Source organism: Salvia splendens, chromosome 1 (assembly GCF_004379255.2).
Source record: "Salvia splendens isolate huo1 chromosome 1, SspV2, whole genome shotgun sequence".
In the NCBI taxonomy this organism is placed as follows: domain Eukaryota; kingdom Viridiplantae; phylum Streptophyta; class Magnoliopsida; order Lamiales; family Lamiaceae; genus Salvia; species Salvia splendens.
This window is the reverse complement of record NC_056032.1, coordinates 4,701,464-4,812,149: the sequence shown is the minus strand read 5'-3', so window position 1 is coordinate 4,812,149 and position 110,686 is coordinate 4,701,464. Positions and strand designations below refer to the sequence as shown.

Below are 110,686 nucleotides of genomic sequence, written 5' to 3'. Positions count from 1 at the left end.
ATTATGTAATTTTTATTTTTTAGGATTTTAATTATGTAATTTTTATTTTTTAGGATTTTAATTATGTAATTTTTAATTTTTTGTAATTTGTAATAGTATTTCGGGTATTTTTAATACATTTTAATATTGTGAAAATGTTTTTATTTAAATCGAATAATAGTATGGTGGGACCCTTGAGCATGCTCTTGCGGAAGAGCGTGGATGTGAGTGTTGTGCTCTTGCCAAAGAGTAGAGAGTAAAAAATGAATAAAAGTGGGTCCAGGCCCACTTCTATGTGGATTCTCAAAGACCACGTTTATCGGTTAGTTTGGTCGACCTCCATGTCACATTTACAATTTTTTTTAAAAAAAAAATTAAAATAATGGTGTGTCTCTCTCCTCAACCATGGTCGGCTGGTTGGCAACCAGCGACCAAATGGTCTCCCAAATGAATTCATGAATCAACCAATGATATTGTGCCACATGGCACAATTTCATTGGATTATATATTTTTTAAATTGATATATCTTTTATATATTATATTAAAAAATTAAAAAAATTATACCAAAATTTATAATTTTTCATCCTCTATAAATAGAGACCACATTTGCTATAGTTTTGAACACAAAAAAATTTTATCTTTTCTCCTCCTATAATCCTTTCTTTGGTATAATTTCTTATTTTTTAGTCCTCTTTGTTGTTCATCATGGATGATGATGAGAATAACATATTCTCTGATTCTCAAAATTTCTATTCAACACAAAATTTCAATCCCTCCCAAACTTTCAATCCTTCCCAAGATTATTTCCCTACCTTTGATGAATTTCCAAATTCTAGCCAATTTGAAACTAACATGAATGTTTCAAACGCTCCATATGGTTGGAGTGAGCAAGAAGACATCGCACTAATGTCTGCTTGGTGTTTCATCAGCACAAATGCAGTTGTTGTCACCAACCGAACTAGTGTGAATCTATGGGAAAATATTCTTGATCAATATGAAAAAACAAGAAAAGAAAATCCAACAATGGGCGAACAAAGGAGTTTGGAGTCATTGAGACAGCGCTACAGACGACTCAACACAAATGTCTCCAAGTGGATTGGTGCATACAAGCATGCGCACGATCGAGCTACGAGCGGTCAATCTAATGAGGACATTGAGAAAGTCGCTCAACAAATCTATTGTAAGAGTAAGTTTACTCACCATAAGGTGTTTGAGAGCGTGATGAGACACAATCCCAAGTGGGAATTGAAGTTGAATAGCACTGGTTCATTGCGATTCCAACCAGATGGCGACAACCTTGAAGAAAGTCATGGAAGCTCTAAAAGGTCAAGGGCTAGTGAGGAGGGAGGACCTCAAATCAACTCCACACCTGTGAGTGTTTCTTCAACATTACGACGTCCTATTGGAAGAGATAAAGCTAAGGCTAAGGCTAAAAGAAAAGGCAAAGAAGTTGCAACACCATCATATACAGTTCCTAATGATTTCACTGCAGCACTACGTGAAGGGAATGTGATATTCAGGAACGGAAGATCAAGGCAACTAGTGATATTCAGGAACGAAACATCAAGGCAGTTATCATTACTCCACTGATGGCTAGGAGGGACTTAACTCCAGAAGAAGAAGATCTGAAACGCGATCTAATAGCAGAACTGTTTGGGAAGTGATCGTAGTTTATCTGTTTTCATTGTATGTTTCTTAGTATGTAACTTTCAACTTCTGTTGCTTAGTATGCAATCTTCAATTTTCGTTGCTTAGTATGTAACCTTTAATTTTTGTTGCTTATGTAACTTCCAGTTTATGTGACAAGCCCTTCAATCAAAGCATGAATAGATGAAATGTGCTCACAAGTCATGGAGGAATCCAATGACATCCCATGTGATCACGAAAATCAAAGTTTGACTAGATGACAACTCACACTCTATCACAAGTGGTGGTGGAATCCAATGACATTCCATGTGATCACGAAAATCAAAGTTTGACTAGATGACAAATCACCCTCTATCACTAGTGGTGGTTGAATCCAATGACATCCCATGTGATCACGAAAATCAAAGTTTGACTAGATGACAACTCACACTTTATCACAAGTGGTGGTGGAATCCAATGACATCCCATGTGATCACGAAAATCAAAGTTTGACTAGATGACAACTCACACTCTATCACAAGTGGTGGTGGAATCCAATGACATCTCATGTGATCACGAAAATCAAAGTTTGACTAGATGACAACTCACTCTCTATCACAAGTGGTGGTGGAATCCAATGACATTCCATGTGATCACAAAAATCAAAGTTTGACTAGATGACAACTCACACTCTATCACAAGTGGTGGTGGAATCCAATGACATCTCATCTGATCACGAAAATCAAAGTTTGACTAGATGACAACTCACTCTCTATCACAAGTGGTGGTAGAATCAAATGACATCCCATGTGATAGTGGTGGAATCTTATGCTCAACAAATAACTTTTATATATTTACCTATATGCTTCACGAAAATTACACACAAATCCTCTCACAATTATTGAGCCAACTCTCCCTATAAAATGTCATCAAGTTCTAATTTTGAAGCTTCCAATCTTCTTGAAGACAATGAATGGGAAGAAAAAATTATTGAACAAAATCAGCAACTCGATCAACTAATCGAGGATATAGCTATTTGGCCAACAACCTTGTCTTCACAACCTACAACCCAGGCGGTTAGAGCTAGAAGGAGATACATTGAAAGGAAACGCGAGGAGGGTCATGATACTATTTTCGAGCAGTACTTTGCTGAAGATCCAATCTATCCTCCACATTTTTTTCCGAACAAGGTATCGCATGCGAAAACCTTTGTTCGAAAAAATAATGAACAAGCTCATCGAGACCGACAATTTTTTTGTGCAAAAGCGTGATGCTACTGGTCGGCTTGGTATGTCTGCAATTCAGAAATGTACAACAGCGATGAGGATGTTGGCCTACGGGACGGCGGCCGACTTGCACGACGAATATTTGAGAATGAGCGCACAACTCATTCGCAAATCTCTCATCAAGTTCGTTGAAGGTGTAATTTCTAACTTCGGCGATGAGTACTTGCGAAATCCCACCGAAGAAGACTTGGCAAGACTTCTGCATATTGGATAACAACGTGGGTTTCCAGGCATGTTGGGTAGTATTGACTGCATGCATTGGGAATGGAAAAATTGTCCCACTTCATGGGCTGGACAATATGCCGAAAGAAGCGGGAGTCCGACAATCATCTTGGAAGCAGTAGCATCTCAAGAACTGTGGATCTGGCATGCTTTTTTTGGAACTCCAGATTCGAGAAATGATATTAATGAGCTTGATCAATCTCCTGTTTTTGATGATATTTTGGAAGGTCGGGCACCGAAGGTCAATTACATAGTAAATGACCACGAAAAAAATATGGGGTATTATCTTACTGATGGCATATATCCTTAATGGGCGGCATTTGTCAAATCTATTCCAGGTCCACAAACGATGAAGCACAAGTTTTTTGCTCAATATCAAGAGTCCGCGCGAAAAGATGTTGAGCGAGCTTTCGGTGTTTTGCAAGCTTGTTTTGCTTTTATCAAATGTCCATGTCTTATTTGGGATCGTGATATTATGGGGAAAATAATGATTGCTTGCATAATCTTGCACAATATGATAGTAGAAGACGAAAGAAGCACGTATTCGAACTATTGTGATCTAGCAGAATTTATTCAAGATCGACTTGGACAAAGTAGTTGTGAGAATGAAGATGGAGATGATAATAATGATTTCATATATTCTACGAATAAGATTGCGAGTCTAGCTTCTTACATGAAAAATAAAGCCCAACTTCTAAACAAAGAAGCTCACAAAGCTCTGCTAAACTATTTGATTGAGCATATTGGGCAAAACTCGGCAATTGCAATTGAATGTCTAGTTTTCATCTTATGTATGAGCACCAATTATGTATTTTCAATTTCGTATTTCAATTATTGTAATTTATGTTTTTTAAGTTTGTTTTTATAATTTTTAGTTTGTCATTTATTGTGATTTTTTTATAAATTTTATTATGCAATAATAAATAATACTATTTATTTAATAATATTATTATTAAAAATATAATAGAAAACAAAATATATAATAGTGTGGTTGAGTGGTCATTGATAAACCATGAAAATGGGTGTGGTTGGGTGGTCATTGATAAACCATGAAAATGAGTGTGATTGAGTTGGATGAATATTAATTATGTGGAAGATGACGTGGAGGAGATAGAAATGAATTAAATATTAAAAAAGTGAATGGTTGAGTTGGGTTAGATAAGCATGGCCAAGAATGATTTCTTCATATTTTTTGTACAACCACAATTTGTACTTTAACATATCCTACAATGTTAATGTTCATTTGTTGGTTCGTGCATTATTGTAATCATAAATATGAAGATTCTACTACTAGTATTTATGATATGAATTGAGAAAATTGGGAACAAAAAATTGGAAGCAAATTCTGGAAAAAATTTATACTGTACTTATTATCTTACAGCAGTCAGATTTTGTGTATATGATTATTCCATGAAAAAAAATCTAAGATTTGATCACCAATGCTAAAAATATATTAGCTTTTTAATAAGACCAACTTAACTGAAGAAATTCCCAAGCCGTGTACAGGCGGTACTCTAACTATTACAATCAAAAGGAAACTTGCAACAAAAAGAGGAATGAAAATTACAACGGAAATAAAGCAAGCCAAATTTATAAGTCGAGTCGAGGAAAGCCCTCTTTCGCAAGACAAATTAGTGTACTCTTCTAAGACAGGGTTATATCAATCGAAGTTGGAGAAAACATGAGCTTCAAAGCTGGAATGAAGAAACGAACAGTACCAATGTTCATGGGCTACGAAATGGTTAATTCCTTGAGATCTACTCTCTTGAGAATTGTGTTTATCGTTTATCATTTGACAAGCAAGACCAATTTAGACTTGGTAGTAGTAATTGAGATACATGGGTTGTTAAATATACCAATGCACATGGTTTAATATAATTGTGTACTTATTGGTGGAGACAATATTGTGCAAATTATTTGAACGTGTTGTTATAAACTGCAATGATCACGAGGTGGTCGCAATGGTCTCCGATGTGAACCATGGTAACAATCCAAATGAATGGTTTGTTGATACAGGTGCCACATGTCATGTGTGCTTTGAAAGAAGCGTTTTTTCTACCTACAAATCTGTTGGAGGTAGAAAAGTACGTATGGGAAACCAAGCCTCTTCTAAGGTTGTTGGTGTGGGTAATGTGTTCCTAAAATTAGGATCTGGAAAAGTTCTTACCCTTAGGGATGTACTGCATGTCCCAGACATCCGAAATAATTTGGTGTCAGGCTCACTTATAATAAATCATGGATTTTCACTAGAATTTGAGTGTGAAAAGGTTATATTGTCCAAGTATGAAAAGTTCATAGGTGAAGGTCACCTAGTGAATGGGCTTTTTGAGCTGAATGTTACGGTCATTCACCGTGGAAAACGAATAAGCAATAAGGAAGATGACACATCCTCTTATTTGCTTGAAAGCTTTGATTTATGGCATAATAGATTGGGACATGTAAATCTAAATGCTATAAAAAGATTAGTAAATCTTAATTTACTAAAAGTAGATAAGTTTAACTCACAAGAAAGATGTGAAGTGTGTGTTGAAGCCAAAATGGCTAAACTGCCGTTCCATTCGGTAAAGCGAAGCACAAAACCTCTTGAATTGATCCATACAGACGTATGTGATTTGAAATTTGTGCAAACAAGAGGTGGCAAAAAGTATTCCATCACGTTTATAGATGATTGCACAAGGTATTGTTACCTTTACTTATTAAGAAGTAAAGATGAGGCAATTGAAGCGTTCAAAGACTTCAAAAATGAAGCTGAAAATCAACTTACTTGTCGAATTAAGTGTGTTCGAAGTGATAGAGGAGGTGAGTATGTAGCGCCGTTTGCAGAATTATGCCATGCAAGTGGAATAATTCACCAAACCACATCTCCATATTCTCCTCAATCAAATAGTGTTGCTGAACGCAAAAATCGAACACTAAAAGAGATGATGAATGCTTTGTTGATTAATTCAGGATTACCCCAGAACATGTAGGGGGAGGCTGTGTTAACAGCGAATCATATCCTGAACAAAATTCCTCTAAAAAATAGGGATGTGACTCCTTATGAGTTGTGGAAAGGCAAGAAACCTTCGTATTCATACCTCAAAGTGTGGGGGTGCTTAGCGAAGGTAGAAGTGCCTCCTCCGAAACAAGTTGCAATAGGCGCTAAAACAATCGATTGCATCTTTATTGGCCATGCACTTAATAGTAGTGCATATCGTTTCCTATATTCTTTGAGAATGTGTACCCTTGCAAGAAGCATGAGGATCGTTCTTGTCACGACCGCCCTTTAGGGTTAATAAATACGGGCGATCGTGATTAAAAGAACTTAGTAAACAGACGAAGGAAACTAGGGTTTCAATAAAGAGTTTGACCAATAATTAATATTTAATAAAAATGGGCCAAGAGGTTGACATTATCCAAATAATTAGGTTCAAAGCTAAAAGATTGATAAGTAAAAACAATGTCTCAGCGGAAGCGTTCAAGAGTGACGTCATGTGTGGAGACACAACGACACTCGTAGTTCACAACTAACCAAACCATGCTTCAATTTTAAATTGCTCAACACCACCAATTGCTCGTCGCCGCTCAACCTGCACATAGGGAAAACACATGCAGAGCTGAGTACTATAAAATATACTCAGTGGGCTCTTGCCGAAAACATTTTCAATAAAAAAAATATTATTTATCATGCCATACATAAGTAACCATCGGGGTTTAGCTTTAGAAAGGCCCGAGGCACTCAAAATCATTTCCCATTGTAAAAGTCGACTGATCAGTCATTTTCCCATAGACGTTTACCATATCTGCCAATACATGACTTGGAATGTGGCCACAAACCAAGTCACTAGACCGGCCAGCCTGTACGCTAGCACACGATCTACTGTAGGTGTACACTAATCCAAGTAGGGTTTGCGGCCCTACGAGGACCCGAATTCGATTTATATAATAATGGCATAAAGCCACATCAGATAGGCACGTTAAAAATCACATCACGGCATGATAAATAAAGTTTCATTTCCATCGATAAAATATTTAGGACGTTGTCCTTATTTAAAAGAAAGCCCACCTCGATTGCTTAATCCGAAACTATTTTCTTTCCTTTGCGTTCACGATTCCCTTGCGAGATATCACCTTTAGAATTAAAATAACACATAAATCAACATACTTTCAAATTAAATAAGTAAAAAGCATGCATCCTAAGCGAATTTATTTATCTCATTTTTTTCGATTATTCGGCGGTCGCTTACGCCCCTAATTTCCTCCGTTGGCTCCTCGTATTTTCTTAATGATATCGAATTAGATCCCAAGATTTTATTAAGCACATGAATTAATCTTCGAAAATATCTTCCCTCGCAATATATTTATTTCGAAACTTAGGGAAAATTATTTGTGCATCGAATTATTCCGAGAATCAACAAAATAATTCCCTACAAGTAATTTAATTTTTACTCAAGCATTTAATTGGTTATTGGCCCAAAGATTTAATTAAAAGCCCTTGACTTAATTATTTTCTCCACCTTATATTTTCAATTAAAATTGTAAAGCCCAAACATCCAATTTATTTTGTTGAGGCCCAATCCCAAATAAAAACAAAAGCCCAAAATCAAGCATACTCCATCCCCCATCTTCCTCGTCTCACACTCTCTCTCTCCCTCTTCTTCCTTCTCTTCTCTCTCGCCGACTGAAATCTTCCCACTCTCCCGTCGGCTTCTTCCGTTAGCCTCACGACGCCAGCCACTGCTCGCCGGGAAGAAGACGTGTTGCCATCTCAGTGCTGTCGGAGCAGTCGCCGGGTCAGGCTTCGACAGCCTCCGTCGCACGTCGCCGCTATACCCGACGCCGCTACAGCCGTCGCCAGCCACTGCTCGTCGCTGCTGCTGTGCAGTCTTCTCGCCGAAGGTCGCCGTCGCAGGGTCAGGCCGCAACAGGGGATGCAGCGCAGTCCGCCGCGCTGCACACCACCGTCGCCGTCATCCGCCGTCGCCGCTTGACTGCTGTACTACCCCGAACGTGTTCGGGCAGCCATCGTTCATCACCGAACCCACCCCGAAACGTCCCGAAACCAACCCGAACAGCCCCGCACAACCCACCCCGAAACGTCCCGAAACCAACCCGAACAGCCTCGCAGATAAGCTCTTGATTTGAATTCATGAATTAAAGCTCGAACATTTGATTTAGACTGTTCAAATTATCGATTTGTTTCGTTTATTGTTTTTCATGAGCTGCACAAATATGGAATTTGAGAGGAATTGGGTGGAAGAAGGGTATACCTTCAATTTGCATATTTGCAACTGAACGGAACACGGACCCCCCTCGCTTTAGTTCTCGGTTTTCTTGAATGTGTTTCGATTGAGATATGAAGAATGACATCCTTTGTTCTTGCAAGAAACTTCATGATCTGTAGGATTCCAGATTGCATAGCAACAGAGTTGGATAAGTTTAGCAAGATCGTGTAGTTCCAAAACAAGGGTAAATCGAGAGGGATGGTGAAGCATAGGAAAAAGATTACCTTGCACTCAATTGAGTGAGAGTTGAGAAAAATTGGCCTTTGTTCTTGAAACTTCTTGGTGATTTTGGGGGAGAAACTTGTGGGGTGGGACTTGATTGTGAATGAAATTTTATGGAGGAGTGGCGGTAGGAAAGGAGGAGATTAGGGAAAGAGGCGTGTGATTTGGGAGAGTTTACGGATGAGGGAGGAAACGGTTTTTCATCGTGGATTGAGGGAAGATTTCGAATTTTTCTTTTTTTTTGAATTAAATTGAATGTGTTTAATATTTTATTTGCTGATCACGAAGGAGGAATGTCTTTTCACGGAGGAGGAAAATCTGCGCAGAATCTTTAATTAAAATTGGAATCAAAGATGTTTTATTTTAATTAGTTTAGTTTAATTCATAGCCCATTGTATTTTATTTTAAATTGTGCAGTACACAACTTATTTATCACGGACTGGACTTTCATATTATTTATTTAATTTATCGGATCCAACATGGAATTGAGTCCAATAAATATTCCTCACGGAAAGGAAATTATTTAAATTCGCGATGTAATTTATTTCATAATTTCTAGCTCTCATAACAATTAATCGATTATCCAAAAACCTTTAATTTATCCCCGTATTCAATTATTCGAGCAGCCACGTCACATATTCAACACTGTTGACCCAGTCAAAATTCCAACTCAAAATTAGGTCACGAAAGGTATCCCACAATTTTACTCGATAATTAATTCGCGGACCTCGCAATATCAAAAGCATTAAATACATGTACTTTAGGGTTCGAAAATTAGGGTTCAAAAAGTGGGGCGTTACAGTTCTAGTGAAAGAATGATGGATGAATCCGCTAGTTCTAATCCTCCAAAAAGGACGAGTTCAAGTCCTGAGGATATAGAACCAAGACGTGGTAAAAGAGTTAAAATTGCTAAGACTTTTGGTCCAGAGTTCATAACTTTCATGTTGGATGGTGAACCAAAGTAAGTGGCGGAAGCTTTGTCTGGCCCAGATGAATCGTGGTGGCAAGAAGCTATCAACAGTGAAATTGAATCCATCATGAGAAATAACACTTGGGTGTTAGTAGACTTGCCTGAAGGCTGTAAGGCTTTAGGGTGCAAGTGGATTCTGAAAAGGAAATATAAGCCCGATGGTACTATAGATAAGTACAAAGCTCACCTAGTTGTCCAAGGCTTTAAGCAGAAAGAAGGGCATGACTTTTTTGATACCTATTCACCTGTTACGAGAATCACTTCCATTCGGGTGCTTCTTGCGATTGCTGCTTTGCACAATCTTGAGATTCACCAAATGGATGTGAAAACTGCGTTTCTGAATGGTGATCTGGAAGAAGAAATATATATGGAACAACCCGAAGGGTTTGTTTTGCCTGGGCAAGAGTGTAAAGTATGCAAACTGGTAAAGTCATTATATGGGTTGAAGCAAGCACCATTACAATGACATTTAAAATTTGACAACGTGATGTTGGCAAATGGATTCACTATCAATAAGTGCGATAAGTGTGTTTACATTAAGAACACAGATAACGGTTTTGTTATTGTGTGTCTTTATGCAGATGATATGTTGATTATGGGCAGCAATAGTACCATTATCAACGAAACCAAAAATATGTTGAAGAGAAATTTCGACATGAAAGATATGAGTTTAGCTGATGTGATTCTCGGAATCAAAATTAAAAGGAATCATGAGGGAATTGCTCTGACACAATCTCATTATATTGAGAAAGTGCTAAAGAAATTTCACTCGTTCGATTGTGAGCCAGCTAAGACTCCATTGGAACCCAACGTGCATTTGAGTAAGCACACGGGTGAGCCTGTAGCTCAAGAAGAATATGCAATGATCATAGGTAGTTTGATGTTTATCACAAACTGCACCCGACCAGATCTTGCGTGTACAGTGAATAAGCTGAGCCGATTTACGAGCAACCCAAGCAAGGAACATTGGAAAGCTCTGCGTAGGGTTTTGAGATACTTGAAGTATACTCTTAACTTTGAGCTGCAGTACACAAGATATCCCCAAGTACTTGAAGGGTACTGTAATGCAAATTGGATCTCTGATTCAAAAGACTCGTTCTCGACGAGTGGTTATGTGTTCACTGTGGGGGGTGGTGATGTCTCGTGGAAATCAATGAAACAGACGTGTATTGCTCGTTCCACCATGGAATCTGAGTTTATCGCATTGGATAAAGCAGGGGAAGAAGCCGAGTGGCTCAGAAATTTCCTAGAATGTATTCCATGTTGGAAGAAGTCAGTGCCCGACAGTAGTGATATACTGTGATAGCCAAGCAGCTATAGGGAGAGCACATAGTGACTTATACAACGGTAAGTCTAGACATATTCGTCGGCGACATAATACCGTCAGACAATTGATCACAAGTGGTGTTATCACAGTTGACTATGTAAGGTCAGTTGATAACTTAGCGGATCCGTTAAAAAAAAGGTTTAAACCGTGATCAAATGCATAAATTGCTAAAAGGAATGGGAATAAAAACCACATCTTAAAAGATGAGTATAGTGGTAACCCAACCATACGATTGGAGATCCCATGGGATTGGTTCAATGGGAAAACGAAGCTATACAAATCTAGCTGTAACACTCAGAAGATTTTAATCTTCGCACATTCTTTAGAAAGCATTGAGTGTTGTAACCTGCATGTGGTAAGAGGCTAAGTTTTGACTTTTAATGATTCTTAGAAACCTCGAGGAGGTGGGTATTGCAGGATACCTGGAAAAGAATCGCCTATGTAAGTGAAGAAGTGTGGGCCGCTTCAACATGTGAATCACTTATGAATCCAAAGTGGTGTTCCATGGCCAGTAATGGACACAAACGTGAGAACTGATGAGTTTGTAAATAATATTGTGTCAATATTATTGTCTCGGTATACACCAAGGAGGAATGGTTCAAGGCATCACGTCCACCAGGCCGCCGGTATGCCCGATAGTGTTGACTATGGAAAGTTCAAAGCCCCAAGCTACTATTCCAAATGCAATATTGTTTCTCGAGAATTGAGCAAAAGAGTCTGCATACATGCATTTGTGTCTGGTGTTGGTTTGAGCTTGCAGCGCTCTAACCAATGTGGGGGATTGTAGGAAAAACATGTGGGAAATTAGAAGGATCTCAAAACATTTCCTTTTCCTAAGTCTTTTGGCTTTTCAACCTCCAAGCGTTTATGAGGTGCCTTAATGTCGAGACCTCTCATGTGGCCACTCCTATCCTATAAATAGGTGTGGATTTGAGAGATAGATAGAAAAAAACACCAACAATCATTCTCCCTTTCTCTAGTCTCAAGCATTCTAGTGTGCATCTTAGGAGCATTGTCTAGCTCGATTCTCAGAACTCCATCAAGTTCGCCAGTGCCTAGCGGGTTTGAGGTGCTTCTACACGCTAGGAGGAAGTCGTTTTATCTTTGGGGGCAATACGTCATTCCGTGAGCACTAGCCAGGGCGTAATTTGTCTTGCGGAAAGAGGGCTTTCCTCGACTCGACTTATAAATTTGGTTTGCTTTATTTCCGTTGTAATTTTCATTCCTCTTTTTGTTGCAAGTTTCCTTTTGATTGTAATAGTTAGAGTACCGCCTGTACACGGCTTGGGAATTTCTTCCCACTATTTCTAACAACAAAAACTATTTAACTTAACAAAAGTTGGAGCACATTTTGATATCATTGAAAGTTTTTTTTTTACAACATTCAAAGTTTGTGTATTCATAAATCGGTTGCTAGATGATATGAACATCCAAATGCGCGACATAATGTTAAAACCGAGTGAAATTGAATTTTATGGCAAATTTACTATAAATTCAAAAGTTCATGAAGTACTACTCCATTTTATCACCTTTTTCAAAGTTGTTGGAAAAAACTTGAATAAACTAATATAAATATATTTTTGGCTAAATGAAGCAATTCTTCACTGCAGTGGCGTATCCAAGGGGTAATTTAAAGCATCCACAGTGGTTATAGCCTAGCCACAAACTCCTCCTGCCACATTATCAATACTAAAAATCCTCCTGCCACATCAGAAATAGCCCAGCCATAGCCTAGCCATATCATAAATAGCCCAGCCACATCAATAGCCACATCACTAATAACACAATATACGGAATTTAATTTACGAGACATATACGGGAAACATTAATAATACTATTTTAATTTTTAAAAAAAATACAATAAATTAAAAAAGTACAAAAATTTTTAAAAAGTACATTAATAAAAAAAATTACATTCAAAATCGCAAAAAGTACATTACTTAAAAAAAATCACTCGTCGGCTCCCTTGCCTCCGTCGTCGCCGTCGCCACCGCCACCGACTCCCTCCGGTCGGCATCCCGGGTAGCATCTGCTGCCATGGGTACATGTTGTAGTACCCGGGCATCTGATTCCATCCGCCTCCAACGGGGATTGGGGGAGTTTGAGAACCGCTCGTCCCTGAACTAGGCTCGTTGTTCAGATCCATTTCTCGGTGGTGATCTTGTACAGAAATTAAGATAGAGAGAGTACTCGTTAATACAAGTGGTGCGAATGAAAATGAAGTGCAAATCGCGTATATATAGTGTTTCGAAAATTAAAAATAAAAAATCCGATGGGCTATGCGCTGGGCGATCCGGGCGCTGCAATGGAGCCGAGCGGATCGCCCAGCGGATTTTGACTGCCTAGCGCTAGGCGAAATTGATTTCCGGAAAACCTCTCGGCGGTTTTCGGCTCCTCCAATGGTTCGCCTAGCGACCGCCTAGCGCCGGCGCACGGCTAGGCGGTGCGTTAGGCGCCATTGTGGATGCTCTTAGAGGTACTTAAGAATAATATTGAGGGATAATTCAATAAAATTGCAAGAGATTAGGTGGTAGAGCAACAGGCAGACATCACCAAACCGAACCGGCCCGGCTGAACCGGCCCGGAACCGTCACCGGCGGTTCCGAATCGGAACCGGAACCGTCGGCGGCGGTTCCGAACCGTGACCGGAACCGGCGGTTCCGACGGGCCGGTTCAGGTTCATGAAATTTGCGAACCGTAACCGGCGGTTCCGAACCGCCGGTTTTCACCGGAACCGGCGGTTCCGAACCGGCGGTTCGCCGGTTCCGACACCTTTTCAGGCTACCACCGGCCTAGACGTAGCCTTTTCAGAAACCGGGTCAGAAACCGCCGGTTTTTGTCAGAAAACCGTTGACGAAACCGGCGGTTTCTGACCAAAAACCGGCGGTTCAACGAGTAAACCGGCGGTTCCGCCGGATTTCAAAAATTTGAAATTTTTTCTTTTTTTTTTTCTTTTTTTAATCACATTTTTCCCCTATAAATACCCCCTCATCTTCATTTTCTACTTACCCCATTCTTGTGTTGATAAGAATTTCTCTCTCAATCTCAATTTCTCTATTCTCCATCCTCTTTCTCTCAAGTTGTTTACGTTATTTGCGCTCATAATTTACTCACGTTGTTCTTGTTTACGTTAATATCACATAAACACTACTCTCTATTCTCTACTTCCAATTTCCATAATATCATGTCTTCATCTCGTCGTGGTGGTGATCGGGGCAAGGGAATTGCCCAAGATCAAAGTGACTCTCGTCGTCGTCGTGCCCCTTCTAGAGCACAAGTTGCGGAGGAGGTGGGAAGGCGAGCCGCTCTTCGATTACAAGTAAGTTCTAAACTTCTAAATTAAATGTTTTACTATGTTAATATGTTATAATAAGTTTTAATATGTTAGTAGTTTTTTAATATGTTTTATTATGTTATATGATATAAGTTTTAATATGTTAGTAAGTTTTAATATGTTTTAATATGTTATATGATAAGTCTTTAATTTGAGAGCACCATTTGGTATACTTGCTCGGAAAAAGATTATGTGCGGACTACCGCCTTTTCTTATATCCTTGTGCAAGATGGCCTATTGTGGAATGCCTCAGCGTCGTCCTTCCTTTGATTTATATGTTATAAGTTTTAATATGTTTTAGTAAGTTTTAATATGTTAATATGTTTTAATATGTTTTAATATGTTTTAGTAAGTTTTATATGTTTTAATATGTTTTAGTAAGTTTTAATATGTTTTAATATGTTATATGATAAGTCTTTAATTTGAGAGCACCATTTGGTATACTTGCTCGGAAAAAGATTATGTGCGGACTACCGCCTTTTCTTATATCCTTGTGCAAGATGGCCTATTGTGGAATGCCTCAGCGTGGTCCTTCCTTTGATTTATATGTTATAAGTTTTAATATGTTTTAGTAAGTTTTAATATGTTAATATGTTTTAATATGTTTTAGTAAGTTTTAATATGTTTTAGTAAGTTTTATATGTTTTAATATGTTTTAGTAAGTTTTAATATGTTTTAATATGTTATATGATATGTTTTAATGTGTATAATTCTCGTAGGAGGAAGAAGATCGAAATGCGGCCTTGTTACTTGCCACCCTCGGCGACGAAGAGCCACATTCGGATTCGCGTTTCGAATACGATGTGAATCTATCATCGGACGAAGGCGACGATGGATCGCATCAATTCCCACCTTCTAGCGCCGGCCAAGTTGGCGAAAATGACGAGGAGGCCGAAGCTCCTCCTCCTTCCGGGAGACAAAAGAAGAAGATGCCTCCAAAGTTGAAATCCGACATCTTCACCAAACATTACAAGAAGGTCCCGGTGGTAATTTCTAATCCTGATGATTCGACCACTACCGTGGAGACAGGCGAGTTCAAAGCTTATTGCAACTATTGCGATAAAGTCTATCCATTTGTAATCGGTGGGGGATATGGTACTCTCACACGCCATTTGAAGGCAAAACACCCCGTGGAATTTGGGCATTCTAGATCCCAAACCCAAATCAACTTCCCCGCCGGCTCATCGTCTCAAACAGGTACGCCACTATTTAAATACGATCCCAAAAATACTACCGATACCATGGTAAGATGGGCGGCAATGAAACATTTGCCGTTCAATTTTTTTAATGACAGAAAATATGAAATGACTATGCAACAAGCTTTTAATGTTGCTGCAAAAAGAATTCCCCCCTCTACTGCTCAAAGATCTAACAACCGGCAGTATTTTGAAAAAAAAATGGAAATTGCAAAGAGTCTATCCACCTTGGGGCACAAAGTTAATATTTGCTCCGATGTGTGGACGGATTCTTTCCAACGAAATTCTTACATGGGTATTTCTTGTCATTTTATAGACAATAGTTGGTCTTTAAATAAACGTTTGATTGGTTTTAGACAATTTCCTTCCCCACACACCGCACAAGCAATTGCTTCTTTAATTATTCAAGTTTTGAATGAGTATGAGTTATGCAACAAGATATTTTCGGTTGGTTTTGATAACGCAACCGCCAACACCGCAATTATATCCGATTTAATTGCGGCTTGCTCCCCGGTGATAAGTGGTAAGTATTTTCATCAACGATGTATTTGTCATATTTTAAACTTATGTGTACAAGATGCTTTGTCTTTATGGCAAAGACATATTCAACCTATTACTACAGTTGTATCCTTGATCCACTGGAAGCCTCAAATTGGCAAGGTGTGGAAGAAGTATTGCCACTCGAAGAAAATAAGGTACACAAAGTTTACTTTAGACGTTTCTACTAGATGGAACTCTACATATGACATGTTGCAATCTACAATGGAGCATATAGACTATTTAGTTGATTTTTATAGAACTTACCCTGTTGATGATTTATATCTAACATCTTCTTGTTGGGAACAAAGCCTGAGTTTATTTAAATTATTCAAAAATTTTCGAAGTGCTACTATGGAGTTATCGGGTGTGTATTATTGCACATCCGTTCGTGTTTTAGAACATTGCATGATCATATCACTTGGTTTTAAAACTGCAATGAAAAATTCCGCAAACAATCTTGAGCTTATGTGTGTTTTATATTACATGGTTGAAAAATGGCTCAAGTATTTCAATGAGATCCCAACAGTGTTTTTGCTTGCCAAAGTTTTGGATCCAAAGTGGAAACTAGTTGGTACTTTCAAAATTTTAGAATTTTATTACAACAGTTTAGCTTCTATTGATCTTGAACCACTCCGAGCTTTGCAAACTGACGACGACGACGACAACTACATAAACCTTGCCCAAACATTCCAAATAAACCTCCCCCACCTCCCAAGCCTCCAAAGAAATTTTGAGTTCGACTTGCGGTCTCTCTTTCACGATTACGAAGTCAAGTACAACACTACCCACCAAGTTCGACCTAGACCCCCCCGTCAAACACAGAACTTTGGCTTCTTCCAAGTTGATGACCCCGACACCCAATCCCAATTGGCGGACCTATACGCCTTCAGCAGCGGAGGAAGGACGGCACATTCGGTAAGTGAGTTAGATTTATATTTAGACTCACACTTTTCATTCAATGAGGAAGAAGGAGGTCCCGTTCCCCAACAAATCGACGTCCTAGATTGGTGGTCTTCACACGAGAAAGATTTTCCCATCCTTGCATCAATGGCCAAGGAGATCTTTTCGGTTCCGGCTTCCACTGTCGCCGTCGAGTCCGCCTTTAGTGTTGGAGGCAACGTCTTGGACGACCGAAGAAGTAGGCTCACCGGACAAAACATGGAAGCCACCATGTTACTTGATGATTGGTGCTCCGCCGAAATTAGAGACCAAGAACCGGATTGGGACAAACTAGTAGTACAACCCGACCAAGACTACTTCCCCGACGAAGAAGAGTAGGCGCCAATACTTCCGATCAAGCCAAATAGGTAAGCAAGGTAAGAGAACTACGTGGACTTTGATTCCAAAATGCAATTGAGCATTGAGGATACGTAGGCATCTCAACTTATATTTCAACTTAAATTTTAAATTTAAGTTTAAATTTAAGTTGAGCTCAAGTCCTTTTCCTTTATTTCTTTTTTCTCCCCTTTATTTCGAATATGTAATTTTGTAAATTGTAATGAAGACTTTAAGTCTTTTGTAATTTATAATTTTGAAGTTGTAATTTCTAATTTTTATGTTGTAATTTGTAAATTTTAACTTGTAATTTGTAATTTTAAAGTTGTAATTTGTAATTTTGAAGTTGTAATTTGTATCAATAAAATTACATTTGTACAATCGCTTCATTCTAATGTTATTTACGCAAGTTTTTTTACATTTTAAACTTGAATTACAATTTACAAAATGCAAAAAAAAAAAAAAAAAAATCAAAACGAACCGCCGAACCGGCCGAACCGGCCCGGAACCGGCCAATCACCGGCGGTTCCACGGTTCACGAACCGGAACCGCCACACCTTGGCCGGGCCGGTTCAGGTTCATCAATTTATTGAACCGGAACCGGCGGTTCCGAACCGTGAACCGCCGGTTCCGGAACCGTGGTGACGTCTAGCAACAGCACTTTCACTTGGTAGGCCTGTGATCAAGTCCTACTACTCTCTAGATTTATTCATCTATTTTTTATGTTCCATTTCTCTTTATTTATCTTAATTTTAATTTTTTTTATTCTCAACTTGAGACATGAGATCGAGTTGCTTTACTCTATTTGTGGTTTATGTCTATTTTTCTTTCTTTATCTCAATTTATACACTTATTTCTTTATCACAATTTTAATTTATATTAATGAATAGTTTGTATTTTTTAATCTAAATTTGTACTCTTATATTAATGTTTTGGCTAAATAATTTATAAGACTGAATAATTTGTCAATTCTTTCCTCTTTCTATCCTATTACTTTTGATATAAATATAGTATTCTTTTGATAATTTAGTTTTTATTTAGATAAACAATATAGGATTATATCACATCGAACGATTATTGTAACATAAATTGCTAAATAAATGGTATTACACGTGTTATTTATTATAGAGTTTTATTTTAAAGATTATTTAAGGAGTACTTTGTTTAGGTAAACAACATATAACTATCTCAATTTATATATTCACGTCGAATGAATTTGTCGTAAATTTGTTAGTTTAATTGTATTATAAAATAAGTGTTATTTGTATTTTAAAACATGCAATTTTAAAATTGAATAGTATTTTAAGATGTACTATTATTTAATGAGTTATATAATTATTTTTCATACAGTTTCGCACCCCGAATCAAATATCCTGGATACGCCAGTATTACACTTTTATCAATTACTCATGGATCACATTTATCAAAGTTTTGTTGCACTCATGACTTTTAAGCGATGGACATAGATCATAGATGAGTTTAATTAAAATGCCAATAAGGCTATGCATATGCATATTACTAAAAAGTAAAAACTATTCCACCCAAATAAATTACTCCACATACATGCCCATTAAGGTTAGTTATTAATTTAATGTAAAATTCAGAAAATTTACAGTAATTTGAAACTTTTAATATTATATGTTTGCAATAATATTTGTACATGTATTGAGAAAAAAATTCCGTTGACACATCAGTATGTAAATCGGAAAATAATTAGCAATAAGATTTATTTTTAATTCTTGAAAGATATAACAAGCGTTGAACGGAATTTCTGAGCGTCTCAAAGAGGGAAGTTATTTAATAGCCATGGCTAGCGACGCCGCCGCCGTTGATAAGGCGGCGAAACCACTTCCGCGGAAGCACAACAAGCCGGACCAGACGAGGCGACACCGTTCGATATTTGAAGCCCCGCCGAACTTCTTCGATTCCTGCCGCCTCTTCAACTCCACCTCCTCGGATTTTGAAACTTCGCCCGACGATGGCGTTGAAGAATCGAAATCGGAAAAAGAAGCTTCCGAAAACACCAATCATGACGGAAATGTTAATAGCAGTGGTAAAATTATGCAGAGATGGTCTTGCAATACGTGTAAGGGGGAGTTTGAGTCTCTCCAAGACCAGCGCTACCACTTCAAATCCGACCTGCACCGTTTCAATGTATGTTATCCTGTTTTCCTATGAGGTTTCTTTTAATTCTCGATTGCAGATACTGAGCATGTGTGATTTAATGGAGTTGGAATTAGTTTTCAGTTTATACATTTTTAGGTCATTAAGCATTTTGATTTCGATTTGATGATTTGGAGCGTATGCGGTCTGTGATTCGGCTTGTTTGTCGATAGGGTAGTTGGGATGCTTGCGGAAAATTTGAGTTTGGAAACTTGCAAATTGCCTTCAATTTTCAGGGCAGGGGTTCTTAACTACGCTAGATTGCCTTCAATTAGTTGATGCCTAAGCTTTAGTCAGTTATATGGTTCTGTTTGGTAATCCAATTGGCTCATAGGGTAATATAATCTGCAGCCAATTTTAATCATAAATTCTTGTGAATTTTATTAATGTAAACAAGTTTTTTTTTCTTATGACAAGGACTGATTGGTTGATTTGTTGTTGTATTGTTCGTATGTAGTAGTGCACTTCTTTCGCCTACATTTCTGGTGGAGTGTTCAAAAAGCACAATTGTTCACCCACTCCTCACCTGTAATATAGGCCTCATTTTTTTGGCATCTTGATTTACTTGACGATGTGTGGATGTCTGATCCCCAGATAAAGCTAAGCATTGCTGGAAAGAGCATCCTTAACGAGGAAGATTTTGATGAAGCAAGTGCAAATTCATTGTCTAAAGACTACGACGTGTCAAGTATTTCTGGATCAGATGACGAGGACGAGAGAGAGACTAGTCTTCTTGGTGACAGGAAACGTGAATTCGGTGGACTATCAAAACGTAAAATATGTATAAAACTAAAAGATGGGGAGATAGTTTCAGTCTTGAAATGCTTATTTCTTGATGACTCTGATAGTATTTCATATGACACTGATAAGCCCCATTTCATGGATGGGGCTGGAGTTGTATATTTGACCCCAAGAGAAGTGATTGAAAAGCTGAGATACATAGTTCATGAACCTAGAGATAACTCCAGATTGAGGATTGTCTTACTTGCAAGGGGTGGGCATTTTGCTGGGTGTGTATTTGATGGGAATTCACTTGTGGCTCATAAGACATTTCACAGGTTAGTTCCTTAGTTCAGAATACAAAATGTATGACCAGTTTAAATTGTTTTGATTTTTTGTTTTATCTTGCTTGCACCTCAAAGGACGTCTTCCTGCCCTCATTTGTAACAAAATTGATTTGGACTTCTATTTCTTGGTTTTATTTTGACCTAAGTATGCAAAGATGGAAAAAGTGTTGCAATTGTTTCCAACTTCCAACTTGTTTTGCAGTTAGGAAAAATTTTATAAGTTCATTCATATAACAATTGAGTGATTTATATGTGAATATTGTCATCCTCTTCCTCTTATTATTTTCCTTCCTTCAGGATTCCATGTATCCTTTGCCTTCCATTGTCCTAGTTGATTTAACAGCACAAGTGGTTCTTTGATGTAGATATGTTGTGAGGGCCAAGGCTGGTAAAAAACAATCATTAAAAGACGCAGGTGGACAAGCTATTCATTCTGCTGGGGCTTCACTTCGTCGCTATAATGAGCTTGGTCTCAAAAAGGTATGAGGTTCTTGTCTAGTCATGTCAAATGATTTTGGTAGTACGTGCTGAACTTTGTTCTGTTTTTTTTTCCTGAAGAAGGTTTGGTTTAATCTGTGATTTGCGCCTCCACATTACTTAGACAAATGGTGAAAATATTCTTCGAAAATATGTTCTAATATGTTGAAATTCTTGCATTTTTCATACTTTAGTGTATGTTTCTAGAGTTCTATCATATGCGATCCTGTCTAGTTCCCACGAAGATAATTTGCCCGACCATGACAAGCAATTTTATATCGTTAATAACTCTATACTTTTGTTCTGCAATCAACTCCTCTCTGCAAAACCAAATCCTATTTAGCATGTAGTCTATTCCAGCCTCTTACTAGTTTATTTTGTTGACTATATTTGGCAAAAAATGCAGCCTTTATTTTGAAGTTAATATTCTTTGGGGTGCTGGACTGATTCACGTTTCCTCAATAACCAGGATATCCAAGAACTACTTACTTTATGGAAGCCTCATTTTGCCATGGCCTCCTGCATCTTTATTTATGCTCCTTCTAATAACCGTCAACTACTTTTTGATGGAGAAAAACCTTATTTCATCTGTCAAGAACGTGCAATAAGAAATATTCCGTTGACAGTTAGGAGGCCAACCTTGAAGGAAGCTAGGCGAATATACAGCTTGCTTGTACAAGTTTCCTCCGAGATCGTTGAGGAAACAACCCCTGATACAAAAGAGGAATCATTATCTAGTGTAAAGAGTGGAAACCACAGCTATACTGAATCCAGTGGATTGAAGTCCAAAGAAGATTCAGATGGTACAAAAGTTGCTGAAGCCAGTTCCTTAGTATCTCAAATGGATGGTTTGTCTGTTTCGTATGAATCCAAAGATGTGCTAAATGCTGTTGGCATATCAACACTTTTGCATGAAGCAGCAAAGTCTGGAAACGTTCAAAAAGTTCTGGAATTCCTAGAGCAGGGTTTAGATCCTTGCATTAAAGATGAGAGGAGCCAAACACCATATATGCTTGCCACTGACAAGGAGGTTAGAAATACGTTCAGACGCTTCATGGCATCAAACATGGAAAAATGGGACTGGCATGCTGCAAAAGTACCCAGTCCTTTGACAAAAGAGATGGAGGAATCTCAAGCAGCTAAGCAGGTAAAGCATTTCTTTATGAATTTGCATCAATCCTTTTCAGCCTGATAACTAGATACAAGTTTGACTTCTTAACAGTTAACCCCTGTGTGTAATAAAAATATGTAAATCAAAACAATTTTGCTTCTTCTTATCTCCATTATCATCTGAATAGTATCTTCCAATTTACTTGAACTTCATCATCTGAGGGGACCGCTAGTGGTGGAATATTTTTAAGTTGATAATGTGTAGTAGTGTTACTTAAATGCATTTTAAATTGGATTCAAGATCTTATGTTCCTACTGTGACGTACAAGTTTCCATTAGCCTACTTGATGCTATGGTTGTGCTAGTCAGCAAATAATGCTGTCACTTATTTCTAATTTTTGTTTTATCTGAAATTTATATTAGGCAGAAAAAGATGCCAAGAGGAAAGCCAAAGCGAAAGAGTTAAAGAAAGTTAAGAAAGCGAAAGAAAAGAAGGCCCAGGTTTGTCTCCTTTTTGTTTTGCTTGCCCACGTATTTAATCCAACACTAGTCATTTATATTCTAATTGCTGTGTCATGATCATCTGTTGTTAGTCTGTATCCTTATTTATACATTTTTCATGCGGTGAACAGGCTGAAGCTACTGAATCCAGTAATAACTCGTCTAAGCCCGGTAATCCAGGAAGTTCTTTATTAACTACTAAAGGCCAGTCTCACTCTACCGGTTCAGCAGCATCAAAAGAGGTATCCATGTGTTGCATTTCCCAATTCTGGTATCCATCTTGCCAGCTTCATCAGATGCCTAAAACCACTTAAAATTTTCCCCAAATATGTAGGAGGTGCTTAAAAGAAATCAAGATGCGGAGAGGGAAAAGAGAGCTGCAGCCGCAGAGAGGCGAATCGCAGCATTAAAAGCTCAAGAATCTGCACCAGTTGCTGCTCCAAGTAATCTGCAGTCAAATAATTCAAGTGGAAGTGATGTCTTATGCTCGTGCTGTTTTGTGTCGTTGGCTGGTATAGTACCCTTTCATCGATACCATTACAAATACTGCAGCACTTCATGCATGCATGTGCACAGAGAGATCCTTGAAGATGGATGAACAGTTTCGGATCATTGGCCTTCTCTTTTCCAATTTTTTTTCCAGAAATATTAATGGATATATACATTTTTGGGTTTGAGATAGTCTTAGATTTTTGGTCGCTGCAGTTTTTGTTTTCCTCTTCTACTCTTGACATTCTATTTTAATAATGTTAATGAAAAATAAATCTCTATTGGCTGGTAGTATGGCTAAATGTTGAATTTTATCTCATTGTTTGTGTGTTTTAACAAAGATGTCTTAAACTTATTGTAACTGGTCTCAATCCTCGTCGATGGACGATCAGTTTTATTTTCGTTGTCATGTTGATAATTAATCAATCAAAATGAGAGACAATGTAAACTTTATTAGATAATTAAAATAGTATATATTAATTAAAATACTAATATAGATGGATATATTGATGGAACACTTGCTATGTACTACCGACTACGCAGAGCAATCGCAATCGCAATGTCACAAGTAACAACACAAGTGGAACTTGCTAGTATAACTTATGATGTATCAACCTTATTGTAATTAAAGAGAGGTATTAAAAGTTTCGTCGCTTTAAAGTCTGTGAAAATTCTGGTCCATTGAATTTGTCATGTAAGTTGATAGGAACCTCATGCAACATCACAAACAAATATTTTCCAACAAGATTACGTAATCTCCAAAAATTATTTCATTTAACATTATCTTTTATAATCTTCTTGAGTATTTTATAAATTCTTCTAGGTTTTCTATATCTATACTGCTATACATATTCAATACGTATATTTAGCTCAGAAAATTCAAATTCATTCTTGAGTATAGGTCCCCTCAAAAAAGTAGTTTCACTTCATTCATTTATAACAAACTCAAACGGAAAAGAATATTCTATATTCACATAATTTTTATGCTTTTTCAATTATACCATATACTTAATTAAATTACTCATTAATCCCATAAAACTTTAACAATATTTTATATAATTAGCTAATTTTTTATTAACATATTTATATAATAAATATACTTTATCGTCAAATATAAGTACACTAACTTAAAATTTAAAAAACACTAAAGATGCTATAGTAAAACTGAAATATAAATTGTAGTAACACATTTAAAAATATTGCAGTTACACAAAACATATCACAATAAGCATATAGAATACTCCCTCAACCCCAAAGAGTATGCTAGTTCTTTTTTCGCCCTTCCCTAAATAGTATAAACTTTCTAATTTTGAAAAATTCAAACGACTTACATTATTTTATTTACAAAATATTACTATTACTATTAACAAGTTATACCATTACAATAATGTAGACCTCACTCTTCACTAACATTATTTCCACTTCCATTTCTCTCCCTCTCTTACTTTTCTCCTTATTTATTAAAATCCGAGTTGAACCCATTGTTCATACTCTTTGGGGACGGAGGGATTAACTAAAATTTAAGACTCAAAATTTATGTGTTGTTCCCACAAATGATCAACTAGCGCATTTCGAAGTTCTAGATGAACTTTTTTTTATTTCTTATTGCGTCATATCGAGTCAAGTACTCTTGAAATCGAGCATCTTCATTGTCGCCATCTCAACTTTTGACTGTGGCGCTTGTCTAGCTATGAACTTAAGCTCCATAGACGATCCTCAGACCATCCACTACGCTGTCTCTATACCGTCCCTTAACTACTATTTGACCACTATTTGAGGGCCACACTGTCCTTTTTTCCTCCATCCCTTAACTAAGGGGGGACGGAACCTGCAACGCTCCGTCCCTTAACCGTCCCTTAATTACTATTCATTCAATTTCATTTTTTATCTTTTTTTACAACTCAATTCAATTTAAACAAACACAATTCATTAAAATTAAAACAACATTACAACTTAAACTTTAAAAAAAGAAAAAAATACATAATTAAAATTCTAAAAAAATAAAAATGACATAATTTAATCTTCTCTGCCAAAGTTTTCCCAAATGTGCCAAATTAGATCCTCTTGGAGTTGGGTGTGGGCGCTAGAGTCGCGTGTCCTTGCCCGAATAGCCAACCGTTCTTGTATAGACGGATGCGCTCCACTTCGCGGCGGACTACTTGCTGTTGAGCTTCCGGGGGATTCGGGGTCGAACCAATTTCCCGCATCGGGTCCTTCGTCTCGGACAATCATCGATCTTCCGATTCCGGTTCCGATTGATGTACTTCCGGGAGCGTCGTGGGGGTGGCGCGGGTTCCTCCGCCTCTCGTCGTCGATCTTCTTCAAGTGATTGTTCCATTAATTGATGCATTTGCTCAAAAGGATCCATTTGTTTGAGTTGATTTAAGATGGAAATTGTAGTGATAGAGAGGATTTGAAAGTAATAGATGTGTGTTTGTGTGTGAAATGAGTATGAAATAGGATTATTTATAGAGTAAATAAATAAAAAATAAAAAATTAACAGTAACATTACCGTTTGAAAAATATTTTTTTTTATTAAAATTCAAATTTTAAAAAAATGAATTATTGCGTCATCCGTGACGACGCACACTCGCGGGCCAGCGAGTGGGCGTCACGCATGCATCGGGGGCGCGCCACGTCGCCCGCGTGCGTGACGGGCCGGCGCGTCCCTTGTCTCGGGGATACGGGCTACGGGACGGGCTGGAGACGGGCTACGGGACGGGACGAACGTTGCAACGCGTCCCGCGGCGGAACCGTCCCTCCGGGACGGAACGCGAGCCTTGCGCGGGACGCGTAGTGGATGCTCTCATAGTCGTGCTTATTTTTAAGCTGAAAGAAGACACATTTTAAGAAAGGGCTTAATAACAAGAACAACAAAATGATGATGCAACTAGAACATATTTTTACTTCGACAATATTAGAGGATCTGGTTATGATTTATCGGATTATTAGATACGTTTTTCATTTTATTATTGTAATTTATTGTTCGTGTTTTAGTTCACATTAATTAAATAATAATAAGCTGATTTGTATTAGTATCATATTTGGTATTGTATTTCATATGTAGAAAAATTAAAAATGGATTTGGGTTTAATGTTTTAGTTCACATTAATTAAATAATAATAAGCTGATTTGTATTAGTATCATATTTGGTATTGTATTTCATATGTAGAAAAATTAAAAATGGATTTGGGTTTAATGTGTGGTTGGAGATGTTTTCTGGATTTTGGTGTATGATTAAAAACAATCTTATAAATGTTTTCTACACACACGGTGTAGGCATGAAGATCAAATTAGGCATATTAATATGAAATTTTATATCAATAAAAAAACATTGACAGCGTTCTTGTTCTTGGTCTGTACATCCACAAAATATAATTATCAGTATTTTATTAAAAAATGAAAATTGAAACACATGGTACAATCTAATCTAGCAGTTGAAAAAGTGGAAATTCATAAATGGAGAACTAGAACTAGAACTAGAGGGTCTTCTTCAATCCATGATAGAAGGCAGTTGCAAAGGCATCAACGGCTCTCTTCGACATCGAAACCCCCAATTCCAGTCCTCCCTCAAAATCCCTAGATTTGCACAGCGATATGGACGCATTGGGATCGCCATCAATCGACACCGACTCAAACTTCGCCGCCTTCCCCCACCCGAAATCCACGCCGTACACGTCGAACTTGGGCGATCCCGCCACCCCGAACGCCCGACTCCCCAACAGCGGCCCGAATTTCACCACCCACTCGTCCGCATCGCTCAGCAGCTCCCCCTTCCTATTCACCTTATCCCTAATTACCTGTCCAACCACCTTCGCCGCCACCAGGAACCCCTCCTCCCCTTTTATCACCCCGTGCCTCGACTCCGCCAACACGAATCCCACGCAGTTACCGAAATACGCCGCCGCCAGCGGCGGATCCGTCCTGCTCCGCGCGTCCGCCGCGAACCCGAAGTATTCGGCAACTTCGTCGCCGATCTGATCCCCTGCCTCCGCCGCGGATCGGTCGGTGCACCACCAGAAATAGGCTGTCGCCACGGTGAACGACGAGATGTGGATGGAATTGGAATCCGGTTCCCTCTCCATCACCGGCTTCTTCAGCTTCTCGATATCGGTTTTCTGCAAAATGAACGTTGCTCTGACTTTATTGGTAGGGGTGATTGCTCCTGGCTTTGATTCGCCGAACTTTAATGAGCGCATTTGGTTCCAATATAGCTCCGTTCTCCCCGTCGGATCTTTCAGCACCGATCGGTCGTAAAACGGAGGAGCGAATTCGGCTTCTCCGCCGAGTTTCGCTGTTGAGCTCCACGCTTTGAGGAATCCGACGATGGAGCTCGCATCTCCGGCGACGTGGTGGTTAGTAACGCCGATAGCTATCCCGATCTCCGGAAAATGCGTGACCTGGATAGCTAGTAGAGGAGATTTTCTACATCCGGATTCGGAATCAGTTGTGGATTCCGGCAGCTTAGGCACGAAGAGGTGGAAATCATCCGCTTCCCGCGGCTGATTTCCGGTGAGATAATCGAAATCAGCAGGATCTCTGTTCGATTCGGCGAAAGTGACAGCGACTGAATCGCCGGAGAAGTAGCGTAGCTCCGGCATACCGGAATCGAGAGGGTAGAGTAAGTTACCGGCGAGAGGGAGGTAGTGGCGGAGCGTTTGGGAAAGAGAGCTCTCGAGGTGCGGGGCGATGGTTTTCGTGAAATCGGCGGCGGAGCAAGGGTGTTTGTAGAAGAGGAGGCGCTCGATGGGGTGGAAGTAGAGCCAGAGCATGTCGAAGTAAGTGAGAGGGAGGCGTTGCTCCGCCGCGTCGCTGGCAGGAGCAACGGAGCAGCGGCGGAGGATGGAGAGGGTTTTGGGTGTCGCCGTCATGGATTAGGGTGGCGGGAGTCTGAATGGATTAGGTGATAAAGTATTCAGATGATGGACTTGGCGGAGAATTTATGGCGATGCTGCCAAGTTATGTAAAAGCAATTACGTTGTTGATGATCCTATCACATAAATTTTCGTGTTTTTTCATTTCAAGTTATTATTAGTGGAGTATTATTATATTAATATTGTTGATCTTTGTAGAAAGTGTATTTATCTGGGAACTTTCTTATTGAGGTGGGCAAATTGCAATTCTCTTTCTTAATTTGACGAATATATTTGAGGAGGAGTACTAAATAAGTACTCACAATATAAAAACAAAGATAAATTGTCAAGACTAAAGTCTCAAAATGGTCCTTAACATATTGCGATTTTTTGATCTTGGTCCAAAACATTATCTTTTAAATTATTCGGTCCCTCACATTTGAAATCGGATCACATTTAGTCCGAAATGGACGGTTCCGTTAAAATGTAACGGTTAACGAGATTTAAATAAATTTTGACCGGATTAAGAGTTATAATTATGTTTTATTAATGGCTAATATCTAATTAACCTAAAACTAAAAAAATGTAAAATGTAAAATAATTTAAAATATAAAACATGAAAAAAAATAAAATCAAAATGTTAGAGTGAAATACCATATTTGTATTCCATTTATACAGTTAGACACAGCTGCCCCGATTCCCCCTTATACGGCCTTCCCGGTAAGCCAGACGGAGAAACGCTCGTTTCTACAAACGGAGTATTCGAGCTCGGCTTCTTCAACCTCAACAATTCCACCAATCGATATGTCGGAATCTGGTACAGCCAAATATCCGTTCCTACTTATGTGTGGGTCGCAAACAGGGAATCACCGCTCACAGATAGATCCGGCGTCTTAACGGTAACGACGCCTGGCGTCCTTGCTATTCTTAACAGAACTAACGGCACCGTCTGGTCGTCTGCGTTTTTTACGACTCCAGCCCCAAATCCAATCGCGCGATTGCTCGACTCCGGGAATCTGATCGTCAAAGATGCAGACGATGATGGATTTACATGGCAGAGCTTCGATTACACCTGCGACACGTTGCTGTCCGGAATCCGGCTGGGGTGGAACTACATCACCGGCGTCGAGACCTACAGTTCGTCGTGGAAAAGCGACGACGATCCGGCGAAGGGCGAGTATTCGTCGATTGTTGAATTTTGAGTTTAGGGTTGAGATTGTTGAATTGTGGATGAAGTGCTATATTGACGCAACGTCGATTGGCATTTCACTCTAACATTTGATTTTTTTTTTTCATGTTTTATATTTTAAATTATTTTACATTTTACATTTTTTAGTTTTAGGTTAAGTAGGGTAATTAGATATTAGCCCTTAATAAAATATAATTATAACTCTTAATCCGGTCAAAATTGATTTAAATCTCGTTGACCGTTACATTTTAACGGAACCGTCCATTTCGGACTAAATGTGATCCGATTTCAAATGTGAGGGACCGAATAATTCAAAAGATAATGTTTTGGACAAAAATAAAAAAATCGCAATATGTTAAGGACCATTTTGAGACTTTAGTCAATTGTCAACAAACACTATGAAGTTTGTTTCAACATCAATTCTTCAACATTTGATAGTAAACTTTGATATTTTTCTAATTATCTTTTTGATTTAGATATATGATTTGAAAGTTAAAATACTTTAGGCTAATTTTATATTTTTACTATCTCATGCTATTTTTTATATTTTCTCTGTTACATACTATTTGCATTTTTCTATTTAGGCTATAAATTTTAAATTGATTAATTAGCATAAAATAATTAATATTTTAAGTATAATAAAAAAAAGTTAATAGTGTGAGTACCATGAGATATATGAGTAGAACTGACCCAAAATTCGTTGGATTGGCCTGATTGATATCCTTGACACGTGTAGCTAGTTAGACTGATCACTATCACAACCATATTCTTTGGTTACGTTGTACGCTTGTACAATACTTCCTCTCATTCCTAAAAGAATTTTGGTAAACAAACAAAAACTAAGTAGAAAATAGTTGAATTAGTATTAATGAATAGTAGATTCATATTATTAATAGTATTATTATCTAAAATTACAATTACAATCATATTAAAATTTAGGTTTTTTTGATACAATAAATGTGCTATATCGATATTTCAATATTATTTCCACTTCTAATTTTTATTAAAAATAGTTTCGATCTTCTAACGAATCCAAATCAATCTGAACAAAATAGAGAGTTTGGGAGAAATTAAATTTTATGCCAAAAAATTGTCTTGATTGGAACAAAAAATTATGTTGTGTTAGAGAATCTCCAAACTATTTACACTAAACTTAAACTCATTTTAGTGGAAATGACACATTAAATAGTAATTTTATTAAAACAATTTGCACTAAATTCAAACTTAAAAGAATATTATCATTTACTACATAATTCATAAAATTTGAAAAAGTGATATGAGTTTATTTTAGTGTAAACTCAAAAAATTACTATTTTACTTAAAAATGAGAAAAATAGAATTGATTTTGGACTATTGTAACCCTATACCTTAAACTAATTGCCTACTCTATTTTGAGTTTTAAATTATTGGAGATGGTTTTAGCTCTTTGAGCTCTATGTCATTTTATTGCTTTCTAAAGTAACTAAAATAGCCCATTATAAAGAAATGGTATCTTGAGTTCAAAATATTGTAAAAATATTCTCAACAGAGTATTATATATAAAAGGTTAGATATTTGTAAGAATATTTCGAGTATGATTTTTTTGATATAGAAGTAAAATGCTCAAATTAATGAGGGTAGGGAGCAAAAGTTCAGCAAAACACCAACAAAGCTCTGCAGCAAAACAAACACATGCACATGAGCCAAAGCCAAAACACCTCACAATCTCCCAATATCTTCTGAGACCGGGGGCACCCCGACAAACCTAGAGCACAAACGGAGAGTAAGAATAGAAACAAAACACTCAAGCGGCAGCAAAGCTAAAAAAGTCAACAACAAAGAAACACCCTAGTCTCGCACATCCTCATGAAGAGAAGAACATACCCATGAGGACACGCTCGCCGATCTCGACCCCATCTAAGAGTGTTATGTAAAGAAATTCGTCACAGATTGAGGATCCAAATTCACTCTCCTTCCTCCCTTTATGATCTCTGGGTCTTGTCCTTCTCTTATTTCTTTCAAATTTTTCACATTTGTCCCGGTGAAAAGGAAAAGTTAATAATCGCAAATATGGAATTGGCAAAGTACATATAGGAGTACTAAATTTGCAATTCTCCTGTTGAATTTCACTTGAATAGTTATAATTACAATAACAATACTACTACCAATTACCAATATGAATTAAGAAAGTACCAAACAAATAGAAAAAATATTAATATTCGATAATGATGTCCATTTTAGTAAAAATAAAAATAGATTAATTTTTCTAAATTGATCAAAATGGAAATAGTACAAGATTATTGGATTATTGATTCAATGAAATATTTATTTTCTAATATTCATTTTCCAATATTTATTATTTATAAATGGAAAGTAGAAAATCTAAAGCTTCAACCCCTCAATGAAAATATTTGCAAATGCATCCATCTTCTTCTTGGGCAATGAAACACCGATTTCCAAACCGCCCTCGAATTCTCTGGATTTGCAGAGCGACATCGATCCATCGCCGTCTATGGACACCGGTTCGAGCTTCTCCGGCTTCCCCCACCCGAAATCGGCGTCGTACAGATCGAATTTAGGCGATCCCGCCACTCCAAATAGGCGTTTTGCCATCAGTCTGCCGAACGTCTGCACCCACTCGCCGGCATCGCGGAGAAATTCTTCCTTTTTGTTCATTTTGTTTGCGATCTCGTCTCCGATCAACTCGACGGCAGCCAGGAATCCGTCGCCTCCTCTCAGCTCCGCGTGCGTCGATTCCACCAAGCCCATTCCCACGCAGTTGCCGAAGTAGGCGGCGGGGACTGGCGGATCCGTCCGCGATCGCCCGTCCACCGCGAAAGCGAAGTACTCCGGCTCGTCGTCGGCGACTTCCTCGCCGGATTCCGCTGCGGATCTGGCTAAGCCGCTCCAGACGTAGGCGGTCGTGATCGTGAACGACGATAAGTGCGTCACGTGCGGTTTCTTCGCCTGGACGAAATCCCTAAGTTTCTGGATGTCGCGCTTCTGCAGAATAAACGTCGATCGGACTTTGTTTAAGGGGAATTCCAGCGGCCGCGACTCAATTCTGAAACTCTTCAATTGCTTCCAGATGTGATTCAGCAATCCGGATGGATCGCTCACCACGGATCGGTCGTAGAGCGGAAGCGAATCGGAAGAACACAGCAATTCATCGTCGCTCCCGAATTTAGCAACGGAGCACCACGCTTTGATGAACCTCACGATCGAGCTAGCATCTCCGACGATGTGGTGGTTGTTGAATCCGACGCAGACGCCTGCATCTGGAAACAGCGTTATCTGCGCAGTGATGAGCGGAATCTTCTCGAATTCCGACTCCGGCGAGGTTTCCGACGGTGGCAATTCCGAGAAAAAAGCGTAGAAGTCGTCGGCGACGCGCGGTTGGTCGCCTGTAAGAAAATTGAGATCGAGAGCCTCAGACGCCTCGGCGACGGTGACAGGAACGGAATCGCCGGGAACGTACCGGATTTCAGGAAATTTATCCGAATTCAACGGATAAAATAAGCTACCTGCAACTGGATAAAAGTGCTTCAGTGTTTGGGAGAGAGATTTTTTGAAATTCGGTAGAATTGAATCGATGAAATGAGCCTTGGAGCAGGGGAATTTGTAGAAGAGAAGGCGCTGGGTTGGATGGAAGTGCAGCCATGGCATATCAAAAAAAGTGACAGGAAGTGTTTGCTCCGCCGCGGCGGCGCCTTCGAGTGGTGGCGCGATGCGGCAGCGGTCGAGGATGGTGGTGGTGGTGGTGGATGCCATGGATTCCGATGCCTATCTCTTAGGATTGAAAATCGATTAAATCGTAGTCCAAAAGATTGAACACGTCGCCGAAAGATTTGAATTGTTTTTATTGTAGATCATGGAATGCGCATGGCACTAGTATTAGACATAGTAATTTCGAATTTTCCTCGTTTCATATACAAAAAGCTTTCTGCAAAATGTCAACGGAATCATTGTGTGGGATTGCCAAAAATAGCTGTCAAGATAGAAACCCCATCTCTAGACAACGGGAAAAAGCCAATATAATATGATTTCTATTCACAACTAGTTAAGTAAATTAATTGCAAACTTCCGAAAATATCATTAGAGCATTAGAGCATCCACAATCGTGCTCTTGCCAGCGGCACGGTTGTGGGTCCGGACGGTACTATTCATGCATGCTCTTTGGCAAGAGCACAACACCCACAACTGTGCTCTTCCGCAAGGACAGCACAATTAATTTAAAATTTAATTAAACAATAACATTTCCATAATATTAAAATTCATTTAAAAACCACAATAAATATTACAAATGACAAATAAAATTAAACATTACATAATTAAAATCCTAAAAATAAAAAATTACATAATTAAAATCCTAAAAATTAAAAATTACATAATTAAAATCCTAAAAATTAAAAAAACCACTACTCGTTGCCGAATTTCGCCCACATGTGGTTGATTAGGTCTTCTTGTAGTTGATTGTGGATTCGAGTATCGCGCATTGTGTGTCTTGTCTCGATCCTCTGGCCAACCGTCGTATACTCGCCTCGGCGTGGGGGAGACCTCGCTGTTGAGCTTCCGGCTTCGTCCTCGTCGTAGAAGCTAGCCACAACTGTGCTCTTCCGAGAAAGCCATGGACTGATTCGTGAAGACGAAGCAACCGTTGGCAATCATCGGTGGTGGGTGCCCGAAGGAATTCATCCCCAAAAGCAGAACGAACGCCCTTGCAAAAATTCTTTAAACAAAGGATTCTAGTGGACTCACCGATATGCAAATACTCGTCGAAGATGTCGGCCGTTTGCCCAGTAGCGAGTTGTCGGATGGCACACGTACACTTCTGCAACGCCGTGATACTTTGCCGGCCAGCTGCATCTACACCTGTTTGAAAGTATTCAACACGTGCGGACAATGTGTTGACAATTCGCATGAACAAGAGCTTTGACATGCGAAAACGGCGCCTGAAGTAATCTGCCGGAAACCGCGGATGGTCGGCAAAGTAGTCGGCAACGAGCCTTTCGTGGGCTCCCTCCCGGTCACGATGGATGTAGCGGCGATTTGATCTAGTGCGTTGAGGAGGATGAGAGGGGGTATTCGCCGCATATGCTTCGTAAGCGGCACGATGTTGTTCGTAGTATTCTTGTTCTTCGCGCTCCGCTTCCGTCATGAGATGAGTGAAATCCATTTGATGTTTTGAGTGAAGGTTGAATGTGTTGATAGTTTGTATAAGAATTATGAATGAGAGATGAATGAGAGATGAATTGATGTGATAAATGAGTGATGAATGTGTGTATTTATAGATGATTTTGGGAAAAAAAATAAAAAAAAATAAAAAAAAATCAGAAAAAACGGGAAAAAAACGGCCATATTTTTGGGATTTGGAAAATATTTTTTTTATTTTTTAGCATTATTTATAATTAAATACCGATTTTTAAAAAAATAAAAATAAAAAATGTTTAAACACAACGGCTATGCCGTTGACGAATGGGAGCGCGCCACGTGTGCGTCCGCTGGCACGGACGTGCTCAATACATCGAGCAGCGCCGTGCCAGCGGCGCGAGCGCAGCGGCGGCGGATGGCGTCCGTGCCAGCGGCGCGGACGGCGGTGGCGACGGACGCCACCGCTGCGCATGCTCTTAGAGGCAGAGCACCCATGGTGAGCTTGTCAGTCCGTGCCAGCGAGCAGGTCGACGTGGCGTTTTTCTATTGGCCGTTAGCATTTTCTTTTTTTCTTTTTTTTAAAAAAATAAAAAAATAATACCAAAAATTAAAAAAAATATTTTCGGATTCCTAAAAATATAGCCGTTTTATTACCGTTTTTTTTTTAAAAAAATTTGAATTTTTTTTAAAAAAAATTATTCCTAAAACCATCTATAAATACACACATTCATCATCTATTTGGACGAAATTCGGCCACTTATGAATTTAATTATGTAATTTTTAATTTTTAGGATTTTAATTATGTAATTTTTAATGTTTAGGATTTTAATTATGTAATTTTATTTTGTAGGATTTTAATTATGTAATTTTTATTTTATTTATAATTTGTAATATTATTTCAGTTTTTAATGATTTTTAATTTTATGGAAATGTTTTTATTTAAATTGAATAATAGAATGGTGGGACCCTTGTGCTCGTCTTTGCGGAAGAGCACGGCCGTGGGTGTTGTGCTCTTGCCTAAGAGCAGGCAGAAAAAGTGGGGCCGGGCCCACAACCGTGCTCGTTGGCAAGAGCACGGTTGTGGGTGCTCTTAGCAGTGGTGCGGATGTCCCCGACGGACATCCCAAAAACACCTCCTGCCACGTCATACGGACATTCCATTGCGGATGTCACCTCATACGGACATCCCACTGCACAATGGCGGACATCCCCAAGGACATCCCGACGGACTTCCCACAATAATAAAAATTCACAAATTCACAAATTAAACAATTTCCGGAATTAAAATTTCGACACAAATAGGGAAAAAATTCTATTAAATAAAAAAAGAAAAGTACATTTTACCAAATTAAAAAAAATACATTTCAATAATTAAAAACTACATCAACGACGACCCATCCCCTGCCATACTTCTTCAATAATATCGTTCTGGAGTCGAACATGGGCTTATTTTTGGCGCATGTCGGCAAATGCACGGACTCGATCGACTTCGTCGTGGGGTATCCCCATGCGTACATTGCTAGTGGCCACGCCGTGGCTTGGACCCGCAGTATCAGCATCATCATTGGTCCAATCAGTCATTGCTGGACCTTCATCTTCGACAATCATGTTGTGTATGATAATACATGCGTACATGATGTCGGCGATGCTATTAACATACCACAGCCGTGCTGGACCCTTCACTGCCGCCCATCGAGCCTGGAGCACACCAAATGCCTGCTCCACATCCTTGCGCGCTGCCTCCTGACGACCCGCAAAATATATCTTTTTTTCATCTGTTGGGCATCTGATCGTCTTCACAAAGACGAGCCACATAGGGTATATCCCATCCGTCAAATAATAGCTCATATTGTGCTGGTTGCCGTTGGCGACGAAATTGACGGCCAGACCAACGCCCATGCACTGATCGTTGAAAAGAGGCGACGACTGGAAGACATTGATGTCGTTGTTAGACCCGGCTACTCCAAAATAGGCATGCAAAATCCACGGTCGGTAGTCAGCTACCGCTTCAAAAGATCATCGTGGGATTCTTTCCCTTGAAACCAGTAGTGTACATCCCTTTCCAGGCAGCGGGGCAGTTCTTCCACTCCCAGTGCATACAATCTATGCTGCCTAACATTCACGGAAACCCGTGCTGATTCTCGTGCATATCCAATAGAGCCTGACAATCTTCGGGGGTAGGCTTCCGAAGATACCTATCCCCGAATATCTCCCTAACGCCCTGACAAAAATACTTCAGGCACTCGCTGGCAGTCGTCTCGCCGATGTGGAGGTACTCGTCGAACATGTCGGTCGCGCCTCCGTATGCCAACTGTCTGATTGCGGCAGTGCACTTCTGAATCAGCGTGTGGCCGGGTTTACCCGCCGTATCCTCCCGCACCTGTATCCTCCCGTATCGACTCTCTAAAGCTCCCACGATACGCATAAAGAGCGGACGATGCATCCTAAAATGTCGCCGGAATATGTTCTCCCCATATCGTGGCTCCGGAGCGAAGTAATCCTCGTACAACCGACGGTGTACAACGAGGTGGTCCCGGGGTACTATAGATCGACGATGGATGGGTCGAGGGACCGCCGGCTCCAAGGCCGCTTGTTCCTCCCTATCCGATGCCTCCCGCACACGTGCATGAATCAGCCGCATCATGTGTTCATAATGCCCACCACTACCACTACCACTCCACTACCACTACCAGCCATTACGGATATATAAAAGAAATTTAGAGAGAGAGAAACTTGTTAAAACAAGTGGTGCGAATGAAATGAAGTTCAACGAGCCGTATATATAGACTTTTAAATATAAAAAATTAAAAATAAAAAAATCGGGACGTCCGCACGGACGTCGCTACGGACGTCCGCAGAACGCCGCGGAACTCCGGTGTCCGCAGCGGACGTCCGTATCCATCGCGACCTTGCACAATGGCGGACGTCCGGCACCCTGGTCGGATGTCCGTCGGGACGGGCGCCATTGCTGATGCTCTTAGAAATGACTACATTTATTTGTAATTATCATACAATAATAAAATATGGGTGTTATGTCATATAGTATCTGTCCCATTTTAATAATTAACTTTTTATTTTTGAATGTCCAATTTAAATAATTAATTTTCCTTTTTAGCAAATACTCTTTTCGTCTCCAAAGAATATGCACTTTGAGTTTGACACGGTTTTTAATACAAAATTGGTTAAGTCAGAGAGAGATAGAGATAAAAGGTAATTAAAGTATTGTTAGTGGAGAATGAGTCTCACCTCATTATAGAAAAAAGTTCCTAAAATTAGAAAGTACATATTCTTGTGGGACTGACTAAAAATGAAAGACTGCATATTAGTATGGGAAGAGGGAGTAATATTTTGTTTTTATTTTATTATCTATTCTACTTTATTATCTCGAATACTTTATTTTTATTTATCTCTCCTATTTTATTATCTCTTCATCTAACTCAATAATATCATTTTTTAATATTTTGTGTAAAAAAAAGTTACTTATAACGGGATGGCGGGATGGAGGGAATACAATTTTACTAAAAATAATTAACATAAACTAATTATGAACAAATCTAAACTTTATAGTATTTTCAAGTATTGTGCAACAAACAGAAATATTACCAAAATTTAAAAAAAATTCTAACAATTTGCCTCTAGACTAACTTGGTTCACTATGTCCACTATTTCTTTTTAAATTCTCCCGAGCAATTTTTTTTTTAATATTTGAATAAAAATTTTCTTCTTTTTCTTCTTCCCCTGGTTAAAATTCCCTATGAATATCAAACTTGATTTATTACAAAATAAAAAAATGGAAGAAAGATGCATACAACATGTGTATGATGTTTATTAATTCTTGTTAAACATATTTGTTAAAACATGTTCGATACTCCCTCCATCCCATAAAAATACACATTTAGGGAATAATACGAGTTTTAGTGCGTAACTAATAAAGCATGAAAGATAGAAATAAAAAATGTTACAGCATGAGTATGATGTTTATTAATTCTTGTTAAACATATTTGTTAAAACATGTTCGATACTCCCTCCATCCCATAAAAATACACATTTAGGGAATAATACGAGTTTTAGTGCGTAACTAATAAAGCATGAAAGATAGAAATAAAAAAATATAGTGTATTATTAGTGCATAATGTGAGTATGTGACCTATTTTATTAGAGAAAATAACTTTCCATAAACGAATACGAATTATTTATACGATATCGACGAAAATGGAAATAATGTCAATTTTTATGAGACATAGATGTTGTGAAATTAAGTATTGATTTTATGCGCTTAGTGGTGATTCATATAAATCGCCAAATTTTCCAAGAGTAAGTTAACAGTGATTTTTTGGTTGATGTAGGTCATAGGAACTTCACGTTTATCAGGTTCGACGGCTAACATATGTTGACAATGTTATTCTCTTCATATTTTTGCATGTAGATAAAGGTATGACATGTAGAGTGGTGAGAGGGTTCCACGGCAGTCTATAATGGTATCAATGTGTATATGATAAATGTTGGCTTTTGAAACTTATATGATATGAGTGATTTATGTATTTGACGCCGTGGTTTGTTTACCTTGATTGGAGTATTTGTTTATCATACAAGTATACGCCATAGGGAATGGATGCGACAAATATCAATCGGCAGTGGCGGAACTAGAAATTTAAGGAAGCCAAGGCTAAAATTTAATAAAAGTGTAGCATAACACGTCCTTGTTATATGCGGAAGAGGCTAGCCTTTATTCCGACGTATCCAAGATTATATTCAAAGTAGATATTAGTTCATTTTTATATGAACATACATACATATGAGTTATAAGGATATTATAAAATAAACTAAGAGTACTCCATTCATTTGTGAAATAACATCTCAATTTGCTATTTTATAATGTCCACAATTTAAAGTTTTATTTACTTTTTTTTTTCATTTAAGGTAGTGAATCCCCACACATTACTAAAAAAGTGGGATCTACATTCAATAACTTTTTCCACTACTTTCTTTCACATTTTTTAACCTCGTGCCGAATCAAAATGAGACTGTAAATCATGAACAAAGAGACTATTATTAAATTACCAATTTATATATAGCACAATACAAATAAATTACTACTATAATACAAGAAATTAATACATACAGTATATTATTTCATACTCCATCCGTCCCCAAAGAGTATGAACTTTGGGTTTGACACGAGTTTTAATATATTATTGGAAAAGTAAGAGATAGATGGATAGACAAAGTTTTTTTAAGTATTGTTAGTGGAGAATGAGTCCCACCTATAGATAGAAGAGAGTTTCCAAAATTAGAATGTTCATACTTTTTGGGGAAGGACGGAAAAGGAAATAGTGCATAGTCCTAAGGCCATCCGCAACGTTGTCACTTATCCGTCCCTTAACCGTCCCTTAAATTACTATTCATGGGCCCCACTGTACTTTTTTACTCCATCTCTTAACTAAGGGACGAAACCTGCAACCCTCCATCTCTTATCCATCCCTTAAATTACTATTCATTCAATTTCATTTTTTATTTTTGTTTCCAACAAATTCAATTAATAAAAACACATTTCATTAAATAAAATAAAATTACAACATTACATTCTTAAAACAATAAAATAAAACATAATTAAAAATCCTAAAAAAAAATTTAAAGTACTTAATTTAATTTCCTCCGCCAAATTTTGCCCAAATGTGCTCCATTAGATCATCTTGGAGTTGGGCGTGGGCGGTAGAGTCACGTGTCCTTACCCGAATAGACAACCGTTCTTGTATATACGGATGCACTTCACTTCAAGGCGGACTACTTGCGGTTGAGCTTCCGGGGGCTTCAGGGTCGAACTAATCTCCCGCCTCGGGTCCTTCGTCTTGGACAATCATGTTGTGCAAGATAATGCACGTATACATGATGTCGACCATGCTCTCCATGAACCACGTACGAGCCGAGGCTTTGATAATGTTAAAGCGCGCTTGGAGAACCCCGAATGTCCGCTCCACATCCTTCCGAGCAGCCTCCTGCTTCTGCTCAAAGAGAGCCTGCTTTGCGTTCACAGTCCTGGTGCACGTCTTCACGAAGGTTGGCCACTTCGGGTAGATGCTGTCGGCAAGATAGTTCCCCATTTTATAGCGCTGGTTGTTAGCGGTGAAGTTGATGGCCGACGCTTTACCATCCAAAACTTCGGCGAAGAGGTCGGATTGGTGGAGCACGTTTATGTCGTTGTTCGAGCCGGGGACCCCGGAGTACGTATGCCAGATCCATAGCCGGTAGTCGGCGACGGTCACGAGTATAACAGTGGGTGGGTGCCTTTGTGGCCGCTCGTGTACGACCCCCTCCACGCCACTGGGCAATTCTTCCATTGCAAGTGCATGCAATCGACGCTGCCAAGCATCCCGGGGAATCCGTGCACTTCTTCGTGAAGGCGGAGCAGGAGCTGGCAATCTGTCATACTTGGCTTCCGGAGAAATTCGTCGGTGAAGGTTGCCAGGACGCTTTGCAGAATTGGATCAAGCACATTCTCCTAGTGCTTTTTCCAATGTGGAGGTATTCGTCGAACACATCCGCCGTTTGTCCAGTCACAAGCTGACGGATTGCTGCAGTACATTTCTGCAACGTCGCGTGGCTGGGACGCCCAACGTCGTCGAACCTTTCTTGGAAGAACTCTTCCCGGGCTGCCAATGCATTTGCGATGTGGAGAAATAGCGGTCGCCGCATGCAGAAACGGCGACGGAAGTAGGTATCTCCCCACACCGTGTTATCGCAGAAGTAGTCGCAGACTAACCTTGCGGCGACTTCCTCCCGGTTACGATGGATGTAAGTCCGGGAGCGTCTTTGGGGCGGCGCGGCTTCCTCCGCCTCCCGGCGTCGATCTTCTTCAAGTGATTCTTCCATTATTCGACGCATTTGCTCATATGGATCCATTAGACCGGTTAAATTTGGGGGAAGAATAAAAGAGATGATTTGAGATGAAAATTGGTGTGGAAAAAGAGATGATTTGAGAGGAGTAGATGTGTGTTTGTGTGTGAAATGAGGATGAAATAGGAGTATTTATAGAGTAAAAAATAAAAATAAATAAAAAAAGGAAAATGGCCGAAAACGGTAATAATACCGTTTTCAAAATTTTAATTTTTTTATTCAATTTTTTTTTAAAAAAAAGTAATTTATTGCGTTAGCGTGACGAAACCCACTCGCGGGCCGGCGAGTGGGCGTCACGCATTGCCCAGGAGCGCGCCACGTCGCTCAAGCGCGTGGCGAGACAGCTCGCGGGTTGTCTCGGCGTGACGGAGGTTCCGGCGGAATGGTAACGGGACGGGACACTGCAACGCGTCCCGTGCCCGTCTCGTCACGGAGGGACGGGACACGAGCCACCCACGTAACGCATTGCGGGTGGCCTAAGGAACGGAGGGAGTATGAAGCAAAATTTTGAGTAATTGTTTTTTCTTAAAATTTTAAAAAATACTAGTAATAAAATATTAAAATATAGTAAAAACTTTCCCACTCTTTTTAAAACTAATCCTCCATATACATTAAGAAAATATACTAGTAAAATATTAAATAGTACTCCATCAGGGGTGGATCCAAATTTACTTCAATATAATTTTTCTTCAAATTTGAATTTGAATATTTATTTGAGTTCCTTCTTAAATGCCCCTTCTCAATTCTTTAAATTATTTGCTTATGTATATTTTGACCCTCTTAAGTTTAATTCCATTCCGGGCTTTCCCCCTATACTCCATTGAGTAAAAATAAAAGATTTATTATTAAATTCCCAATCAAAAGAATCCCAGTCCATTTTTACGGAATTCCAATTCTGCCTCCTTTCTCCCTAGTAGCACTCTTTCTCCTCTCCTGCCCAACTAATTCTCTCTCCCACCGCCCCATTCTCCCACAGCCTCGACTACTCACTCCCCTGTGTAAAATGGCGGTGGCTTGTCCTTAGCTGGTTCCGTCAGTGTCAATCGAACAATAATATCATTGACATGTGTTATCTTCTCTATGTGATCAATCAAAATTTAGATATAAAATGAAGATAAATTATGAGTGTTGGTGTTATGTGGTGTTGTATTTATAAATGATAAATGGAATAAAAATGTAGAAAAAATTGAATTTGTAAACCTTTTATAAAATAGTTTATGGCGTGAAGTCATGATAAACAACCCAATCAAGTAGTATGATTTACAGGGTACGTATCACACTGGGTACTGCCTCTGGCTCCTCATCAACAACGCACACCCATCACGTTGCACCTCCAATTTTATCGTGCGCAATGGCACGACGGACTTTGATGACAATACCATGGTAGAACACTTGAGTTTTATTTTTCGAACAAAATTATCCTTAATCATACTTGTTCTTATTTCAAAACACATATGAAAGTGCATCATCTCTCCGCTCCTTACTTTCTAAATCTCAATATATCTCTACTCCATATTCCCTCAAATTATAGTCATCAACGCCAAAAATAAAACGCAAGGCTTGGTCTAAATCAAACAGTAACACACTAATGTTGGGTTCAAGTGTGTATTGTCGAACCCTCTCACTAATACCGAGTCCAGTCGAGTGATTTTCATGTGAAGTGCCAAATGTGCTAGACTTTTGTGGTCTTGATCAAGACCTTGGTGACCTGTGACATATGTGTGATCTTAGTTTACGTAATTTATGTTGTGTTGGTTTGAGGCCATCCACAATGGGGCGCCCTAAAGCCCGCCCTATGCACCGCCACGTCAGCATTTTATCCTCCTGCTCTTCCACCTGCAGTGGGGCGCCCTAAGCATTTTCTTCTATTTGAATATTTAAATAACTACAAAAATTGTGAAAAACCTTCATTTCATTTACAAAATTAATACATTACAATACGGATTACAAAAAAATACGCAAACTCAGCGACGACGGTTACGGGCCCACACTTCTTCAATCATGTCGTTCATGAGCTGCGCATGGCTGTGTTGGTTCCGCCGCCGCCTCCTCGCGTTGAATTATGGCTAAGCATTCCGCCATTGCGTCATGCACGACTGCATTTAAGGCTTGAGTCAAGGTCGGACTACCGTCCTCCAAGGAACTCCGGTCGTCGTCGTCGTGGTTCATTTTGGCTTGTGTGATTTGGAGAGATGTGAGAGATGTGAGAACTGATGCAAGAAATGTTCGTATGAAAAATGGAATGACAATCGAGGTTTAAATAGACAAATTCGAATTAAAAACAAAAAAACAAAAACGCGTTACATTGTGGATGGCCTGAGGAAAGGTATGTCGGGATACAAACTCATCCCACATTACTGAATAAGAAAGTCATATAAGAAATACTAGTATATAAATATTTCTCTACTTTCATTGGCCTTTTAGAAAGTGATATAAAAATAAAATTATGAATATTTGAATCAAAGCCAGTAATATTATGCTTAAATTGCATTTTTTAATATATACTATCTTCATCTATAAAACATAATCTTGAACTATAAAATTTTAATATATAACTAATAGAGTAAAAAGACATAAAAAGAAAAAGAAATACTACTAGTAAATAATAAAATTAGATGATTTTTTATATATGAAGATAGAATGAATTAGAAAAAATGTAGAGAATGAATATTTCCCTATCTTATTAATCTAAATTTATTCGAAAAAGAAGCCATAAAAAGGGTCTTCAGAATTCCTAGCATTCAACAGCGAAGGATAGTATAATCTAAAGAGTTACTTCAGTTTCAACTGTAATCGTTTTAGAGTTCCGATAATCGATCTGTCAAAATGGTAATTTCCTTCAATATTTGTTTGTTTTCGTTGAGGACTTTTGTCGAACAGTTTCAAGATGGAGTGCCGGTGCTCGTGAAACCTGTGAATTGTGTTCGTTTTACTTCATTTTGTTAAATTATTTATGTGTTTTGCAGTCAGTGACGCTTCACACGAATTTGGGCGACATCAAGTGCGAAATCTTCTGCGACGAGGTCCCGAGGACAGCTGAGGTGCGTGTATTAAATCAGTTTGCGTGGTTGCAATTGTATAAATGCGTGTAATACTAAGTAAAATTATGCTAGTTTTTGAGTGAGGGTGTGGGAATTTCTTTAACCGCTATCGTCCTGTAGTTGGTAGTATCTCCGGGAATAACGTGATGTTTGATTCTAGCATTATGTGCACTTATGAAAATGCTTGAACTGCCCAGCATTGTGTAGCTACAACATCAAAGTTGAGGGAATTGCATTTGTACTTGTTATAGATTACTACTCCTCATTTATGAAAATGCTGGTTCTTATGCTTGGTTGTCTTTGTTTTAAGAGACACTCGGGTGAGGACTTTTGGTAATCTAGGAGGTTTGTTGATATATATTACGAGAATAATAGTTCGAAGTGGTGCTCTAAATTATAGTATTCTTCTGCTAGGTATTTGCAATATCTTGAAATATGCGGAACTCCTTACTCCATTAATAATCATGTCGTATGATTCTTCAGTGACTAGATATGTGTTCTCATTTATTTTTACACTTATAATGACATAATGTTGACCCTGTCCGTGTGCTACTTCATGGTGCCTTTTTAGTCAGGATAAGCAGTGTCTCGTACAATATAATTTTCTTACTTGAACTCATAAAATTGTGCTGCAGAATTTTCTGGCGTTAGCTGCAAGTGGTTATTATGATGGAACCATATTTCATAGAAATATTAAGGGTTTCATGATACAAGGTGGTGATCCAACCAATACTGGCAAGGGTGGTACAAGTATATGGGGTAAAAAGTTCAATGATGAGATAAGAGAGTCTTTGAAGGTAACTCCTGCAAGATTTAGTTCGTTAAGTTCTTAGTTCATTTTCCACACGATACATGCAAAAACTAAATGCATCAATGAGATGGGAGCTTACAGTCTTTTGACTCTTTTCTTAATTGTTTGATTGGTTAAAGCTGAATAACTCTAATTGGCTAAGCACCAATGTGAGGTTTTCTGATTGTACTATGTATGCACCTAATTTTTTGACGCAAAAAACAGCAAGTACAAGTCCGTAGATGAGTTTGTTATAAAAAATTGAGTGCCTTTTTTTATTAGTTCTATCTTATTTTGAGCTTTTTTGGGGGGAGGAGGGGTTGTTCAGGGTATAGAAGTGGTGGGAATTGAGCCGGAGACCTCTCACTTTTATGTAGGAGATGTTCATTGTTTTGGGTGTCCTGAAAGGGAGATCTACCTACCATTATTATCTTGATACTATCATTTTCCAGGCTCGAAGTTAAATTATACAAACATATATGGTATGTTTGTGTAACTGTGTTTGATTACTGTTCCTCTTTCTGATTCAGCACAATGCTAGAGGTATCTTATCCATGGCAAACAGTGGGCCTAATACTAACGGAAGCCAGTTCTTCATAACCTATGGCAAGCAACCTCATCTCAATGGACTCTATACCATCTTTGGGAAAGTGATTCATGGTTTTGAAGTGCTTGATATAATGGAAAAGGTTAGCCCAAAAATCCATTCACTCGTACGTATTGGTGATAACACGCCTGTCTGAGCATTACCAGCAGTTCTTTCATAGTTTACACTGATCAAACATTTGTTTAAACTTCCAGGCTCCAACAGGTCCGGGGGATAAACCTCTCATGGAAATCAGGACCAACCGTGTAACAATTCATGCCAACCCACTTGCTGGTTAAACAATTTATTTTATAACACAACGCTGTGCCTAGTTTGAAGACTGCTGTGCTTTATCATCCGGCTCTGGCCTTGTGCAAATTGCTGAAGAACCCAATATTAAAAAAATCCAACACTTGGTAGAATTGTACTACATAGTTTATACTGGTGACTGCTTCAATGGCTGCCGGCTGATTTCTTTACTCCGATGTTTCCATTTCTGAATCCGATGAAGTCTAACTTAGTTGGTCCTTGCTGCATTTGTTGACTGGATGTTAGATTGTTTTTGTTGATAGCTGTGTTATTGAAATAGTTAGAGATGGTGGTACTTACAAATAAGCTGATGGTGGTACAGCTGCTGCATTTGTTGTGGCACTGCAGTCTGCAGTTTATGGTAGACTTGAATTATGTCGTTTTATTTTTACAAGTTTATGTCTGAATTTCTGAAGGCTAGGGAAAAATAACACGCAAAAGATAATATCATCTGTAATCCTTGAGCACTAATATCTTAATATTCACATGTATTTTCTATTTCTCCCTTTTTTAATTCTTTCTTATTCCTAATTTAGATTTAAATTGATTAATGAGTAAACAAAACTATCAAACTAAACCAACAAAATATAATAAATTTAAAATGAATTAAGACTGAAAAATTACTAGATAAAAAATAAGGAAAGACGAAAGAGTGAAGAATCAATTTAAACTATATGCATTTATAAATATTATTTAAATCAATGCCACCCAACGCCTTTGTGATTTGATATAAATAACATGCTTAAGCACAATAGTGCGTGCAATCATTGTGTAGTCCAGCACGTTGCAGGGTCATGTGAGCATGACAATGCACCCTAAATAAGAGTACTTCTTTAAGCACGACAGTGTATGTTATATAAAAAATCATGATAAATTACTGAACAAATAAAAAATTAAATATTTTATTAATGTGTCCTGCACATATAGTTTATTTTTTTTGTATATTAATTTTCCGTAAAATGATTTAAAAGAAATCGAAAGGACAACTTTTTGAAAAAGAATACTAAAAAAATTGAAAACAATTAAAAGTAAATATACTCCTCCACATGCGCTAACAGTAAAACCCACAGCTCGGGTAGAATTAGGGTTTTCATAAACCGCGCCATAATCAAAGCCCGTTTAGAGTGTCCACAATGGTGGCCCTTGAAGGCCACCAAATGTGGCCCGGTCACCATTTGTGGCTCTCTTGTGGCCTTTACAATGGTAAAATGAATAAAAACAATAGGGCCACGAAATGTTGCCCTCTCCAAAAAACAAAATTAATTTGTTTGCTTTTTTAATAATATTTTTTAATTTATGTCTACTAAATTTTATTAGTCTTTAAATTTATGTTATTTATAAATTTAATTAAAATAAAATAATTTGGATTGTAAACAAAAAAAATTCACAACTTAAAAAAAATGTAACAATAATTTCGTTGTATTATATTAAAGTAGGAAAATTATACAACGAAAGTGACCTAGTTTAAAAACAACAACCCGGAAACCCAAAACCCAAATCACTCTGCGGCGCTCCTTCTACGGTTCCAGACCTCTTCAACCATATCAGCCTGCAGTGATGGATGCGATATTTGGCTCCGCATATCGGTGTACCGCTGGATCAAGTATTCATTACTACGTGGTACACCCATCTGCAGGGGCTCCATGGCAGTACCCGAGCTCGAACTAGCACCATCTTCCGATGTCCATCGCTCTGCAGCAAATCCTTCGTCATCTATTATCATATTGTGCAATATGATACATGCAGTCATGATGTCTGCGACACCATTTTCGTGTCATTGTCGAGCCGGGCACCGTATAATTGCCCATCGCGCTTGGAGTACACCAAAAGCTCGCTCAACATCCTTCCTAGCACCCTCGTGTTTTTTCGCGAAGTAGGTTTGCTTCGTCCCAACGGGTTGTCGGATCGTCTTCACAAACACGGGCCAGCGAGGGTATATCCCATCGGCCAAATAGTACCCCATGTTGTACTGAGTGCCGTTGGCCATGAATCTAACTTGCGGACCCTCACCCCGGCTCTCGTCATTGAACAGGTGGGACGATCGTAGAACGTTGATGTCGTTGTTCGATCTAGCGACCCCAAAATACGCATGCCAGATTCGCATGCGGTAATCAGCAATTGCTTCAAGAATCATCGTGAGATGCTGGCCTTTGAAACCAGAAGTGAATTGCCCCTTCCAAGCCACCGGGCAGTTCCTCCACTCCCGGTGCATGCAATCGATGCTCCCCAACATCCCTGGAAAATGATGTACAGTCTCGTGCATATCCATCAGACGTTGGCAATCATCAGCCGATGGCTTCCGTCGATACTCCCCTTTGAAGATATCCTTAATGCCCCTGCAAAACTGGCTCAACGTCTGTAGGGCAGTCGTTTCGCCCATCTGTAGGTATTCGTCGAACATGTCAGCGGGCCCGGCATATGCAAGCTGTCTAATTGCCATAGTACACTTCTGGTATGTCGACAAGCCGGGTCGGCCGGTGGCATCATATCGCAAGTTGAAGCACCTGAACAGCTGCGCCAAACACGTCGCTATATGGACGAAGAGACGTTGCGACATTCTGAATCGCCGACGGAAAATTTCTGCCGGATAACGGGCGTTCTCGTTGAAGTAGTCTTCCATCAACCGGCGGTCAGCCCAGGCATGATCACGGTCGAAAAATCGCCGATGATGAAATGGCCGAGGGACTGCCACCGCCACCGCCGCCTCAGCCGCATCTTCCGCCTCGTCGGCTTCACGTTGCATCGCTGCAACAAGGTTTTGGAACTCCAGATCTACCACTTGTTGGAATTGTTCATCGTCGGAATCCATTGTTCCAAGGTTGAATTGAAATTGGAAGGAAAGATTGGAGGAAAATGGAAGTAAAATGGAGTTGGAAAAATGGAATGGAAGTGTAGTGTTTTATAAAATAATTTGCGAAAATTAAAAAAAAAATTTACACGGCCCGCTGGAGTGGAGGGCCGCGGCTCACCCTCGGCTCTCGGCTCTCTTTAATGGGGGGCCGCGGCTCCCCCATTGTGGACACTCTTAAGAGCATCCACAATGGCGACGAGCGGACCGGCTAGCCGATTTCCGGCGCTGGCCCGTCCGCTCGCCGAACCATTGTAGCCGGCGAGCGACAAATCAGCGAGAAAAACAGCGAGCGCACACCGATTTTCGGGCGCTGGCCGATGCGCTCGCCGATCGGCTGGCCGCCATTGCAGGCTCCCGATCGGCCAGCCGATTTTTTATTTTTTTATTTAATTTAATTTTTGAAACATTATATATACGCGATTTGCACGTCATTTTCATTCGCACCACTTGTTTTAACGAGTTTTCTCTCTATCTTAATTTCTGTACAAGAGCAACAACGCGAAATGGGGCACAACAAAGAGTCTACTCTAGTGACGAGCGGGTCTCAAACTCCCACGATGCCCGTGGGAAGTGGATGGGGTCCGATGGCGGGGTACTACAACATGTACCATTGGCAGCAGATGATGCCCGGGATGACATCCGAGGGTAGTATGCCAGGATGCAGGGCGGGTCGGCGATGCCGGGCGGGCAGGGGGTACCGGGGATGCAACTCGGGATGCAGATGATGCCGGGCTGGGCACCAGGGATGCAAATGACGCGGGGGTGGCAACCGAGGATGGAGGGGACGCCGGGGGAGGGCAACGTCTATCGTCCCAGTTTTGATTTTTTGACTGCTTCTTCGCACACATCGACCCCATCGGAGACGCAGTTCACTGGGTGTGATACTTTCTCCTTAGAGGAGTTGGGGATAGATCTCGGGGATGCGGACACTCCCGTTCAAACGGGGGAGTAGGGCGGGGTCGGGGCGCGCCAACGAAGAAGAAGGGCAAGGGGAAAGGCAAGAGGGTGGTCGGCGATTCATCGCAGCCGGCTGATGACGACAGCCCGACACGGAGGAAGTGGACGGATGCGGAGAGCGTTGCGCTGTCCAAGGCGTGAGTGAGTGTTTGCGATGATCCCCTCGATTCGAACAATCAAATGATCGTCAACTTGTGGGCTAAAATATCAGCAGCTTACAAGGCATTTTGCACGGAGGGGAGGCCACACAGCGGGGAGGAGTGCCGGAAGAGGTGGGACCGAATCAGGGCTGCGGTCTCCCGATTTTCGGGCTTGTACACTAACGCCCTCCGCATGCAGATCAGTGGCCAAACTGACGAGGACTGCAGGAGGACAGCGGAGAAAGCCTTCCACGTGCTCGGGTTTTATAAGGAGTTCACCTGCTGGAACTGCTATGAGTTGCTGATGGACTCCGAGAAGTTTCTGGCAGGTGTCGATGCTGGTTGGCCGAAGAAGCAGCGACTGAACTATACCGGTGATTACAGCGGCAGCAGCGGCGGTTTCGACGACCTCCCCGAGGATGTTCAGGAGTTTCCGTCCCCTCCCGCGTTTACTCGCCGCACTCGCCCGGTTGGTCAAAGGCGGACGCAACGGGCTCGCCAGGGCTCCCAGAGGTCCAGTCGGCATCCCCCTGTTGGCAAGTTGACAACCGAGCTCGCCTTCTTCGCGCGTCAACAAACGCGGGCTCAGATGTATAAGATCTTAGCTGACTGGAAGGCGGCAACTGACCCGTGGAGAAGAGGTTTCTTCACTCAATGCTCGAGAGTATGCGGGTCGATTTGGATGCCGCCGCGGCACAGTTGGGGGCTCAGACGCGGGCGGTGACAACGGCGGCGACGAAGGCCACGACGAGTGAGGCGGAGGCGGGGGCTCGTGCGTGGAAGAGGATTTTTTTTAAATTAATGTATTTTTTGTAATTAATGTACTTTTTTTTAAATTTAAATGTTATTATTGAATTTTCCCGTATCTGTATCGTAAATTTAATTCCGTATTTTGTGTGATTGGTAATTATTTATTTTTTATAATTTTGTTTATTGTAGCTAACCTATCGCTAGCCTATTGTTTGTCCAGTTGCTTATCCTGATGATTTGGTAGGAGGAGTTTTTAAGTGTTTGTGGCGGAGGAGTTGTGACTAGCTTATTGCTGACATATGGCTTGTCCAGAACCATTGGAGATGCTCTAACACATAGGCGTATGGCTGACGAAGACGATAGCTCGTCATCTCCGCGGCTTGAGAAGCCCGGCCCGAGCCCGCAATCGGCCCAAAAGACTCCCTCCATGCGCCGATCCGGTTTCGGTGACAACAGCAGCAATTCGCCCCTTTCTAGAAATCTGCAGACCGCTGAAGAGTTCATATCATCCGTGGCGGCCAAAATTGCTGCTCAGCCGCTTCAGTATTCTGATCCCGAAGTTTGGGGAGTGCTCACGGCTATATCTGAGAAGGCGCGCAAGCGCAGGTCCCATTTTTTACTTGTTTGATGATACTGTGTCAGTTACATTTCATGCCCAGTTTTAATTATAATCACGTGTTAATTGTATCAATTGGTTGCTTTAATCTTCGTAATAGTTCTAAAAAGGCTATTTTTTCCGCATTTTTGGACAGTGACCGAGCTTCCTTACCGAGCTTCCTTACCGAGCTCCCTTCTAGCCGAGCTTACCGAACTCCTTTCTAGCCGAGCTTACCGAACTCCTTTCTAGCCGAGCTTACCGAACTCTGCCTTCTTCTTCCAACTGAAATGAGCACTCCATTATTACAAGGAGTAATTTCATTACCAATGTACATGCTTATTGCTATCTTTTCAGTTACATTTTATTATGCTGCCTTCTAATTGAGGACTTAAGATTTGTGAATCCAAATTGTGGATTGGATAAGTACGATAGACCAAGCTGAATGGAAAGAATGGTTTTTATATTTTGTGGTGCCTCTGCACAGTCAAGCGATCACACTCTCTCTTTTGAGTTTTCTCTCGTACATAAATTAATTGTGGAAACCAACACGGAGTACCAGATTTTCTGAAGGTCTTTGTTGATGATCTCTATATTTACCTACAATTTGTTTGAATGGTTTATGCATTAACTCTTTACTAATTTGGACAAGTTTGTGGTCAGTTCGATCTTCAATTCTAGTCTACCCTTTGGTGAAGTTTTGCTATTTTCGTATCTAATATGCTCCTAGGGAGAACATTGACATTATTTTATGTCTGCTCTCACTGTTCAATAAAAACAGATTATAGTATTTGATTTCAGTAGCTTTGGAGCATCCTATGTGGATGTTTCCCTATGCCTCTGTGTTCATATTCCTGATTTCACTTCTTAAGAATCTGGTCTGATTCAAGTTTCGGTAAATCAGGGCATGAATATGCTTCTGACTTCAAACGAGCATTGCATTGGTCGGGTAGTAGACGATGCTCGTTTTCAGATCATTGCACCAGCAGTTAGTGCTAGCCATTGCAAGATGTACCGAAAGAAGATTGCTACCGGAGTTACTGAACAACAGTTGGCAAACTGTTCTGCATTCTTGAAAGATTCTAGGTGAATTATTTTATTGGGGACCTGTTCATAAATTTGAGATAAAAATATTCTGATGTTTCTTAGTTTTTTGTAGCACAAATGGGACATATTTAAACTGGGAGAAACTGAACAAAAATAGCTTTGAAGCAAAGCTACGCCATGGAGACATTGTCTCAGTAGCACTTGCTCCGCACCATGGTAGAGTTGATGGCAATATTATCTGAGTTATTTCTTTCTACCTTTATTCCAGAGTGTGATTGCGAACCATTGTATATCTTTAGCTGTTAATCGGATTTTTTCCCATTCCTATATCCTCTACCAATGCAATTATTTATGCTTACTTGCCATTGTTTCGAGATTATGGTCTGCAAGTCTGTATTTTGTTGCTGCATACATGGTTTACCTTTGATTAAAAATTATAACGCACAAAGTACTGTTTGCCTCATTTAACATTTGATCTTTCTTCTGCATTAGTGTTTTAATAGAATATTTTTAGTGCATATATCATTCCATATTTATAATATTCCTCAAACTTTTTGTTGAGTTTCTTTTTGCATGTATGCAGAACTTTCTTTTGCATTTGTATATCGTGAAGTCCAGAAATCCTCTTGTGTGACTGATTGGGGCTCTCTAAAGAGAAAACCAGGTATTTCTTTTCAAATTACAGATTCATATTTTCTGTAATCATTAGTTCATCACTTTAGATTGCATTGGACCATCAAGTTTATGGTAATGCATTACTTATTGCTTACTTATTTCTGAAGAGGAATATTGTGCTGAGTACAAGAGACTGAAAGGAATTGGCATAGGAGCTTCTGATGGTCCACTCTCCCTTGACGATTTTCGCAGCCTTCAAAGATCAAATATGGTATTTAAGTTGTCTGCTAGTTTTCCAAATTCTGTTTCGTCAACTTCTACACTTATTGAAGACTGTGATCTTATAAACTTTTAGCGCTTTACCTTTTACATGTTATGTGGCAGCTTTATGGATGTTTTGGATGTTGAATGTGTGTAGGAACTCAGGAAGCAACTGGAAGATCAAGTTGCAACAATTGAATCCTTACACAGTGAAAGTCGTGCAGCTACTGAGAAGCATGAAACTGTATGTCATTGTTTTCTTGTCAATGAGTTCTTTCATGGTTGTGTTGTCCTTGTCACATCACTAATAATGGTTATGTGGATTTGTAATCAGCGTCTCTGTTTTTTTCATCAAGAAACTTAATAAACCATCCCCACCTCATTAGTATTAGAAGGAATCCAATTTTATTTCCTTATTCCTGTTATGTTTTTGTCATTTATAAGCATCTGGTCTGGGTCTGTTCATGTTGGTTTGGCGGTTTAACATTTTGCACTATTAGCTGAAGCCATGACATACCTTTGTTTGTCAGCTCTATTGTTTCTTGATCACAAATGAGTAACATTTTTGACTCACCCTTTTTTCTGAACTTCATCTTCTTGTTAATTATTTGTATTGTTCATCTGTCTCAAGTATTTGATTGATGGGTATACACCAGCACCTAAGACCAGCAATATTATTTTCTTTTGCAGGAAATGAAGGAGTTGAATGAATCTGTATCAAAATCTTTTCAAGATCAATTCAGTCAGTTGAACCAATTTTTGGAGTCTAAAGACAAAGAATTAGCTGAGCTAAGTCGAATATCTGCTGAGCAAAAACATGGAATTGAGGACCTTAACGAAAGACTTAGTGCATCTCTGCAGTCATGCACCGAGGCCAATGAAATAATTGCAAGGTGAGAAGTGTATCTTAGTAACTTTATTCTTATAGTACTATTACATAGAAAATAAAAGCCATTCAGATAGCCCCCTTTTTGCTTCTCGCAGTCATTGCTTAAATAAATTACTGGGTCCATCGAACTATTCTATAACGCAACTCAGAGCTCCATAAAGACGCATTCTTGATCGTTGAATGCGGAAGTCCATCTACTTATTATCTGGTTTTTTTTCTTTTCGTGAGTTCACATGAAGTCTTGGCTATTTCTTGACTAAGCATATAAAAGTGCATTTATAAAAAACTTTGTGAAACTTTGAATGTATGTCTTGTTATATATTACTCCATATGCATTCCATCCTACATCCGTACATCGGTTATGTGACATAGTCTAGCTTAGTCACTTGTACTATATATATGTGGGCTATGTTGAGTAACGAGATACACCTACTAATTTCTCTACTTGTAATCATTTGCTTGGTTCAGCCAGAAGGCTTCTATATCAGAACTCAAAGTACTACTAGATGAAGAGCGTGAACAGAGAAGACAAGAGCGAGAAAAGGCTCTGGCATATATGAAAATGGCAATACAAAGAATACAGGTTGAGGCCAAGAACTAGCTACCTGTTCTATATACTTCTTATATTTTGCTCGTGTTTAGAGGGTTGAAGAATTGGAATATGAAAGAAAAAGAACGAGCAAAGAACTTGAACGTGAAAAGGTAGGGGATTTTCTGTATGAGACCATTCTTTTAAGAAGATGTAACAAATGAGTTGTATGCTTCCCAAACTGAGTTTTTCTTGCTGTTATAGCAGGCGGCTCATGAGGAAGCATGGTCAAAGGTGTCTGCTCTTGAACTAAAAGGGGCTAGGGAAAGAATTATGCTCCGGTGAGAATAGAAGCATCTAAAATGGATTTCAGTACTGATCAACTTTTACTGAGCATTTTTTACTGGAGATCTGAAAGTTTGAATTACAACATAGATTCAACAGATGTTCTTTTTATGTGATCTTTATGCGATGTTATATCTATCATATTTCAGAGTTTGTTTATCTGACCGGTATGTTTAATTAAAATTCACTGTTATTAATGCCAGGATAATTTTTATGCTGTGAAACACAGCTACGTGCCTTCTATTCTACAACTGAGGAGATATCAGGGCTGCTTGTGAAGCAGCAAGAACAGCTTAAAGCAATGCAAAGAACCCTAGAAGATGAAGAGAACAATGAGACGACATCAAATGATATTGATCTCAATCGAGTCAATGGGAATGAAACTCGATCGATAGTGAGAGACAAGGACAAGGACAAGGAAGAGGTCCATCAAAGCAACAACGAAGTTAAAACAGGATCTGGTGCTTCTCCCCATGTCCTTTGCATGGATCAAACCGTGTCTTCAAGTGATGAAGCAAGTGTAACAGAGAAGCATGACTGCAATTCCAAAGGGCAAGAACAGGGTGAAGAAACACAGGAGGTAGAATTCACTGGTGCTGAATGTGATGATGCTAATGGTGAGTTTGGCTCTGACATCAATGCCATTGGCACAGCACCCCTTTCTTGTGGAGATGCCATTGGAACTGAGCAAATTCCCGACACTGAAGGTGTCGGCACACCCCAACTCTTGGAAGGTGGCACTATTGAAACTGAGAAAGTTCTGGAGACGGAAAGCCTGGAGCTTCAGAGCGGGAAGAACATTGATCTGAATAGATGCAGCACGCCAGATGGGGATACGATGCAGGTTGACAATAGCACCAATGAACAAGAAACACCAGAACACGCCCAAAAGAAATCCCAATCACCAAGTCGCCATGATTGCGAGGATACAATGGAAGACACAGAAGGCGTAGGGACTGTCAACACATCGGATCTCTTGGCTTCCGAAGTTGCTGGGAGCTGGGCTCACAGCACAGCTCCATCGGTCCCTGGAGAGAACGACTCACTAGACGGTAATGAATGTGCTGCACCTGCACATGATTCCAGCAGTGTCATAGCAGAGAGCCAGCACCTCCTGTCCACCAAGTCAGAAGCCGCTGCTTCCAGACGAGATCACGAACGCCGGGCACTTAGTGAGATGATTGGCATCGTGGCACCTGATCTGAGGGAGCAGTTTAGCCGCGCTGTTGAAAGCGATGATCGAGTGGGATCTGAAAGAGGAGTAGCTTCTAACTCCGACACCGAAGATTGCAGCGATAATGAAGACGACGAAGGCAAAGAAGCTGCTCGAGAAGCATCGAAACAGCTGCTAGCGACGGAGACGTTGAAATGGAGGGAGATGATGACACCGAAGAGGACTCTGTTGGATAGTAATATCGAATGTACAACTAGACAGTTCAATTATTTGGTTTATTAAATTTGTTTATTTCTCTACTTTTTGTGCATAATGTTATCGGTTGCTGCCAGTGTAGTAGGAGTAGGAAACACCAGCTGTGTATAGTCTATAGTGTTATTTCTTCTCCGATTACTCAATTCTTGATGCCCCACAAATCTCACTTTTTATTTATTTCCCTCCAATTTCTTTTGATTTTTGAAGTTATTAATTAGATGACTCATTTCCAATAATTGGAGAATACGAGGATCCTAATCGAAAATGTGCCCAATAGGCTAATGGGTGAGGGCTATTTAGGTAATCTCCGCCACGACTGACTTCAACAGGTAGGTCCCTCTACCACGCTTTTCTGCCAATGGCAGTTTGGTCCTTTCACCCTCTTCCCGCTATCCAACCTTAACTTCTGCGCAAAAATAAGATCATGTGTTTCTTTCGGACAACAATCAATCATTTGCCTATTGGTAAGGGCATCATTAACCTGTCCCCATTTCCGGCCCCAAGTCCCCTCCACGTCATCATTCCTCTACAGTTGCGGCCCAGGCCCCAACTGCTGTAACCCTGCAGGTTGCGGCCCGGGCCGCAACTAATAAATGATACTATTCACAACTCCAACCTATTTAACTCGTAAAATAAAAAACGCTGGAAATTTATAACACGGAAAATTTAATTTCATCGAATACTGCAAAATTACAACATAGAAATTTTAAAACTGAAAATAAAATATATAAAAACATAACGTCAATTCTGGAAAACATTGGTACTAGTCCAAATTTCTTCGATTAGATCGGCTTGGAGGCGAGTGTGTTGTTCCTCTTGGCGCATCGCAGCTGAACGGGCCATGACATTGCGGATGTCGTGAGGAAAGCCCTGCACGGGCGGCTCGGTGACAACGTAGTTGCTCCCGGTGCTGGCGAGTGGATCGTCGCTCCACAAAGTGACGTTATCTTGCTCGTCCTCAACGATCATGTTATGCATTATGATACATGCATACATTGTGTCGGTGATGTTTGACCGCTGCCAACCACGGGCCGCTCCCTTCACGATAGCCCACCGCGCTTGGAGGACTCCGAATGCACGCTCGACATCTTTCCGAGCCGCCTCTTGCCTTTGGGCAAACATTGCCCTCCGATCGGTTGTCGGAGCTGTGATAGTCTTCACGAACACGGGCCATCGAGGGTAGATCCCGTCTGCCAGATAGTACCCCATACTATACCGACGGTGGTTGGCCGTGAACTCTACGTTCGGTGCTCGCCCAGCACACAAGTCGTTGACCAATGGAGACTCGTTCAACACATTGAGGTCGTTGTTGGACCCCGCGACACCAAAGTAGGCATGCCAGATCCACAATCTGCAATCGGCAACGGCCTCCAACACAATCGTGGGATGTGTGCCCTTGTGCCCGCTAGTGTATTGTCCTCTCCAAGCCGTTGGACAATTCTTCCACTGCCAGTGAATACAGTCGATGCTTCCAAGCATCCCCGGGAAGCCGTGGGCCCGCTCGTGCATGTCGACCAACTTCCTAACGTCGTCGGTCGTTGGCTTTCGTAAGTACGTATCCTTGAATGCTTCGACGACTGCCCGACAGAATCTAGCGAGGGACTCTCGGCCAGTAGGCTCGCTTACATGGAGATACTCATCGAACATATCTGATGTAGTTCCGTAAGCGAGTTGACGAATGGCAGAAGCGCATTTCTGCAACGTCGATATACTTTCCCGGCCCACAACATCGGTAGTTTGGCAGAAATACGGGTCACGAGCTACAACTGCGTTGACAATGCGTAGGAACAACGGCCTCCGCATCCGGAACCGGCGACGGAACATCTGATCACTCCATCGCGGATCTCTAGAGAAATAATCCGTGAAAAGCCGCAAGGCAGCTTGTTCACGGTCTCGGTGAATATACATCCGGGTACGTGGTACCCGGGTTTGTTGTTCGTTCCAAGCTTGAATAACAGCTTGGTAGCGTTCAACTTCGTTGTTGATTTCTTCTTGGATTGTCGGTAGCGCCTCTGCTAACGACCGGGACATTTGATCTTCGAATATTCTTTGACGTGGAGGCATTTTTTCGAATTCTAGGAAGAGATTTGAAGTTGAATATGAAGTTGAATGTGTATGAAAATGGAGTAGTATTTACAGAAAAAAATTTCGAATTAAAAAAAAAAAAATTGGTTGCAGCCCGGCCCGAGGAGCGTGTAACGCTGGGCCGGGACTCTACAGTTGCGGCCCGTCACCGTGCAACGCCGTCCCAGGCCGGGAGGCGGGACGCGCGACAGGCCGGGAACGCGGCCCCGGGCCTGGGCCTGGGCCGTGACCCTCCTCCGTGCAACGCTCGGGACGGGCCGGGACTCGCGAGATGCGGCCCGGCCCCTTGCGTTACAGATGCTCTAAGCCCGGTTTAAAGGATAGAACTTTCATGCTTAAACTTCAATCAATAGACCGAGATATTCCAATTACCTAAATCATGAAATGTGATCTAACATAAATGAATCAAATTGTCTATGTAAAAAATAATCATTTTAGTACTTGTAGTAAAGTAACTTAATTGTTAAAATATTTCTATACCCTTCAATGTATTGAAGAGTTAAAACTTTATTAGTGAACGAAATAAATTATTAATCTTGTAAAAAATAGAAAAAGAAATAAACAACATTATTTATTAATACTCGTTTCAGATCAGTCAGATGTATAAACATGCTTTAATCACATTGAACATTTATACCTAGAATTTCCCATATAAGTGTGACTCCCAAAATATGTTAAAAACCTTGATTTTGTAAGTTGTCCCAAACAAGCCCTTAACTTAATTAAATTCGTCAGTCCTGAACCCCGCCTGGGACCCACCCCTATCCCCTCTTTTTTGTCTGCCCTCACTTTTTTTCTCTTGTTTCAATTTAAAGCGCGCAATGAAATGACTCAAAAGCCCCTGCTCGTTTCGACCCACTACACTGTCCCAATCCATGTATATTGAATATTGGGATAAAGCATCAAAATATATTTGAACTTTCGAATAATTATAATTTTGCACATCAAGTATGCATTTTTTTTTATAAATATACGAAATTTTAATTATTTTTACTTTTCATAACCAAAAAATCATTGATGGGATTAAGATGAAGGGGAGGCCTAAATGTCACGTTGCTTAAACAATCCATTATACTACTAAAAAAAACGTAATTTAACTACAAGTGAAACATTATCGTTTCCATCATTTAACTCAATTTTTGCGGGAATTGTGTCTATGTATTTAATGGAAAAGTTTATACCCCTATAAATTAAAATTGAGTAAAGTTAATTTTTTTAATCGTAGTTACAAGTACCATTTTAATTTTGCGGCATTGTTGCTGTCTGTTGTTTTCTCTCATTTAAGCTGATTTCCCCAAAGGAGAACTTAGATTGAGAAATGGCTACTGGTGTTGGTAACAGAAACGGCACGCACAAGTTGCCAAATCTCCGAAACTCGGCTTCATTCAAGTCGAAGCTCCCTCCGGCAAATGCCCGCCGCAGCGTCGGCGCAGTTGGCGGTGCCGATTCCGGTGAGTTGTGTCTACTTGTTGTTGTTTGCCCACTATTTTATTTCCAGCGCGATCTGATTACTCTTGGAGTAGTGGAAGCTGCTAGCGATTATTTCCAGCTCTACCTTATCGTTTCTGCTGGCGATTAGTTTCCATTTTGGAGCTCGTTTTAAATTTCAATTTACTGAATGAATTTCTTTGAATTTTAATTAATTAACTGATTAATTGTTTGGAGGTCTCTTGCTCGTGCGTCTACATTTGTTTTACGCATTTTGTTTTGTTGTTGCTTGTGCATATATGGACTATGGAGTATAATTTTAGTAATTTTAGTTTGAATTGGGGGAGGAGCCAGCGAAGAACCTCAGTGAAACGTAAGACCGTTAACTGATATTTATGAAATTTATGATAATGTGATGTGATTTTTCGGAAAATTAAAAACTAAGATTGGCGATGACTTCAACTTTTTCGAAAATAATGTGGTTTGGGGTGCCACGAGGAAGACAATGGCTAGTGACATGGATTTCTGCAATGAGGCCATGGCGTTTACATTTACACAAACATACGGATATTCCCTGTCCTCGCTGGTGTAGCCAGAAAATGTGAATGGACGTGGCTTAACTATTTTACAATTTTGGCAGTAGAAAAAAAGTTTTAGAGGTTCTAGGGCAGGCTTAAGCCCCATCCCGTCTTTCTAGTTACACACCTGAGGCAGAGATTGTTATGGCATTTGAAGATGATATCAGAAAGCTTTTCTAGATATTCATGTTTGTTCTTTTGTGGGCTTGTCGCGTGTTCCTTTGGAATCTGAAAATTTGTTTTTAGAATTTATATACAGTTAGTAGAATGGATATCTAATTAATTAGTGATCACTTATTACTAGTTATGAGTTACCGAACTCTAGACTTCTAAGCTTCATTATATTTTTAGACGTGATAAATTACTAGAGAACTTTTTTGATTAAGCTAAATCTGATTCATGTAAGCTACTTGGGCAGTTTCAGGGCGAGTCCGAGTTGCTGTAAGATTGCGACCTCGGAATACTGAAGAGTTGGTAGCAGATGCAGATTTTGCTGATTGTGTGGATTTGCAGCCAGAGGTTCTAGAGCTAGTTTTAATCTTTATACCTTCTCAGATATCTACTTTTAGCTCTATATCTTGATAAAAAGCTTTGATGCAATCTATCTTACATATTTATTTACAGCTTAAAAGGTTGAAACTGCGTAAAAATAATTGGGATTCAGATACTTTTGAGTTTGATGAAGTCTTGACTGAATATGCGTCTCAAAAGCGTGTCTATGAAGTTGTTGCCAAACCTGTTGTTGAGGTGAGCTTGGCAGAGCTTTATTATTATCTACATATCGAGCATTTCATACTGAAGCAAGTTTGTTGTGCTAAAAAGGCTCGGTGTGTTTCATATTCCTGGATATTAACGGATTACAGAAAAGCGCAAATGGATAGGTTTAGTATCTAATGTTTATTTTTATGTCAGCATATGGTTCATGTTTAAAATTTCCACCATCAGACTGAAAGAGTATGCTTAGTAATGGAATACTTTTTTTGTATACAGAAGCTGTTTTGAACTCTCTCTTGATTTTAGATTCTGTACTGTTTCTTTTCTTTCCCAGAGTGTTTTAGAGGGTTACAATGGGACGGTGATGGCTTATGGTCAAACTGGAACTGGGAAGACTTATACTCTCGGCCGATTAGGTGATGAAGATACCTCTGCTCGGGGCATAATGGTTCGTGCAATGGAGGATATACTAGCAAATATCTCACCTGAAACTGATTCTATCTCAGTTTCATTCTTGCAGGTTGAACTGGCTACCTACATGCTTGAATATTGGTTCCATCATTACGAACATCTTTCTTTGTCCAATTGAGTTCTTTCTAGAAGATCTTCATATTCTTTAGTGTTATTCTTATATAGAATTATTGTTTTTTTGTGTAGCTTTATATGGAATACATCCAGGATTTATTGAACCCAGCAAATGATAATATATCAATTGTTGAGGACCAGAAAACTGGTGATGTTTCTTTGCCAGGGGCAACTGTCTGGGAGATCAGAGACCAGCAAAGTTTCATGCAACTCTTACGCTTAGGTGAAGCACATAGGATTGCTGCCAACACTAAACTGAACACTGAATCTTCTCGTAGTCATGCCCTTCTGATGGTAATTCTTAGTATTGACAGCTTAATTTTTTGGTTGCCTTTTCATTCTGGCCTCTGTACTTATGAAACATTGATATTCATTTGTCATAGTATAGGTACATGTGAAGAAGTCTGTAGTGGACAGGGATGAATTTTCTCTGGATGCACAAAATCGCTCAATTGGTAATTTGAGGCCTCCTATGCTACGTAAAGGGAAACTGATCGTGGTAGATCTTGCTGGTTCTGAACGCATTCATAAGTCAGGTTTTTGAAACTCTTTACCGAAGACCCACATCAGTTTTAATCTGCTCCTCTTAACCTAGTCTGAGCCATAACAGGAATGAATGGCCTCTGGATTTTATTTTTAATCTTGGATTGAGTTTGTTGATGCTGAATCTAAAAATTTGTTTGTCCATCTCTAGATTAGAGTCAGATGTGTCCATGCTCGTTTCGTTGATTAATATTGTGCTCAGTGGTTAACTATTTGGAATTATAATTTGATAAGCTTTTTATTGTTTCTTGAAGGAAGCGAGGGACACATGCTAGAAGAAGCCAAGTCTATAAATCTTTCACTTAGTGCATTAGGGAAATGTATAAATGCCTTGGCAGAAAACAGTCCTCACGTCCCAGTTCGAGATTCAAAGCTTACAAGGTTACTTAAAGATTCATTTGGAGGTCAGAGTTAGTGCTTGTTTTGAAAATATATTAAGTGTGAACTTCCGTTGAACAACTTCAGTAATTTGTCATGATACTTTGTGAAGAAATATTATCACACATTCGCATAACCTATTTCAAAAATTGGTATTGTATATCTACTCGTAGCTACATTGTTTTAACCTACATATATCAATATGTACAGAGTCAGGATATGATTTGTACTTGGTTGATCTGACTTGGTATTCGCTGGTATGCTGCAGGGACATCCAGAACCTCATTAGTTATCACAATCGGTCCTTCTCCACGTCATCGAGCAGAGACTTCAAGTACCATAATGTTTGGGCAAAGGGTGAGTTGTTAGTAGCAGACATTGTGATCCAGAGCTTAGTAAATATTGAAGTCTTCACATACTTTCAATTAGAAAGAACAGAAGTCGTTTATTTTTTGAAACTAGGTTTCAACTATAATATGTGTGCACATTCTGATTTATACCAGGCTATGAAAGTGGAGAACATGCTGAAGATTAAGGAAGAATTTGACTACAAGAGTTTGGCGAAGAGACTTGAGATGGAAATTGATAAACTTATGGCCGAGAATGAAAGGCAGCAAAAGGTTTATGAAAATGAGATTGAGAGAATCAGATTAGAAGCACAGAAACGTGTCGCTGAGGCTGAAAGGAATTATGTGGAAGCCTTAGAGGTATGCTTATGCCTTATATGCCTATGAAATCCTGAATACCTTCTTGTATTTAGAGTATTGTTTAGAATTTATAGAGAAATAATGTAGGCTAGTTTTGTGTTAGTAAATGCAGTTTCAGCACCAATCACTGTTGCCATTTTGAATCCCCTAAAAAATCATTAAAGAATTTGTCTAAGCTACTTGATGTGTTTAGTTTTGTGGCCCTTTGCTACCTTTTGTATTAGGAGGAGAAAACCAAATGTCAGATGGATTATATGGAGTCAATTAAGAAGCTTGAGGAGAAGTGGACTATCAACCAGCAAAAGCATACTATTAATGCAGAGGTAGTTGGGTTTGGAACCATCATTTCCTTTAGTTGTGGTAACTTGCTCCTCTCATTTTTAACACGGCAATAAATTTATTGAATCAAAGATCTGAAGTAAGATGTGAATACCTTTTTTTGTTTGGTTTGCCACTTTCTTAAGTTTAAGTGAGGATATTGAGTTACTCTTATCCAGATTAACAATGGTGCTGGTAATGAAGAGGTTGTGGAGCTAAAAAGGCTGCTTCAAGATGAAGTTTGTCTACGAAAAGCAGCTGAAGATGAAACTCACAACTTAAAGAGTCAGCTATTTAGATTTTCAAAGATGGAGGTATGGACCGTATGGTATAAGTAAAATTTGGTTTTTACTCCAGCATGAGTTTGATCCCTGGATGTGTACTTGATGAGCTACCTATGACTAACTAATGTTGTGCAGTTGGCAGGTGGAAGCTCTGATGGCCTACAGCAAGTGCTGGAAGAGGAGAGTTATCAGAAAAAGAAACTTGAAGAAGAAGTGAGAGTTTTAAGGAGTCAACTGGCACAAATATCTATTGAAGCTAATCAAGTATGTTTTATATTGACTAATGACTACTAGCGTTTTTAGTGAATGAAAGCATAATGAAAGCATCTAACTATAACAAGTACATTTATCCCTTGTATACTTCTATTTTTAAGTTATCCCATCAGTGTCTGCTCTGTTTGTCCTGAACTCTGAAGTGAAAGCCATTCTAGCTAAAATTATACACATTGTATTGTGGATTTTTTTGTGAGAATTAAGCAGTCTATTCTGTTTTTAAGAGGTGTAATTAGGTAAGTTGATTCATTTATGGGTATGCTTAATGTGTTAATCATTTTCAATATTTAGTGGATAACTCATTAATATATCTTCTTGGAAAAAAAAAGAACTCATTCAAATGTAATAACCTTTTCATTTGCTCCTTTAATTTTCCCTGTTTGAATATTACTTGTATAGCTGGCCAACTTTTTCTTGATCTTTATGTCCATAGGTGAGAGGCTATCCAGATGGATCCAACTCTGGTAACCCCCTACCTGGTCAAGATTCCTTAGGACCGCTTAATCATATGCGGTCTAGAGATGGTAGTAATGGAGAACGGGCATCTATAACAAACCTTCATGAACAAGGTGCTGATTAGGGCTTTCTGTCACATTTTTAAAATTATCTTGTATCTGTATTCATCTGCTTCTTGATATAACAGTTGGATTGCAAAAGATATTATCATTACTCGAGTCAGAGGATGCTAATGTACGGATTCATGCAGTAAAAGTGGTAGCCAACTTAGCTGCAGAAGGTATTTCACATTTGCTCTTATGTGCATCATCCGAATTGTTTTATACTTCAATGTCTTTCTGATATCCTAAATAACTACAGCTGCAAAGTTATTCTCCTCTAATATTGCCAAATTTTTCTGTATTTCATTCTACTGGAAAGGTCTTGTATAATAGGAATTTGTATGATTAGTAATGATTGACAAATATATATTTACAGCAAGATGGTGTCGGAAAAATTTAAAAGAAAAGGAACTATGCAGTTTGGTCATTACCAAATCTGAAGCTGAAATTCAGTTGTGGTTTCATCAGAAACAAAATAAGTTGTTTGGTCTGTTTAATGACCGTTTGCTCACCCCTCTTGTATCCTCCTATAATCCTATCGGAACTTCAATTATTATTTTTAATATTGATGAATCTATTGACACTGTAAAAAAGCTTACATTTATTGTGTACATTACAGAAGGAAATCAGGAAAAGATAGTTGAAGCTGGTGGTCTCACTTCATTGTTAATGCTCCTTAGAACATACGGGGATGAAACAATTCGTAGAATTGCAGCTGGCGCAATCGCCAATCTTGCTATGAATGGTATGTGTAGTTTGTTGCGTCTAGTTTTGCTCTCCTTTATATGCCAAATTGTTCTGTTTCTAAGAATTGATCCACGACCTTAATGATCTCACTGAGGCTGCATTTTTCCATTCTTTCACCGTCGACTCATGGTATAATTATTGTCCTGGTTTCAGAGGCTAATCAAGAGCTCATAATGGCCCAAGGTGGAATATGTCTTTTAGCTATGACAGCTACTGATGCAGAAGATCCTCAGACTCTAAGAATGGTTGCTGGAGCAATTGCTAATCTTTGTGGCAATGGTAAGTTTATTGCATGTTGCTTATTAATTAAACTCTATCGTCAACATCCTAGTGGTCTTCATATGATATGGATCCTCGTTTTTTGACTGTACACAAGGTGTTCTATGTGGAGAATGTTCAAGACTTTTGTTCTCATAACATATTGTATGACTGATCTCATTTATTATCGAGTTAATTGGCATTTTTTGCCTCTGATTGGATCGGTACTGTATCTCATATTAACAGACTTTATTCCTCAAAGTTGGTCCCACACATCATCCCTTAATCCGTATTTTATAGCGATTTTCACGATTTTCAGTCTTTACGTCTATGGTTTTCAGATAAACTGCAAATGAGGTTGAGGTCAGAAGGTGGCATCAAAGCTCTATTAGGGATGGTGAGATGTAGACATCCAGATGTTCTATCTCAAGTTGCCCGTGGCATTGCAAATTTTGCCAAGTGTGAATCTAGGGCTTCTAGTCAAGGTAAACTATATCCTTTTAAAAACGAACCGGTAAATACAATTTTACATGATTATAAATTCTACTAGCTTATATTTTATGCATGCTTTGGATAAAAAATAATCACAAGTCGATAATTCATAACATAGCAAAGACAGTCATTATTTGATGCATGGCCATGAATGATATGGTGCTCCATTTACAGGGTCAAGGCACGGCCGATCCCTCCTGATAGACGACGGCGCCTTGCCATGGATAGTACAAAATGCCAACAGTGAAGCTTCACTAATCAGACGTCATGTTGAGCTCGCACTCTGCCACCTCGCACAGCATGGTAATAGTCGAGAACCAATTCTTTCTAGGGTTTCAGTCATATGGCAGTTTGCAAGTAATCAAATAAAAAACACTCATTTTCAACCTTCTTCACAGAGATCAATGCGAAAGACATGATCAGCGGAGGAGCCCTCTGGGAGCTGGTTCGTATTTCGCGGGACTGTTCTAGGGAGGATATAAGGGCCCTTGCTCGCCGAACTCTGACCTCAAGTTCCACATTTCAATCCGAACTGCGACGCCTAAGGATCGAGGTTTAGTTACTAACTGCACTAATTTATTCTCATATATACATTTATATGTGTGGTGTTTTGCCCATCTGCTAACAAGTGAGAAGCCCTATAAAGATGTTAGAGCTCCTGCTACAAAAGATCCACGCTTTTATTTCGTAATCGCGTTATTTTTTCATTTAAGTTGGTTCGTTGTCCCATTTTTTGGTGCTGGCATTCCCTAAGCTTCACCTTAAATTTTGTACTCGTCAATTATTGTGTACTAGTTGTATATATGAAGAATACTTTGTGGAAGTTTCTCTTTGCCTTTTACAATGAAGTTCGTTCGGACACTCACGTCAAAATAAAAATTAATGCCTAATGGTAGAATGGTAAGATCAAATGTCTTTGGTTCCAGCTCATGCAATCTTTAAATTTCTATTTTTTTAATCATAAAAAAAATATAGGACCATTTATTGGAAACTTAATACTAGTAAATATTAAATCCGTCCATTATTAAGTATGCCATTTTGTCACGTTGGGATGCTCGCCATTGCAGGTCTTGTTTTACTTTTACCCACGTTCTATGTTACGCTAACATTTTTATTTTAAAACCAATATATGAAAATGAGATTTACATTCATAATATTTTTTGCATTTACATTCTTTCATACTCCCTCCGTCCCACTTTAGGAGTCCCGATTGAGTTCGGCACGGATTTTAAGAAATGTAAAAGAAAGTTGGTAAAAAAAAGATAGTGGAATGTGAGTTCTACTTTTTTATATTAGTTTTGTAATAAAATGTGAGTGGAAAAATGTTAGTGGAATGTGGGTGCTAATACCATTTATGGAATATTTCAACGGGGACTCCTAAAATGGGAGGGAGGAACTGGTATTTCTTAAAGTTTTGTAATAATGCTATTTTGCATTTAGAATTTGAAAATTGACGTGAAACATCAACAAAGATCCAAGACAACCATCATTAGCCGCCATTCCGCAGTTTTTTAATCAGTACGCGACAAATGAGATGTAAAAATATTTTGGATATTAATTAAACTCGCAATAATTTGACAAGTAATTTGTCCAATCCAATTAGACACGACAAATTAGTGCTCAAATTGAGCTGGTTAGTGACAATGAAGTTTGGCATTAATTTTTTTTTCAAATGTTGTTGTGACGTGGTTTATTTATAACTGGATTTGTTCGGATGTACATGGTGCTATATCTTTTTTATGAATCAAACAAACATGAAATCGGAAATTAATTTTAGAAATGAAAACTGATATATAGAGTTGCATAAGAGTTACGTAATATAGTTAATTTTACTATGCATTGCTAGGTTATTTGTGATTTATATTATTGCTGAAAGAGTGAAAGTTATTTGGCCTATAAAATAAAATAAATATCAATATGGTATGTGTACTAGTAATAGTTAAGACGCCAAAAATTTTCTACAAGATAGACATAATCTAGCAAAATAAAATATTGAAATATATTGCAGATATTAAATGTGTTAATGATTATTCATTTTCCCATTTAAATTAATAAGATATTAGCATGTCAGGACGCCCCATTAACCAATTAAGTGCACATAGAATAAAAAGACATTCATTTGATGAGGACTTTCCTTTTCAAGTATATCAATTTCCTCTCCTATTTTAAAAGATAATCAATTCTGCATCATTACTAGATCTAGCATTTAATTAAACACAAACCATGATTCAGTTTCTTTGCAGTCAAGGTTGCATTGCAAGTATGAAAGATTCATGTTTTACGCATCAAATCAATTACTTCAACAGAGCAGTCAGCTTTGTTGAAATCATGAAATATTAATTCTCTGTTTCGTGAATAATTTAGGTAAATTAAGAGCTTTAAGTTTGTAGTGACTAGAGTATTAAACTAGTACTATTAATTTAGCTTTCCTTACTACTCAAATTTAAAGTGTAGATTTAGTATGCGATTAAGGGTTTCATAACCAGTCCTCAGTCATGTTTGGCGTCTAATTACGATTAGGTTTTTGAATTCTCAATAATTACTTTTTTTTTACTATGTATATTGCGAAGCCTTCCAATATACGACGTTATTAAAATTTGTGCAACCATTGAAATAGATCAGTGATCAGCTGCATTATGAATATACATAAATTCAAAGTTCCTTAATTTGAATCAACACCAAACAAGAAGTTTGAAATATGTGGAAAATTCTAATACACAACCCTAATTAAAGTATTTATTAGCAGTTAGAAGTTTGATCTCCACTATACATCAATTTCATATATGTATGTAGACACATCTCGCACTTACGAGATTATAATAAAATATGAAAAAATAAAGGATCAAAGAGAAATTAGTAAACAATAGACACAAATTTAGTCATTTGAGTATACATACACCCATTCGGTTTAAAAGATTATAGCTTATGATTGAATATGTATTATATCTTGTTCATGCGATTAAATCTCAAGACTTAATCCTAGGTAAATAATCATATGATAATGAGTAATAGCAATTGAACAACACCATATGACAAAAATTGATGAAGGAGAATAACTTTATACTCATAGGGGGTGTTCGGTTTGCAAGATTGTATCCCGGATTTAATATGTATTATGTTTAGTTCATGAGATTCAATCTCATAACTCAATCTTAGATGGATAATCATGGGATAATGATCATAGCTAACCTCCTATGACTAAAATAACCTCACAACTGAATCTTAGATTATATTTTGGTATTATTTTATCTAGAAAACCGAACACCACCATAAAATATATCTTTCACAAGTAATTATAGGTATATGGCCAACACAAGTAATTATATGTATATGTAAACATGATACTAGGTCACAAGATGACATATTCTCATAGTATAACTCAAATACTCAACATTCCATGATAGTTTTGAAATTGAGAAACTTATAAGGAGTTACAGATTTCTATATATGAACTGAACTTCTAGCTAGTTGCAAAATTGATAAACAATTAGGCCAAAGTAGTTAAAACAATAACACATGAAGAAGACATGCATTCATTCGTTTTGGTGGCTTTTTAGTTAGTGAAACGGTCAATTAAATTCGGTCATCATGATTACCACTGAAGTTGTTTAAGTCGACACAAATAATTCACCTCATCATAAAAAGACAGAAAGAGAGAGAGGATTATATGAATTAAAAATGATGAAATTAATCACATATTGAGAGAGATTTATTATTCATAAGTGTATGTGGCAAGCAAATGAAAGGCACACAACTGTTAGATTAGATGTAAAATGAGAGAGGAGTGTTAATGCATGAACCATTCCTGAATCTAGACATCAAACTGATTGTCTGTAGGTCCTCACCACACTCTCACTTTGCACACAGTTTTGCTGATATATTTAACATCCTATCCACTATCTATAACTACATACTATCACACAAATTCATATTTATGTAGTTATATTGAAGATTTTATAATATGTTGCAAGGGCTTATAATTAACATGTAATATCTTCAAAGATTCTAAGTTGAGAAAGTGTTTGAATAATTGAGCTTATAAGCTAGAGAACCAAAATGGAAGAAATATGAGATTGAAACTATATACTTATATTGAAATACCAAGAGAAAAGAGAACGGAAGAGATATGAGATTGAAACTAATTGTTTTGGTAAAAAAGACTATTACTTATAAATTATGTGAAAATAAGTTAGGGTTGAGGAACTTAGTTTTTTGAGAGTTTATAAATTGTTGGAACTTATTTTTACAAGCTGTTTAGAAGCTTATTTTGCCAAACACATTTTATCTTTTCATGCCATATTCTTTGCAACATGTATGGATGATAGAAAAAGACATGTCTAATTAAACACAAACAAATCCTCATTCAGTACACAATTTCATGATGTATTAATAATAGTCCTAAACAAATCCTCATTCAGTAGTTTCTTTTTATTAATACAAATATGCATGCAAATTTATATGTAGTGTATATACCAGAATGAAAGAGTTAGTTTTGCCTCGAAAAAAGCTTGCACGTGTATGCAGTCCTAATATTCATGCATCTGGTCGGAAATTAATTCACCATATATATATATACACACACTTGAAATTGCAGTCAAACAAGAAATTAAGGCAGAAAGTTAAGCCCATACCTCTCTGTTAAGCCAGCTGAAAATTCTTGAAAATTGGAGCTTTCTTTCACTGCTGTCTCTACGTAGAATGTTCGAAGCCATCAAAAATTGACTGCTTTCAGTTAGAGTAAAAAGAGGATAGAAAAAGGTCGCATAAAATGAGTTTCAAACCAATTATTGTATGCCCATATTTGAAAATAAGAATCTTAAAGAGACACACTACCAACAAAAAAGGGCACCCAAATTCTCTTGTTTTCCTTCAGCAGGAAGTGATGAGTATATATCATTTTACCACAATCACACTACTGCTGCAATTCAGACAACAAAAGGATTGATTTCAGACAACAATCACATACATATATAAATAAATCATTCATGTACTAATCAATCAAAACTAGTTACTTAACTAACTCAATCTACAAAATCAATGTTAAAGAAAGAAAAGGCTGGTATTTTTTATGAATGAAAAACCCCAAACAATTCATGAATTTGTACATTCCCCTCTCCAACCAAACCGCAAAGCTAATAAAAATTAATTATCCAGATCACCAACACCATATTTAAAAAAGATACTAGAAAACAAGATGCTACTCTTAGTTGAAATCACAAAAGTAGATTTAAGAGCTACTGAAAATTAGGGTTTCCTTTTTATTGTTTTTGACAAACAATCAAAATGGAGGGCGAGCCGTGCCCCAATAAGCTTCAGCCGGCAACGAATTCATCATATTCTGCTGCATTCCTTGAAACAAATTAGGGTTCTGATCACTCATCATCTGCTGCCCTGCCTCCATCTGCCCGCCTCCGGGCACCGCCTCCTCCTCCTCCAGCGGCAGCCGCTCGTAGGCCGCATTCCCGAAGGAGGCGGCCATGATCACGACGGGGCCGGCGGCCATGAGGGGGCCGACGACGGTGCCGCCGAGGACCTGGCCCTGGCCGCCGGAGATGTAGATGGTGAGGGAGGAGGCGGCGGGCGGCGCCGGCGGGGGAAGGAAGGAGCCGGAGAGGGAGAGGATCTCGAAGCGGCCGTGGAGCGTGACGACGGCGCCGGGGGCGGAGGGCTGCCGGAGGGTGACGTTGGTGACTGTGCCGTTGCCGTTGAGGATGCAGACGCCGCGCTGCCGCCGCGTCGCGAAGGCGGAGACGCTCTCCTGGATGTCGCAGCCGCCGGCGACCTCCATCATGTGGGACCGGAGGGCGTTGGCGCTGTCGCGGGTGATGATGATCGGCGGCTTCGGCTTGTTCTTCGACCCCGCCGGCCTCCCCCGCGGCCGCCGCGTCACCTCGCCGTCGCCGCCTCCGGAGGCTGCGGCGAATTCCTTCTCCTCCGATGTGGGGGTTTGGAGGCCGTAGCTCTCGTCGCGATCTCGCTTGATTGGGCGGCTGTTTCCGCTCTGCTCGTCGTCGTGGTGGTGCTGGAACTGGTGGTGGTGGAGCTGGAGATCTCCGGCGTGGAACGGAGGCGGGAGAGGGCGGCCGTGAGCTAGCTGATCCATCACTTAATCTAATTAATTAGAAGCTTCTGGAATATGGAGAAAATGAAGGGGAATTGGAATTTGTTGTTATTGTTGGCTAGATTTTAGTTGAGAGGAAATTGAGATTCACCAAGATTTGAGCTGAATCAACCATCCCTTTCCCCACAGCTCTCATGTGTGATACTTCTATTTTTGCTGTTGAGTTATACTATGAAGAGAGAGAGAGAGGGTTGGGAAGTTGAAGTTTTTATGTTTGGGGACTTTAGTTTTAGGAGCTAAGTATGGTTTGGGTTAGGGTTAGGTCAGTAGAGAGAGGATTGGATCGAAGGGGGTGGTGTGGGGTGGCTGACGTGGAGTTTGGCAAATAGAAGGCGTGCGCATGGGCGGTGGGGGGGATGGGGCCCACATCTTCTCTCTTCACATACAAAAACACATGAAAAAGTCATCAACTCACTAATTACCATACAACTGCAACCTCAAAATCAGGCTGTATATTTGTCTACCATGCTCTTGCTCACACAAATTGATGCAGGGGATTGGATTAATTAATAGTTGGGGGTAATTTGATTAAGAAATGGAGAAAACAAAGGAAGGTAGCGTTGAATTAGAAATAACGAGTGATTTGGATTAGGTAGGTGGGTTGTGCAGTCCAACATTAAACAAAGAGATGAATTTGTGGGGTGCCATTGATAGTATAAGACAATATTATGAAACAATTATTGAGAGAGAGGGGTTTGACCAATGCATCAAGAGTTGAAGGGAGGGGAGGGGAAACGCTGTCGTTTTCTAGGTTAATGAAGCAGCCAAAGCGAGGTGGAGAAATGGAGCTTACCACAAGGTGAAACTACACACAGAGAAATAGAGAGAGAGAGAGAGAGAGAGGGGCATTATTAGACACTGTCTGAATGGGACTGAAACCGCAATTTCCCATGACCCACATGTGCTTTCTCTCTCTCTCTCCAGTTTTAGATTATTTAGGTCAAATTTAGGAAACACAACATTTTGTTCATCTCATGGAATCCTTCTTCTACAATCTTCTTTATTTAGTGTGATTCATTCATAATTTTTAATTTTTTAACAATAGCTGTTATACGATAAATTTGTAGGAGTATATTATGTAATACAATATGATTGACATTTATTAAAAAATCATACACCCTAATTAAAATAATGAAATCATCGAGACACATAAAATCGTGAGAGAGGGGACACAGTGGGACAGTGGAGGTTTAATGTGTATCTTGCATTCATATAGCCTTACCCTTACGTAATTGGGTAAAAAAATAAATTGACTTGAATTTTTTAAGATCTTATATTTTTTGTTTAGATTACTCTATACACATAAAAATTGAAGTACCCACAAGTCACCCATATTTTATTTGGTATTTTTTGTATATTTATGAATATGCGGATTATATTGAGAAATTTGTATATTTATTAAAACAATATAGGAGTACTAGTTGGGTGACACATGACATGCTTACATCAAAATCCGGCGAAAATTTGAGTTCAATGTGTTTTGCTGATATTGCGCAAATTAATACACTGATGCCAAAATTGCTGAAGGTTAACCTTTAATAAAAATTTTTATTTAATACCAATATACTAATTATGCAATGGATTTTGTGAAATTTTTCTAAATTTAAAATACTCTAAATTAATCTTTATAGGTGTACTAGTGCAACTAGTAGTATATAGTTACCTTCAACTTGGTTGTGTTTCAAAGCTATAAACAAAACACGCATACAAGATACATATAGAGAGCGATCTTGGTTCGAATAAAATTCTTCTTAGTTTTAGTATAACTACAAATTAACAGAAAATTATTGGTTTGTATATAATATGATGTGCAATTTTCTTAATCTGAAGCACTGTTCTTATTAACATATACAGAGCATTAAGTAATGCTAATGTATATTGACAAAATTGTTAGACTAATTTAAATAGCCATTGAAATGTTTTTTTTCCCTTATACACAGCTTATAAAAGAGCGGATGGGATTCGTTGGAGCACGTTAAAAAATAGTGATCCATAACTATATAGAAGCAATTTGATTTAAAAAATAATGAGATGGTTGATAGAAAAATGCTATGCCTATGCTACATAATTTATGTGAGTATATTTCATGAGCACTAATACCATGTTTTATTTTAGAAATTACATAAAAATTAAGATTTAGTTTGATATTTTATTCATTCATTCAAGTTACAAAAGATTAATATGGATATATTAAGTTTAATTTGTAAATAATTTATAAAATTAATAACATTAGTAATAATTTTGAATAATTAGAATCAAAATACCCCTACATATATAATAAAATAAATATATATAACTAAAATAAAATAAAATAATGGTGCAAAACCTGGGCTCTTTGAAACAACTTCAAGTCTTCAACAGTAAAAAAAAGTGGAGGCAGTGATGCAGTAAAAGTAGAGCCAATGAGAATGGGTCAAACAAGGAGTTTGATGTTCGTGTGCACGTGCACGCAGAGGATAACTCATCGCGTATTGGGGTGGCGTCTTTTCCGATTAGAGGAGGTCGCGTTGATGACAGCAAAGCGGGAATATTCTGCTGTGGGTGAATTTCTCTCTCTCTCTCTACTGGTTTTTGTTTTTTTCCATCCAACTTCATTTTCCTCGAATAATTATTTTATTATTTTAGATTTTCTTATTCATATGTATTCGGGGATACTACAAATTATTATAGCTCTAATTGCTGGTGTTATATAATGAGAAAGTGAAATCTTCATTATATTTATTTTATTAAAAGCTACTCCCTCCGTCCCAACTAAGTTGAGACAAAACTTTTAGGTAAGATTAAAAAATTGTGTTGAAAAATAGGATAGAGGAATAAAGTAGGAAAAATAAAGATACAGTAAAGTAGATGGTTGAATAAAGTAAGAATGATTGTATGTTTTGTTTTTTTTTTTGTTAAAAAGGGAAATGGCTCAACTTAGTTGGTACATTCTAAATAGGAATATGACTCAATTTAGTTGGGACGGAAGGAACGGAAGGAGTATATGAGATATTTTTCTATGTAAGAAAGATAGAGTACATTTTTTCTTGAGTGAAATTCAAACTTTGAGTTGCCAAAGTTAGTTATAAAAATCTGGAGAGTATCGATCGATCCAAATGAAAAAACAAATATATTAGTAGTAATTACTAATAAACTATCAGCACCAGAAAGATATTTATAAAGATTTATTAAATTGCGGCGACAATTAAATAAATGTTTACCGTTAATGGGGTTCCTTTTATGTTGTTTTCATATTTTATTAGATATTGTTACTGAATTATTATTACTTTTTTTTGCAGGACTCGTATCTATTTGGAAACTTTCGTTCTTTTTTTTATTTGGGATGTGTTTCTGTTTTTAAACTGTGCTGATATTATATGTCTCAAGTAGATAAATGGAAATGACACATGTGAGGCGAGTATTAAATTAAGGCTTTCATTGCCTAAAAATAGGGTTTCTAAATGCAATTAAGTTAATGACTAGTATAGTCCAAAGAAATTTTGATAAGATGATGGAGCTTTAATTCCCATTTAAATCAAGTATAAAGATTTTACGTTTTCTTGTAATTTTGTCACCTAAAAACAGTACTATAATGGTAATAACTACAGACCTCTCGATTTTATATACTCCATTGTTTAGTACAGTAGTAATTACTTACTGCATTGATTAATGTAGGTTGTTCATTTTGAACACATTATTATTGGAATAAATTAAATGAACAGTAAGTAGCTTAGGTGCTCTCGAGGTACATTTTGATTTAGCAATAAAGCATAACCTTTTTCTCCCTTTGTCCCACTAAATGTGAGACGTTTCTTTTCGGCCGTTGTTTTGCGAAGATGATAATAAATAGTTAAAGTGAAGAGAAAGTAAAGTAAGAGAATGAATAATATAGAAAAGAGACGTGTCTACATTATTCTAACACTTACTTTACTTTATCTCCACAATAACTATTTATTATCATTTTCGCAAAACAACGGCCGAAAAGAAATGTCTCACTTATAGTCGGACGACACCCAATATGAGAGGATCCACACCTCAAGAATTATAATTTTGAAATATTGGTATTTAACAAAGCATATCAATGCTACAATTACAAAAGGATGATGCTTTTAGTACAAACTAAAAAGTCGTCTTGTTCAATACTCCAATACTCCAAAACTCTATTTTCTTATTTGGAAGCTTGAAATTACAATAATATAATCAAATAAACATATCCAAATCTGGTGCGGAAATTTTGGTTGAATAAGAAATTATCAGAGCTTGTGTTTTATCCACGATATATATCAAATTTAGTGTGAGAACCGTCAATATCTTAACCTACCCATCATAAAATAAAGCAAAATGAATAAATAAATTTTTGTGATTGGATAATCATCAATTTTAATATTTAAATTGTTTAATCCGGACAGGTGGGCCCTCATACGGGGAAAACAGACCCACTCTTCGTTTTGAATTTCAGTACTATTAATTTATTTATTATATAGTAGTACTAACGAATAAAGATTATGGTTACATTAAATTATTAATTCATGTGCTATATATAGAATATATACCAATATATTACGTTTTGTTTTATCGAGAAAACTATAAAAAGTCAGGAGCACTCAACTATTCCCTTTCTCAAATTCTCAAAAAATATAGTAGTGATTAAATTTGACCTAAACTAATAAAGTATAATTTTATAACAAATTTAAAATCCATCTGCAATTTTTAATCACAAAGTAAATATCCTATTTTCCTATTTCTCTTTTTTTCGACGTATACTCCAAAAGTATTTAATACTACAAACATAATGCACACGTAATATACAGTAACATGTTGACATATACTCCTTAATTGTTTTGTTAATTAATTGACTTATCCTTGTCAGCCTATTGGTATAATTATCTATGGATATGTACACAAATAATACTGAATTAATTATACAGTACACTTTATTTGTCCACGAAAAATATTCTTATTAGTGAACGACATAAGTTTTAGTGTAAAATTCCTAAAATGATAAAGAGATTGAGAAAGAATGGTTGAAGACTTGAAATATTGTTAATGAAAAATTGGTATCGGACTAAAATGAAAAAACATGTTTATTTTTCGCGACATGACAATATCAAATAGGACATAACAGTATCAAATAGAAGAGCTAGCTATCTATAGTTTTTTCCATGCTATTGACAGGTTTTGCATTCATTTTGCAGGGCAGTATTATTAATTAGACATTGTAAAAAGAAGCTGGGATATATTTGCATAAATAAGTTAGTTCAGCTTGCATTTAATAAAGTTATTGACAAATATCGTGACATGTATTTAATACTTGCATCCCCAGACTGTAGATCTTGCATTTCAAAGCATTTTTACTTAGAAAACATTTTGACCACACTCTTAATATTTGATCAGTGCATAATGTGATCAAATAAGTTTTTCATTAAAATTGGATGATGTATATTTTTTAATATCATACTAGTATAACTTTCTTTTTCAAGAAAAAGTGAAAGTGGTCTATTGACTATGTTGGTTGATGTGATTCAAACATTGGTAGAATAAATTGAATGATTGCAATATCTTGTAGTAAAAAATTAAATACTACATTTTGCATTTAAATTAAGAGGTATCTTATCCTGTGAATAGTATGAAAAAAGATTAAATTCAATCATTCATCACAATCATTTCAAAATTTCTTGTATATGTCATGTTCTAAAATAAGTGACATATAAATGATATATTTCATTTCATCAACTTGCACGAGGTTTTTTTGGACAATTTCCCAGGTAGAAATATTGATATTAGATCGAGATTGTTTTCTTCAAAGAATGACATTTTGGCAAGCTTGTAGTATGATGTAGGATTGGGTACGAACCCTCTCCCTATTCGTGTAATTTCCTTACCTAATAAGTTATTACTAAAAATACACTAATAATAATAAAAATTGAGTTGACTAAAAATACACTAAGAGGGTGTTCGGTTTGCAAGATTGTATCCCTGGTTAAATATATAGTATGTTTGGTTCATGAAATTCAATCCCACAATTCAATCCTAGATGGATAATCATGAGATCATTAGTCATAGCTAACCCCCTATGACTAAAATAATCTCACAACTCAATCCTAAATTATATCTTATTTTATATAGGAAACCGAACACCACATAATAGTAAAAAATTTGAGTTACAACTCTAGACTCAACAAACAATATAAACTCGTGAGACGGTATCGATGTATGTGAATTACAGTTGGATTTTTGAAATTTTAAGTTGAGAGATTGAGAGTTTGGATGAAACTTTGTGGCTATAAAAGATACAAAGAGTATTTCTTTTCTGAGTATTTGTCAAGTAGGTGTATGTCCGTTGGTTGGGTCTTGTAATAGAGTAGTTGGGTTTTTTTGGTTTGTTTTGCTCGTTATTACGGTCGCCTAGTTTTATGGCTCGAGCCTTGGACCTTGCCATGCACAGTATTATCTAAAAAAAACATCGATGGATGTGATGGAAAGAGTTTGAAACATGGTGCATAAAAAGACGATTAATTTAGAATAAAGAAATTATGGCCCTTGTGAGACAAGCTTGATTTATGCTTATCTTAATCAACTCTTTAATCATATATTAATCTAATGGATTCCAACTATCCCCCATCAAACAACTGGCCGAAGCTAGCTAATCTAATCTAATATAATTATTTAAATAATTAATTAGTGTGGACCACTTCAAATTAGACGAAACTTATTACTTTCATGTGATGTGCACCTAAAGTTTGGAATCTATATCAGTCTTGCATGTTCTCTTCTCGAGAAACTACACCATTTTTTACATGTATAATTAATCTTCCTTTTGATCTGAAACATACTCACTCCGTCCCACCTTACTTGAGACGTTCTTTTCGGCACGGAATTTAAGAAAATTATGTTTAGTGAGTTGAATAAAGTAGAAGAAAGAATAAAGTAAGAGAGATGAGAGAAACTAAAGTAAAAGAAAGAATAAAGTAAATGTGATTAGATGTTTTTGTTTTTAACCAAAAAGAGAAATGACTCAAGTAATTTGGGACGGAGGGAGTACGTATTTGACATATAATTAAATACATAATCTCTCTTAACTAAATACAACATGGAGTATTAAATAAATGTGTGATACTGAGCGCAATAAATTTTTTGGGAGCTGCTTTTGGAGTTGAAAATTTGGTTTAGTTTATGGAGGGAAGACAAATCCCAAGGGTTTCAAGTTGGGTGAACCGATTATACGAGAATTCAAAGAAACTCTAGTTTCTTGAAAATTAACTTTTATATAATGTCCAGTGGTAAGAATATATAAGGAGTGACGCTGGCGTAGAGACGTATATGAATGAACCAAAACACGTCCCAAATAGAGGAAATTTGAGAATATGTAGGTTTGGGAATGCATACACTACGAAAGCTTAAAAGTTTTGATGGATGCTACTAATACCAACAAGAAACATCTTGGAAATACATGTGTTGTCTGCCGGAACAACCATCAGTTTATGAGCCAAGTCATTATATATTTAATACTACATCCGTATTTTAAAAATAGAAACTTTTGGAACGACAAGAGTTCTTATGCATAATTGATAAAATAAGAGAGAGAAAAAAAAATGATTAAAGTATGGTTACTGGAGATTGAGTCCACTTCAATAGAGAGAAAAAATTATCTACAATAGAAAGTTCATAATTTAAGGGATGAACCAAAACGGAAATTGTCTCTATATTTAAAAGCCGAAGGTGGTAGCTTGGAAAAATAATTTTCACAGTATTTATGAGGTCCAAACCCTAAATGAGAAGGAAATATATAAAAGTGAAAATAGGAAATTAAAATTCTAAGATAACATAAAATTAAAAAAATATTAAAATGACATTTTTGCCCCCTCAGACAACCTCTAAATGGTCAAAATCCATTATACATCAACACTTCTCCATTGGAATTTGAGCTTGACTTCTAAGTATATTTCGCAAGCCAGTGGGAATTTAAAGTCACTTCGAGATGATGACTTTTCAGCTTCGGACCGTTGGAATGGCATCATTAAGATTAATTAATTAATTAATTAATTAATTAGCAAATGCGGATGAAATGAGAATATTTTAGAGCCTTAACCACAGCCGACCAAAGTTGAGGTAACCACGTGAAGACATAAACTCTCTCTCCACCTGCTTTCCTTCAGCAGCCTGCTTTCTCATTTACAGATGTTAATGGTGTGTCGATATTCTTCCATTATTATGTCAACGCTTTCTTGTTGGTTATTGGTAAGAATAAATTAAGAAGTTGAATTTGAGTTTTTTTTTTCAAATAAAAAAAGGTCTATAAAATAAATAAATCAATCAATCAATCAATTCACCACAGTTTGATTTGCGATACTTATATAGTGCAACAAAATTAATGAGAGTAAAAAATCGACACTAATGATTTATTAATCACTCTGGATGTGATTTAAGATCATGATGTATTAGCTAATTAACTTTCCAAATTAATTCATATAAATTTCAGTAAATCTCCATTTTATGTCATCTTCTAATTTAGTTTTCGACATGTTCATGTTTTAATTACAAACATCGTCTATATATGCTACTGTGTTGTTCGATGACTTCGATCGATATCATAAATATATATACATAGGTGTTCGGTTGCCAAGATTAAATCTCATGATTAAATATGTATCATGTTTGGTTCATAAGATTGAACCCTACAACTTAATCCTAGATGGATAGTCTCATGATAATTAGTCATAGCCTCCCCCTCCAACTAAAATAATCCCACAACTTAATCCTAGATGGATAGTCTCATGATATTATAAGTCATGACAACCGAACGTCACCTGGGTACTGATAAATGTATGTTAATGAAATACTTTTTAATCCTTTACTATTAGTAATATTTATATTTCCGGTTTTTTTAGAAAAAATTTATTCTGCTTCTCATTCATGCCCTCTAATTTAACGAAGCTTACCACAAAATTCGTATCGGATAATTTGATCATGAGTAAATAAAAAGAAATGAGATTCCAACATATATGGAAGAGCTTATAGTAGTACAATTTAAATATGTGGTAGAATTTATAATTACGATAACTGGGGATGGATTAAATTAAATCATAGGACGAATTTTTTTTGTAAATATGATTGAAGACAAGAACTTTTATATCTGAATTAAATAACAGATAGTCAATCTTGGAATTTGTTAAACTTTTCCAACATATGAAGTTTAATCATTTCTTTCTTTTTTTTCGCAACATTCTTAAAGTTGTCAAGTTGTTGAAATCTTTGTGTCTTGTAAAGTTGTGAGATTTTGAAGGGCATGGCAAATGACAGGAGTTATTTAATAATTGTCGTGAAAAAAATATTATCATTGAATAAAAAGAAAGCAAAATAATTGAGGTAAACATGACTATCATCAACATTATAATTCAGTCATTCGTTACTACAAACATGGTGTATTATGAAATATTTAGTTTCATTACTTTTTAATTAGCTATTAAAGAAAGTATCTATCCAAATTATGTTCTCCCTTCAAAGTAAAATATTAATTGACACATACAAAGATAATTTCATTCATGCGCTGATGTGAACTTGAAATGAATTAAAAATAAATAAATGGTAATCGATTTTATTTTTAAAATTCAGGATCAGGATTTAGGGTTTTGCCCCGACATAAGCTGGAAAACGACTTAGATGTGTCTTGTGATAATAAAAACAGCAAAACCCTGATTCTCATTCTGCTGGATCTTGTACTTAATTAATGTTTGTTAATTGGACCATTTACTTGTCTTTTATGATTTATGTAATGACAATATAATAAAATATGGACCAGTATAAATTATACTAGTACTTTGAAAATATTGAAAAGACAACTTCCTTAGGACATGCGAGAGAGTTTGAATTGTAATTTTGTCAACACTGACCCCTATAAACGTGCTCATGAAAACAAATTAAAGAGTTGAATTCCAAAAATATGAAGATGATGAAATTGCATAACTGTAAACTTCTATCTTATTGCGAGAAGTTTTTTTTCACTCGTTTTGGAAAAATAATATTCCAATAGTTAAAAAGGAGATGAAATAATAAAGTAAAAGAGAATAATGTAGAGAATAATCTTCTCTATACTCTTTTTTACTTTATTTTATTTCAATTTCAATTATTAAACATATATTTTTTTAAACGAGTGCAAAAAAAAAAGTGCCTCGCTTAGCAAGGGTAAGGGAGTACTCAAAATGAAAATTGGGACTTTTATATTGTGGTCGGCTATTAAAAACTTGGCAAAAATGTTAATGTATTGCAGTACAGAAAATGACTATTTTCTTGAATGACAAAATTTTTTATTGGATTTTAAGTAAAAAAAGTACTAATAGGATGTTATAATGATGACGGAAAAAAATTTATTCTAATTATGAGTAATTGGGATGAATTATAGCCTTGTAATTCTCATATAAGAAAAATATTGAGACATATGTACAATAATAAAAAAAAATCTACCAAAGATAAAATAAAAAAGAATTATTAGGGCTTAATAAGCCATTTCGAGGGTTGGTTTGGCTCATGCTGAAATACTACCAATCCATCTTCCAATTTTACCATCATTTTATAAGCCCAATATATATTACGGTCATATAAGTTCACGTTTACTTCTTTTTGAGTTAATTATGTTAATTTTTCTTTTCCTTCTGGAAAACCATTGCTCTAAAAATGGTGCACCACATAACCCAAATTCAACCCATGCAGTTCTCAAAAGATCAGGGCAATATAGCAAACCATTATCAACTTTAATGTAATTAATAAACTCTACATGCCTATACTTGCAAAACAATTTTTGTGAGGAAATGAAAAACTCATACATCTGAAAAAAAGGTGTGGTTCAGAGGTCAACAAGAACGTAGGAGGATTGGACCCACTGATGAGTGGAGCATATCACTCAGGGCGAGTTGGACCTCGTTTGAACCGTGTTCACAACCTATCAAGCTCGAAAGCAGGGGATAGAAGCAAGACAAGTTCTTCTGGAATGAAGAATCTCCTAATGTACTTATAGCCTGTAGAGTAGCAACGATGAGAGGTGCTCGTGCAGCCAGTTCTCTTCGTCTTCCAGATCCTAGAGGTATCGTCCAGTGTGTTCGTCTGTCGAGAGATGAGTCAGGAAGATGTCCCGAGCAGGCAACAACAATGTAGAACTGCAAGACTTCTTGGCAGAGGTTGACAAGATAAGACTCCACTTCTGACTCCTCGTAACTAGGAGGTCTATCGAGTGCAAGATTCTGCAGAAATGTGAGGCAGATCTGGTAAGAGTCGTTCTCCAGGCGAAGTAGAGGAGGATCCTGCATTTGCGTCATGGACCCGAGTTCCTGGAGCTTTTGACGTAGCCCTCCATTGCTATTTATCTTGTGTGCATGAATTGCCACAGCATGCACAGCATCGAAAAGGATGACTGTGTTTTTAACTGATAATTGAGCTCTGTGCATGTTGTAGATCTCCACTATTGCCTGCCATATTCGATGCAAGAATTATTGTCAGACTTCATGAATACTAAGAATTAAACTAGAACACTGGAATGGGCTACAAATAAAACTTATGATAGTACCTACCTGTATTAGTAAAAGTTGAATTGCAGCTCGGCACTTGATATCAGATATAGCTGTATACAGACGACGACTCCTGGAGTTATCTGAACCATCGTTGGAGGAGACTGCCCCGGCAGATTCATCACGACTGCTCTCATTGACATCATCTCCTTGGGCCACTGTTTTGCTGTTGTCATCAAGGATGAAGGAGAAATCAGGGCGTGTTTCGCTCGCTGCTTCTTTGAGAGATGAAACCACATCCAACCACTGGTCTTCAGAGAACATCTCCCCAGCATTGCTCATTAGGCGAACAAATGCAGCAATACCAATACCAGCAAGGCTTTGATGAGGACGCTTGATAAAACTGACTAGAAGCGTCAGCACCTTCTTCAGAAGGGGATTGACTGTATCATAGAAATTAACAAAAAGATCTACAACTAATTGCAGAGCCAATGTGCACGTCTCATACAGCCATGAATCTTGATCGAGTTCCATATCACCATTGTCTATATGCCCAGACTCATCACTGGATGGATCAATAGCACGCCGAGCGCCATCAAATATTCTAAACAGGACAGATTCAAACACCTTCTCCCACAAGGCTAGGGAGAAGTGTTGCCCATAGTTACGCAAAGTATCAAATAGTAATTGTACGGCACTCTTCCTGATTTCAGGCCTTGGGTCAAAGCTCAGTTCAGATAAACCTGGGGAGGGAGAGAGATACTTTATTTGACTTGAATTAATCATATTCAGCATATGTAGAGGTAAAAAGAGTCTTTTGGGGGAATCCAGCTTCAAATATACTTTAAAAAAATAACATTTCTTTACCTGCCAACAAAGGAAACCATAAATAGAGATGGTCCACCCTATTTGCAGGTTCCCCATTGTCACCTTTTCTTTCTTTACCAATTTGAGGCGAAGATGGAGAAGCCACTTCAGGAGCTTCCTTCCCTAGATTTCCTTCAGCAAGTTTTTCGGCACAATACCGAAGGAAACCAATGGCATTAAGACTAATTTCTTTGTTGAATCTAGTATTGGTGAACGCAATTAAACAATTTACACAGTCTGTAAAAGTAGTAGATTCAGTTTCAGTGATATATGGGAAATAATCACGAACAATCTTCTCAATTATTTCGAATGAGAGGAGGACAATGTTCTTATGATCATCATAAGCAGCTGTTGTGAAGACCTGCAATTAAGAATGTAATTAGAGGGTTAAATGTAAAATTTATCACCATAAGCTTCACAAAGAATTAATTTTCCCAAGGCAATAATAATTAAAAGGATCGAGCACTACATCATCCATGTTAAAGGTTCCTTACCATGAACATGCTCTTCCATCCCGATTTGACATTATTCACTCGGGATAACACCATCTGAGAAACACATCTGATAATCAATTCTCGGATTTCAACAGCACTACTCTTGCGCATTACAATTACAAAAGGCTTCATGAACTCATTCTGAAAGTTATAGTTAGCCAATTCTTCTCTTTCCAAGAATTTCATTGATAACTGGCGCAAAGAGTCCATCGCAAATATTGCAATAGAAAGGTTTTCTGAACAGCCAATGGTCACAAAAAAATCAGAGAGTACTTGCCAAATCTTTGACCATACAAGCCTAATGCGATTCATGTTGTAGTGCCTGTTAAGAGGGGGCGAAATAGAAGTCAGTTGCATGGCCAAAGAAGCAAAAAATGGTAAAAATAATTGACTGGAGTTTTTCCACAGTGAACAGGGAAAGAATAAAGGATCAAGTGACAATTAACTTACGCAATCTCAACAATCTTAGTGAGGCTGAAAACCCGAGGATCAGATGTAGATCGTAGTTCATCCATAGATACCTTGCAGAGAGCCTTGACAAAATCAACTATCGCCTCACTATTCAGTTTTTGGCTCCGTATGAATATGCGGTTAACATCGCCAACTTGCTCCAACATGTTTAAGTTAGAGACCAAGTTGTTCATCTGTTCAGATGTTATTCCAGCAGCAACATTACCACCTATACCAGCACTATCATATGAACCCCTCCTCATTGCAGAAGCTGCATTCTGAATCTTCGCCGCTCCCTTCTTTTTTAAAACAGGAAGATTGTTTGATCTGCCTTGTTTAGATTTGTCTAATTCATTAAGCTGGATTGCAAAGAAAGCAGCATCCGGTGGTGCACCTTCACCCAGTAGGTGCAGATGCTCAAACCGTGAAACGCATGTTAATATATGTTCCCAGCCTTCCTGTAAATAGTTCCCATCCTCATCTGCTATGGTGACTATAACCTGTTACAACAAGTACACAGATGGACTGGAGTAGTCAGAAAATCTTGAAAATTGCTGAACAGGAGTAACAAGCTTTAATCATTTCACTTTGATTTAGCACAGTCCAGAAAAGATTTTAGGAACATCACATTCTATCATCCCCCAAATAATATGCAGCTAACCAAATCAGACTATATTTAAGAATATCTTTTTCGAAAAAAAAGGACGACAGGACGTGGGGCTTAAATACACTACCAACTTCTATCCCATGTAAGGTGTAACCATGAATAATGAAACTACACACTACCAATAACCCCAAAAAATAAATGAATCAATAAAGAGAGACACAAGAATTCTAATACAGAGTACTTAACAAGAAAGGAAAGGCTAGAGATACACAGAGCAAAAAACACTTCAAAACATAAAAAGAATGGGAAGGCTTTACTCGTACCATTATAAAATTAATCATACACAGCAAGCACAAGGAACTAATATTTACCTTGATTGCATCAATATTTTTCTTTTTGATATCTGCAGGTGAGTGGAGTGAAGTAAACTTGGCTAATGATGTCAAAAAAGCATCTCTATGAGTTTTCATGGACATTCCTGCAGTGACATGGATTGCATTACGAAAGCCCTCTAAGCAGAGGGCTATCACAATTTCATCATCACTTTGGTCAAGAGGAACACTGAAGGCAGCCAACATTGGAGCCCAACATGCTTCAATCATGAACTTGAGGACCACCGTATCTATGGCAGGATAGTAAATTGACCTACAATTTCCCAACAACATGAAGATCAAAACAAGATCACGTTTTCTAGAGAAATGCTAAAAACCACCATTTCTCCAAACAAGAAGAAAAATATCTATGAAGCCCTGCTTCTTTAACTGACAAAACCTTTAAAGCTTCATCATTCATCAAGTCCTCATGCATTCCTAATTTACCCATCTTATGTGTGTTCATATATGTCACATCAAAAAAAATAGACAGGAGATTTTATGGCTAAAACCTTTTTAAGGATAATGAGGACCATGACCAATAAAGTAGAGTTGCTTGGGAGAGCTTTTTACAGGCCCAAGGACTACTCCTAGATTCCTAGCCATTATGCAGAAGATTTCAAAATCAAGCTTACTCTGACTTGCGAGCTTTTTCTTTGAACTGTTCCTGCATGTGTCTCATGAGGTCATCACTGGTCTCCATACTGTCTTCCCCACGCTTACGTATCACAATGTTTAGTATGCTATCCAAACCTAAAACACTGTTTGAGTTCACAGACTGCTTCTGTTGGACAGACAAATTATCTTCTTTCATTTTGATCTCACTTCTAGATATCCGTTCATACAATGATCTCAAGTACTCCTCCGGTAGATCTTTTCCATCATCAATCCCACGATTGTTCCTTATAAAATCCTCAGCTGACATCTGGATACAAAATTTAAAACTTAGCAATTGTCAAGAACTGAAAATCTTTAACAGGCCATCAACCATCAGTTCACAATTTTACCTTGTTCTTGACCATAGGATTGTGTGCATCAGTGTTCAGTAGTATAACAGAGTATGCAAGCACATAAGCTGTATCAGCACTTGTAAAGGTCTTTGGATTACATTTGCAGTACTGTTCAGCAAACTTTTCCATGATCCGGTCAATCTTTTGTGCCTCGCCAGGCAACCGAAAGCCCTGTAGGAAGACCCTGATTGCCTCATCAAACTCCATCCCTTGGAATTCAAATGAATTCACATAAGCATGCATTACTTTCAGTGACATATCTTCCCTTTCACCCAAATAGTCACCAATCAGAGTTTTATCCAAACCATTGGCATTTTTAAGGAAAGCTGCTATCTCTTCTGCGGAGTTTCCCACCTTATTTGCATTTATCAGGAACTCAATACCTTTCTTGGGTTTGCGATTAAAAAGAGAGATGCCTTCCTGCCACATAATCATTATTTCACAGACTGATAAAAGAAATATTGACCACATTAATCAAACTAAGTTAACCTAAATTGTACCTGAAGTTCAAGTTTATAGGCACGGCGCTGCTCCAGGGTAGAAACATCAGAAACTTCACTGGAAGCTTCACCCTGTGCATCCGATCCTTCAGTTGGCTCATCTATATTGCCATTTGTGTGAGGGGGACTCCCAGAATCAGGTACATTATCTGCAGCATCTAGTTTCTTTGACGACTGAATATCTGGAATTCGCAATTGCTTGTTCATCCAGTTACCCATGCATTTTAGGATAGCAACTAAGCACTTCATAGCTTCTAGCTTCATACTAGCATCTTGCGGGGGCTGGAGTGTACTTGAAACACCAGGTGGAACACCCTGAGCAGTTTTAAGTAGTCCATTGACCATTCTGGAATAGAAAATGAAATGACAAAAGATACAAGAGACCATAAGATTGTTTGAATTTTAGCAATGATATATTTTGCATGCATAACTTAGAAGCCCAGCAATTATCTGTCAAAAGATTAAAAGGTATTGACTCAAAAATATCAGATATAAGTTGGGCAAAAAGTACACAGAGAGGACAAGTCCTTACCTCTCAAATATATTGGAAGCATTAACATCACAGTCATAATTGAGGAATATGTCTATCAAGATCTGTGAATCTACACACAGCTTCTCCAGAAAGTGAAGGACTGTCACCTTCTGCTGAAAATTGGGTTGCACAACATTTTCTAACACTCGAAGGACTATCATAGGAAAAAATACCCCAATTTCTGCTTTCAATCCAGCTCTAAAACGCGACACCAGGCTCATAAATATGGAGCATGAGAGCTGGAACACGATCATATGAGTTGAAGCACTGTTCTTCAATAGTGACAAACACAAGTACTGCTTTATAGCATCTAAAAATCTGTTTAAGAAATAACTGTAATTAGCGATGCTTTGCATTCAAACCGAAAAAGATAGAAGAGCTATAAAATAAAAAGGGAGAGTGCTCAAACATCTTATACAAAGACTAAAGACAATAATCAACTCAAAGAACAGGAACACAGATATATATATATATATATATATATATATATATATATATAGGATTGTGGTCAAGATAGAACCATTCTTAAACGTAGAACAAATGCCAAACGGAGGTCGTTAGATCTTTTAATCCAATGGTGTTGATTTGCACAACAACTTCCCATTACAACCAAAACTATTATTAATGGGTGAATGCAGAGAAGTGAAAAAATAAAGCATGCATGGACTCTTCTTCGTTTCATTCATTCTTCCATCAACATGTAAGTTTTTTCACATGTTGAGTCCGGAATGTCGTGAAAACATAGTCTAATATGTATGATTTTTAATATTGACCGTCATTTTTTCCTCATCCAATGAATAAAATATGTAGAGTTCTAGGTTCTACACTTAAGAATGGTTCTGGGAATTAACAAATTCTGCAAGGAAGAAATCAGCTGTTGGAAAACTAGAAAACCAAAAAAATTTTGAAACAAACAGCAGAAGAACTGCGAGAGAGTTCAGAACTGGTACATGAACTATATATCATGACCATGCTAATTATACCAGCAAAATCTAACTCAAAGAACACTAAGATAGTTTTGAGCTAGCATCAAAGTTCAAACTCGGCAATTCTGCTTGAGGAGCTGAGTAGTATAGGTGCTGATAAGACAATAGCATGGGGACAACATACCCATTACCATTAGGAGTCAATTAGTGACTTTGTTCACTTTTAGTTTCAGGACAGAGAACCTGAACTAGGGTAAGCCAAATCTAAAACAACTTATGCAGAAACCATATACTACATGGCAAACCATTTACTATTGCAATATAACAAAATGAACATAAAATGCTTGCTTGACAGCAAACACTGCAAGTTTCAATGAGCAAAAAGTAATCAACTAGTCCCCGCACTGATTTTACCCTTCCCAATTATCAAAGGAAGGATATATCATCCTACGATCTTCTGAACTACTTTCCAATTCTATTACAATTTGAAGAAAAGTATCACCTAGAAGATAAACGGGACTGGAAATAAGATGAGCCTCTAACGACATGGAGATAAATTAGTACTCCATTATCATTTGGGTCAATTAGTTGTTTGTTCATAAATTCCCAATTGAAAATTACCTGCGCTAACTCCATAAGAAAATTCCCATCTAGTCATTTAGAGAAAATTAAGTTCTCATGACTGTATAAGAATACTCCAATTTAAGGAAACCCCTCTGATAGAAAAAGAGTGTGAGGTTATTCTAAATCAGCTTAGTTTCTATACTTCAGAAGATGCAGTCCCGGCACAAAGAAAATCCATATCTTATCTTAATGCTAAATGCACGGTAAATACTCTAGTATAGTGTGATTATCTTAATGATAAATGCAGGGTATATATCTAATATAGTGTAATACAGCATATCTAGCGTTCTACAACTAACCTTTTAAGAAGGATATTCATGCTTAGGCATCATAGCTATGCAAATATATAAATTAAGCATTGTAAAACTAAATAATTTGGACGAAACAATGCAACAATCAAATACCTTTCACTAGTCCTAAATATTGCCCCAGCATTTTCCAGTAAAAGTTTGAGTAATTCCAATGCCACTATCTTCCCCTTCATTGATTGGGGATCAGCGACGGCATCCTTGGGTGGAGTCTTCATGGAGAGCTTACACAAAGCCCGGAAAACCAAAAAAGCATCCCTCCTCAACTTGTTTCCAATCTGCACCTCCAAATCATCATCCCTTTCTCCCTCACAGTCTGCTAACTCTCCTTTCCTACCCTCTAATGCCGTCTTATACATGCTGATCTCCCAATACTTAGCGTCAAGCATATCCTTATCCGTTGAGTCCAACAAATCCGCCGGATTTGTGCCCTCCACAGTTGAGGTCTTCGTCTCAAATGCCCCATCATGGGCCCCAGCCCCTGATCCCGTGACACCACTGGGCGTACCAGGGCTGAAAACTCCATCTATATCCTGCATTATCTTAGTAATAAAACTCTGAACGAAAATCATGGAACCATCCACATCTGCCTTCTCTGCTGGCTCCACAAGCTCTGCGACCACAATAGGCTGCAATGGCACCGTAGACGAATCCACCTCCATTCTCCTAAACACAATAACTAGCATCTGAACCAACGACGCCTTGGATGTCGTCTGATTCACCCCATTCTTACTATTCAAATATATGTCATAGCAAGTCCTCACCACTTGCAGCAGACAATCACCGTGCAGTCGCAGCGCAACCGACGTAACCGCTGAAAGAAGCGACTTGATCACCAACAACTCCGCATGCTCGTCCCCCAATTCGTGGCACTTGCAAGCGGAGTCGATCAATTTCGAGAGCAACTTCGCCTCCGCGCCACCGCTGGGGTCCGCTTCGCCGTGTAAGTACCCGTGGGCGATCAATTTCTGGACCGCATCAAGAGCAGGCTCCGAAACTTTGAGGTAGTTCGTGGATAGTGCGTTGATGAGTGGGCTGAGAACGATCTCGGAATCGTACAGGGAAAGATCTAGGAGGACGCCCGGCAGCAAAGACGCGTCGGAATCGGATTGCGCCGACGGAGACGTAGGCGGCGACGCGGCGGTAGGGTTCAGATTGGGTGTGGTGAGGTGCTCGATAACGGATTTGCACTCGGACCCGAGCTTGGAATGCTTGCGCCACGAAGCATTTTTCTGGATCTTCTCGAGCGCGGGGATCAGGATTTGGTTTAAGCGGGAATCAACTTCCGAAGAAGCCATTCCCGAACTAGAAGATGAAGGCGGAAGGATTGAAATCTGCGTCGGAAATTGACGCTACGGAATCACTGGCTGATCTGAGCTTCCAGTTTGTCGGTGGCGGAGGCGCAGTGGCTGATCTAGAGAGATGAACTGAGAAAACAAGAGGAGAGCGGAGCTCTGCGGTGGTCGTGGTGGTGGTGGTCAGGTGAATGGATTTGATTTGGGAGTGTGAAGCTTACGACGACGTCAGAAATGACGATAATGCCCTATGCAGTTTTGTTAAATTTAAGTTTGAGTGGGGATGAGAGGTAGGGACAATTTTTTTAAGAGCATAGCAATTCTTTAAAACACCTCCTACCATGTCATACGGACTTCCTACTGCACTACCACATCTTAAAAACTTCTCATTGTACAGTGGCGGACATCCCAAGGGCTTCCCGAAGGACTTCCCACAATTAAAAAAATTTAATGCAATAAACGGGAATTCCGCGCGGACGTCCGTGGGAGTTAACGCAATGGCGAACGTCCGCACGCCCGTCGCGACGGAATTCCGCGTAACGCTGCGGAACTACGGTGTCCTCGGCGGAATTCCGTATCCGTGCATACCATGCACAATGGCGGACGTCCGCCGCAGAATTCCGACACGTCGATCGGAATTCTGCCGGGACGGGCCTCATTGCTGATGCTCTAAGAGCATCCACAACCGTGCTCTTGCTAGCGGCACGGTTGTGGGCCCGGGCGGTACTATTCATGCCTGCTCTCTGGCAAGAGCACAACACCCACAACTGTGCTCTTCCGCAAGGACGAGCACAATTAATTTAAAATTCAATTAAACAATAACATTTCCATAATATTAAAATTCATTTAAAAACCACAATAAATATTACAAATGATAAATAAAATTAAACATTACATAATTAAAATCCTAAAAATTAAAAAAACCACTACTCGTTGCCGAATTTCGTCCACATGTAGTTGATTAGGTCTTCGCAGCGACATATGCTTCGTAAGCGGCACGATGTTGTTCGTAGTATTCTTGTTCTTCGCGCTCCGCTTCCGCCATGAGATGAGTGAAATCCATTTGATGTTTTGAGTGAAGGTTGAATGTGTTGATAGTTTGTATAAGAATTATGAATGAGAGATGAATGAGAGATGAATTGATGTGATAAATGAGTGATGAATGTGTGTATTTATAGATGATTTTGGGGAAAAAAAATCAAAAAAATCAAAAAAATTCAGAAAAAACGGGAAAAAAGGCCATATTTTTGGGATTTGGAAAATATTTTTTTTTATTTTTTAGCATTATTTATAATTAAATACCGATTTTAAAAAAAAAATTTGAATGCAACGGCTACGCCGTTGCCCAATCCCGTGCCGCCACGTGTGCGTCCGCTGGCACGGACGTGCTCGATACATCGAGCAGCGCCATGCCAGCGGCGCGAGCGCAGCGGCGGCGACCCTTCTCCTTGCCGCTGGCACGGACGGCGGTGGCGACGACCGCCACTGCTGCGGATGCTCTAAGGATTCACTACAATATGGAGACGAAAATGTGGTATTCATCAGTTGACTACTGACTATATATCACTATAATCTCAGATGCCATTTACTAATTTAATAACCATAACACAACTATAAAAGCAACAATCATCATTAATACACGATATTTACCAGTAACAAATGCTGATTTAATATAGTGTTCAGATATTGGCATGAAAAGACAAAAAAAAAACAAAAGTACTCCTCCATGTTTGAATATTTAAACCTTTTGGAATGCCAATTTTTTTATTGGGCTTTATATAAATCAAGACTGCATTTAATTTGTGTGTGTACCAGCTCACTTAGAAAGGCCGAATACATTTTATCCCAATGTAGCAAAATACCATGTAATTTAATCTACTTAATTTTCTCTCTGAAATGTTTCATACTTATAAAAAAAATTTATAACAAACCCATTCTTACACATTTTTAATCGTAACTAACCTTCATTGAGTAAGAAATTTTACAATTTCATAATTCAGTATATGTACTCTTGCATTGTTTTAAGCTTTTAACACCTTTGGCTTTGGTAATGTTTTTATACTTAATGAGTTAATGTTGCAAGTTTACTTTAGTTTTTTGGTGTTTATATTTTATTTTATTGTTTTTTATGTAGTCATTTTTTGCGTATTGGCACCCAAGTCTCTAAGGTTGATCATGTAATTTTTTTAGGTTAAATTAATTGATGTTTGTATTGCCGTATTTGTAAAATTTATTGGGTTTATTTTGAAAATTAATTAAAGTTCATATTTTCGGAATGAATATTTTCATAGTTTAATTTTAAAGTTGGGCCGTTGGTATTGTTTTCAAATTGTTAAGGTAATTTATGGAGTATTTAATAATAATAATAATAATTATTATTATTATTATTATTATTATTATTATTATTATTTTAAGGATGCATGTAGTTTCCAACAATTTAATGGCATTTGTTTGCAGAAAATCTATCAATTTGCAAAAATATTGACATTTTTTTTCTTATCTTTCTAAACTCCAATCACTCATCCTTATTTTATACAAAAGGGTATTTTAATGATCTTCCAACCACAAATATCATTTATTTTATACAAAAGGGTATTTAACTGTACCGCGCGCCAATTTAATTTTATCACAATTTACATAAAGACTTATCCATCTGGTATGAGTCGTATGACAATAAACACTGTAAAGACTAAAAAGTGACTATAAAAGTTTTTCATTTATGGATATGTGGTAGCTAACAACAATTAAAATCACTAGATACATATCTATTTATATTGCTATGGAGTACTATATAACACCATTCTACAATAAAGGATCCACAAGATGGACGATTTAAATACTGTGTTGGGTTATTATATGAATAAAGCTGATCTGAAACAAGACAGTATATATAGGACCTATATGTACGGATTGAAAAATAATACTCCTGTCACAAAATGAAATGGACATCAATAAAATCCTAAACGGTAACCTAATTGATGGAATAGAAGGTGGGTTCATGCATGTTTAAAATCTTAGTATTAATCTTAATTTACATCTATAACTGATCAGTATATGTCGCACACAATTAATTTGCTTTCTATGCTACAAGTACAAATTATCTATTTCAGAACAAATAAATTTATAACATAACCCTATAATATACTAGTGTTTAAACATGTTCAAGAGCTAAAATCAACTATATATCTAGCTCCTATATTAATATTAAAATTAATTACAGCCAAACCCCTCAACTCAACTACATATAATTCATGATCGCAATTCATAAATATTAACCAAAAAATGCAACTGAAATCATCATTCAAAACGGAATATAAACAGTAGACAAGAAGTTAATAAAAACTGTGATCGATCAATCGACCATAAAAATTAAAAACAAAACGAACTCACTTGCTAGTAGGAGTACCACAAATCCCCTCGAGTTTCAGTTGAGCAAATTAAGCTACTTGATTAGCAACTAATCACTCCCAATTATTTTACTTTCCACCATTAATCTCTCATCTGCCTAGAGTTGGGCGGCAAAGACGAAGCTTGGTTCCCGCATCGCACCACCATCGGCGGAGCGTGCCGGTTCAGAAGCTCACGCGCCAGCTCCTGAAGATCGCCGCCTCCTCCTACGGCCGCGTTGGAGAACTGGCGCTGCTGATCGATTTGCTGCCGCGGATACACGCTCCAAAGCGAGGGAGGCGCCACCATATCCCCGCACATTGCCGAGAAGTCGTACGCCGCCGGGATCGGTGGCAGGTCCAGTATCGACTGCGACGCCGGAACCATCAATTGCTGCGGCTGCAGCGGCGGTGGTGTCGGAAGCTCCAGCGCCGCCAGGTGGGCTTGTATGTAGGAGAGTTCTTGCTGCAGATTCACCACCTAAATAATTTTGCCACACAAAAAAAAATAATCACTTGTTAATGGTGGTAATCCAATGTTATTCCAAATAAATTAGTCAACACATAGGAAAATTAGGCAACAAACAAATCCTTGTAGTGAAAGCAACTGAACCGAGAGATTCAGACACGGTCACTTATAATAATACTATGATTAAGACTAATTAATCTTATCTACACACATAAGGTTTGGAATCAGCCCTAATTTGAGTTCCCAAATGAAGGGTGTGATTGATTGGCAATGAAGATCGACGATGAATAATGCAAGATGTCGATTAAAATGGAGTAAAGAATCCAAGCAGTAGAAAACAAAGATGTGTGGATTGATGAGGAGGACCAGGACCCCCATTGTACACACAAAACCAACCGACCAAAACCTTAATAACAGCAAAAGATGAAGAAAAAAATGGGAGAAAGGAAAGCAGGAGTATACTAGATTTATTTTGGCAGATAATCATTTTATCGAAAATGAGTCAGAAATCAGGTTTCTTGATTTCAGTGAATCATGTAACTATTCCCCCCATTCCTCACACATCTATCTTCTCAATTAGTACTGTGTGCTAATCTTCTACTTACATTAGTTGGCCAACTCTGATTCGACAGATCTTTAAGGATTAAGCATGAATTTGTTAGAATCGCTCAAACTAGCAATCTAACAGAATTAACAGAGCAAAGATTTAAAGAAAGAGAGAGAGAGGGACCTGTTGTTGGAGAGCGAAGACGTGGGCGACGCAGCCGTAGATGGGGTCGCGGAGGCGGGACTGAGCCTCGTAGCAAATGGTGACGACGGCGTCGAGGCGCTTCTGCGAGGGGATGTGGTGGAGGAGCTTCGACACGTTGCTCGCTCCGAACACCTTGTGCACCGCGGCGAAGTGGGCGGCGCCCTGCTCCGAGTCGAAATACGGCGCGAATATGCACCCGGCCACGCACTTCCGCCGCAGAAACTTGCATGCCCCGCACGGCCCCCCGCCGCCGCTGCTTCCCGCCGCGTTTTCACTACTCATGATATCTGACTGAGCTGCGATCAACGCAACAAATTAAAAATACAGGGTTTTCATAATTATATATGCAGAAAGAAAAGAGAAAGAGAGAATGGTTTTAATCTCTCTAAATTACTAATTTTGCAGGCTTTAGGGTTTGGTGGCATTTGATGGGGTGGGGGTGAGGGGTAGGGGGTGGTTTTTAAACACAAAATGAACACTTTGAAGCCACGCGATGAAGCAAACCCCCCATTAGCTGCTTGCGTGAAGCAAACATGCGATAAGCCACCTGCCTTTTTTATTTATCTCGTGAGTTTCCCTTAATTCAACTCTTTTGCATCTCCTTTTTTCCTTCTTATACTAATTAAAACCATCTTTATTTGCATACATACGAAAATGGTCACACTTCAGAGGGATTGAGTTGGCTACTGCATGTTTTGAGCACCCAACAAATGAAAAGGACTTTCTACAATCAACAAATTGTATTTTTAATCTCCTATTTTGTATTTTATGCTATACAGAATAGTTTAACTTGTACGCAAGTGTGATATGAAATATATAAAACACATTAGTATTAGAAGCAACGGCGTTGTGTATTTCAAATTAGAGTTTATATTCAATGCATAAAACTATTGAACCATCCTGTGAAAAATTAAATACATCACGAATTCTTTATTTACCGTAAGTGAATTTTTGATGGTGTAGACATGCCATGTGGTAGTGTATTTGGACTACTAATTATTACTCGTATTAAAGACAATCGACCGGTCAATATTCAGTTACGGTGTAACCGCGATTCTCGTTTGAGATGGCCTAGCTAGTCATAAAGTAAACACAGTTGTAACTGAAGGATAATGAGAATTTGATTATAAGATAAAACATTCTATTGTCATAAATACTCCAAAAAATTCAATTGAAGGTTTATATGAACTATGCATTCTAATTATACCGTAATAGATACGTGTTAGCAACTTTTATATTCCATTTTCAAGTTGCGGGTGGCGCAGTGGTGAATTTTCCAAATTAACAAAAATAGAGATAAGGATAGAAAGGGTTTGGTTTATCCAATAGAATTTGTTTTTCAATTAAATTAGACGATTTTTCCTATGATTGATTTCACTACTTCTTGTTGTAGCCTGTATGTAGGCCTGTAGCATATAAAATTTGGAAATAAGACATCATCAAGGGAGATACACTGAATTATAGGAAGAACCTTTTTTTAAAAAAATTATTCTTATGAAGAAAAATGATGAATAACCATATGTGCATGTGTCTATTTGAGAAACTCAAGGAGTTTGGTGTCTTCCATATTATGTGACGTCCGAATTCGATAATTAAATCAATCCTACATAAAATTTTGTCGACCTATAACGTCTTGAATTAATTTAATGTAAAAATAAAATTAAAAAAATACCTTATGACAGATATAAAATTATTTGGACATGTAATTTAAATTAAAGGAAAACTAAGTATGATCAAAGTCTTATAGTACAAGAGATTATATTCATTTTTCTATGCCAACCACCGACCTCTCTATCATGAGATGGATTTTAGTGTAAAAACAATAAATTTTGTAATAACACAGGACGTGGATTATCTGAATATGTGAGGAATAGTTAAAAATATTATGACTATATTCGTGTACAATTTCAATAGAGAGTTATTTCAGTCAAAAGACTAGCATTTTCTTCCGTATATGAAGGAGTATTGGTAGGACTTTGCAAGACCAATGGTTAATGATGGCTCGTGCGGTTTTGCAAGAATACGAAATAATGAGATCACTGTTGTAGTAAATGATGCGAAGAGATGCAAAAATGAGAATAGAAAATGATGATGCAATGATTAATCAATGGAGAAATTAGGAGATTCGAAGGGGGTAAGACTTGTAAAAGCATCTTCAAGGGGAAGGGGAGAGGGAAATGGAGAGGTAAACTAATATAACTACCATATTTACTTTTTTTCATGAAAAATCATTCTCCAAGATGAGAGGTATTTGAGAAGGTATTATACATTTTTCCACTTTTAATAGGTATCTTTACCTCTCCATCAATGGAGAGGTAAAATCTTATAACTACCATATCTGCCTTCTTTTCATGAAAAATCATTCTTCAAGGTAAAAGGTATTTGAGAATGTATTATACTTTATATTTTTTAATGCATATTGTACTACTATTTTATTTTTAAAAATAATTTAACTTTCTATATACCTTTTTCCTTTAGAATGTGTTACTTTTTAAAGGAGTATATTTTAAGTACTTTTTAAGAATGTAAATGTATAATATACTTTTTTTATATATCTTCTCTCCTTGAAGATGCTCTAAGAGATGCCTCTAATTTTGACAGTTTGTCTATGTAAATAAAAAGTGGAATTAATAATGGTTTAAATTTACTCGAATTTCTATGCGTGTATGAATATTACTCTAGGAAAAAAACAAGAAAAAAAAAAGTTAATTGTGCAATCATAGTCATGGTATTTTGTTTCTCCATTCGAAATTTCCAACTTCTAGAGAATTTTATGATGAAGATACACGTGCACACACATATACGGAGTAACATTTTATTTCTTACATAAACCACGTGAGTTATTTATAGTATAATACTCTCTCTGGACTCTGTTCTATTTCTTTTTAATTCATTTTAGAAGGATATATACTTTCTAATTTTGAAAACTCTTTTCTTTCATTAACAATACTTTAATTAATTCTTCTATCTACCTTTTTTCTTACTTTACTAATTTTGCACTAAAATTCATGTTGAATCCAAAGTGCATATTCTTTTAGGACGGAGTAATATATATTAATAAAAAAATATACCGTAGTATTTCCATTTTATGATTGGTTATAAATTGAAGTGATTTTGATATGAAAAACAAAAATTATATATATAAAGCCATAGTTGTAAAAATTAATACTCCTTATTTTCCTCACTTTGAATGAAGTTACTACTCTCTCCATTCCATAATAGTGGAGTCATTTTGCAATTTTGATACGTTCCACAGTAGTGAGTCATTTCTTTTTTAGTGAAAGTCAACACATATCTTCTCACTTACTTTATTCTCTGTTCATCTCTCTACCTTTTTCATTTCTTACTTTATTATTTTTTTACTTAACTGACTTAACACAATTTTTCATAATCACCATACCGGAAAGGAAAGCCTCCACTATTATAAATTGGATGGAGTACATACTAACGAGGGTTAATTTTACTTCTCAAACTGTGACGTGGGATTAGATGATGACAGTCGTAACAGTAGGGGACCATTGTTGACATCATCAGAGCATCCGCAACGCGTCTCGTTGCTGTCATCATCAGAGAGACGAGACCGCATCGAGACTGCGTTGCGGGGTCCGTCTCGTCCCTAGCCCGTCCACATCCCGTCCCGTGTCTCGTCGCAGAGAGGCAGTCCGCGAGCTGTCTTGCCACGCGCGTTGGCCACGTGGCGAGCTGTGGTTCGTCCGTGACACCCACTCGCCGGCCCGCGAGTGGGCGTCGTTTATTTCCGTTGAAAATGTATATTTTTGTTTTTTATATAAAAATTTTGAAAAATAAAAAAAAATCCCAAAATTATACTAGTCGTTTATAGCCATTTTTTACAAATTTTTTATTTTTTTTGTATTTTTTAAGCCCCCAATCACTTCTATAAATATCAAAGCATTCCCACAAATTAATCCACAAAAAAAACTCTCTATTCTCACTCAAACACTCTACATTCTTTATCTCAAAACATTATTATTCTCTCAAATTTAATCCATTCATGGATCCATTTGAGCAAATGCATCGAATAACGGAAGAATCGCTAGAAGAAGATCGACGTAGGGAGGAGGAGGAAGCCGCGGCGCCTCAAAGGCGATCCCGGACTTACATCCATCGTAACCGGGAGAAAGCCTCCGCAAGGTTTGTACGCGATTACTTCTGTGAGAACCCGGTATGGGGATAGACCTACTTCCGTCGTTGTTTCCGCATGCGGAAACGGCTATTTCTGCATATCGCAAATACATTGGCAGCCCGAGAATAGTTCTTCCAAGAAGGGTTCGACGCCATTGGCCGTCCTAGTCACACGACGTTCTAGAAATGTACTGCAGCAATCCGTCAGCTTGCTACTGGACAAACGGCGGATTTGTTCGACGAATACCTGCACTTTGGGGAAAGCACTGAGAGAATGTGTTTGATGAACTTCTGCAAAGGCGTCCGGGCATCCTTTACCGACGAATTTCTCCGGAAGCCAAGCACCGCAGATTGTCAGTTTCTGCTCCGACTTCACGAACAAGTGCACGGATTTCCCGGGATGCTTGGCAGCGTCGATTACATGCATTGGCAATGGAAGAATTGCCCTGTGGCGTGGATGGGGTCATACACGAGCGGCCACAAATGCACTCACCCCACCGTTATACTCGAGGCCGTTACCGACTACCGGCTATGGATTTGGCATGCGTATTTCGGGGTCCCCGGATCGAACAACGACGTCAACGTGCTCAACCAATCCGACCTCTTCACCGAAGTTTTGAATGGTAAAGCGTCGGCCATCAACTTCATCTCTAACAACCGGCAGTATAAAATGGGGTACTATCTTGCCGACGACATCTATCTGAAGTGGCCAACCTTTTTTGCGCAGAAGCAAGAGGCTGCTCGCAAGGATGTGGAGAGAGCGTTCGGGGTTCTCCAAGCTCGCTTCAACATTATCAAAGCCCTGACTCGTACGTGGTTTATGGAGAATATGGTCGACATCATGTATGTTGGAGATATAGCTATAAAAAACAACACTAACCGGGCGTAATACAACCCGAGAGAAGAGAAAAAAAAAACAGAAACGAAAATTACAATGGGAATTCGAAACTGTAAAGAAGAACTTAGACGAGTCGAGGAAGGCCTCTTTCCGCAAGACGAGATAAGCCCCGGCAGTGTTCTCGGTTTTGGCGTGTCGTCCCCAAAGATGAAACTGCTACGTCTCGTTCGTTGTAACACCGCAGTTGGAACGAGCTCCGGCGAACTGGAAGATGAAGAGGGCAGAGCTTCGAAAACTATGCAGAGAGAGGAAGTATGCTTGTGATTTTCAGTGTGTGAAATGCAGTGGAATGGCTAGCCTATTTATAGGCCAAGCCACCATGCAGGGTTAACCAAGCCATGAAGGCTCATCATGGCATATTAGTAACCGTCGGCGGTTACAAGCGTGTGGCAGGAGTGTGCCTTTCGCGTGTGGAGCGTGTGGATTTCTCACGTGGCAGCTCTGACTGTGCCACGCTTGATGAGGTGTCAAGCCACTTGGATTGCTGACTTAGATTACTATGAGGTGTCAAGTGGCTTGATGAGGTGTCAAGCCACTTGGATTACTATGGGTCCAGACCCAAGCCCAAAGACCACCCAAAGACCAATTGCCAAGATTCAAGATCCAAGTCCAAGATCGAGATCGAAATCGGGACAGGGACCGGGCCCGAAGCCCGAAGCCCGCGAGCACGAGCACGAGCTCGGCCGGGGGGCGGCGCGCGCGTGTGGGCTCTTTCACCCATCTTGGTCCACTATAATTATTAAGTAGCATAAAGTCACTTAATTTAAACACATTAAAAGATGTGTTACTTCTCATATGTGGGATAATTAACACTAGTTAATTATTCCTTAAGCTCAAACTCCAAGCTTTAATTAAAAGCTAATTATGCCCAACTTTAATCCACTATTTCTCACTCACCGGAAATCGGATTTGAGAAAGTGAATATACTACATTTATCTACGTAAAATGTAGATCGACGCTATATCATTTAATTTCACAAAATTAAATGTCTCGTCATTTTTATTATTTGGTCAAAATCCATTGACCGAGCATATTGTACACCATGATTTCTACATTGTATACATGCATAATCTTACACAACATGATTGTCGTCGACGAAGGACCTGAGGCGGAAAATTGGTTCGACCCTGAAACCCCGGGAAGCTCTACCGCAAATAGTCCGCCTCGCAGTAGAGTGCATCCGTCTATGCAAGATCGGTTGTCTGTTCGGGTAAGAACACGTGATTTTACCGCCCACGCCCAACTCCATGAGGATCTAATGGAGCACATTTGGGCAAAATTTGGCAACCAGTAGACGCACATGATCGACATTAGACAACTCTTTCTTCTGCTTCTTTGAGTTTTGAGATTTTGAATTTAGAGAGAGTGAGCGGAAGATTTTAAATTATGTAATTTTTATTTTTTTAGGATTTTATTAATGTGGTTTTTTTTTTATTTTTTTAGAATTTTAAGTTGTAATTTTATTTTATTTAATGAAGTGTGTTTTTATTAATTGAATTTGTTGGAAATAAAAATAAAAAATAAAATTGAATGAATAGTTAAAGGATGAGATGGTTAAGAGATGAAGGGTTGCAGGTGTTATCTCTTAGTTAAGAGATGAGATGAAAAGTACAATGATGCCCATGAATAGTGAAGAGATGGATAAGAGACCGCGTTTTGGATGACCTCATTTACGTAAAATCTACTCAACGTTTTGTCTTCTAGTGCAGTCGTACCCTACTACTCCGTATATTGCATGTCGCAATTGTACACGCCTAACTTCCTCATTTTATTATAGTACAAGTAGTAGTATGATATAATGATAAACCCCTATATTTTAATTCTTTCTTGCAAAAAAGAAATTTTACTATATTGTCATTCACTATTGTTGTATTGTGGATTGTGTGTTCATTTCTTAAAAGGTTACTGATGGATCCGCGAATTTCTGATGTTAGTAAATGCTGGTAGAGAATAAAGACTATGACACAAAGAATTTACGTGGTTCGATTTACTGAAGTAAATCTACGTCCACGGGAAAAAGGGGGGGGCAAGATTGTATTGCTTGATCTGGGATTACTAGGGGTGGGACGGTACGGTATACCGTACCGACCATGCCATACCGCATACCATACCGGAAATTACGGTATGACAAAATTCCATACCGATACCGTACCGAATTTTCGGTATACCGGAATTCCGGTATACCGAAAATTCGGTATAATAATTTTTTATACCGTTACCGTACCGTTATTACGGTATACCGTACCGTGTTTCGGTATACCGGTATACCGAAACACGGTACGGTATACCGTAATAACGGTACGGTAACGGTAACGGTATACCGGAAATAACCTATTTTGTCCAAAATATTTAACATAACAATTCAAGTGTTCAACTATTTAAAAAAGCCCAAAACAATAAAACTTCATCACAATCAAATCTTGTTCATAGCATTCAAATTAATAAAACTTCAACATTCAAATCCAAAACAATTTATGAAGTCACGATCAACAACATTATCTTCATTTCTTGCAACCTCGTTGTCTTCATTTCTCAAAATTCCACAAAAAATCGTTGAAGATGACCCTGCATTTGATAACCTTTATTAATAGTCGAGCATAATAACAATACACAAACAACCAAACCAAAATAAAGTAGTTTCGAGGATGAAGGAGTTACTCAAATGGGCTGCCACTGCCAAGGTCACACAGACAGACATTCTAGATTTAATCCTAAAGTTTAAAATGTTAATTTAATTGGTGTGGCCTTGATCAGGTTTTATAATAGATATGGAGGATGCAGCTGAAGCTGGAATTTGAAACTGGATCACCTCTGATTCTGAATGTATGCATGAATCACCTCTGATCAGTTATTGTATTAATTAATTTCCAATCAAGTACACAAGTTGTTGAGTTGTATTCAATGAACATAAAGTTAAACTTTGCAGGAAGATAATGCTTGGCCATCAATGCACATATAAATATGCATACCTTATCAGAAGCTACAACATTAACTACATAAAGCTTCAAGCTTTCCTTATTGATATTTAATTTTTGCAAAACACCAAAATTAATCGTGCATTGTGGTTAATGTTCTGGTTAGTTCACATTTTCCAATTGAAATTTGAAACTAACTGGTAATTGAGATAATAACACACAGGTAATTAAGAAGCCACCTTCAAATTCTTGATCTCATCCCTCTCCAAATCAAAAGAAATTTCCTTCCCCTTTCCGTTTTGTAAGCTTGCGTAAGAATGTAAGACGACGACCTCGGCCTCGTGGTGGCGCAGCGGAGCGGAGCGGAGCTGAGGCTGCGACCCAGGCGGCGAAGATGTGGTGACACCGTGGAGGTTTGATGATTCACGGGAAAGGGTTTGAGAATTGAGGCGGCGGGAGCGAGATTATTGTTTGGAGTTGGGAAAGTAGGGTTTGTCCATTTATCTTTATTCTTTTATTATAATACCAGTAGTTAAAAATTTGTTCATTTAATGCTTTATCATTCAACAATCATCTGTCGTATTTTAGTTTATAAAGTTTTTCATGCTATATTGAAAATAATTACTAATATAATAAAATTAATTTTTAGATAATCTTATTATTATTATCATCATCATTATTATTATTATTATTAATTCTTTTTATAATTTAATATAATGTATAACCTGGGTATAATATTCATAAAATTACTATGCAATGATAAAATAAAACAGAGCTACACTATATAATTATTAATATACGTAGTTTAATCTATATGTATATAATCTTTCATATTGTTATTTTAATTTATAGTTTCCGCTAACAAAACTGAAGATATTCTTACACTTTTATTTGTCTAGATTATTTTTGCATATATATTGTATATATTTGAGAAAACTAATCATTTCCTAAAATGTTCCGTGCATCGTACGGGCGTGACACTAGTTAGTAATTTAAATTGGACATTTATTTCTCTTTAAGAATTAAGAATGACTGATCAATATCATATTTATTCATCCTTCAATTTAAGTAGTATATAAAATAAGATAACATACAATGAATTAAACACTAATTAAACGATTTGATTCATTTTCAGCTGCACATATTTTTAATTGACATTTTATGAAATGAAGAATTAAACAAAATTTTTAATTACTTTGTATATTTGGAATATGACATTACACAAAGAATCATATACTAAATGGTGTGAGTTAATACAAATTCTTTCAAATGTGCTCTGTTGAAACATATTCCCGAAATCGTATTTTCAATCTTGTTTCGGTGTTACGTGCTATTGTGTTTATTATATTTAATAGGATGAGTTGATAAAAAAATAATTCAGGTTAATTTTAAAGTTGTTTGAATAAATTATCATTTGAATGTTTAATTTTATTGTATTAATTGATGTATTAATTTTTTTAATATAATATATATATAAATGTAATATATATATTAACATATTTAATAATAATATATATAATAATCTATCGGTATACCGGTATACCACGGTATACCGAAACTTCGGTATATACCGAATCCACGGTATACGGTATACCACGGTATACCGTGGATTCGGTATACCGTGGTATACCGGCATACCGTGGATTCGGTATACCGCGGTATACCGCGGTATAGAAAAATTGCTACCGTTACCGTACCGAAACATTGCGGTACGGTATCATACCGTACCGGAAACTGCGGTATACCGAAAAATCGGTATTTTCGGTATTTTTCCGGTACGGTAAGTCCGGTATTACGGTATTTCGGTATAATTTCCCACCCCTAGGGATTACAGCTTACAACACAGACTTGCTATATGAGTTTTTATCTCTAGAGAGCTTAACCCTTTTCTATCTGATCTAAGTTCTATTTATACATTGAACTAAGGTCGTGGTTTGCAGCCCCACTAACAAGATCGTGGGTGAGCAATAACTGCTCAATAACTGCTTCGTACCACTAAATAGATCGTGGGTATAGCGGAGGTCGTGGAGGCCTTTCATGAGTCCACTAACTCCTAGTTCGGTCGAATGCTGAGACCGAACTGCTGGACTTTACCGATCAGCTCTTGCCGATCTGAGAGGAGAGCTTGACTGGTCGGCTTTTACCGAGCTGTAGGCTGAGTCCGAACTCTTTGGTCGTGCCGAACTCTTTGGTGCCGAACAGATACTCTTTCTTGGGCTCTGGGCTGATGGGCCGTCACTGTTATTGGGCTTGCCATTAGGGTTTAGTTCGTACCCCATCACTACCCCCCCCGAAAAGCGAAGTGAATCACTTCGGCGAGGTGAGTCACTTCGGCATTCTGGATAATGGTAAGGGGGAGGCTGACGTCAGGGGACGTGCCTTGCGCGTGCCTGCATTAAATGCGACAGTAAAATCCGGCCGTTGAATCCTGAAAAGGTGGGATTCGAAACGGCGCAACGATCTCGAAATCTTTCCCGAATCTGATAAATATGCTCTTTCTTCCTCATTTGAACACCTTTGCTGTTGCGTCTTCTATACTCTCTCTTTTTCGAGAAATTTTCTTCCGCTTTCAAGAGCTTCTTCAGACTTTCTTCATCTTCAAAAAGTAAGAAAAATGTCTTCTTCTTCTTCGGAGTCGGGTAGCGGTAGGAAAGGGGATAAGGGGTCTTCTGGCCGGAAAGAGTCCGGGGAGAAGACCGTAGAGTATTTCCATAGTATTTTGAGTAAGGATACTGTGATATCCCTACCCGAAAAATACTTTTTTCCTGGGGGGAAGGCGGTGGTACCTGACGGTGATCATAGGGCTGACTCCCCGCCGGAGGGGTACGCCACCGTGTACGAGGCCTGCTTAGAATGCGGGCTTCGTTTCCCCCTCCCTTCTGCCTTTATAGATTTACTAGATTTTTTTCAGCTTCCGTTAGGCCAAGTGACTCCGAACTCTTGGAGGCACTTGTCGGCCTTCGCTGCCGAACTCCGTAGGTTAGGAAGGGATTTGTCTTTGAAGGCGATCCTTAAATTCTTTCAATTTAAGAGGAAGGGGTCTTGGTTTTACTTGATCCCTTTACAGCCCTTTAGGGCCTTTTGTAAAACGAAGTGGCCGAAGTGGCAAAATCGCTTCTTCTACTATGATAGGACCGCGGCTCCTAGTTTTCCCTGGAGAGGGCCGGAGTCCGTTATCCGTCATCCTCGGCCTGAACCGTTGGACGAGCTCGATGGCGAGCTCAACAAGATTCCCATAGTTAGGAAACAATACACGGAGTCTGAGCTCGTCAAGGGCGACGTCGTGTTCGACATCTCGTCTTCGGACGAAGAGGCCGAGGGTGAGGATTTCTCTTTATCTTTATGCTCTACTGCTTTAACGAAGAAAACCTGACTTTGCTTTCTTGCTTTTTGGCAGTGTACATGCTGAGTAAGGCTAGCCGCAAATCTTCGGAGCCCAAGGAGCCGGAGAGGCCGAAAACCACCAGCTCGGCGTCTGATGCCGAGAGGACTCCGAAAAGGCAAAAAACCTCTTCGGATCCGAAGAAGCCGGAGTCGACTTCGGCAAAGGGGAAGGGGAAGGCCCAGAAGCCCCCGAGAGCGCCAGAGAAAGATGTGGTCTTGGCGCCTCCTTCGGAACATATCTGTGAACCGTTTTTATGGCCCACGGACTTCGCCGAGGTGAATTCTCTTCTTGATTTTCTGGCCTTGCTTTTTTCCTGTATTTTTTGTGGCCCCTTTGTTGACTTTTTTCTTTATTCATTTTCAGAGGAACGATATGCTCTCCAAGCTTGTCGCCGTCGAACTCTCCAAAGCGTCCAATGACTATGCTGAGATGCAGAGGAAGTTGGCGGCTGCTTGTCATCGGGCCGAACAGGCTGAGGCTAACTTTGAGAAGGCCAGAACTGCTAGGATTTCGGCCCAGGATGAAGCTCAGTTTGCCAAAAACCAGCTCGTCATCCAGCGGGAGCAGACAAAACGGAGGGATGCTGCTGCCGTGGTTGCCCAAGGGGAGGCTCTCCGTGTTTACACGGAGAAACTCTTTTTGAGCAGCCAGTTCTCGGCCTTTGTCGGTAGTCTGGTAAGGCTAATTGCCGATAAGGGCGAGCAGGGGGCCGACGTCGTGCTGCCTCTGTACAGCCGAGAGATAGCAGCTCGGCTTCAGAATCTGCCGCTCCTTGAGGAGCTCGCTTCATCCTCGGTCCTGCTTTCTGCAGACCGAGTCCGGAGTTGTCGAGCTGATCGGGACGAGAACCTGGAGGCTATCTTTGCCTCCGTGGGACCCGTTTCACCCGCTTCGACTTACAACGGAGAGGGTGAGGCCGAGCCGCTGGAGCTGGAGGCCGAAGTCGAGAGGGCCGGGCATCCGGAGAAGGAAGCCGATCAGGAGGCGGAGGCGAGGCCGGCAGGAGGCGAGGCCGAGGCTGAGGTAGCTCAGGAGAAAGAAGCTGAACCAGACCAAGGAGCCGGAGACGAAGCTGGTGGAGTATGATTTCGTCTCCCTTCTCTTAGTCTAGTTTCTTCCTTGTAAAATGGCCTTGAAGCCCTCCTAGTGTAAAAAATTTTCCTTGTGAATGAAAAATTCTCTACACTTGTCTTCGTATAGCTTTTCGTACTCGCCTTTATTCCTGTTGTATTTTACTATCTGCTCGGTACAGCTGCCGAACTAATATAGCTGCTTTGTACTTAAGGAGATGGAGATACTTCACTGGAAACGGCTGTACTCTTCGGCTTTAGACGAAGCTGAGAAAAGAGCTATAGCCGATCAGACGAAGAATGACGAGCTTCTGGCTCGTTTAGTGAAGCTGGAGGCCGATAATAAGGACTTAGAGTCCGATAAGAAGGATCTGGAGGCCGAGCTGAATACGACCATTGCCGAGAGGACTGCGTACGAGGATTACATCCGTGTGCGCGGGGGAGTGACCATATCAGATGTTCAGAGTCGAGTTGACGAACTGTGGGAGGAATATCATGTACTCCGGAGGAACAATGCGCTGGAGAGCTCGGCTTGCCAACAAGTTGTGAAATCATTGCGGCGCTGGGCTTCTCGGTACAACATTGTTCTTTCTCGGCGCCCCTCCATAGAAAGATTCCTTCGGCATATCGTGCCAACAGATGCTCGCACTTCAGATCAAACCTCTGGTTCCCTTGTTCAAAATCCTACTCCCAGTCAACAACGAACTCCGGAACAGCCGGAAACGTCAAGACGAGAACGGGCTCAGGAGCAACCGGAATCGTCAAGACAGGGACGGACTGAAATTCGCCGAGGAGTTGTGACTATGAGCGAGCAAGATCAGCAGATGCTTATTGCAGAGACTCTTCATCGCCGAGGTGTTAGGACTTCTCGGGCTCGGGGAAGAGGCGTTGGGTCGAGGATAGCATCTCGTCGACCTGCTTATTCTTCATCTGCTCGGAACAACCGAACTCGGCTTCCAGAGGATTTTGCAGATAGGTGGCTTAACTTCAGCAACCCTGGACAGTAGAATAGTCCTTTGTAATAGCGTAACGCCATTTTGTAGGGTAGCGGAGTTGTATGCCGAACAAGATTTGAAAAATGAAATTTTGTTTTCGCTTCTAACACTGTATTTACAGCTTAGCGAAAAAATTTCATCGTACTTGTCCTTGGTCTTATGAAGTAAACTTCTTTGACCGGACTTGGTCCTTGGTCTTATGAAGTAAACTTCTTTGACCGGACTCGTCTTTGGTCTGATGAAATAAACATCTTTGACCGGACTCGTCTTTGGTCTGATGAAATAAACATCTTTGACCGGACTCGTCTTTGGTCTGATGAAATAAACATCTTTGACCGAACTCGTCTTTGGTCTGATGAAATAAACATCTTTGACCGGACTCGTCTTTGGTCTGATGAAATAAACATCTTTGACCGGACTCGTCTTTGGTCTGATGAAATAAACATCTTTGACCGGACTTGGTTTGTGTTCTAATTTGGCGATTTTTGTCGCCGGGATCGAACTTTCCCTTGTCCTAATTTGGCGAGTTTTATCGCGTGGATCGGACTTTCCCAGTTAACCGAGGTGGTCTTATGCAGTAAACCTCTTTGACTAGACATGGTCGTCCCCGGTCTTATGAGGTAAACTTCTTTGACCGAACTTGGTCGTCCTAATTCGGCGAGGTTTATCGCGTGGATCGGACTTTCCCTTATTGCAGTTCGTTTCAGACGAAGTGCTTATTTCTTCAGCCGAATTGTGGTCTTGTATCTTCCTGAGAAGCTTGGACTCACAATCGTTGGCTTATTGCAGTTCGTTTCAGACGAAGTGCTTGTTAAGCTGAATTGCGGTCTTGTATCCTCCTTGGAAGCTTGGACTCACAATCGTTGGCTTATTGCAGTTCGTTTCATACGGACTGCT

The 110,686-nt window shown here is 38.5% G+C and overlaps 9 protein-coding genes and 1 long non-coding RNA gene across 13 annotated transcripts; 4 read left to right on the top strand and 6 right to left on the bottom strand.

The window, feature by feature from the left end:
* Window positions 1-6,621: 6,621 nt before the first annotated feature.
* Window positions 6,622-8,967, bottom strand: LOC121800049. Of its 2 annotated transcripts, none has more exons than XR_006050423.1 (3): window positions 8,602-8,964; window positions 8,363-8,490; window positions 6,622-6,682 (listed from the first exon to the last, which is right to left on the bottom strand). It is a non-coding gene; the product is annotated as an uncharacterized LOC121800049 (long non-coding RNA). The 2 variants fall into 2 exon arrangements; XR_006050422.1 differs by lacking the exon at window positions 6,622-6,682 and adding an exon at window positions 7,159-7,223 and having other exon boundaries at window positions 8,602-8,967.
* A 10,017-nt stretch (window positions 8,968-18,984) lies between these two features.
* LOC121794362 (ankyrin repeat and zinc finger domain-containing protein 1-like) lies at window positions 18,985-23,339 on the top strand. Of its 3 annotated transcripts, none has more exons than XM_042192502.1 (7): window positions 18,985-19,395; window positions 19,999-20,462; window positions 20,837-20,951; window positions 21,418-22,095; window positions 22,482-22,559; window positions 22,691-22,801; window positions 22,894-23,339. In XM_042192502.1, the coding sequence occupies exons 1-7, from the start codon at window positions 19,048-19,050 to the stop codon at window positions 23,155-23,157; spliced, it is 2,058 nt and encodes a 685-aa protein (XP_042048436.1). In that variant the 5' UTR covers window positions 18,985-19,047; the 3' UTR covers window positions 23,158-23,339. The 3 variants fall into 3 exon arrangements, with proteins under 3 accessions (XP_042048436.1, XP_042048427.1, XP_042048442.1); XM_042192493.1 differs by having other exon boundaries at window positions 22,482-22,589; XM_042192508.1 differs by lacking the exon at window positions 22,482-22,559.
* Window positions 23,340-26,412: 3,073 nt separating this feature from the next.
* LOC121794352 (phenolic glucoside malonyltransferase 1-like) lies at window positions 26,413-28,132 on the bottom strand. Its single transcript, XM_042192483.1, has one exon. The coding sequence runs from the start codon at window positions 27,917-27,919 to the stop codon at window positions 26,528-26,530; it is 1,392 nt and encodes a 463-aa protein (XP_042048417.1). The 5' UTR covers window positions 27,920-28,132; the 3' UTR covers window positions 26,413-26,527.
* Window positions 28,133-31,356: 3,224 nt separating this feature from the next.
* Window positions 31,357-33,047, bottom strand: LOC121794347 (malonyl-coenzyme:anthocyanin 5-O-glucoside-6'''-O-malonyltransferase-like). The gene has a single exon (XM_042192469.1). The coding sequence runs from the start codon at window positions 32,838-32,840 to the stop codon at window positions 31,452-31,454; it is 1,389 nt and encodes a 462-aa protein (XP_042048403.1). The 5' UTR covers window positions 32,841-33,047; the 3' UTR covers window positions 31,357-31,451.
* A 10,737-nt stretch (window positions 33,048-43,784) lies between these two features.
* LOC121794337 (peptidyl-prolyl cis-trans isomerase CYP18-1) lies at window positions 43,785-46,341 on the top strand. Its single transcript, XM_042192459.1, has 5 exons — window positions 43,785-43,943; window positions 44,081-44,155; window positions 44,791-44,952; window positions 45,476-45,634; window positions 45,747-46,341. Exons 1-5 carry the CDS (start codon window positions 43,941-43,943, stop codon window positions 45,828-45,830), a joined length of 483 nt encoding a protein of 160 aa, XP_042048393.1. The 5' UTR covers window positions 43,785-43,940; the 3' UTR covers window positions 45,831-46,341.
* A 4,509-nt stretch (window positions 46,342-50,850) lies between these two features.
* Window positions 50,851-56,409, top strand: LOC121757760 (myosin heavy chain, non-muscle-like). Its single transcript, XM_042153254.1, has 10 exons — window positions 50,851-51,160; window positions 52,038-52,219; window positions 52,293-52,396; window positions 52,764-52,844; window positions 52,963-53,066; window positions 53,214-53,300; window positions 53,747-53,949; window positions 54,414-54,545; window positions 54,739-54,768; window positions 55,027-56,409. The coding sequence occupies exons 1-10, from the start codon at window positions 50,882-50,884 to the stop codon at window positions 56,273-56,275; spliced, it is 2,451 nt and encodes an 816-aa protein (XP_042009188.1). The 5' UTR covers window positions 50,851-50,881; the 3' UTR covers window positions 56,276-56,409.
* Window positions 56,410-59,575: 3,166 nt separating this feature from the next.
* LOC121809414 (kinesin-like protein KIN-UB) lies at window positions 59,576-67,018 on the top strand. The gene is made up of 19 exons (XM_042210026.1): window positions 59,576-59,784; window positions 60,758-60,858; window positions 60,964-61,086; window positions 61,388-61,573; window positions 61,711-61,932; window positions 62,027-62,174; window positions 62,436-62,585; window positions 62,828-62,916; window positions 63,063-63,266; window positions 63,491-63,589; window positions 63,764-63,898; window positions 64,004-64,132; window positions 64,575-64,710; window positions 64,785-64,877; window positions 65,318-65,443; window positions 65,599-65,724; window positions 66,045-66,188; window positions 66,370-66,498; window positions 66,594-67,018. The coding sequence occupies exons 1-19, from the start codon at window positions 59,652-59,654 to the stop codon at window positions 66,752-66,754; spliced, it is 2,634 nt and encodes an 877-aa protein (XP_042065960.1). The 5' UTR covers window positions 59,576-59,651; the 3' UTR covers window positions 66,755-67,018.
* A 4,217-nt stretch (window positions 67,019-71,235) lies between these two features.
* LOC121794326 (AT-hook motif nuclear-localized protein 22-like) lies at window positions 71,236-72,568 on the bottom strand. The gene has a single exon (XM_042192448.1). The coding sequence runs from the start codon at window positions 72,296-72,298 to the stop codon at window positions 71,474-71,476; it is 825 nt and encodes a 274-aa protein (XP_042048382.1). The 5' UTR covers window positions 72,299-72,568; the 3' UTR covers window positions 71,236-71,473.
* Window positions 72,569-83,002: 10,434 nt separating this feature from the next.
* Window positions 83,003-92,017, bottom strand: LOC121809407 (brefeldin A-inhibited guanine nucleotide-exchange protein 2-like). Its single transcript, XM_042210013.1, has 11 exons — window positions 90,579-92,017; window positions 88,625-88,942; window positions 88,093-88,438; window positions 87,590-88,012; window positions 87,218-87,507; window positions 86,583-86,856; window positions 85,605-86,104; window positions 85,155-85,476; window positions 84,661-85,021; window positions 83,857-84,536; window positions 83,003-83,754 (listed from the first exon to the last, which is right to left on the bottom strand). The coding sequence occupies exons 1-11, from the start codon at window positions 91,778-91,780 to the stop codon at window positions 83,143-83,145; spliced, it is 5,328 nt and encodes a 1,775-aa protein (XP_042065947.1). The 5' UTR covers window positions 91,781-92,017; the 3' UTR covers window positions 83,003-83,142.
* A 3,031-nt stretch (window positions 92,018-95,048) lies between these two features.
* Window positions 95,049-96,800, bottom strand: LOC121798821 (LOB domain-containing protein 18-like). The gene is made up of 2 exons (XM_042198033.1): window positions 96,363-96,800; window positions 95,049-95,644 (listed from the first exon to the last, which is right to left on the bottom strand). The coding sequence occupies exons 1-2, from the start codon at window positions 96,663-96,665 to the stop codon at window positions 95,267-95,269; spliced, it is 681 nt and encodes a 226-aa protein (XP_042053967.1). The 5' UTR covers window positions 96,666-96,800; the 3' UTR covers window positions 95,049-95,266.
* Between the last annotated feature and the right edge of the window lie 13,886 nt (window positions 96,801-110,686).

Bases quoted from the DNA above. Each gene is read 5' to 3' on its own strand.
- LOC121757760 (XM_042153254.1), top strand. From the start codon at position 50,882: ATGGCTGACGAAGACGATAGCTCGTCATCTCCGCGGCTTGAGAAGCCC. The intron at 52,220-52,292 runs GTGAATTATTTT...AGTTTTTTGTAG, and splicing joins GCATTCTTGAAAGATTCTAG to CACAAATGGGACATATTTAA. The intron at 54,546-54,738 runs GCTACCTGTTCT...TTGCTGTTATAG, and splicing joins CAGGTTGAGGCCAAGAACTA to CAGGCGGCTCATGAGGAAGC.
- LOC121794352 (XM_042192483.1), bottom strand. From the start codon at position 27,919: ATGACGGCGACACCCAAAACCCTCTCCATCCTCCGCCGCTGCTCCGTT.
- LOC121794347 (XM_042192469.1), bottom strand. From the start codon at position 32,840: ATGGCATCCACCACCACCACCACCATCCTCGACCGCTGCCGCATCGCG.
- LOC121794337 (XM_042192459.1), top strand. The intron at 44,953-45,475 runs GTAACTCCTGCA...TTTCTGATTCAG, and splicing joins AGATAAGAGAGTCTTTGAAG to CACAATGCTAGAGGTATCTT. The intron at 45,635-45,746 runs GTTAGCCCAAAA...TTAAACTTCCAG, and splicing joins TGCTTGATATAATGGAAAAG to GCTCCAACAGGTCCGGGGGA.
- LOC121794362 (XM_042192493.1), top strand. From the start codon at position 19,048: ATGGCTAGCGACGCCGCCGCCGTTGATAAGGCGGCGAAACCACTTCCG. The intron at 20,463-20,836 runs GTTAGTTCCTTA...TCTTTGATGTAG, and splicing joins GCTCATAAGACATTTCACAG to ATATGTTGTGAGGGCCAAGG. The intron at 22,802-22,893 runs GTATCCATGTGT...CCAAATATGTAG, and splicing joins GTTCAGCAGCATCAAAAGAG to GAGGTGCTTAAAAGAAATCA.
- LOC121794326 (XM_042192448.1), bottom strand. From the start codon at position 72,298: ATGGATCAGCTAGCTCACGGCCGCCCTCTCCCGCCTCCGTTCCACGCC.
- LOC121809414 (XM_042210026.1), top strand. From the start codon at position 59,652: ATGGCTACTGGTGTTGGTAACAGAAACGGCACGCACAAGTTGCCAAAT. The intron at 63,267-63,490 runs GTATGCTTATGC...CTTTTGTATTAG, and splicing joins ATTATGTGGAAGCCTTAGAG to GAGGAGAAAACCAAATGTCA. The intron at 65,725-66,044 runs GTAAGTTTATTG...TATGGTTTTCAG, and splicing joins TGCTAATCTTTGTGGCAATG to ATAAACTGCAAATGAGGTTG.
- LOC121798821 (XM_042198033.1), bottom strand. From the start codon at position 96,665: ATGAGTAGTGAAAACGCGGCGGGAAGCAGCGGCGGCGGGGGGCCGTGC. The intron at 95,645-96,362 runs GTCCCTCTCTCT...AAAATTATTTAG, and splicing joins TCTTCGCTCTCCAACAACAG to GTGGTGAATCTGCAGCAAGA.
- LOC121809407 (XM_042210013.1), bottom strand. From the start codon at position 91,780: ATGGCTTCTTCGGAAGTTGATTCCCGCTTAAACCAAATCCTGATCCCC. The intron at 88,013-88,092 runs GTACAATTTAGG...ATTATGTGGCAG, and splicing joins CCTATAAACTTGAACTTCAG to GAAGGCATCTCTCTTTTTAA. The intron at 86,105-86,582 runs GTAAATATTAGT...TTGTTGTAACAG, and splicing joins AAAATATTGATGCAATCAAG to GTTATAGTCACCATAGCAGA.